Source organism: Meles meles, chromosome 9 (assembly GCF_922984935.1).
Source record: "Meles meles chromosome 9, mMelMel3.1 paternal haplotype, whole genome shotgun sequence".
Taxonomy (NCBI): domain Eukaryota; kingdom Metazoa; phylum Chordata; class Mammalia; order Carnivora; family Mustelidae; genus Meles; species Meles meles.
In genome coordinates, this window is record NC_060074.1 from 37,087,501 (window position 1) to 37,216,942 (window position 129,442).

The 129,442-nt window shown below is 40.2% G+C and overlaps 1 protein-coding gene and 1 non-coding gene across 2 annotated transcripts; both read left to right on the forward strand.

Annotated features, from left to right (window-relative positions):
- Window positions 1–34,802: 34,802 nt before the first annotated feature.
- DAW1 (dynein assembly factor with WD repeats 1) lies at window positions 34,803–79,109 on the forward strand. Its single transcript, XM_046019604.1, has 13 exons — window positions 34,803–34,949; window positions 45,229–45,301; window positions 49,093–49,237; window positions 50,904–50,962; window positions 53,881–54,003; window positions 58,118–58,217; window positions 62,082–62,189; window positions 65,583–65,689; window positions 66,592–66,694; window positions 67,500–67,614; window positions 74,797–74,873; window positions 76,712–76,874; window positions 79,075–79,109. The coding sequence occupies exons 1-13, from the start codon at window positions 34,868–34,870 to the stop codon at window positions 79,107–79,109; spliced, it is 1,290 nt and encodes a 429-aa protein (XP_045875560.1). The 5' UTR covers window positions 34,803–34,867.
- A 17,378-nt stretch (window positions 79,110–96,487) lies between these two features.
- On the forward strand, window positions 96,488–96,766 carry LOC123951299. The gene has a single exon (XR_006820441.1). It is a non-coding gene; the product is annotated as a small nucleolar RNA U89 (small nucleolar RNA).
- Window positions 96,767–129,442: the final 32,676 nt, after the last annotated feature.

Below are 129,442 nucleotides of genomic sequence, written 5' to 3' on the forward strand. Positions count from 1 at the left end.
TGACATCATGGAGATGAGCTGGAGGCACCCAAGAGTACTGGAGTGGGAGCACGAGACATGTGAGAAAGGACAGATGAATGCAAGGGTTTGGGCTGGGGTCCCAGTCATGTCATCAATAATATCTAAGCCTCTGTGCTAGTATCACCTGCTAAGATTGCTGATGTATTATCTCATTTAAACACAAGGTGTGTCCTATTTTTGTGTCCATTTTGCAGATAGAAAAACTGAGGGTCAAAGGAATTAAGGATTTACCCAGTGTCATACAGTCTTGTAAAATACTGTGGTATCAGTTGGTCTCACATTCTGCCCAGGCATTGAGGCATAAAGGTGTTTCTGTGTCAGTGAAGACACATCTGTTTGTGTGTTTGATGCTGCTGCTGCTGCTGCTTCTTCTTCCTCTTCCTCTTCCTCCTCCTCCTCCTCCTTCTTCTTCTTCTTCTTTTTTAAAGAGTTATTTATTTATTTTGGAGGGCAGAGGGCAAGGGAGAGAGAGAATCTCAAGCAGTGATATGGGACTTGATTTTCCAACCCTGAGATCAAGACCTGAGCCAAAATCAGGAGTCAAATGCTCAACTGCCTGAGCCACTCAGGCACCCGTGCCCCGCCCCCCCCCCCCGCAATGTGTTTGACAGTTTTTAATACTGTGCTTTTTCTTTCTTATTAGACGGTTCTTTGTCATCATTCCAGCGACTTCCTGGCTTCCACATGGTGGGTGTGATCTCTGGTTCAGAAGCTGTGTTTCACTACTTGAAGGAATTCCATTTCCTTAGTCTCCACCCTCAAGGTTCCCTGGGCAGAGTTTGCCCTCACCACCTGCATCTTCCTGCCACCACCACACCACTTAGCTGGGCTCTGGACCTTGTCTGGGCCTGCCATGGCCTGCCTCACTCCCTCCTTCAGTCTACAAATCAGATTGACAAACTTCAGGTGCGAAACCTGCCTGCTGGTGAGTCAGCCCAGGTGGAAATGTCAGCGCAGTGAAGAAGTGTTTTCCACTTTACAACAAAGCAGGGGGAAAACGTTGCCTCCTAAAAACCAAACTAGAAACCTCCAACAACATGGAGTGACCAGGACTGGCTGGGCTGCCCCCTTTCTGAGCATGGCTGCCTCTCTTCTTGCTCCCTAATCCCATTTTCTGACACCCGCTTTGCTTTAACCTCATGCACGTCTCAAATTTCTTGGTTACTACCTTTTCTTTCAATCCATCAGTAGGCCTCAATTCTTGGCCCAACCAACCAAAGCCTCATGATGGGTCAGCCCCCTTTCTGGCCACGTGATCTAGATTGGTCTTCCTACTTATTTCATAGCACCTTATAAATACTTAAAGACACTGGCAAACTGTTGGGGTTTCTGTTTTCACATTTCTGAAGTAGGGATAATTCTGGCGCCTGCCCTATAGGGTTCTTATAAGGTTTAAACGAATTTATACTTGGAACCATTCTCAGCACTTCACAGACACCTACATATTATCATTCCTGCTACTGGCACTAACTGTAAATATTTATTCATTTATGTACCAGTTAGCTGGTTTCTTGAGCATCTTTTGTTATTGTAATAGATGTTCATTGCTTCACAGATTTCCTTCTAGTTGCTCACTTCTGCATCTCCAACACCTAAAACAGTGACTGCCTAGAGGGGATTCTCAATAAGTAGTTAAGTGAAATTATTTCTGTAAATTACTAATCAGACATGTGTTCACAGTATATGTGTATATAGACAAAGAAAATCTGCAAGAACAGAAATATATTTATTGTATGATCTTGTGTGATAAAAATATATATGCATATTCATAGAAGAAAATGAAAAGAGAAACACCAATCTGATCATTTTTCTTAATTCTAGGCTTTGAAATAAGGGGTAAATTTTGCTTTTTTCTTAACAATTCTTTTTATTTTTGAAAAATTCTCCACCAGGAAATATCTGGACTTACTTAAAAATAGAAATAGAATAGAAGTAGTTACCTTATTTTATGTCTTACTCGTTAAGAGTAGAAATTTAATGCCATTCCTATCAAAATTCCACTGGTATTTTTCAAAGAGCTGGAGCAAATAATCCTAAAATTTGTATGGAAGCAGAAGAGACCCCGAATTGCTAAGGAAATGTTGAAAAATAAAAATAAAACTGGCGGCATCACGTTACCTGATTTCAAGCTTTACTGCAAAGCTGTGATCATCAAGACAGCATGGTACTGGCATAAAAACAGACATATAGACCAGTGGAACAGAGTAGAGAGCCCAGATATGGACCCTCAACTCTATGGTCAAATAATCTTCAACAAAACAGGAAAAAATATACAGTGGAAAAAAGACAGTCTCTTCAATAAATGGTGCTGGGAAAACTGGACAGCTATATGTAGAAGAATGAAACTCGACCATTCTCTTACACCGTACACAAAGATAAACTCGAAATGGATAAAAGACCTCAACGTGAGACAGGAATCCATCAGAATCCTAGAGGAGAACATAGGCAGTAACCTCTTCGATACCAGCCACAGCAACTTCTTTCAAGATATGTCTCCAAAGGCAAAGGAAACAAAAACGAAAATGAACTTTTGGGACTTCATCAAGATCAAAAGCTTCTGCACAGCAAAGGAAACAGTCAACAAAACAAAGAGGCAACCCATGGAATGGGAGAAGATATTTGCAAATGACAGTACAGACAAAAGGTTGATATCCAGGATCTACAAAGAACTCCTCAAACTCAACACACACAAAACAGATAATCATATCAAAAATTGGGCAGAAGATATGAACAGACACTTCTCCAATGAAGACATACAAATGGCTATCAGACACATGAAAAAATGCTCATCATCACTAGCCATCAGGGAGATTCAAATTAAAACCACATTGAGATATCATCTTACATCAGTTAGAATGGCCAAAATTAGCAAGACAGGAAACAACATGTGTTGGAGAGAATGTGGAGAAAGGGGAACCCTCTTACACTGTTGGTGGGAATGCAAATTGGTGCAGCCACTTTGGAGAACAGTGTGCAGATTCCTCAAGAAATTAAAAATAGAGCTTCCCTATGGCCCTGCAATTGCACTGCTGGGTATTTACCCCAAAGATACAGATGTAGTGAAAAGAAGAGCCATCTGTACCCCAATGTTTATAGCAGCAATGGCCACGGTCGCCAAACTGTGGAAAGAACCAAGATGCCCTTCAACGGACGAATGGATAAGGAAGATGTGGTCCATATACACTATGAAATATTATGCCTCTATCAGAAAGGATGAATACCCAACTTTTGTAGCAACATGGATGGGACTGGAAGAGATTATGCTGAGTGAAATAAGTCAAGCAGAGAGAGTCAGTTATCATATGGTTTCACTTATTTGTGGAGCATAACAAAGAACATGGAAGACATGGGGGGAGATGGAGAGGAGAAGGGAGTTGAGGGAAATTGGAAGGGGAGGTGAACCATGAGAGACTATGGACTCTGAAAAACAACCTGAGGGTCTTGAAGGGGCGGGGGGGGGGGTGGGAGGTTGGGGGAACAAGGTGGTGGATATTACAGAGGGCACGTATTACATGGAGCACTAGGTGTGGTGCAAAAACAATGAATACTGTTACACTGAAAAGAAATTAAAAAAAAAAGAAATTTCTAGAGATTCTGCTTTATTAGGTCCAGAGTGAGGTCCAAGAATCTCTATTTTTACAAGTGCCCAGTGGATTCTCACTATCGAGTGAATTTGGTTTTTGGAAAAACTCCATGAGTAAGGGAACGGATCTGTTTATCCCTGTGGAGGTTAGGGTCAGCCCAGAGGAGTACTATCTTTTTTTAATTTTTGTTTTTTAAGATTTATTTATTTATTAGAGAAAGAGGAGGTGCATGCAGGGGGAAGGGCAGAGGAAGAGGGAGAGAGAATTCCAGGCAGAGTCCATGCTGAGCACAGAACCGGTTATGGAGCTCAATTTCACCACCTCGTGATCATGACCTGAGCTGAAACAAAGAGTCAGTCACTCAACCAACTGTTCCATCCAGACACCCCTGGAGGAGTCCTATCTTCAAAGGGTCTCTAAACTGGAAGGTTGATTAAGGAAAAGTTGATAAAAGCAAGAAAATTTTTGTTTTCTTCCCTAAGGGCTGGCCTTATTCATCTGAAGGAAATGAGTGAGCTTTATCTCCCTACACAGTGGGATCAGGTCACTCTCTGCTTCAAAGTGGTACCCTGTGGGACATTGTGTGCCACGTTGGACCTGTCCACCATGGGAACCAGGATGGCATGGTCAGCAGGAGGTGAGGCTGGCAATGGAGCCCAGGTCAGGTTGGTCCTCAAACCCACACCTTTAGAGCTACCAAAGAGAATGAGACCATCAGATTATTGGTAGCATTCCAAGCACATGTATCACATGTATCATATCCAGAAAACTAGGACCCTGTTCACCACTCTATCCCGGAGCTCAACAGAATGCCTATCACATTCTAGGTTCCCAGGAAATACCCGTCAAGTCAATAAGTGATTATGAATTTGCCTGCTCATTTACAACACTATAAACCTGTGATTTTCTTTAACGTCAAGTCTTTAATTTTCAGAGAATTCAATGCAGTTGATACCCAAAAGAGGGATAAGAAATTACAAAGAATTTGGGCACAGCTGTGGTCTCCCTCCATCCTCAGCTCTTCTGGTGACCTCCGTGTCACTATCAGAGTCAGAATACTGGCAGCAGACAGGTGTCCATGCTCAATTATTTCAAAGGCTCTCAGAGGTGATGTGGGAGACTTGCGCTTCCACCCTTACTATCTGATTTAAGTTCATTGTACACATACCCATGGTCACATGTCTTTTTCAAAATCACAGATTTCGGCTATGTGTCTGTTTTTTGTTTTGCTCTGTTTTCTTGTCCATCTCCAGTCAACTCTCCAACTGCTTAAGTTGGAGCTGGATCCACGGAAGGCAAGGTTAGTATCTCAAGGTGAGACCCCAGGAAAAACTAAAGCACGATTCCATAGGGAAGTGGATATAAATTGTCATTTATTTGAAAAGAGGCCTGAATGAATTAAATACATTGCTCTTTGCTTAAGGTCACAACTGAGTAAAAGATGAAAGTAAAGGCCTCTGAGGTCACTTTTTAAAAAATGTCATTATTTTTAAGTTGTGCCTTCCACTCTAGGTCCCTGTTTTAAAATAATCATCTTTAGGGGTGCCTGGGTGGCTCAGTGGTTTAAGCCGCTGCCTTCGGCTCAGGTCATGATCTCAGGGTCCTGGGATCGAGTCCCGCATCGGGCTCTCTGCTTGGCAGGGAGTCTGCTTCCCTCTCACTCTCTCTGCCTGCCTCTCTGCCTACTTGTGATCTCTCTCTGTCAAATAAATAAATAAAATCTTTAAAAAAAAATAAAATAAAATAATCATCTTTAGCTGGCCTGGGTAGCTCATTCAGTCAAGGCTCTGCCTTTAGCTCAGGTCATGTTCCCAGAGTCCTGGGATGGAGTCCTGTGGAGGGTTCCCTGCTCAGTGGGGTGTCTGCTTCTCTCTTTCCTTCTACCATTCTGCCCCTCCTCCTGTACTCCCCCCCGACCCTCCCTAATGATCTCTCTCTAGAAAATTTAAAAAAAACTTAAAAAAATAAAAATAAGTAAAATAGTAATCTTTAAGATTGCTTCTAATCTTATATCTTGTAATCCCATGAATCTGTGATGGACTACTTTTGAGATCCTGTTTTGGTATATTAACAATATCTGAAATGTGCTTTCAGCTAACAAAAATATTTTTTAAGAGCTTGGTAATGTATCATATGCAATTATTAAATTTACCTTACATTCTGAGGAGCACCTAGCTGGCTCAGTCGGTAAAACATATAACTCTTGACCTTGCGGTTGTGAGTTCAAGCCCCATGTTTATTTAAAAACAAAATCTTTTTTTAAAAGTTTACATTCTGTAAAGTAAAATGTGGATTTGTAAGTCACAGTTTAACCTGGGCATTTCCTTTATTGCATGGTTTTGAAAGAAGTTATTTCATTCTTTCTGCAAAGCTGACTGTTCCTAACAGAGAGAATTCCTGCCAGGCTGATAAACTCCTGAAGACAGTAATGTAATCCATAGGACAGGAAACCTTGGAAATACCAAAATGTTAGCATGGGGGTTCTTGCACCAGCTGGAACATTGACCTCATGATGGCTATAAGCCTTTACACCTTAAAATCCTGCATACCTGTCCTGGATTTCTGTTAGGCAGGTTGCATCATAATTACCTGGAGACATTTTAAAAAATACATGGTAGGCTCTATCTAGAGAGATTCTTACACTATGGGGTGGAGTCTGGGAATCTACTTTTTGCTCTCAAGTGTCCAAGGTGGTTTGATGTTCCAGATTTTGGAATTCCTGTCCAAACGTAAATTCCTGTTATTTCAAAATATCTTGTATTTTAGGATGCATTGTTCTCAGACCCAGAAAACTTTATCAGTCTGCATACAGTGTGGATGATAAAAACCACTACAAGTATTTTGATCAAAAAAGGTTGTAATATAGGAAATCAGGTCTTAGAACATTATTGGAAGGGCAGACAGAATGCATTCCAAGTTGGGTCTCCAGGAATAAATCAAGAACCAGAAGGAATCAACTCACTGTGAGATTCGAGAATATCAATTGAAATCACCCGCTGCTGGTAAAGTGGACCTTTAGACTATCTAAAACATGGAAAGTAGGCACCCAGGGCAGCAACCCAGCTAACAGGAAGCCTCATCAAGGAGCACCAATAACTTGTTACCCTTCCAGCTAGAGATGGATGTGGAATGCTAACAGAGGCTCACAAACCTCGTGATTTCATGGCTTTGCGGGAGTACAAACCAGAGAAGGGCAATGTGAAAGTGAACCTGGCTTAGTTCTACATTCCAAATCTTAACCTACTATATCTATTAGGCTGATCCTGTCACACGCAGCATACTAGCTGTAAGGGGTTTGAAAAATGTGGCTTTAGCTTTCCAGCCTCTCCGATTATGAGGAGGATAGAGGGGAGGCTGAGAGGGTCCATCTCCGACAGCCAGCATAACAGAAAAACACATGGCCTGTACAAAGACCATTTCTGTAATGTAGAGCGAGGTCACTGGTCTGACAGTCATGGGGAATATAGACGGGAAGATGTCAGGAGGCGTGGAAGGGAACTTGGGATTTGACTCTTGAACCACTGAAGGGTGAATAACAACATTTGATTTTTTTGGCTGCAAGGAGTGGGATAGGGTAGAAGAGAGCAGGACCAGATGCCAGGTACACTGTGTTGCTCACTGTGGTTGGAATCATGGGCTTTGTTGAGCGTATTCAATAATATTATTTTAAACATATTTGATTTGATACTATCTTATTTTGAATTATGCTCTCTATTATGAGTTTTAAAAGATGATTTCATTCATTACAATTCCTTCCTTTTGTTAACATTTTTATTATAAAAATTTTCAGATATGCAGAAAAGTTGAAAGGCTAGTATGAACAGCATGTACCAAATAACTAGTTTCAACACCTACAAACATTTTGCCATATTGTTCTCTTGCTCTGTTTCGATCTCTGCCTTCTCTCTCTTTCTCTGAATTATTGATTTGAATTATTTAACAGAAGTTGCAGATACCATGCTCTTCATACCATAAGAATTTAACAGGCATCTCCTAAAACAGTGAAATTCTCCTCCCTAATCAATAGGTCAATTATCACACCTAAAAAAATTAGCAATCATTTTATATCTAGTGCCTAGTCCATATTGTACTTCCCCCAAATTGTGCCCCACAGATGTTTTTTGGCAATTTTTTTCTTTCAAATTAGTTTCCAACAAAGATTCACACATTATGCTTGCTGACATAACTTTTGACCAAGTATTTATGTCAGACCTGCTCCATTTATTTTTTTAAATCATATTGTTTGAAGGATTGTTTCATAAAATTGCACATTCTGCATTTGACATTGCTTCTTTTAATTTCACTGTCCTTTTTTGTTCTCTGTCCTCCATATTCCCTTTAGATCAGGAGTGAAGTCTAAGAGCTGATCAGATCTAGGTAAAATTTTCTGCCCTGATTTCATAGTTGAGGTTAACATCATGTGCTTCAACGCCACAACGCCACAATGCCAGTTAGTCCACAATTAGTGATGCCGATTTGGCCACTTGGCTCAGATGGTGACAGACATCTCTCTCTTATAAAGGAGGTATGTCTCTTTGTAAAGAGTAGGCAGTCTGTGGGTTGACACTTCTGATTCATGTCATGTCAATATCCCCAGTGTAATTTACATAGTAGTTTTACATCCAGTGATGATCCTTCATGAATTAATGATTTCTTTCGTGGTTGTAAATCTCCCATTATTCCTTCTATATTATTGGCTGGAATTCCTCTGTGAAGAAGAGCTATTCCTAAGCACTTTGGGATGATTTTCCCCAAAAGGTATTAATATCCAGAATAATGTTTTGGTATGATAGATAACTGCCAGTAATGCGGATTTTTATTTATTCAATGTGTCTCCATCATTTAGTATTTATGGATCCCATAGTCCTAAAGTTTGGCCCCTGTGTGTTTGATATGCACCCACTGATCTTTGAACATTCCCTACTTTCAGTACAAGATGTCCCAGGCATTTTTTGCACTTTCTCTCCTTCAAAACTGGAATTTGCTATTTCTCCAAGAAATTATAGTTAAGTCTGGGCAAGTAGGAGGAGTCTATAGAAACACGATCTTTGTTCTAAGGTACTGATTGTCACTAGGGGCCCTGCTTTGAACATCTTCCAGGGGAAAAGAACCAGGGAATATATTTCTAAAAATATATGAGTTCCCATTGACATTTTCAATTAAGTATTACATTTTGCCATTGTAATTAATATTACAAAGTTTTTACTTAACTTCTTGGATTTTAGTTTTGGTTTCTATTTTTGCACTGACAGTCTTGGCTCCTGACAATGAGAGCATATTTACTTGCTTTATCTTACGGTATATATGAAATAGTTTCAAAATAGTAGCAATGTTGTTATTAACAATAAAACCAATAAAGGAAATTTGTAATTTCTTTTTAGGTCTATGTAGAATATATCCCACTAAGTTTACATAGACTGTTATGTTCAAAATCACTTCAAATAAATATTTTCTTCTGTGTTGTTATCAATTTAACAAACAATTAGACACATTGTTTCCTCTTTCCTTTTTCTTTTTGATTTCTTTCTCTAACATTTTATTATAAGGTTCTTCAAACATGTAGAAAAGTTGAAACAATTATACCATGAACACCCATATACCCACTAACTAGATATCATGATTAACATTTAACACTACTTGTCCATCTCCATCCATTAATCTGACATATTTTGATGCATTTAAAATAACTTGCAGACATTAGTACACTCCACTCCCAGCCATTTCAGTCTGCATATCAAGAACTATGGTTTGATATTTGTTTCTAGTACTCCAATTCTTTAAGCCAACTTACATAAAACAAAATGCACAAATCTTAGGGGCGCCTGGGTGGCTCAGTGGGTTAAGCCTCTGCCTTCGGCTCAGGTCATGGTCTCAGGGTCTGGGATTGAGCCCCTCATTGGGCTCCCTACTTGGCAGGGAGCCTGCTTCCCCCACTCTCTGCCTACTTGTGATCTCTCTCTCTGTGTCAAATAAATAATAAAAATCTTTTTTAAAAATGCACAAATCTTAAATGAATCATTCCATGGGTTTTGACAAATGGATACGTTTAAAGAATCTAAACTGTGATCAAGTTGTGTTCTCTTTTGTGTTTGATTTGTTTTACTTTGAAAAGTTTTGGGATTCTTCCATATTGAAGTATGTATTAATACTGTATTTATTTTTTATTACTGAGTAATATTCCTTTGTATAGATACACCACAGTTTGTTCATTCAGTTCCCCTATTGATGGACATCGAAACTGTTCCCAGTGTGGGGTTTTTACAAAGAAAGCTTCTATGAATATTCTTGTAAAGTCTTTTTGTGAGCATACATTTTCATTTATCTTGGATAAAATAAGTAGGAATGGAATTCTGGATCAGAGGCTAAATGTTTATTAACTTTATAAGGAACTACCATTTTTTTTATGAAATGGTTGTAACATTTTAAAATACCACCAACCATGTAGGAGACTTCCACAACCTTGTCAGTCCTTAATGTCGTTATAAAAAAAAAATTTTTTTTAGCTATTCCAGTAATTGTGCAGTGGATTTTGTTATCATTGTATAGTTTCATCTTTTGAGTTTGTAAATATTATGATCTTATCTTGATTTTTAAAAAATATTTTATTTGTTTATTTGTTTGACAGACAGAGATCATAAGCAGGTAAAGAGGCAGGCAGAGAGAGAGGGGGAAGCAGGCTCCCCGCCGAGCAGAGAGCCCGATGCGGGTGACCTGAGCTGAAGGCAGAGGCTTAACCCACTGAGCCACCCAGGGGCCCCCCTTATCCTGATTTTTAAAAAGGTTTTATTTCTTTATTAATTCTGGGGCTTTAGTATCAATTCATCACAGAAACTAAAGTCTGTGTGTGATTTTAGGTATTACTTAATTTAACATCTTTTAAAAGTATAGAAAATGAGGATTAGGGAACTTGTATATACCAAGTATATAACCAAGAAGATTCTATATATATTGGAATATACAAGTATATACCAAGAAGATTCTAGAACGTGAACTATGAGATTTCCATCCCAGTGCTTTCTTTTCTGCAATGCCTCTGCCATTTGACCATATGCTTTCCCCCCTTAGTGATGACATCACCTTCTTGCGAAAAGTTGCTTGTTCTTAACTTTAAGAAAACAGTATGGCTGACCATGAGGACAAATGTGATCATTTTGCGTGAAGCTTTGATCTCTTTTTTGTCCCATTGACTCTTAACTATAATCCAGTAAGAAGGATGTATTCATCAATGAAGAGGAAACTTGATGAAGGAGGAGGGGCAGATAATGGGACAGGTAGAAGCCTGGAGAGTCTTTCTTTTCACATATCTCAAACATCATTTTCAGAGAGTGTTATAGCAATTCACAAAAATTTTCTAATGACAAACATTCTCTTTTACTATCAACTTTTAAAAAAAATTATTTATTTGAGAGAGAGAGAGACAGAGAGACAGAGACAGAGAGTGAGCACAAGCAGGGGGAGCAGCTGAGGGAAGGGCAGAAGCAGTCTCCCTGCTAAGCTGAGAGCCTGATGTGGGGCTGGATCCCAGGACCTGGGGATCATGACCAGAGACAAAGGCAGATGCTTAACTGACTGAGCCACCCTGACCATCCTCCTGCCAACTCTTGAAGAAGATCTGCAATTACCTCTCTGCTAGACATGTACTTAACATTCAACTTGAAGAAACTTTCAAACCCTCATTGTCCAATAGAGGAGATATTAAAAATGGGAGAGATTTAAAAATGAGAATTTTAAACTGGCTTCTTGCATACGCCCTAACCAAAAATCATTTAAAAAATTACAGAGCATTAACTCATACATTCAATTAACATCTAAATTAACGGAGACATTTGTTTTTAAATGGGGAAATTTTTATTAGCAATACTTCACTGGCATTAAAATGAAATCCCTGAACATATGTTTATGATGGCAATTCTTTAACATGTTAAACTTCACCTCATCTCACTTCTACCACCTCTCCAGTAATTGATCTCCAGAGAAGTATGAAGACACAGTGTCAGATCCGGCCCCACGTGTCTCCATTTGCATCTTTTAATTAAAAAAAAATCAGTCCAAAAAGACTTGTACTATATGTTGGCTAGTTGAATTTAAATTAAAAAAAAACAAACTTGTAATTGTAGAAAATGTACTGGTGGGCATCTATTAATTGACAGGAAGGATGGGAGCTTCAGGAGGGGCCCCATAACATAGGTAGAAACAAACTCTTCTGTTTGCATCTTGCCTCAAGTGGTAGCAGAACTCCACAGAAAGTCCCTGGAAAGCCCAGATCTCTTGATCCCAGAACTGCTGGAATGGAAAGGCCCCTCCTGAGCTCAGGAATGTGGAGACTCAGTGGGTGCTGCCAGTCCTTTATCTTAGAGCTAAAGGCACTGGCATGGGATGTATACCACAGCTTGCTTCCACCTGCTCAGCAAAAAGGCTTATACAAGCTTCATCCCATCTACCACCAGTATTGGTGGAGCAAAGCTTGTTACATGTCAAAGAAAAGAAATGATCAGAGTAGGTGTCATCCGTGCACACTTGACCCAAGTTCTCCTAAGGTAGATCCTTGGAAAATTTTCAGACACAGAATAAGTCTGTAATGAATCATGAGCATAAGGGAATTTTATGAATTAATACACACATGGGAACATATTCTATAAACAAGTCATTTGGGTAGCTCGGGGCATTTAGAGATGAAAAATGCCCGTCCTTGCCCATCAGATGGGTAAAGAAGGCGCGGCTCTGAATCAAAAAGAATTCCCAAAATGGCCCGTGGGTATGTAAATTGTTACCACCTCTTGGGAAGATAGTTTGGCATTTCCTACCAAAGCTGAGCACAAGTATGCTCCGTGATTCAGCAGTTCTTTCTCATTCCTGACCTGGAGAAATGCAGGCACACATGTGCCAGGCTTCTTGTCCAAGAATGTTTTCAGCAGCCGTGTTTACAGTAGCTCCAAATGGGTCCACGGACTTTATGATGAATAAATTGTGGAATGTCTCATGGGATTGAATTCTGGAGAGAGGGGAAAATAAGCAAGCTACACCTAAACACCATAGTCTGGAATCTTAAACACGGCCTGAGTGCAAGAAAGAAGACAAAAGAGAGAGATCTGCGTGTTCCCTCCACGGGGTGATCCCATTTCTATAAAATTCGAAATCAGGAAAAATGAAACTTTGTTTTTTAAGGAGGCATAGACAGGTGGTAAAACTCTAATGAAGAGTGAGGAAGTGATTAGCATTTAGGGCAAGAATAACAGTTATTTTCAGGAGGGAGGAAGCCGTGTGTGTGTGTGTGTGTGTGTGTGTGTGTGTGTGTGTGACACAAAAGGATATACAAAGTTTGGGGGAGTACAGACCCAGGTTTTTAAAAAATAATTATTCAATATATCGTATGTTTGTTCTATGCATTCTTCCCATGTTTTTATATCTGACATTCCTTCTTTTTCAGAGAGAGATAGAAAAAAGTATGAGTGGGGGAGGGGCAGAGGGAGAAGCAGGGAGCCCGATGTGGGGCTCAATCCCAGTATCCTGAGATCATGACCCAAGCTGAGGGCAGATGCCCAACTGACTGAGTCACCCAGGTGTCCCATACCATTTTTTTTTAAGATTTTTTAAAGACATTTTTAAAAACGGGTCAATTTATAATCCCACCTTGAATTTTTATTGATAAGGAGGTTAAATTCATGAGGTAATAGAAGCAGAGATGACATTTAACTAACCAGGCTAGGAAGGTCGGGAGAAGTTGTCTTGGAAGAACAGCAGGAGATACTTAAAGAAAAGGGGAAAGCATTGTAGGCAGAGTAAGACTGCTCCAGGAGAGTAAGTGATGGGCCAGGACCCCAGGTTTGTGGGTGAGAGCATAAGAAAGGGGCTGGCAAGGCAGGTCAGAGGCCAGATATCCTGCTTGTGTTCAGGAGATTTATTGGAGGTTTTTTGGAAGCAAGAGCATTCTTGTTATGAAGCAAGAATAGAAAGACCTAAAAAAAGAGGAAACTTTTCTAATGAAAACTTAGAAGGGAAAATGATACAAAGGAGATACAAAGGAGAAAAGAAGGTAGGGAATGAGTCAGAAGGAAATTTGAGGGAAAATATATGAAAGAAATAAAATCTAAAAGTATAAGGAAGGCCTACAGTGAGAGACAGGAGGGTTGATAAGCCTGATTTTTTTCTCAGATGAAGGAAGGGGAAGAAAGACACATGAAAGAGAATTGAGAAACCAGGTTTAAACAGAAAAGAAGAGAAATTTATCAGACATGGCTAATGGGAAGGAGAAAACTGAAAGGAGCCAAAATAAAATGAGGCTTGTTTTTTAAAAGAACAAACATTTATAGGAAATCAAGGAGGGGCTCATATTTCAAAGATCAACAAAACCAAGTAATGGAAAAAACTTTAGGAAAAAAAAAAAGCAGGAATGGTAATAAAAGCCTGCTTAATTTACTCATTTGTAGATGCTGAAGGAAACCATCAGGCAAATGGGACAAAAAATATGAGTTATGATACTAGAGAAAATATAGAAGGAAAAAAGAATGAAAATGGTTAGATTTTTCTAAGTTTCTGGTGTCCTTACTTACTTTGCTAAGAAAAAAGGAAGAAGGAGACAGAAAAGAAGAAAAATGAAACACACCACAAAGCCAACCATTTGGGGTCACTCCAAGTCATTAAAACCTGAGGGAATGGGGATCGTCATCACTGTTGGGAGGAGGGTGGGAAAACCATGAGTTCACTTTTCCTGGGGCATGACACTCCTTCAACTGGAAAGGCAAGTTCCACTCAAGCTAAAGGAGCAGCTCGGAAGTGACCTCACAAAAATCTTCCTCTGCTCTAAGGTAATTTATGCCTTTCATGATTTAACTCAGTCTACCACATCTTGACCTAGTTGAAAAGTGGGTCAGACTAGTTTTTTTTTTTTTTTAAGCGGAAGCCTAAAAAACCACCCTCCCTTCAACAAATTCATATTTTGCACTATTTAACATTTTTTACATTTCTAACTTTTTGGAGATGCTCATAAAAACTGCTGGAACCAGTCACAGACCCTAGACTCTGAAACCATAGAGAATTGGAAAGAAACTGGAAATTCACAAGATAGTAAGAGGACTTATTCACAGACCCTCCTGGCTTGGTCCTGGTGTTAACTTAGAAGACATTCAACTTTTTGATGTGACATTTCTCCTTCTCTGAGTGATCATGGAAGTGCGAATAAACCTCATTTGGACTCAGAGATTTCTTTCTTTTTTTTTAAGATTTTATTTATTTATTTGACAGAGAGAAATCACGAGAGAGGCAGGCAGAGAGAGGAAGGGCTCTCCGTTGAGCAGAGAGCCCGATGCGGGACTCGATCCCAGGACCCTGAGATCATGACCTGAGCCGAAGACAGCAGCTTAACCCACTGAGCCACCCAGGTGCCCTGGACTCAGAGATTTCTATGAGGGGCTGAAGGAAGACTGTGTGACGGGAGTTAGGGAATTGAGGAGAAGTGAGTGAGAAGTGAGAAGTGAGGAGAAGTGAGGCTGTAGAGTAAGTTGGGGACAAGGAATCCCAGGCAACATGAAGGAGTTTATGAGGACTATAAAGATTGGTAATATGCTCAGATTTGACTCTTGAAGCAGGTTAGAAGGGACCAGAGCCTCTGGCAGAATGATGGGGTAGAAACTGGTTTGAGTGTAGGTCTAGCGTGGGAAGCTGCTTACAGATGAACAAATTTTCATCTTGACCCAGACCATAAACTCCCCTGGGAGCATGAATATCCACTCATTTTCCCGTCTGCCTGGTTGAACGGGTATGATCACCCAAGGAATGTTGCCAGATAAAATAGAGGCCAACCACTTAATTTCGAATTTTGGATAAGCAACCTATTTTAGCATTATTATGTTCCATGCAATATTTGGAGTATACTTACACTAAAAATATTATGTGCTATTTATCTGATATTCAAAATTAATAATAACATTTTGTATTTTTATGTGCTAAATCTGACCACCGTATCCCCAAGGCAGTCTTGGGAGTCTCAAATCGAAGAACGTAGAGCCAAAACATGAAAGGAGCCCACGTCTCTGAATCAAAGCTGGCATAAGAACCGTACAGGAGGGCTGCCTTGATTTTAGGACTCTGGCTTCCACAACAGTAAGGAAGTAAATTTATGTTTTAAATCACCAGGGTGTGGTAATTTGTTACAGGAATTAATACGTAGCCTAACACTTTGGAACTACTAAAACTCTTTTCCTCTGTTTTTTCTTCCTTCTCTGCCTTCCTTGTCTACCCCTTAGACACAGAGAATGCCAACACTGGGAGTATATTAGTAGTAATTGGAACTAATTTACTTGTTTTCAGATGAGGAAACTGAGGACATGAGGACCATTTAATTCACTTGGAGAGTAGCTCTCAGTGTTCTTTCAACTCCACGCAATCTATACAATCTCATATATATCTTGTCCTCTTCCACTTCATCTCATTGTCTCCCTCTTCCAAAATCTTTCTAGTTTTCCTGTTTCTAGCCCCCATTTTTTCTCCATCATCCATCCATCCATCCATCCACCCACTCATCCATCCCTCCATCATTTATCCAATATATTCTTCCCAGTTTTTGTTCATTATTTATTCCAAAGGAGCACTGTTCAGATTCACTAGTCCTCATATACTCCTCTCCCAAATTTAATAATTTTCCCCCCCTTCATAATGGTGTGTCACTAGTTATAGATCAATTTGGGTAAAGAAATTTCCTTTTTAAAAAACGCAGTATCTCAAGGGAGCCTGGGCGGCTTAAATGTCTGAGTCTTGATTTTGGTTTAGGTCATGATCTTAGGGTCATGGGAATCAGACTCTGTGTTGGGCTCCCTGCTCAGCAGGGAGTCTGCTTGAGATTCTCTCCCCTCCCTCTCTTTCCTCCTCCTTGGAGCCCTGCCTGCTCACAGGCTCTCTTTCTCTCTCAAATAAATAAATAAATCTTTAAAAAATAAAATAAAAATGCAGAATCTCTAGTTTGTCAGGTTTCCATAGGCAAAAACCATCTGGGACACTTGTTAAGAACCCCACCCCAGGCGTGACTGGGTGGCTCAGTGGATTAAAACCTCTGCCTTCAGCTCAGGTCATGATCCCAGGGTCCTGGGATCGAGCCCCACATCAGGCTCTCTGCTCAGTGGTGAGCCTGCTTCCCCCCTCTCACTCTGCCTGTCTCTATGCCTACTTGTGGATCTCTCTCTTTCAAGTAAATAAATAATTAAAAAAAAAAGAACCCCACCCCACACCCACTATTTGTATATTGTTTCAGGACTCTGTATACTTTGTATTTTTTTTAAGATTTTATTTATTTATTTGGCAGAGAGAGATCACAAGTAGGCAGAGAGGCAGGCAGAGAGGAGGAAGCAGGCTCCCCGCTGAGCAGAGAGCCTGATGCGGGGCTCAGTCCCAGGACCCCGGGATCATGATCTGAGCTGAAAGCAGAGGCTTTAACCCACTGAGCCACCCAGGCGCCCCTACTTTGTATACTTGAATACTGTTTAAGTACTTTGAGGAGCACTTTGTAGAAACCACTGGTTTCCCAGACTCTGGGATTTCACAGATTGGTCTTTAAAAAAAAAAAATGTAGGGGATTCACAGTGAAGGGGTGTTGACCAACAGAGCTACCAAGTCTTTATTTGTCAAAACAAAATCATTAGACTAATGACCAAGGAAACATGCCATAATTTCATTTTAAAAAGGATATTCTCACATCATAAATATGGGAAGAATAATTTCAGAGTAATGGAAACTCATCTTAAGAAAGCACAAGAAGTAAGGCTCTGTGGATACCTAAATGTCTCTTTGAAAATCAAATATATGAAAGCAGGTAGGGACATAAAAAGAAAGAACAACACGGCAGTTTATTTTACTTGGAGTGTGATTTTCTTTTCTACAAGCTTGTCAGTCTGCACATGTATATTTGAAGTGGTGCAAAATGAGGTGACAATATCCCACTTCTTCCTGGATTTAATGTTTATCAGTTATTGCTGAAAATCTGTTCTCAGATGCATGTGTTGACAGAAATAGAAACAACTTTCTTCAGGCGATCTCTCTCCATCCAAAATATCCTGGATAAACATAAAGGAAGGACTTCATGGCTCCAGCCATTTCTCCTGATTTTTCACATTCTCAGTGAGGAAAGCAGCTCTGCTTGGTGATTTGCCAGATTGGGAGAGAAAGAGCCAGAGGCTCCAGAGGTCCCTCCCATCCTGGTGACCACTTCCACCCAGGGCTGGCCACCAGGGAGCTGAAAGCAAGCTTCTGGGTCCCCATATAGGTCTGGACAGGGGAAAACCTCTTTCCCAACAGAAATCACATCTTGGACTTCTGTTTGGGAGCTAACCTTTCTTTATGACATTTGGAAATCTGAGGAAAATTTTTTGGCCAGTGGTTCTCCAGAGTGTATAAGAATCGCCTCTACAGTTTTAGAAATATTCAGGCACTTGGTTTCACTTCAGACCTGTGGGATCAAAAATTCTGGAAAGGATATGTTTGGCATATGGTTTTGTTTCGCTGTTGATTTTTAAATTACAGAATGATCTGGTGCCCATTCTAATTAAGGACCTTACTATATGCATCTGTAGTTCTCACTGATGCCCGTAAGTATGTTTACTTAGGGAGCAATGCCTGAGCCATATCTCAGAGTACTCTTATCAGAATATCTGGGGCAGGAGGGAGCCTGGGCATCCATAGATTTTAAAAGCTTTCCAGATTATTCTAATGTGCTGCCAGAGTTGAGAATAACATGGGAAAAATGCTTGTATCCACATAATTTTGCATACCATTTCATGAGCCCAATATTAAGGAACCCTACACATGACACTTGTAGACGATAGCCAGCTATTCCTTATTGTGATTTTATAAATCACGCGGGCTTTTTTAGGAGGCAGAACCAGAGTAAGCCTTGTAATAGAAGCCAATGCGTTCTGAATGCTTCCTGAGTGCCCAGTCCTGTTCTAGGGGGTTACATGTATTCCTACATCTCACAAGGATGCCAGGAAGTTGGCACTATAATTTTCCTTGTTTTACAAGAGAGAGGATGAGGGTTAATTCTGTTGCCTGGATTCACGCAGCTGAGTCACGAGGCAGTGTGGTTCCACACTTGCCCTCTTTCCCAGAAGGTTCTGCAGGAGGAGGATGTTCAGCATCCTCCTGGATGGTTGGGGGGGGCAGATGATTAAAGAGGGCAGCGATTGTAAAGACTTGTAACACCTTGGCAATGAGCGCGAGTCCAGGGGGACCCTTGTGAAGGGTAGATGTGGAAGGGAAAGAGGTTGGGAGCATCCCTGGTGGGAAAGAGAATTGGTGCATGAAGGCAGCAGAGGGTGAGACAAAGACAAATGTCTTTACCCTGTCTGAATAATTTCCCTGAGCTTTGCGCCCACAGAAGGAGAAGGAAACCGTTATGCAGTGTAAGGCGTGCAAACTAGACTGCTCTCCACGGTGAACTGTTCCTATTACCACGTGGCTGCCCAAAGAAAATCATCTGAATTATCGGTACAGCATCAGACTTGGGGGCTCCAGAATGAGGGACGTGGCAGCCCCTTTCCTTTGTGGTTTTCACACCACGTGCAGAGAATGAGCCATACTTGGAAAAGGAGAAGAGAAGAGGGTGTGAGGAACCAGCAGGGTTTCACAGTGACCATGAAGGGCACAGAGAGACAGCTGCTGTGGGCTGTCTTGAAGAAGATTGATTAGATTCTCTGAATCTGGTCTCCAGGGCTGGACTGCAGGCGGATACAGACTGAGGGTTTCTCCCATTAGAACAAAGCTATCTCTGACTGCCTTGAGAAGTGAATTACTTATTCTTGGAAAGAACCAAGGTAGGCTGAACCATGCCTGGGAACGGGGGTACCTTTCAAGGTCTTTGCAAGTGACCTTCTGTGATGATCCCTGATCCTCATTCAACTGGTGAACAATGGTTTATTGTCCTTGAGCTTGGCATGAGGGACGCGATGGTGAACCCACAGACTTGGCAAGTAGGGAGGAAAGAGACACGGACAGTTTCATGCCTGTACTCATGATCACTTGCTCCCAAGACCTAGAATTCCGATTCAGATTAATTAGCACAATGTTTCCTTTTATATTTTAGAGGCAGCCTCTCCCCCTCTTTCCCTTTCCCTCTTCCTCTCTCTTTGTTCACATGTCTTATGTATTTCCCTCCCTCTTGGCCTATTTTTAATGCCTCCTCTTTCCTTGTCATTCACCATCTGCCTCTGTGACTTTTCTCTCTCTTTTGTCCCCTGTTCTTCCCTTTACCTCCTTCCTATCACCCACTAACAAATGGGCGGAGTTAGTACCCATATTAAACAATATCTAAGCATTATATTTACATGGGCATATATCAAAATATCTGCTCATCATTTTTATATTTTCGGTTACATTAGAAGGATTGAAATATTGAAGTAAAAGAGAAAATAGATTTCTTCTCTCCTCTCAGCCAATTCTCAAAGGTGAACTTCCTGTCTCCGCCTTGGGTATGGGAAGTACCGAGCAGGTTACACTATCAATACATCACATATTCTATGTTTTGTTCCTCAACAGTGAATGGCTTTCTTGTTCTGCTGTGGTTGATCAGGTACCCACATTTCTAGAACAATAACATCGGTAGGACAGCAAGCCCTGAAAGCTAACTTCATTGTTTCAAAAGTGGTGGTTTCCACGGTGAAGAAACGCAGTTTGAATTTTTGTTCTTTTCACCTGTGGAGGTTAACACTGTGGAGTGAATTCTGAGAGCAAGCATTTCAAATAGTTCTGCTTTAACATGAAAATGGAGAGCATGTAACAACATATTTTAGGAACTTTCACTTGGAAAGGACTAAAAAAAGATCACTCTCGGCAATTGCTATGTATTAAATAGCACTTTCTGCTCCAACAGAGAAATAAATCAAGATGGTAGAGGAAGCAGGGGGTCACACGAGTATCCAGTTCTACCATCAGTAACTACTTAACGAACATATCTGGTTGAAGCCGTGACGTAGTCCAGAAGTTTTAATGGGAAATTAGCCCTGTCTTCTAAAGGGGGCTTTTGCCCAGATAACGTTCTACCTCTAAAAAGAAATCAGACTGCTGTGATCTTTCCCCTGGCTCAATGCCCTGTTAGATAATATCACAAATTCTTTGCTTACCGTTCCTACAATGTTGCACATTTTTTACTCATTATATTTCTGGAAGAGATATGACCAGTTGCCAAACTGCCAAACAGATCTGTCAGTTGTTAAGGGATGAGGAACCACACTCGGCGATGTGTGCCAGGTACTATATTAGGTGGTTTACACTCATGATCTCACTTATTTCTCACGACAATCCTTCCAGGGAGGGGTTAGCATTATACACAGGGGATGCTGAGGCTCAGCTCTGGGAAGGTCAGGTTTGGGGAGTCGAGCAGGGATTCAAGCTCCCAGTCCTCTGGCTCTAACACCTCTCTGATCTTTCTATTGCAGCTGAGAACAGAGCCCTCGTCAGAGTTTAAACACCCCTTCCCCCATTCTTTTTGAAAGAGAGCTAGGGTGGTGAGGTCACATGGGAAATGTGTCCTAGAAGGATGTCTGGGAGATGCAGTCTTGGTTTTCAGAACAGCCTCCAGCTTGCACTAAAGCCTGATTCAACCCAAGGGGATTGGAATGGACTAGAAGGAGCCTGTAGCCAATGCTTTGCCATAGACCACACTTTTGGCTACTCAACACCCACAAATACCTTTCTTCCTGCACGTAAACTTTCAAACCACAGCAACAGCAACAAAAAATGCCCTCATTATTGTCATGAGACCATTCCCCAAAATGGAGACACCCTCCCCTCAATGTTACCCAGCATCAACAATCATCTCTGGATGATGTCTTTCCTCTTTCAGTTCAGGCCCAGCCTCTGTTGCTTTACTATATCCCACCAGCAACATTACAACCAAGCCCTCTGTAAAATAGTCGGGAAAGGGAGGGAGGAGGAGGAAGTTACGACACAGCAGAGAGGGCAGGAGCTCACTACCTGCCACAGTGCTCATTTCTGCAACCGATCACGTGGCTTTATTCGTTATTTGTTATTTCTACCTTCCTAACTCCACTTCCTGTTCTGGGCTTCCTTTGCCTCCAGCCAGCTCCTAGGTTAGGGTTCTTTATTCAGGCAGGAACTGAAACTTCATTCTTGAAGGGCATGGATCTTAGGGAGGTCCTTGTTATATGGGTTCTCATGGTCGTCCATTGACTTTTACCACCTGACGAGGCGTGGTATAGAAACTTTTCACAGGATTGCTTTGTTTGCAGAATGTTCTCCCATAGTTTGCCTGACTTAACAGGAACTCCATTTCCCCCTTGATAACCAATCTAATCCCCTCAGTCGATGTGGCAACCCTCTTTTTCTTTGACCTGTTTATCCAGGGACACAAGGAACCCAAAAGGGTCAAAAGGCCATAGTTTTGTCCAATGGTAAAATATTTTTGTCCTTAGGATCTCAGACTTCTAACCAGTAGAATATCAGCTAAAAAGATGTTAAGAGAACTTTAATGAGTGAATTATTAGATGGGGCGTTAGGAGATGCCACGCTCATTTCCATTTCAGAATAATACACTCTGCCTATGGGAGAATCAGTATCCAGTAGGGTTGCTGGTTCAGAGCGGATAACCGTTATCAGGAACAACACACCCTAATCTAACCCAGTGTTGCTTTCCACCCGGTGCTAGAACTGAGTGCCCCCACACCGGTTGCTTCCAGGTGGTGAGGCTATGGTTAAGAAGAGAGAATGCTTTGACTGCCTCAATTCTTGTGCATGGACAAGATTTTTGGCTCAGAAGCAACACTGTTAGCTAACATAATGATATCTTAGCCTGCTCAGGCTACTATAACATAATATCACAACTGGGCAGCTTATACACAGTAAAAATTTATTTCTCATTTAATTAATTAATTAATTAATTAATTATTTTCTGGGGTCTGGAAGTCCATGATCAGAGTGCCAGCTTGGTCAGATGAGAACCCTCTTTCAGGTCACAGAGAGCCCCTTGCTGTATTCTCCCATGGGGAAGAGGGTTAGGGAGCTCTCTCCGGCCTCTTTTTGTAAGTGCATTAATCTAGTTATATGGGGACTCCACCCTCATGATCTAATCACCTCCCAAAGGCTGAATATCATCCCCTTGGGCATGAGGATTTCAGCCTATGAATTCAGTGATGGAGGGAGAGGGCCCCATTCCGTGTACAGCAAAGCATACGTCAGATTGTGTTGCAGGAAGAAGTATGGGCGGGAGAGAAGATTGCTTATCCTGCGTGAGTGTCTTTTCCACTTTCCTGCCCTCTGTGATAAGAAGTTTCACTCTAATTAACCTTCTGATGATGTCAGCCTGGTCCTCAGGTTATGGTACACAAATGGGATTCAAGGTTGCTTGCTGCTGTGGGTGACAGGGACACTCAGCGGTGGTAACAGGCAGGCCAGCCCAGTGGTGAGAAGAAATCCTGTCTGGGCCATGTCTTACCTCTATCCCTGTCTCTACAGCTACTTTACTCATTGCCCATGAAGCCAAAAGTGGAGTTGTTGGGCAGGAGACGGACTGACAGCTCCAGAGTGGGTTTACTTTGTTTTGTTCTTGATTGCCAAGACCCTTCGCTCTGGGGGTGGGGTGGGGGGAGCTGTGTCTTTGGTAAGCACTCACTTGGACATAACAAATATTCTCACACTCTGGCCCCATTCTGAGATGCCCTTCTCCTCCACCTTCGTCTTCTCTAGACTTCCTTGTCACCAAACTCCAGCATTTTCTTTCCAATTCCCTGAAACTTTTTCCAAGTTATTGCGGTTGCTCACACACCAGGCCCTCCTGCCCACCCCGTGCCAAGTGGACTTTGAGATGAGCTGTTTCAAGTTCTGTTCTGAACTTGGATTTTCATTCCCCATTGTCCTTGTGAGTTACTTCTAACTGGAACTGGAGCTTTGCAACTGTCCACTTTTAATGTATGAAGCCACATTTAAATGATGTTTAAATTTTTGCCTTCCTCAGTTTACTGGTGGGCTCTTCACATGGCTAGAGGTGTGGGCGGAAGAAACGACGTCAGTGTAGCTATACAGACACCCTTGGGGTGTAAACTTTGTTCATGCAACTGATTTATGCCTTCAGGATGGGCTCCTGCTGGATCCCATGAGTGCTGCTGGTTCCACCTGACCTTATAGCTTGACGAGCCAGATATTATCCAGTTCAGGAGGGGCACCTCCATCTACAAAGCCAGCTGGTCTTGTGGTCAGGGATTTAGTCTCTTCTAGGGCTCCTGAGCAAGCCAAGCACTATCTTTCTAAAGAAGATGTACTTAAAGAAGAGGACATGGTTTGCTTTGAAGCCTGGTGATTTTACCTTCAAGGCCGTCCATAGGCTCTGTACTTCATCCTGAACATGCTTTGACGCTTAAGCACCAGGAGGTGGCGCTGTTTCCAGCGGGAGGAGTCGAGAACACTCCTTTGGCCAGGCTTGCTCCAAGTCAGCCGCGGTAGAGGTTACTCAGTTGAGAGTTGAGACTTTCAACTCAAAGCATCCTAAGAGTCCCACAAGGATTTTTGCCTTTTAACTGGGGGGAGGGGCAGGGTGCAACATCTTATTTTTGTCTTTGAAACTGATATCCCAACAAGTTGGAGAATGCTGGTCTCGCACAAACATCTGTAAGGTGGCGGATCCTTACATTTAACAGAATTTATCGTTGAACCACTTTATAGATGGGTCATGGCAGGGTATCCTGCAGCTTGTTGCTCGCCGCGTCTTATCAGCATGATGTCATTACCCAGCGAACCAGCGTCATCTCGTGGGCCAGGTGGTGGGCGGATGGGTAGAGGCGGCGGATGGCCAAAGTCCCTCTGTGCTATGGACTCTCAGTATTTCATCCTGCAGCGGTTACTGCCCCAGCCTGGTCGGACAGCCACTCCCAGATGCCGATCTTTGAGGTCGTGTTGCCCCCAGTCACTTTTCTTACCAATTAATGATCGGGCAGGACTTTATTTCGAACACAAGGGATTAAAACAGGGGATAAGTTTTCCAAGTCCCTCGAGGGCTAGAAGAACAGATTTTGACCAGAGACTTCAGGCAGGTCGATCAAAACTCCCCTGCAGAGTGGGTGAAGCAAGTGTGTGGCCAGCTCTGCCACGGTCAGAAAGCAGGGGACCGGGACACCAGCCTACAGCAGATGGCCGTGGGGGACGCAGTACTGGGGCATTCTGGGTGGCCTGCATTCTGCTTTCCAGCGCCCATGAAGTGAGAGACCCCATGTGGAGCTCTATTAAAGCGGCTGCGGAAAAACTCTCCTGCTTCCATGACTGAGGGGCGGAGCTTGGCAGCTGCAGCAGGTGCTCCGCTGCCTGCCGGGCAGGACACTGATCAGCTCCCACTTGGCACAGGAGCCACCTGTTTGGTGGAAGTCAGGCCCCCCCGTGGAAGCTGGCTCGGCTCAGAGGTGACCTGCAGGCTCCAGCAGGCACGAGGCCACCTGCCAGGGGGGTGAAACAAAGCTGAGTGAGCCTTCCTGCCCCGGCTGCCAAAGTGGCCATGTGAGAGTTTGGGAAATACAAAGACTTATCAGCTGATTCCCTTTGAAGAAGAAGAGGAAGGGGAAGTCTTTCAAGTGCTGAAAGTGTCTGAAAACGAGCTGGTATGGGGAAAGGAGGCTGTCACATAGGTCCAGTTGGGGACAGCAATGTGGGACTGAAACAAGAGAGCGAAATAGATCAGAAAGGCAGGAGATAAACGAAAGAAGCTTTGAAAGAGAAGGGAGTGTGAATGGGGTCACAGAAAGAGAAGGGAAGGAGAAAAGGTCTGGACCCCCACTAATGGTAGAACAGAGATGTGGGTTCTGCTACACCTTCCCGCCATTACCCACAAATACTGATGCTCTGAGATGTCGGACAGTCCAGGGGATTTAAGCTCTGAGGAAAAGAATGACAACAACAATGGCTATAGCACCAGGGGTCTCAAGTTCTTTATTGTTGAAAGTATTTTTGCATATGTTGCCGCTGCAAACAAGACGCAATGAGGGCAGTTTGATTTTTTCCTTTTTCCGTTTTGAAATGCCACCTGATAGCCACCATGCATGGAGTGTAATTGTCCCCATGAAGTCACAGTCCTGGCTGACAGAGAGCCACACTGTGGTCATGTTAGAGTATGTCAGACATTGCAGTCCTGCTGGGACCACGGCTCTTGAGTCCACACAGACTCAATCTCAGGGAAGTAGTTCTTCCTTCATGGGGAAGGTGCTATATTCTTCAAAGAAAAAGCAAGAGAAAATGGAATTTTAGTTTTCTTTTTAAATAAAAAATGTACACTAAAAAGCAAAAAAAGTTGGTTAAATAAGATAACTATTTTAAATGGCTGTACGTAGGGGAGCCTGGGTGATGCCATTGGTTACACCGGACTCTTGGTTTTGGCTCAGATCGTGATCTCAGGGTTATAGGATCCAGCCCTGATCAGTGGGGAGTCTGTTTAAGACTCTCTCTCTCTCTCTCTTTCTCACTCCCCGACCCTTCTCCCCAACACCCTTTCCCTAAAATAAATAAATCTTTAAAAAAAAAAAAAAAAGACCGTACAGCCAGAGAAGGAGGCTTAATCTCAGATTCTCAGTTTCTTATTTGTAAAATGGGGACAGTAGTCCTCACTTTCTAGAGGTTTTGTGAAGACTGAATCAGGTCATCATTTGTGTAATACACTTAACCCAGTGTCTGGTAGAGAGAGTAAGCACTCCGTCAATGTTAATTATTATTATTGTTATCAAGCTAGCATATCTGGGTGTCATTAGCACCGCTTAGCACCACGGTGCAAACCACATGTTTTGATTTCTTACAGCATGATCGTAAGATCATGTAGCATAATCATTGTCTTATTATATACTTAATAATAGTTTCTCTTAAATATATTAAATTGTGGCTAAGAATATAGCACTAACACATAAGTAAAGTTAAATGCAATAGAAAACAATAAGTCCAGCTCACCAATATTGACATTCTTTCAAAGCAAAGAGAAACACACCTTTTTTTTTTAATTTTTTTTTAAAGATTTTATTTATTTATTTGACAGAGAGAGATCACAAGTAGGCAGAGAGGCAGGCAGAGAGAGGAGAAACACACCTTTAAATGACAAAACCTCAAGAAATAAATGCAAAATTACAGATAAACAGGAATCAGTCTTGTGCACTGTTTTGGTATATCCAGGGAACGGCCTTCAAAGACAGGTTTCTGGAAGCCAGAAGAAAGGAGCGTACACTGCAAGAGTGCGTACTCCTTTGCCCAACGACATGGGCTCTGGACTTTGGAAGGCAACAGGTGTTAGGGCTCATAAAGAATGGTGTACACTGCTGCCTCCTACTGCCAACGAGACAGCTAAATAACCATAACTGGACTGTAAGAATCCCTCAAAGTGGTCTTTATTCTGAATAGCGAGCTAGTTATTCTGTGCATGTATGCATCATAGAGTTAGAGAATTCAGTTGTAGAAGCAGATCACTGCAGGATGATAACATTTAAGGGAAAAAAATTTTAGGTGCCTAGAGACCTAAAGGGCCATAAGGACACTCCTTATATTTCCATCATTAATCTGCACAAGAACCCCATGAGGCAGATACTATTATTATCCCCGCTGCAAGTGAAGGAAGCCAGAAGTTCTAAAAGTGACCCTGCTCTAGGCGTCAGAACTGGCATTCAACTTCAAACTCCTCTGACCCAGTTTTGCGTCCTTTCTTGGCCAGGATGCCTTCTTCTAAAGAGCACACAGTCATCAACAGCATCGAAAGTTTGATGGTTGGGCAAGTCTAACTTAATCACGTAACTCTACCTCTCCCCCAGCCTTCTGTCACTTCTGCATGGAAAAGCAAATTGCAGGCAAATGTACTTCCCTAGCGTGAGCTACACGGGGAAGTTTAGGTGGGTCAAGGCTTTTGTGTGGGTAGCGTTGTAAGGATCAACCCTCCCTTGGGCATGCGCAGAGGACTGCGGGCAGTCGGGGCAGCACACTGAGCCTGGCCATGGAGGAAGAGTGCAGAGAAACCTGGCCCATACCCAGCCTGGGTTGGCTGGCTGTGGGAGCCTCGCCCTGGCACCCTGGAGCCCTAGAGTGGCGAAGGGGTGCCATTTGTAGTTCTCCAGCCCAGAGGTGACAACATTTTTATATTCTGTGCAAAGGCATGGCGCATGCTAGCGGTGGCTCTGTGTGAAGTGCTTGATGGGCATTTACCTGCCTGTGGGGGATTCCCAAGTCTGGGGGAAGCAGAGGGTACCAGGGCACTGACTCCAAGCCAACTCCCTTCACCAGCATATTTAGAAAATGACCCTTTCATCTGGGTAGATGGAGGAAAAATGGAAATGGTTTGTTATAAGATGTGGAAGGCTTACGGAGAACTCCTTTGGTGTTTTGGGATCCAGGAAGAAGAAGGAGACCACCCTTCTGTGAGATGATGCTAGAATCCAGCAAGCCTTGCAAAGAAGCTTTCCTGTTTTACTGTAATGGGTGGAAATCAGGCAGAAATGGCAGCCCAATATGGATTAGAGGGAAACCCCTTGCTTCTGGTGGTCAAATTGGCGAATTTAGATATTTGAAAATTCTCGGGACCCATGAATGGGGCATGGGAGGTAACGAAGAAAGAGCTAGAGAGCCTTCCAGGATCTGCTGGCCTAGAGGAGACAGAGCAGAGGTGAGGCACACACTGTCCCGCTGGGGTCCAGAGCAAGACATGGTCTCATCTCAGCTCCTGGCTGCAGTGAGGGGGTGGGAAGCACCCTGGCAAATGGGGGGAGGGATTTCAAGGTAGGCGGGCAGGACCCAGGGTAACCGTGACTGAGAATTCTGGGTCCTTCTCCACAAGACATGATAAGAGGCTATGAGATGTTCAGAATAAACTCTATTTGAGAAGGACAAAGCGAATAACAGTTCTGAATGCAATGAGGTTTTAAATATGAAACGGCTTCCAGAGGAATCCCTGGATTGATCTGGATTTGCCGGAAAGGGTCCAGGTGCGGTCTTGAGAATGGGAGCTTGAGGCAGGAATGACCTTAGTCCTGATGCGAAACCCACACCCACCCCATACAGTTGAACTGAGCATGTGGCGAAGGTGATTGGAGCCTGGTACGACTTTAGAGCAGATGAAGTGGGAGTTTATCAGGTGGAAGGAATGACAGAATGAAAAACCAGAGCGTGAAGAAATTGGCGGTGTTACGCTGGAACTGAATGGAATGAAGGATGATTTGCCGATGAGTAACTCTGGCTGAGGACAAGTGACTTGCTCAAAGGTCACTGATGGGAGGGCCAGGACTGGGGCTTCCAACTCCCAGGCTACCGTCATTCACCAGCCCCGTGGTTACTCCTTTGTGAAAATACACAGGCAGCACAAAATGAAGGAACTACAGCATCAAAGGGGAGATGAAACTTCTTATCTAGTTTTGACTTTCATCCAATTAACACTGTGTTCTGCAGTCATCCTGGCGGCTGGTCAAATTGTTTCAGCTAAAACACTTCCTGTGCTGGGAAATCCTCAGTACTTTTTGAGACAGCCTAGCCCATTACTGGACACACTGGTACAAAGTTCTTTGTACTGAGCCGAAATCTGTCTCTGGGGATCTGGCTCTCTCAACCCTGCCCTCTCTCTGCACGTAATCAGCTACTTCCTCTTCCAGATGGATCCTCCACGTTCTTAAGCATCAGACCCTGATGGGGGACCCACTGTGTATCAGGCACGGACATGGAAGGTGGTGTGAGGTCCATGGCCGCTCCCCTCGTTTGAACGTTCTCATGTCTTACACAGCTTTATTCTTCTTTGGACAATCTCTAAGGTTGTTAAGATCTATAACCCTCTTGCCCCTTCTAAGTCCTCACGGGCCATTTCTTTAAGAAGACAAATCTATTTGGATCTACAGACAAAGTAGTTATGTCGTAAGGAATGTAAGCTCGTTTTACTATTTACACTAATTATACTAATACAAACATAACTAGAAAGGTGTATCTATTGTCAGATATCATACAAAGGACTCCAAATTGCTTGTACGGGGTTATCAGAGTAATTGTCGATATAGATTATCAATTTAGATGAGAGCAATGGGCACACACCCTTCCCCAATTTCAAACAAACCACCTTAGGAAAATAAATGCTTATCACTGTCATCATCAACCTTGATACTTGCAGAGTGTTTCTGAACAAGCCAGACTCGGAGATAACAACCCCATTAACTGGATGCCGGGATCATTCTTACCTTTCCGATGAGGAAACTGAAGCCTTAGGGCTTAGGGACCTTGCCTAAGAGCCCACGGCTGGTAGATGGCCGCGCGAGGTCTCAAGTCAGGCATGCTGCTCTTCGTGACAGAAGCTACTGTGGACCAGCCCTGTTAATGCAGCCTGCATGTCCCAGTAGGAGTACCTCATAGACTGTAAATGCAGTCCTACCTAGGGACATGCCCCCCCACCCATAAACACGATAGTTTCAAACCCACCTGAAGTCTGATCCTCTCAAGGAATGACTTTCCCCAAATTATTGTTTTCAGAATTAGATCCTTTATACCTGAAACATGCCTAGCACTGGTAGGCCCTCTAAATATACTTAGTGCATCAATTCGTGGCCCTTGGTGCCGCTGGTTTTCCGGTCCCAAATGAGATCAGGTACTCCACAGGTCTTTCAGTGAGGTGTAGGCAGGAATGGGAATAAGTTTCAAAAGCCCGGATGCAGCCCCTCTGGGGTGGCTGTACTGGGGTCCCACCGCCTGGGAGGCTCAGCGGACCTCTCTTGGTAGTCTTTGAACATTCAGATCTCATTCTCTGTACTTTCTTTCCAGGGAGCAACTGTGCCTCTCTTATCTACAGACTGGGTGCCCCCGAGACTAGTGATTAGAGGGTCCCATCGATGCCAGGGCTCTTTCCAGGAGGAACTGAGTCAAATGGGAGCCACCATGTCCTTCTGGAACTGCATTCCTGCCCATCAGTCTTGCCGCGGTGCTGAGCCAGATCCTCCAGGCTGACTCCTGCCTCCCTCCCTGTGTCCTTCTTCCCCTCTTTTACTCCCCCTCCCGCTTGGAGACATCCCTCCCCCCACCCAGCCTTCCTTCACGCTCTGATGTCCACTGGTGTCTCTCAGCACATTGGAGCCTCTGAAATCCAATTAGGTAGAGAATTCCAGTTTCTTCCCACACTGTTTCTGGGCCCTACTCATATCCTCGGATGTGACCAAGCCACTTACTCTCCCTGATAATCAGGGAAGACTTCAGAATATATAAAAGGCCTCATGGTAGAGGGAGAGGGCCCACCTTCTTTTGGGCCTGGCCCACCATTGTAACATACTGTACCAACTGAGTGGTTTTCCAACTTGATTGTTCACCAGAATCACTAGAAAAGCTTGTTCAAACAGGGATTGTCGGGCATTCGCTACCAGCATTTCTGATCTTGTAGGCGGTAAGGTGTGGCAAGAATTTACATTTCTAGCAAGTTCCCAGGTGCGACTATGCTGCTGGTCCAGGGACACACTGACAACAGAAACCCAGTGTGGCTTCAGTTCACCAGACAGAATTACTTTGGGCAAGTCAAGTTAATGATACTAAATTTTTTAAATTTCTGGCTGTTCAAGGAAGATGTCAGTGGGAAGAAACCCAGAGCCAAATGTTATATTTATATATACAAATCCGTTATGAATGGTGATTATTGCTCTAGTGAGTCAATGGTCAAATCAATACAGAATGCAGGAATTGATGGAGAGTATGATACGACTTTTAGGAAGGTGTCTAGAGTAGCCCTGTGAGGAAGTCATACCAAGTCTGCCCGACACTAAGATGAGCACCCTTCACTTGAACAATGTAGTTTTGTTTTTGTAGATTTCTGTACAGCATTCATGGCTAATGACCATGAATTAGCATGAAACAGACATTTACTCAGGTCGAGAGATTCATGCAGCGCCTTCCAGGAACGAGTACATGGTAAGTCAATTACGCATAGCTTTAACCTCAACGTAAGCCAAGGCCAGAAGAGAAATCTATCCACACTCATGAACTTCACTTACTTCTCTTTGGATCACCACTTCATTTGCAGAGAAGCCTATTGCCTCCCAAAAGCGGGACCGAGGGGACTTACACTGGATACTTGTGGCAGGATTCTGGGCTATCAAGTCAGAACACTAGGAATCCCATCTGCAGAGACTCTCTAGGTGTTAGGGAGGAAATGTGAGAGAACTTTGGGACAGTCAGGATGTTTTGACATCCAGATAAATTACTCTGAAGCAAAGATAGAGAGGAGGGCTGCTGACCCCTAGTGGGGATGGGTTCTGGGAAGTTGGGACCTCAACACCAAAGGCCTGTGCCCCAGAGTCGGTAATGAGGGCCCTGGATATGAGGTGAGGAAGTTCTCTAACTTATGTGGGAGAACTTGGCTTAAACTCTTGGGGCCAAAGGAAGGATATCAAAAGCTGCAGAACTGGAATTTTTTTTAATTTTAAGAAGCAAAAGGACAACCTGTTAAAGTTTGGTTCAAGGAAGTAGGAGAAATCCTTTACCTGGAACAGAAAGCCAAGAGCCACTTAGGAAGTTCAGGAACTCCTGGAAATGGAGGGAGTGGTGATGATGGCTAGGTAACAGTGGTGGAGGCTCTTGGTCTCAACTAGAGGAAGATGGAGGTAGAATTAGAGGTGAAAGGGAGTGAACTTGAACTTGGGGATCTCTTAACAAAAGTGGAGCCAGATGGTTCTGTGGTTGTTATCTATATCCTGGAACATTATGAAGCCTGGCTTGTTCTGTGGAAAACAAAGGCCACTTTTTATTTTGTAAGAATTTCAAACTTATGGAGAAGTTGCAAGAGTAGGACAAGGAACTTCTCAAAAAGAGTCCTATGACTAGCTGGATTCAATATTTTTTTTCTCAGTGGCTTTATTGTTTCTTACTCATCCACCTATCCAAACACACACACACACACACACACACCTACACATAAATATAAGATTTTCAAAACCACTTGAGGGTTCATTGCAGGTATCATACCCCTTTATCTCTAAAGAAATCAGTGTATTTTTTCTAAGAACAAAGACATTGTCTTTTATATAATCAGAGCACAATGATCAAAATCAGGAAACTCACTATTGATATAATATCAATATAATCTAAACTACAATGTCTCATTCAATTGTCCCAATTATGTCCTTTACAGATAATTTTCTTCCTGGTTCAGGACCCAGCATCACTCAATGTATTTAATTGTTCTATGTTTTTAGTGTCCTTTAATCTGAAGCAGTTTTCAGTCTTTTTTTTTCTTGGCTTGACAGTTACTTCAGACAATTTCTTTAATTTTGGTTGCCCTGATGTTTCTTCATGATTAAAGAGACAGGTTATGCTTTGCAGGGAGGAATTCCAGAGAATTGCTGTGTCCTTCTCATTGCCTTTGTATAACAAGCTATGAATGTCAGTTTGTCCCTACATTGGAGATGTTAACTTCTATCCCAATGGTCAAAAGTATCTTCTGGATTTCTCCATTGTAAAGTTACTATTTTTTTGAAGGCCTCATTTAAAATGTTACAAGCATAAACAAAAAATGGGGAAACAAAATCCACTAAAGACTTTGTTGTTTCTTTTTTTTTTTTTTTTAAGATTTTATTTATTTCATTTGAGAGAGTGAAAGACCTGGGGGAGGGGCAGAAGGAGAGGGAGAGAATCTCCAGCCAACTTCCTACTGAGCAGGAGCCCAAGGTGGGGCTCAATCCCATGACCCTGAGATCATGCATGACCTGGAGATCATGACCTGGACAGAAATCAACACTTAACTCACTAAGCCATTCTGGAGCCCCAAGACTTCTTGTTTCTATAGATGATCTCTTCGCCCTTCCCCACTTAAACCTTTTCCAGAGTCTTAATGATTAGGAGAGACTTTGAGCTAGAAGAAATCTTAGATTTCATGATTTTTCTGTTTCTCAGGTGTGGGATGCTAGGATTTTTATGCGCTTCCCATTTGTATTAGGCTTAATTTTTCCATGCAGAGGCTTTCCCATTTCAATGATCTCTCCAGCCTTCTGAGTACATGAAGTAGAAAGGCTCAGTTGGGTGCTAGGCTATCTTGAAAATTTCATATTGTCAATGATGCTTCCCTACTCTTTTGTAGGGAAGGCCTTTGGAAGGCCTTTGGTTCATAGTCTCTGGTAGGCAATAGTATAGGGTCATTCCATAGAATTTTAAAAATCGCATTTATTTTTACAGTTACCTACTGCTCCTCATCTACAACTGGCAAAATTTTAATTTACAGGATTAACATTTAATTACAATTAATTAACAATTAATGATTAATTAATAATTAATAACCAATAATTAATTAATTAATTAACAATTGATAATAATTTTCTTGCAAGCTTACATTTAAACACGTGAAAGAAAATAAGGGAGTCGGTTTGGAGAATTGGCATTGGAGACAATGAGGAGACCTGGCCCACAGTTGTGAAGACCACGGAGGAAGTGCTTACCTTTGGGCATATTCTGACTTAGGAATTTAGGTCAAATTCCTTAAAGGAAATGGACAGTCTGACCCCACCAATTCTTCCAGGACCGTCTTCCTCACGGGAACTGGACTTTACAGGCAAAGAATCGATTCTGGCAAGAAACCAAATAGGCCACAAAAAGGTCCGGGAAACCATATACCCGGGGTGGACAGTACCCTGTGGACTCCAGGTGACAGGCCTCTGTGGCTCGCTAGTTGGGGGTGGGTGGGAATCCTCACTTTTTTTGATGCTGGGTTGTTGCATCCGTGAGAGGGGGCGGGAAGAAATGGTGCACCACTCAAGCCTCTGTTCATCTCTACAGCTACAGGTGTATAAGGCGCCACGCGCAGCGCAGCGCACAGCATCAGGAAATGTAGCCTGTTACATTGTGGTCCTAATTCTTTTGTGGGAACAAGGACAGGGCATGAGGAGAGGCCCGGAATGGTGACCAGGAGATGACTTTTCTCCCCTCCTTGGAAACTCAATGGGCCAGTGTGCGCGGCCAGCACCTGCCCTCCCCGGCCGCGCTTCGCCCATTGTGAAGTCACCCTGACCGAGAATGGGAGGGGACCCCCGTCCCTGCGCAGTCCAGACACCTACGGTGCAGACCGAGCGAGGGTGGCAGCGCTCTCTTCAGCGACGCGCCCTGGATCCCCCGCCCGCCTCTACGGACAAGCAGGCAGGTGCGGGCACCTGCAGGGGCAGGGCGTGCTCCCTGGCCGCGCCTCGCCGAGCGGACGCCCCCCCACCCGCCACCGGTCGCAGGCGCCGCAGACAGCACCCCTGAAGTCTGCAAGCCAGCTCCGCGCCCTGGGCGCTCGCGCATGCGCACCGAAGCACAGCTGCTGTTTGGCTGTTTCCATGGCTACGATGAGCGTTGACCAGGGGTCTGGGAAGGAGAATATGAAGCTCAAGGGCCTCCTACTCCGGTATTACCCGCCAGGTAGGGGCCGGGCCTCCTCCGTGTTGGCATGGGTGTTGGGCTCTGGCCTTGGGAGGCTCCGGGGCGGCGAGAGTGAGGGGACTCGAGGGGCCGGCGGGGTCCCCTAGCGGGTGATCATTGTCGGGGACAGATAGCGGGGCAATTCCCAACAGGGCCCCTCGCTCCTTTGGTTGCTGAACACTGTTACTCAAAACATTTAAAGTGGTTTTTTAGGAGTTCTTAAAACGTTGAAGTTGTGGAGTTACAATGCTTTTCTGGCTAGTTAGGAACGGGGCGGATGGGGAAGGAGAGGTGGTGACCAGTGATGTCCCTAGAGATTGGTATCCGGAAAGGAAGACACTGACAAGGAGCACATTGCTTTTTATTTTAAACAGAGCAGAACGATCAAGTCAAGATGTGTTGAGTATGAAAAGGAAAATGCATATGCAACAAAGCATATTAATTGAGTGTCCGCATTCCAGGCCACGCTTAGCAGTTGACCAAACACGTTTGGAGGGCCTGCCACCAGGCGCCCTGTGCCCCAGGGCTTTCAGCTTAAAGGTCACAGTCCTTGATTCCAATGAGCTGAGGAATTTCAAAATACACCCACAGAACCCTGTAGTTTTAGATTGGGACAAACTTGTCTAGTTGTCTTGTTTCACAGGTGGGGACATGGTCACCTTTGAAGAATGAGTGAAGACCACTGGTCACCCAACTTGTTGCGTAAAGAAATAAGGGGAGAACTCTTGGTTCCAATTCAGAGCTCACTTTAAAAATAAGAATAGGGGCGTCTGGGTGGCTCAGTGGGTTAAGTGTCTGCCTTGGGCTCAGGTCATGATCCCAGGGTCCTGGGATGGAGCCCCTGATGGGGCTCCCTGCTCAGCGGGGAGCCTGTTTCCCCCTCTCCCTCTGCCTGCCGCTCCTCCTGCTTGTGCTCTCTCTCTCTCTCAAACAAATAAATTTTAAAAATCTTTAAAAAATAAATAAAAATAAGAATATAAAATTAAAAAGTCTATAAAACTTGCCACAAAACAGTAGATGACCAAATATCCTTGCAGGATGAGAAGACTGGGCTTCCCTGCAACAGGAGGCCTGGAATTAACTCTCACCCATGTGAAGTTAGCATCTGTAGTAACATCATAACTCATTTCCTCCCTCTTACAATTACAATTAAAATAACACGAAAAGGTCCTAGATGTGAGGGGTAGCATGTGGGAAATTGTAAATAGCTTGTTCTCTTGATGCATTCACAACTTTGGCTATGCTTGGATGTAGGCTGGGGCTGGTTCCCATAAATAGACGGGCATGTGAATGACTGGCTTTCATTCATCCTTTGCTGTGGATTTTCATTCATCATTTGCTGTGGAGTGTAGGTTAGGAAGATGAGCTCTGGGATCATAATATCTGGTTCTCACCGTATACAGATTTTGTAGTTGGGCAATTTGTTTCGATCCATCAAGTCACATATTGATAACAACGCCCATCCTAACCTGTCTGTTGACCCTTTGCAGCTACTCTCCCATTTATCTCTTTCCCTTCAGAGCAAACCTCCTTGGAAGAACAGGGTCCCGATTTCTCTTCTCTTCTGTCTTGGACTCACTCCTGTCGTGTTTTCACCCTCATGGCTCCATTGAAACTGTGCTCTTCAAGATCCTCAGTGACCTCCAACATCACTCAACCCGCTGGCTGCCTCTGCCTCCTTCTTTTCCTGACCTGACAGCAGCATCTAATGCATTTGACCACTCTGTCCCTTGGCTTCCAGGACACACTGGTTTTTAATCCCACTTTATTGTGGCTCCTTCTTCATCCATCTTATTGGTGTCTCTTCCTTCTGATCTTAATGTTGGAGTGTCCCAGCACTCTGCCCTCGGACTTCTCTATCTATACTCATCGGTTAGGTGATCTCATCTATTTATTCTCCCTGTTTAAAAACCTGAAGGAGTAGTCCTGAGTACCTCATGGCCTGCCTGATTGTTCATTTGGATGCACAATGTGTGTCGTCTGCTGTTTTTTTTTTTTTTTTCTTAGCGCTATCTCAGGGCAATGTACCACAGTTTTACCTATGTATTCCACCTAGTTACCCCAACTTAGAATAAAAGCTTCCTGAGGTCCTGGACTTCATCTATTTTGTTTATTACCACATCTCTAGCACTTAGAGTAGATGGAGATGGGTCAATAAAGATGAGCTCACATATTTGTTGAATAAACAAGTTTAATGAGATAAGGTGTGTTGAGTAGAATGTCTTGAGCTCCTCCTGAAGTGGGAATAGGTGAGACAGAGGGTCTGTAAGATTCACTCCAGCTCTGAAAGTCCAGGATTCCAATGGCGATCTCCCATTCGATAAGGCTTTGGACTTAAACTTGCAACTACTGCCTTAATGACTATCTTCTAATGAAGTCATATCACTTAGCATGTTAGACACTTAATTTCTGAATTCCAATCTTTGGTGAACCATGCATTATATGCAAGTTTCCAAGGTACTACTGAACAGCAGGTGGGTGTTGAAATACCATTATCAAGGAGGAAAAAAATCACTCACCACTGAATCATTCTTGTGTTGCCTTTATCCCTTCTGCAGTTTTGTTTAATCTCTTAGTCCCCAGATTTCAGTCCTCCTACTTTCTTTTGAATAACATATAGGTCAGGAGCATCCCACCGTTGGCATCCATGGAATTTGTCCCTCTCCCTCCTAAAAGTCCATGGCAGTAATATGGCTAATCAAGCATGGGCATTCTCTTTTTATCTCACTCATTAATTTATAAGCTCTTCACTTCATGAGGAGTAGGTGTTGCATACGTGCTTTTCAACTGACTCAGGCGTGACAGTCTTTGTCTTTTACTTCCTGTGTGTAGGCCCCTACTCTTTGGGGCCATGAGAAGGAGTTAAATAAACATTAATTAGACTTGTTAATATTCTGAGCACCTTAAGGGTCTTTGCTGGTTGAATGTGATTGGAGTAAGGAACACTCACATCTTTCGAAGCTTAGTCTTATAGTACATTGCAGAATTTGCGGGGGAGAAGCTTCTTAAGTGTTTTTGTGAATCCTACCTACTGCACAAAAATTCATGGAGAACACTAAGATACTGTGGGCTCCTGGGAGCATATTTGTCTGCTTTCTGCTTGTGTTCTTCACTATGCACGACCCAGCTTCTGCCTCAATACTGCAGCTCAGTGGTCATGGGGAGGGTGAGCATTTGACCTTGATGATTTGTAACAGCAGAACCGTCCAATGCACAGGTTTCAGATTTTGCACTTTGTTTTCTAAATTCATCTGTATAGTAACCCAGCTAATTTTTAGTAGTCGACTTTAAAGACTTTTAACATTTTTTTTTATTTTATAAGAAACAAGATAATTGTGAAAAAAAGAATGCAATATTTTGTGAATTTGCTAAAATTATTTAGTGCATTTCCTTAGAATAGTGCTAATTCTTTCCAACCTTTCTCTGAGTTACAGAATAAGATTATATAATTTACCCACTGTTTACACATCATTTACTTACTCAACTATTTATCGAATGCCTACTTTCCTAAGAATAAATAGTGCACCATGAGGGAAATTGGAAGGGGAGGCGAACCATAAGAGACTATGGACTCTGAAAAACAACCTGAGGGTTTTGAGGGGCGGTGGGTGGGAGGTTGGGGGAACCAGGTGGTGGGTAATAGGGAGGGCATGTATTGCATGGAGCACTGGGTGCAAAAACAATGAATACTGTTACGCTGAAAAAATAAATAAATAAAAATTTTAAAAAAAGAATAAATAGTGCATATTGAGTACTCATATATAATGCAAAATACTTAAAATTACAGAACAGGAAGGATGCAGTCCTTAATGATAGTGACACCTTAAGCTTATAGAAACTTTGTATGCTATTTGAGTTTTCAAATAACCTTATGGCGATATTGATCTTGATCTTCAGGAGTTTATATGTTAATAATGTTAATCTCTATCATTTTTCTCCCTTTTCCTCCATGTTCTAATTTTTCTCTTTTTTTCTATCTTAAGAGTAATATTTACTTTTAACAAAATTCTGAAAAATCCATAAAAGGATAACTAAGAGCATGCTCAACCCACTGAAGGTATGATGACTTCTTTTTAATTTTTTTTCTTTAAAGATTTTATTTACTTATTGACAGAGGGGAAGGATCACAAGTAGGCAGAGAGGCAGGCAGAGAGAGAGAGAGGGAAGCAGGCTCGCTGCTGAGTCGAGAGCCCGATGCAGGCTCTCATGATCATGAGATCATGACCTGAGCCAAAGCCCGAGGCTTAACCCACTGAGCCACCCAGGCGCCCTGGTATGATGCCTTCTTGGAGGGAGCCACCTGACATGTCTACCACCAGTAAGAACTATTTCCTCAACCTGGCTAGTATTTAGTATGATCAGTCTTTGCCATCTTTGCAATTCTGGTGAGTAAAAATTATATCTCTTTTTGTATTTTGTATTTCTTTTCCCAGTTAAAATACTGGGAATATTTTATTTTTGTCTATTTATTGACCATTGTCGCTCTCTGTTTGCAAACTGGCCTTTCCTGCCTTTTGTCCATTTTCTTTTTAAAAATCATTTTTAGGCTTCTTTATAGTAAGTTATTTAACCTTTGTATTTATAGTTGAAATTTTTTTGCTGATTATCATTTATCTTTAACTTTGTGGTATCTTCTCCTGTATAGAAGCTTCAATTTATTTCAGACAAATGCATCATTTTTTTCTTTTTTAGGTGTTGAGTTTCACATCGTGCTTAAAAAGCCAATTGCTGGGCGCCTGGATGGCTCAGTGGGTTAAGCCTCTGCCTTCGGCTCAGGTCATGCGTGATCTCAGGGTCCTGCAATCGAGGCCCACATCAAGCTCTCTGCTCAGCAGGGAGCCGCTTCTCCCCCCCCCCCCCCCCCCCCACCGCCTGCCTCTCCACCTACTTGTGTTCTCTCTCTCTGTCAAATAAATAAATAAAATCTTAAAAAAAAAAGCCAATAGGGATGCCTGGGTGGCTCAGTGGGTTAAGCCTCTGCCTTCAGCTCAGGTCATGATCTTAGGGTCCTGGGATCGAGCCCTGCATGGGGCTCTCTGCTCAGCAGGGAGCCTACTTCCTCCTGTCTCTCTGCCTCTCTGCCTACTTGTGATCTCTCTCTCTCTCTGTCAAATAAATAAATAAAATCTTTAAAAAAAAACCCAATAGCTTACACTAAGATGTAAATATGCTCTATTATTTTGACCATTTTGTATTTTGTTTTTAATATTAAAATTTCAAGTCAATCTAGAATATATTTTTGTATCTTGTGTGGTAGCAATCTAGTTTTATGAATTTTTCCAAAATCCAACTGATTATTATATCATTATTTATTGCATAATTTATTTTTCCCCATTAATTTAAAATATTACCTTCAGTTTATTTTTAAACTCCCATATATAAGTGATTCTTTTATGTTGATCTAAGTCACACTTATGTTGACTGGAGTCACACTTTTTTGTTTTACAGTTTGTTATAATATATGGTAAATTTTCAAATTCCAAAAAATAAAGTCATTCTAATTACTTTAATTCATAGATTGATTTGACATGTTTATAATATTACATTTTCTCATCTAGAAATGTGTGTCCTCATTTATCACAGTTTTCTTTTATGTTCCATAGTACGACTAGGCCTTGCACATTTCTTGTTAATTTTATATTTAAATGTTCAATGCAATTATAGATGTGATCTTTCCTTTACTTGAACCTTCCCTTGTCAATGCATCTAATTCTTACTACTTCCAATCTTCGCTTTTTGAATTTTATTTATTTTTTTCTAAGCCTCTTTAAATCTTTTCTAGAACACATGACATATAAAGAGGTTTTTAAAAAGATTTTCACAACGTTGTAATTTTTTGAAAAGGTTAGTTACAGTTGTTTGCCTGCTGTGTCTGGGTGCCCTGGTCATTAAAAGCACATGGAATGATTTTTTGGTTCTAAAACCTTATACTTCATTATACAACAGCTGCTTGGGTTTACCTACTTAAGTTGTGCCAAATCCGTGTAGCGTGACTGTGTTGAGATGAATTCCTCCTGAGAATGCAGCTGTGCTGCTGGCTGAGTGGTGAGGTCTGACCCTTGGAAATAAGCTCTGTAGGAGAAGCAGGATTTAGGGGGAAGATCCCGGACTTGTTTGAGGTACAGGCGAGATACACATGCATCTAGAGCTCAGAGGTCTAGACGGGAGAATTGTAACTGGTAATTGTCGGCATACTGATGGTAATCGGAGCCATCGGAATGGGTGGATTTATACAGACAAAAAAAATGTAAAGTGAAGAGAGAATTCCTAGACCCGAACCCTAACCTAAATCAGTATTTAAAGGTCAGTCGTAAGAGGAGGAATCTGTAAAGGAGAATAAAAAGTAACCAAGTAGAAAAAAGACAGAGAGATTTCATAAAAGCCAATGGATAATTGTATTTGAAGGAGGAGATTTGGTCATAGTGTTGATTATTTTTGAAAGTCTGTGTGTCGTAAAGATAAGGACTGTCAATTGCATTAAGCATTCTAGGGGTACTCATCCAATCATCTGTCAGTTAGCTTCTGTATTCAACAAGCTCTGTTTGAACAGTTCTGTGCACCAGTTTCATGGTAGACACTAGGGATAAAGAGAAGACAGACCCAGGAGGGCATAGTCTGGTGAGTCAGATGTGGAGAGGATGGAAAGCAGAAAGATCATAAAGACAACGGGGAGGGGCAGACCCCTCTGAGGGAGAAATGAAGGCCAGAGAGGGGAAGGTGTAAATCCATTTGACAGTGTTGCTTCTACTTGAAGCTGGCCAAATCATGTGCTTACAGTGCATAAATCATCACGACTCATTCCAAGGAGGGTCCTCCTGGAAGTATAAAGAAGCATATGGTTTTCTTCTCAAAGATGTTACAGTCTCACCAGAGAGAGAAGGCATAGGTGTAATTTAAGTAATACTTGACTATGTGTCACAAGGCGATATTTGATTATTCACTAGATAATAAGAAATACTTAATGAGTTTCTAGATGCCAGGTGCTTTATATACATATTATTTAATTTCAACCAGAAAAATGAAATTATTATCTATAAATGAGAAGACTGAGGTACAAAGAGATTACTAGTATCATGAAATAAGTAGGGACTTGAGCTGGAACTCAAACCTGGATCTGTTTGATGCCATGTACATGCCTTTTCAACTCCGCCTCATTCTATTTCAATGGTTCAGTGCTCTAGAACATAAATATGTGTTTAATAGAATTTCCTATTTTCTATTGATCTAAAATGCTTCTGGAATCACATCTGTTATATCAAATATATGATCTTAGGGGAGCGATTCTCAAATTGTAGGAGGACCCTTGGGGGCTCTTGTGCCTTTTCAGTGGGGCCTCAAGGCCAAATCTCTTTCCATAGTAACAATAAGATACCACTTGGTTTTTTCACGATGTTGACATTTGCATTACTGGTTACAAAAGCACTGGGAAGTGAAATCTCTGGAAATTTAACTCCACATCAGGTGGTGGCAACAAACTTTCATAGTGGTCATTGTATTCCTCACTGACACAAACTGGTGATAGGACAAAAAAACCCCTCAGTTTCACTTAGGAATGCCCTTGATGAAGTGGTAAAACTTAGTAACATAGTCAAATACTGACCTGGGAGTACTTGCACTCTGCCTAATGAAATAGAAAGTTCTCATTAAGCACTTCTGCTGCACAGAGATGTTTGATAGTTGTTTTGAGGAAAACACTTGTATGGCCATGTGACTGAGAGATGAACCAGCCATTTTCTTCATGGAACACCAGTTGTACTTGAAAGACTGAAAAACAAATGTGACTTTCAGACTTGGACATTTGGAAGACATTTTGTTTGCAAAAGAGCAAAGTGAGCCAGGAACTTTGAGGCCAAACTGTTAGCATTTCTTGCTGGTGATAAAATTTGAGTCTTTGGGCAAAAATGAGAATTTCAGGAAACTTGCATCTACCACCATGAGTTGGGTAGCATACCGACCCTGAAAGAGTTTTCTGATGATAGATATTGTTAGTGATATTAACAAATGTGATTTTTTGGGGGGATATTGTGTGATGATATATGTCAACATTTAGAAGATGTGTATAACTCAGTAGACGAATATTTTTCAGATGTCTGATGCATGATCTGAATATTTTTCAGATATCTGATACATGATAAATCATACATGAATAAAAGATCCTTTGAAAGTGTGAGATAGACCAATGGATTTTAATATAACAGAATATGAAGAATTAAATGATGTGGTTTCAGATTCTATATTGCAACCAATCTTTATGGATTACTAGTTATTAAGTTTTAATGCAGTATTAAAGAAGATTATCTACGATTACCTGGAAATGCAATTAAAATAATTTCTTATTTTCCAACTACATATCTGTGCATAACCAGATTTTTTCCCATATACTTCATCTGAAACTCTGTGTAGGAACCACTTGAATGCAGAAGCAGAGATGAGAATCCAGCTGTCTTTCAATAAGTCAGATATTAAAGACACATGCTAAAGTGTAAAATTATGCTACTCTTCTTATTTTATAAAATGTTTTGTATATTAGCATGCTATGACTTTATTATTATTATTTTAAAGCAGTTTAATAAATAATTTAAAAATTTCTCAATTTTAATATGGAAAATATTACAAAAACAAAAACTCTTTGGTGTCCTCAATAATTTAAAGAGTATAAAGTGGTCCTAAGACCAAAACTTTTGAGATCCACTGACCCATACTTATAGAGGTAGTATAGTCAAGTGGGTAAGAGACTCTATTTTTTTTCCTCCTAATAATTTATCTCTCTGTTGTTCAGAATGAATATATTCTATTGATCTGTCTTCAAGTTCACTGATTCTGTCCTTTGTCATCTCCATTTTCCTACTGAACCTATTCAACAAGTTCTTCATTTTGTCCATTGAACTTTCTTATTCTATAATTCTCATTTAGTTTGTTTAAAAAAACTTTTATTTTTCTGGGATTATTTTATTTTTTCATTTGTTTCACATGAATTTGTAAGTGGTTGTTAAAGTATTTTCGACATCTCCTTTAAGGAGGTAATCAGATAATCCCAGCATCAGATTCACCTCCATATTCGTGTTTGTCGATTATCTTTCTCTGGTTCTTGGTGTGATGGGTGGTTTTCTAATTATATACTGGGTATTGGGGTCTAGTAATTGTCTTTTCCTGTTTATTGCATCCTGGACATTTTGGTTCTTACGTTAGGAGACTCTTGATCCTATCTGAATCTACTTTGACAGGCCTGTCACCATGTTTAGATTTAGCATAGAGGTTCTGTCTACTTTGTGGTCTTCAGTTCCAATGGCAGCTTAAGTTTATGAGCCCTTGCAGTGTTATTCTGGTCTGCTTCATTTTTCTGGTGCTGCAAAGTCTCCGGCTCAGTTCCAGCTGGTGCCACCTGCAAGGTAGGAGGTACTTCCCAATATGCCGGCTCTCACTGAATAACCTTCCAGAACAGTGTGGGGGACAAGACTCTAGTCCTGGTGACACCATTGGTTGAAAGGCAGGAAGAGACCATTTCAGTACTTGGTTGTAGAGTGGGGTCCAGGATATCCCAGGACTTCATTTTTGTCCCTTCTGAGGGTGGATGAGGCTGCCCACCAATGACTTGGTTGTGAAATGGGTTTTGAATGATCCTGGGACTTCCCAGTGGCTGCTAGACAGATTGGATAGCCCCCTGGGGCGCCAGCTGAGGATGTTGAGGAGGCCTGGGTCTTTGTAGCCAGGCTGCTGCAGGCAGATCAGATTACTGCTGGGGCCCAGCTTTGCAGGGTGACTGGGACAGGGTTTCTTTCTACTGGGGGATCAGACTGCATAAGGAGCCCCAGTTATGGAGCAGTGTTTAGGGTTCCCCATTAGTTCTTTGTCTGACTTCCCTTTGTCTGGTGCTTTGGCCACAGAGAGCAAACTTTGCTATTGCTTGGTTTTTGTTGTCTATGCTTTTTGGTTTTCCAGGCAGCAAGTTGCTCTGGTTTCCAGTTTAGGGGTATATAGGAGATAAACAGAAAATCCAGGGAACTCATCACACTGTCACTGCTCAAGTCCTGAGACCTCTAGCCAGTCTACCCTCTATCCAACCTTCAATTATTTTAACATTGCCTGTTGAGTATTTAGAGGAAGCACTAGGAAAAAGTGAGTTCATACTATCTTGTTTTAGAATCAGACATCACTGCACATGTTTTATGCAGAGAAGTTCTAAAAATTAAAAAAATGAAAAAAATTATGGCAAAGTTGATTAACTTTTGACACTGTTGTCATTCTAAGTGGTTTATAACATGTTTGTTTATTTTTGTAGGAATTATGTTGGAATATGAAAAGAGTGGAGAATTGAAGACCAAATCCATAGATTTGCTCAACCTCAGTTCCAGGTAAACTAGCCGCTCAGTTTAACCTGGGTTTCATATCCAGATTTTTTACTGGAAAACGCTGACCCAGGATGATGTGTGGATGAGCTGCATGAACTCAGATTGCTAGAACAATGTTCTAGTGGTGCTGTATTAATTCCTGCTTGCTTCAGTGAGTTCGTCTTGAATGTCTTGCTGGATGGGGAGGAGGTGGAAAAGGATGGTCTGTCTGCCTTTTTTTTTTTTTTTTGCCCTAAATAGACCTGTTTTTATTGTTTTTAATCTTTTAGTTTAGAATAGTTTATACAAACATAGTGATCCGAAGGGGCACGTGTACCCGAATGTTTATAGCAGCAATGTCTACAATAGCCAGACTATGGAAAGAACCTAGATGTCCATCAACAGATGAATGGATAAAGAAGATGTGGTATATATACACAATGGAATACTATGCAGCCATCAAAAGAAACGAAATCTTGCCATTTGCGACGACGTGGATGGAACTAGAGCGTATCATGCTTAGTGAAATAAGTCAATCGGAGAAAGACAACTATCATATGATCTCCCTGATATGAGGACATGGAGAAGCAACATGGGGGGGTAGGGGGATAGGAGAAGAATAAATGAAACAAGATGGGATTGGGAGGGAGACAAACCATAAATGACTCTTAATCTCACAAAACAAACTGGGGGTTGCTGGGGGGAGGTGGGATTGGGAGAGGGGGAGCGGGCTATGGACATTGGGGAGGGGAGGCGAACCATAAGAGACTATGGACTCTGAAAAACAACCTGAGGGTTTTGAAGGGTCAGGGGTGGGAGGTTGGGGGAACAGGTGGTGGGTAATGGGGAGGGCACGTTTTGCATGGAGCACTGGGTGTTGTGCAAAAAGAATGAATACTGTTACGCTGAAAAAATAAATAAAATGGAAAAAAAAAAAAAAAAAAGAAAACTGTGAAGACAGGAGTTCCCACATACTCCATGCCCTGCATCCCCTATTATTAACATCATACATTTGTGTGGTACATTGGTCCTAATTAGTGAACCAGTACTGAAACATTCTTGCTAACTAAAGACCATATCTTATTCAATTTCCTTTTTTTTTTTTTTCCTATTATCTCTTTCTTTTCCAAAATACCACATTACATTTCATTGTCAAGTCTCCCCAGGCTCCTCTTGGTGAATGATTCTCCCAGACTTCCCTTCTTTTTGATGACCTTAACATTTTTGAGGAATACTGGTTTTTGGAATTTTAAGAAGACAATGGAGCCTGTTACTTTCCTGGTAGATAAACAGCTCACAGGACTGATTGCATTCCGTCCTCCTCATTAATTGTCGTGGGGCAGAGTTAGGAAATCCTCTTATGAGATCATACTGCCCAGAATTCGTTCTCTTTAGGAAATCCTATGCTGCTATGCAAAACTAAAAAAAAAAAAAAGAGAGAGAGAGAGAGAGGAAAAAAAGAGAGAGAGAAAGAAAGGGAAAAAATAAAGAAATCAATCCTAGGCAAAATTCCACTTTGAGAGACAGAATCAGATTAGTGATTATCCTGAGGAAACCCATGTTCAGATAAAGTAAAGATGGTTTGAGTGGGAGAAAATTTTCAAATGGAACAAAAATACCATGAGACCTGTTTAAGAGTTGTTGACCCAGAGAAATAAGGGATTTCCCATTGTGACTATCCTTCTCCTTTGTCATGATTATCGGGGAGGGGAACAGAAACCGATGGCAAGGGCACCTCTCACATAACTGTAGTTAAATAGTAGTAGATGAGCTGCTCTTGAGTTTTGAAACGAGCCCAAACAACATGGCTTCTCAGAACTGTGGCCACTAGAGAGGTCTGGAACTCGTCTGAGGGTGAGGACAGGGAGTGGCTCGGGTGGTGATGGTTTATGTTGAGTCCTCTTCTTGTTCCAAGTGACCACACAAAGAAGGTACTCAATCGTTTATTGTTTAACCAAAGAATAAATAGTGGCAAAGATAATGCCATTGAATTTCAAGTAGAAGTCATTGTTTTATCTATTTTCAGGGAAGACAAGGTCTAAGATCAAGTCAGGATTGTCAGTTATTTTTGTAACTGGCACATGTTACTGATTATGCCAGCATATAGAAAGTTCCTTTGTTAGACATTCATTTATTGAGTCCGTCATGAGGTTATCTGCACCTTCTACATGCAAAGCTCTAGGTTAGGGTCAATGAGAGTCTATAAAAAATCTTAATCCCGACATCAGTGAACATGTTTTCTAGTTTGAGAAACAACTTGTATTGGGTGGGACGTCACATGAGTGGCACAGATTAATGTTTATATGAAAGAATAGCTTTCAGCTAGAGAGGCAGAAAAATATGGATTTTATATTCAAAAAGGTGTAGGTCTTTAGGATGCGGTAGTCATGCTTTGTAGTATATAAATGTCAAGTTAAAAAAAAGTATGGATGTTACTTCTGGTTCTCAAGAATTTAGAAGAATTCTGCACATAAAAATATTTGCACGATAGGGGACATTCTGGAGTTACTATATTGGAAAAGAACAATTAGAATCCCACAGGCTTGGGATGTACAGATTAAATATCTATACATCTGGTGAATATCTGGTGAATTTAGCTCTTGCTGGGAAATCTGTTTTGATTTATAACAATGGTTGGAAAACTTTCCAAGAGGCATTATCATCTTAATTCTTAGGAAACTATAAGCCCTTGGACAACTGGCTCTCTCGGAATTTATCAAAGTCATCATTATAAACTACCGCTGATTCATTTCTGTTCTAAATATTTATTCTGATTCTGATACATTGTATTTCTTGAGAGCTGGGACTGTGTCTTTTACCCTCCCAGGGCCCAAGTAATAGTACGGTAAATGTTAGTGGGATGACTTGTCTTCCAGCTCAGTGCCTTACGTGGACGGGAGCTCGGGAACTATTTATTTATGAAGAGGAGAGGCTTGCTTATCTGAGTTTGCATTTCTGAGAAGCAGCTGTTGAGACAGAGGTAGGAGAGGTAGGTGGGTTATTGAGAAGTGACATCTGCGACAGACAGCTAATGAAGCAGAATTTGGCATGAGGAGCCAAAATGACCTATTTTGGTTGCTTTGTGGTTTATGGGCATTATTCTTTGTCTTGAACAATTATTCCAGACTAGCAAAATTAATCAGCATTGCCATAGGTTATTTGAATATTGGGGGAAAGTTGAATTCATACTTCTCAGAGCAGCTTTTTTTTTTGAGAATGATGCTATAGTCCATATGAAATATTAATCATCATCATTCTTTGAATGTCCATTTTTGGTTAGGTACTTTCTCTTTTCCGAAAAGATATTTAAAACTTAATCTTTCCACACCTCAGTTTTTTCATCCCTCAAATAATTAATGATAAAAGCATTAAATTAGGGGGTTGTTTAAACAAGAGAGCATATACAGGTACAAAATATAGTGGTACCAGGAACATTCTGAATGGGTTCATTAAAGAGACAAAAAAAAAAAAAAAAAAAACCAGGAAGAAAATAAAGAGCTCATGTGCAGGACCAGTATGCACTTGGGCTTCTCAGGTGAGCAAATCATAATTCTTGCACACTTTCCACAGGAGAAGACGCGGTTCGTGACGGTGCATTCTGAAGAACCTGAGCCACTTTTCTGCAGGCTTGATTTTACTGATTTGTATCCCCCCTACCCCGAAATCTCCTAGTAAGGCTATGGTGTTTTGACATTTTATAGATGTGCTTCATAACACAATGCAATTCTTCCTGCAATGCATGTCTATGCAAACTTCGGCATAGAAAAAAAGTAACTCTTTTTTTTGTTTGGTTTTTTTTTTTTGGTGAATTTCAGCACCGATGTCAATGCCTTAGCAGAAGAAATACAAAAAGCAGAGCCTCTAATCACAGCTTCAAGATCAGATCAAGTAAAGCTTTTAATACAGAGGTTACAAGATAAACTCAGACAGCACAGCAACCACAAATTTTATCTTTTTAAGGTAATGAGTATTTTAAAAAACTAAATAGAGGAACTTCAATGAATTAGTTGGTATCCTACCAATTTGAGACAAAATACAGATTATATTTTCTCTTTCCCTCTGTGCCTCACATATATTTGCTAAGACTAAGTCTCAACAAATGTTTGTTTATTGACTGACTGAATGAAATTCTGACATTTATTTCTTGAAAAGTTAAAGAAAGATTTTTAGTAAGTTTGGCTGTTCTTTACAGTGTTAAACTTAAAGGATGACCATTAAGGTTGTCTTAAGTTATTGAAGAATTAAATTTTTTTCCAGTTGGACTAATATCAAGAAGTTGTATTTCACAGTACGTCAATAACTTAATATTTTCTGATTCCATGTGAACTAAACTATATTTCAGTAAATTATTTATTGATATGACTTCTATAATAATTTAAATGCAGTGCAAATGTACCTTTTTTTTCTAATCAGCTTTTGCTGGTTAAAGTAAAAATATCACAAATATAGTCAATTATTCAGGACATTTTTAGTTTTTCTTATTTATTTAACAATATTTAATAGTTTATTCTAGTATTGCTTCATATTACACTGATTTTATTTTTATGATTTAAATAAAACTATAAGAAAATTTAATTATTATAATTGACATATTCTATCTGAAAGAAAATTTTCAATCTTTTGTAGTCATCCCTTAACTGTATTATTGAAAGATTAAGAAATTATTCTTATGATACCGCGTTGTTCCAGCAGGTGGCACTATTTAACTCCAAATATGAGCTCTATAACTCACAGGACCTTGTAATTTATCCTCCAAAGGGAATATTTTTGATAGGGAAAGGGGACAGTATTAATAATTATACTCTGGCAGTAGAAATAACTGGGTCTGGTCCAGCCTCGTCAATCACTTTATCTGTAAACAGACTATCCAATTTATGTATGTTCATTCGATAAATATTAAGCATCCACCATGTGCTTGACAATGTAGAAATTGAAAGATAAATAAAATAATACATATCCTGACTCTAGAGGAGTTTAGGAGTCCAAAAGTAATAACAAATTGTAAAATCTATATTTAAAACATATTTGGTGTATCTCCTCTATATACTATTCATGCATATTTACAAAACCTGTGCAGTATTTATTTACTTATTTTCTTTTTTTTTTTTTTTTACGATTTTATTTATTTGGTTGGCAGAAAGGGACATAGAGAGAGAGGAAACACAAGCAGGGGGAGTGGGAGAGAGAGAAGCAAGCTTCTCGCTGAGCGGGGAGCCCAATCCCGGGCTTGATCCCAGGACTCCCGGACCCTGGGACCATGACTTGAGCCTAAGGCAGATGCTTAACCACTGAGCCACCAGGGGCCCCCATGTGCAGTATTTAAAAGAAAATATTATAAATTAGTGCTATTTGATATCTTATTTAATATCAGTAATTTATCTTAAAATCAAATTCATGGAAAACACAGATTTAATTATGTTTTTGCAATTATTCGTAACTATCAAATGTCTTAATGGTCTTAATTGTAGAAGACACAATGTATTTTTTTCTTATTTGTTCAGATAGTGACTATCGTCTATTTATAATTAAGACAAACTTGAATGTCTTCATTAGTTTGAAGCTAAAATTAATGAGTTAAACTTAATTTTTTTCAGTTTAAAACAAATTGTGATTTCTTTCATTGAAGGTTCTCAGAGCACATATACTGCCATTGACTAATGTTGCACTTAATAAATCAGGCTCATGGTAAGCTTCTCAAATTTATTTATTTAAAATTTTAAAATTTTAGTTTATTTGACCATTTTATTTATTTATTTGGGAGACAGCAAGAGAGAGAGCACGAGCGGGGGGTAGGGGGTGGCGGCAGAAGGAGAAGGTTAAGCAGACTCTCCCCAGAGTGAGAAGCCTGATGCAGGGATCAGTTCCAGGGCCCCAGATAATTACTTGAGTTGAAGGCAGATGATGGTTAACCAACTGAGCCACCCAGGTGCCTCTAAAATTTTAAAATCTTTAAATGAAAAAAATTTATTAAAGAAATTATTAGAATATTTTTATAGCTATTTTAGGTTTATAGCAAAATTGAGCAAAATGTACAGAGATTTGCCATGTACACCTGGCCCCCAAACACCCTCAGATTCCCTCTTTGCTGGCCCTACATTAACAAACTCATCATTATCACTCAGAGCTCATAGTTTGCATTAGGGGTCACTCTTGCTTTCATACATTCTAGGGGTTGATGAATGTGTAATGACAGGGATCCCCCATTAAGACATCACACAGAGCAGTTTCTCTGCCCTGAGAATCCTCTGTGTGCCACCTCTTCATTTCCATATTTCCATTTCCTAGTCTTTATTTCTAATTTTTTTGAAGATTTTATTTATTTATTTGACAGACTGAGATCACAGGCAGGCAGAGAGGCAGCCGGAGAAAGAGGAAGGGAAGCAGGCTCCCTGCTGAGAAGAGAGCCCAATGTGGGGCTCGATCCCAGGACCCTGGGATCACTACCTGAGCCGAAGGCAGAGGCTTTAACCCATTGAGCCACCCAGGCACCCCTTATTTCTAATTTTTAACAACCAAGGAATAGAAATTAAAAAAAAAAAAGAAAGAAATTTCTTTTTTAAAATTAAACTTATAGATATTTAAGGTGACATAATTTGACATACATATACATAGTAAAGTAATTGTTACAGTTGAGCTAATTAACATTATCTCCTCACAGTTACCACTTTTTTGTGTGTGTGAAGGAAGCACTTGAAATGTATTCTTTTAGCATCTTTCCAGTATTCAGTTCAATATTACTAACTACAGTCTTTATGCCTGTGCATTGCATCTCTAGCCTTATTCATCCCACACAACTGCAACGTTATACCCTTTGACCAATGTGTCTCCATTTCTCCCACTCCTCACCCCTGGTGACTACTGTTCTATGTTTCTATGACTTTGAACTTTTTTCTTAAATTCCACATATAAGTGAGATCAGACAATATTTTCTTTCTGTATCTGGCTTATTTTATTTAGCATAATGTCCTCTAAGTTCATCCACGTTGTAGTAAATGGCAGCATTTCCTTCTTTCTCATGGCTGAATAATATTCCATTCATTTCTTGATAGACATTTATGTTGTTTCCATATCTTGGCTACTGTGAACAATGCTGCAAAGAACATGAGAGTGCAGATAGCTCTATGAGATTCTGATGTCATTTTTTGGATATGCAACCAGAAGCGAGATTGCTGGATCATATGGTAGTTCTATTTTTAATTTTTTTTGGAACCACCATCCTGTCTTCCATCACGAATGTACTAATTTACATCCCTGAAGAAGCTCTGAGGAGATGCCTAGAGAGGAATCATAGATACACTGTCTTCTCAGCCCTTTCATTTATTTGAGTTTCAATGTCAGGATTTGTGTTCAGCTTTTATCATTATCATTTGACGTAGAGACTGGCTTTCTAATTTTGTGCTTTTTTTTTTTCTGTGTCGGGGAAGTATATTTCCTGATGGAATATTTAAGGAATAACTGAGATACTATTATTTTACTTTAAAATTTGAGAGGCCAACATGCTAATTATTCCTGTAGTAGGATAGTCATGTAAGAGGATTGCAAATCTTAAGCAAATGTTCATTGAACACTTGCTAGTGTGCCAGTCATGTTCCAGGTCATGGGGTCTGCAGCAGTAAACCAGATGGGTGGAAGAACTAGTATGTGTGAAAAAAGAAAAACAAAAATGAGTTTTTCAGAGACAAGCAAAAAGCCAACATGGCAGCTCAGGGTGTGCTTTAGGGCAAAGTTGAAGTCCCAGAGATGGCCATTCCTGCGGGGCTTATGGGCCATGAGCAGAATTTGGATTTTCCTCTAGATTGCTAGGAAGCCATCTAAGGAAGGTTAAAAAAAATAACTCCAATTTCAGTGTGGAAAACAGACTTGTAAAGACCAAGTACTGGCCAAGACCCATTAGAAGATGGCTTCATTTGTTGAGGCAAGAGAGGGAGGCAATGAAGCCTCCCTCTCTTGCCAACTGTGAGAAGTAGCCACACTAGGGATGTATTTTGAGATTGGGCTAACAGGATTTACTAATAGATTGTGTGTGGGATGTGAGGGAATTAAAGGAATCAAAGATGGTGCTCATATTTTATGGTGGGACCAATGGGAAGAATGATGCTGTTTATTGAAATACGTTAGAATTTCAGAAAACGTTATGATTAATGCTTTAGTTATTAACTATTTATAAGAATGGCTATTCTTTTTTTAAAGATTTTATTTATTTATTTGACACAGAGAGAGAGACAGTGAAAGGGAACACAAGCAAAGTGAGTGGGAGAGGGAGAAGCAGGCTCCCTGCTGAGCAGAGAGCCCTATGCAGAGCTGAATCCCAGAATACTGGGATCATGACCTGAGCCGAAGGCAGAGGCTTAACTGACTGAGCCATTCAGGCGCCCCTGAAAGGATTATTCTGTATTTTATTTAGTGATTCCTTTTTGAGTTAGGGATAATCAGAAAGTTTCTAATCAAAGATTTAGATATTGTTCCCAATTCACTGTTCTGTATCCACAATTTCCATTGTAAAAACCAAGATAAATGGGCTTACAATATTGCAGGTAAAAACAAAATGAGGATAAACACCCTGCTATTGTCACTTTGTGATTCATTTATATTCCTTGTGTTAGCTTTATCACAGGAAGCTATGATCGGACATGTAAAGTCTGGGACACTGCATCTGGAGAGGAACTTCACACCCTGGAAGGCCACAGGAATGTGGTCTATGCCATAGCATTCAACAATCCATACGGGTACAGAGACATTCACTCATTCACTTATGCCTTAATAATCCATTAATCTGTTTATTTTTCTCCCCCTCCGTGAAAAAAGAGAACTGAAATTTGCCAATTTCCTGATGTGTGCATTGAAAGCCTTCTAAATACCTTCTTCAGTGTTTAAAGGGGTTTTGGGACAGGTATTACTGTTCTCATAGGAAGTGTGTAAAGTTCAAGTACCCTTCCCAGGATCACATAGTAAACAGGAGAGCGAGAATTCAAGTTCAAGCAGAGCTCAATCCCTTCCCTTCAGAGTTCTCTGACAGACAGTTCCTACTGGGGTTATAGCAATGGCCTCTGGAGACCCTGACATACATACCCACATAGCACGGTTTACCTTGTTTAAAAGTTAACTTACCATCTTTAGCAGGGAAAAAATGTGTACAGTAACATGATACATAACAGTACAAAATATAATTGCATTTTCAACCAACCGCTAGTTACCTGATTCAACAGATTAACTTAGTTCTCTAGCTCTCCTTCTGCTCCCTGAATGCTTGCAACAACTGCGCCACCCACTGGTATGCCCAGCTTCTTGTCTCACTGGTTAGGCAACCTACCAAGAGTTAGTTGTGTTTGCCCATCAGTCAGCTTATGTGGCTGTGATTTCAATTGTAATTATGGTATTTATTTAAACATTGCTTAAACTAATGAAATATGACTATGAAAACAAAGCTTTTGGTTTTTTGTGAAAACATAGATAAGGCAAATCTTGGAAAAGAATACTACTGCATGAAGTTGTAGATGATATCAACGCAATAATTAGAAAGCACATTGAAACATTTAGAAAATCTTTGCATTCAGATTGTTCTGCAAGTATGTTTACATTCTCATCCCATTTTTAAGAAAAGAATTGGAAGTGGTAGAGGTTGGATATGGGTCCTGGAAGACATTTAATGAGCTCTAGTTAGCCAAAGAAAAGGCTTTGGTCTTGCATATTTGAGTAAAAAATTTTAATGTGTGTCTTTCTTGATGACTTACCAACTTTTTCCATTCACCATGCTGTTTCAATAAATATAGGTATTATGATGACTAGAAAAAAACAGCAAATGGTTTAAAAGTTAAGAGGAGAAAGACCCGTGTGATTTCTCCTGGTAGAGGCTTTCAAGATGATGTGAGGCTCAAGCAGAAGCATGGAAGGTGGAAGACAGAGGAAAGGGGGAGGACATCCTGTGTGAGGGCACCTTGCAGCTCCGGAGGTTAGGTGGGACTTCAGTGGGCTCGCCCAGTGCCCCTAGCTCTCTAGTGGACATTTCCTGGTGAGAAACAAAAGTGGTCAAGATCATAGTGTTCTGTGTAGTTCGGACTCTGTTCTGGGGACGGAGTTGTGATGAAAACTTTGTGAACAAAAGAGGGACTCAATGAAAGTGTTATTCAGGAGGGCTGTTATGGCAGAGACAAGGGGCCAGAGGGTTTGGAGTGGGAAGAAACAGGAGGCAGGAAGATTGATTGGAGGCAGATAAAGTGGTAGATTCAGGAGATGATGAAAGCAGTGTAAGATAGTGGCATGGGCAATAAAAGGGAATTTTATAAAAATTTGATGCACTTAGAGTCGAATTCTATACCGTAAATATTAAAAACTTGATAAGTAGGTTGCTAATGTCATTACATCTCTTTAAAATGTAACACACTTTTAAAACATTAATTGTGATGGCACAGTCAGACCTAATTGGTATATTAAAATGATTAAATATTCCAATTGCATTACCAAAAACTTAACTATGATGTGATACAGTTTTACATTGTAGGGAATGATAATTTTTATAATGCCTTATTTCCCCATCTGTGGGAGAGAAAGATTTTATTGAAATTATAAATGATCATGTTTTACTTCTAGTATAATTTCTATTTTAATTGCAATGTTATTTAAAGCACTTTAAAAGTATAGTCTCTATATTACCATGTCACATAAAGTCTACTTAAAAGATATATTTTTGCATGCCTATCTGAGAACAAAGTTTTTTGGGGGGAGAGAGAGGTCAGGAAACCTTCACCTTTTGGCCCTTTTATTGGATTCTACCAAGACCCCCTGATGAAAAACTTTCTTGTCCAGTTACATAATTCAATGGTTTATGTACAGATTAAAGCAGCATTTTCCAGGGCATTTGGGGGCATTGGGGTTTCAGCAGAATGAGTTCTAGATAACCACCAAAGAATAAGAGGGTATGTGTGTGTGTGTGTGTGTGAGAGAGAGAGAGAGAAAGAGATGAACTTCAGCCAGTTTAGTGTTTATGTGTTCTATATATTAGGTCAGGAGTAAGCTTTGATTCAATAAAGTAATTCTAAAAAGATATGTGATCAGTATTATCTTTTCTCATGTAGAGGCATATGGATATAGAGCAGTGCGTGACCAAACAGTAATTAACTGAGAAACAACAGCATTTGAGACAATATGTTTGAGGGGCAGGAGGGATGGGAAATTGAGGGAAGGAGCAGGAAAAGAGCACACAGGGCTCTCAGCATGTCTGAGCAGAAGTTGGTGGACTTCAGCCGCTGATGAGGAATGCCTAGACTGGATGGAGAGAGAGCCAGTGCAGACTTTGAGTTGACAACCAGCCTTGAATGTAAGGAAGCTCTAGGTGAGTTGGGTGGGTATTCTCCAGAAAAAAAAAAAAAATGTCCCTAGAGCATGGATAGAAAGGACCTCATTTATTTTCTTTTTTATTTTATTTATTTATTTATTTATTTATTTTTAAGATTTTATTTATTTATTTGACAGACAGAGATCACAAGTAGGCAGAGAGGCAGGCAGAGAGAGAGGAGGAAGCAGGCTCCCTGCACAGCAGAGAGCCCGACGCGGGGCTCGATCCCAGGACCCCGAGACCATGACCTGAGCCGAAGGCAGCGGCCCAACCCACTGGACCTTGAGATCATGACCAGAGCTGAAGGCAGAGGCTTAACCCACTGAGCCACCCAGGCGCCCCCCTCATTTCCTTTAGAATCAGAGACCACAGAAACACTATGTGGGTGGCCTGAGAACAAAGGAGACATACAGGACGTTGGTGTTAGTTTGGATAAAATATGAATTCTGCAACTGTGCCAAGCACTTAGAATTTGCTTTAGGATATGTATTTTTGGTCTTAAGACACTTCACACTTTTGAATGGTGATCATGCATTGTAACTGATGACCCAGTTGCATGAACATTTGGACAACTTGCTATAAAAGACAAGTCTCCTAAAAGACACGAGTCAATGGTAAAGGAAAAGATTTAGTTCTATGATGAAAGTCAAACAGGCCAACCTACTCTTACCTGTTGATTGTTGATAGTAACCCTGCTCCCCAGTATACACAGGAAGCCTCTTGTTTGCAAGGTACTGGTCTTCACCATATTTCCTCTCTAGACCCTCCCTCTTGTTCAAAGACCTTATAATTAGAGTAATATTAGCATTATTTTCCCAAGGAGACACTAAGTTCTCAAAACCTTATCTAGTCATATGGTATAAATTAAATTATATATATATAATTATATATTATAATTATAATTATATAAATATTTTCATTCTTCTTTTAAATTCAACATTATCCTTGTCAGTAGACCTGCTAATAGAATTTTTTTGTGTCCCTGCAACTCATACATTATTTATTTCCATTTGGTAAGAATTTTCTAAACTAAATTTTGTACCATATTCATTTTGCTAATTTAAAAGCTTATTGTAATCCCAAACATAAATTTATTATTTTTAATGCAATATTTTAACATAAAATATTTAAAATTAAACATATAAACTGATACTATTGAAAAATTAGACCTTAATTTTGTTGTCCACTGAAACAAATGCCAGATTGCTTTTTGTTTTAAAAATGAACCATGAGAGACTATAGACTCTGAAAAACAATCTGAGGGTTTTGAAGGGGCGGGGGGGGTGGGAGGTTGGGGGAGCCAGGTGGTGGGTATGATGGAGGGCACGTACTGCATGGAGCAGTGTGTGCATAAACAATGAATTCTGTTATGCTGAAAAGGGAAAAAAAAAAAAAGTAAATGCCTGAGTAGATAAACCCATGTATTAATACCTCTTGTCTTAATTCAGTGTATCATATACTGTGCTTGAATTTTTTTTTCAAAATCCACATTTGTTTTTAAATCTTAGTGACAAAATTGCCACTGGGTCCTTCGATAAGACTTGTAAGCTATGGAGTGTAGAAACGGGAAAATGTTACCATACCTTTAGGGGTCACACAGCAGAAATAGTGAGTATATTTATTTTATTGCATTTTCTTTCTTTCTTTCTTTCTTTCTTTCTTTCTTTCTTTCTTCCTTCCTTCCTTCCTTTTCTATTCTTTTCTTTTTTTTAATAGACTTTATATTTAAGAGCAGTTTTAGATTCACAGCAAAACTGAGTGGAAGATATAGTGGTTTCCCATATATACTCTGCCCTGCCCCAAACATGTCCCATTATCAACAACCCGCACCAAACCTGTACATTCGTTACAACTGATGGACCTACATCAATGCATCATTTTTATTTCTTTTTAGTAATCCATTATACAAGGAGTGGTTCTACCTTTGTGAAAAATTTTCCAATTACATCCAGTATTTTCAGCTTGTATATATTTTATATGGAGGCATTAAAGTAATTTATAAACTATTTGAGTTTTTATATCTTACAGTTGTTGTCAAATACCCATATCCTACATTGACTAAGAAGATGTGCGAAGTGAAAATTGCATTTGAATACCATATCCAGCCTCACTTTTTCTTTTTCAGTGACTTGCTTTTAAAGAACTGACTTAATGAGGGTTGATAAAATTCTTAGAATAGTTTTTAAAGTAACTTTTTTATATCATGTGAAATATTTAGTCTGGTTGTTTTCTGGATATCATTAGAACTCAAATTTGCATAAATAGTTTGCTACTTTAAATAGCTTTCGCTTTTGGGAAGACCTTGCCCTTGGCCAATTCTGCGTTACATCCTATAACAATTAGTGAGTTAATTGGCATCCTATGGGAAAAATGATAGCATTTAAAAATAAACAGGCTGCTTATTTTAGGAATAAATTTATAATTATCCTTCAGATTCATGATGTATTCATCCAATAAGGGCTCATGCTATGTTTAATATTTTTCTAGACACTGGGGGATATGGCAGTGCAAAATTATAACCGACCTGTTAATGGCACTCAGTGTGCACAAAAGACAGTTTTTTGCTAATGTATAAGCCCTTTACGTATATTAGCTTAGTTGCACCTCATCACTACTACCCTAAGAGCTAGAAATTTCCCTATTTTACAGTTGAAGATGCCAAGGCATAGAGAGAGTAAGTAAATGTCCAAACTCTCAAGAAAAACATGATCCTCATTTTCATGCTCCCTTGGAATTTTGAAAAAGTTTTCTTTATATATAGTTCCAAGGAAGACTGATATTTTTCACAGTCAGCAACATCAGTCCAATAATTATTTACTACCTATTGACTATGCGTCGAGCCCTGGCCTATGTGTTTGGCACACCAAATAGAATCACACATGGTTCTTATCCTGCAGGGACTTTGTGGTTCACTGGAGGGAGTAGAGGCATCGATAAGTAAGTTCAGAGATGCACTGTAGCATGTTAGAAGTTGGTGGGGGGTTTAGTGTGGTCACAGAGGGGAGCACCCTGATGGTGGGGATGATAAGGAAAGTCTGTGCAGGTAGATAGCACATTCTCTGGGCAGCGAGAGCTGCACTGGCCAATGCCCAGAGCGGGTGTGCAACAGTGGTGGGTGTTTTCAGCCTCAGATGACTCCATGTGGCCAGAGAAGTACTTGCTAACCTTCCCCCCAACCGATGACGTACACAGAATAGGCCAATATGGCTGTGTACCACACTGGGTGGGGGGTTGGAGGGAGCTGCCTGCTGCTGTGGTCATAAGTGCTGGCTGAGGATCCCTGGTGCTGCCCAGCTGCCTGGGTTAAAGGTACCATGTCTTAGTGCCCTTGCACGGGATTCAAAGCCATATCACGTGGTGAGCGTGATCAGAGTGGGAGAGGCTGGCAAGGCCGTTGTGTTGATTCATATGTTGTGCTAAGGGATTTGTACTTTATCCTGTGGAGAATGCCATGTGTTGAGACGTTTTAGGTGGGAGATAGCGTGGTCATTTTTACTCTTTGGGAAGGTCATTCTTGTGGCAGAATGGTGTATGATCAGAAACAGGGGCTAGCTGGCCATCTTGTTGCTGTGCAAGCAGAGACAACGGAGGCCCGTCGTGAGGCAGGTGAGAGAAAGTGAGAGGCTGGAGTGGAGGAGTTGGAGGGGTTATCAGACAGATGTGAGGCATGAAGGAAAAAAGGGCTCCAGGGTGATTCCCTAACTTCAGAAATGGCAGGGTTTTATATAAAAGGGACAAGCAGGTTTGTGGTCATATGACTTGCATGTCTTAGATTGATCCAAGCTGCCTATGCGATGTCTTCACAGAAGCCTTTTGGGGTTGAACTGAGCATGAGGTCGGGGAAGGAGACGTGGGTGCGTGAGTCACAGGCATCAGGGTGGCCATGGGAACTGCTGAGAATTACAATTTCTGAAAGGAAAAGAGTCAGTAGGGGGTGAAGTGTGATGGCACCTTGAGCACCTGGGGAAGAGAAGAATTCTCCAAGAGATACAAAAAAGAGATAGGAGGTAAAAGAAAAAAAGCAGAGCACCATCAAAGCTGTCAAGAAGGAAGAAAATATGGAGAAGAAAGGAGTCAACACTGCAGGCGTCAGGGAGCCCCAGTGGGGGTGACCAGCAGAGCCTTCCGATCACTTAGTCAGTGGTTCTAGCAGTTGAAATATTGGGGGATGGGCAAGCGGTGATGATGGTACACTATTTTTCCAAGGAATTTGATTGTGAAAGGGGGAAAAAGGTAGCTAAAAATGAGGTACATAGAGTCAAGGGAGGATTTACTTTTATGTGGAAAGAGCTCGAACATATTTATGGGCCATAAGGAGGCACCCAGTATAGACGTAGGGAAAAATGAGTGGGCATGTCTCCAGTAGGAGTGCAGGGCAAAGAGGGTGTCTGAGAAGGGAAAAGGGATCCCTCTGCACCTGACAGTGGAGGGAAAGGAAGAGAGGACCAGGTGAGGAAGTTCCCCCCACAGGTGAGTTTTCTCAGGGAAGTAGTAGAAAGCCAGGTTATCTATGGGGAAGGGATGAGGACAGACAGGGAGCAGAAGTGTGGAAAGGAAGAATGGACAGAGCCAGAGGCACATTCAAGTAAGGAGGGAATGGTGCTGAGGAGACAGCTGTGGAGAAAAGACACGAACGAACAACACCCGCAATCTGCCAGGCAGTTTTCTTAAGCTGAGGGGTAAGGGAGTGCCAACGACTGAGAGAAATGCCAGCTTGATACAGTTGTCAGGAGTCGTACGGACATGGACGGTGCCAGGGAAAGACAAGGAGTGAAGGTACTGAGGACCCTGGAAGGAATGATGCTTCCAGGGTGTCACCTGAATGGGGGGTTGGCCAGGAAAAGGCAGGGGTCTCAGTGAGACAGGAGATATCTGTGTGTGTGGGGGGTGGCTTGGTAAGGATGAAAGTGGAAGCATTGGGAAATCGTTCTGAGAGATGGATGTCCAGGTAGTGAATCTCAGAAAAGTGACACTGAGGTACAGGGTGTGGCCACGGGAGGAATTATGGAAGGGAGTCCAGGGTCATGGGTCTGGGCTACTGGAATGATGGCTCCCATGAAGGCCACCTAGGACTTGCAACTGAGAACGTGAGCCAATAGCCAAAGTCCTTGGCTGGTGAGGAAGCAGGATGGGAAGGACTGTGACATGAACAACAAGGAAGATGGGAGCCAGAGAGCATGAATCACAAAGGAGATGGATTTACTTTTATTCTTGCTCTCCTGTGGTCTGGAAGTGACAAGGCGTGCCCGTGCCTGAACTAGGTGACATGGGAGAGCAAAGAGACCTCTTCTCAAGAGGAGAGTGCTTCAGGATTCAACCTGCAGAACACAGACCACCCAGAGGCCACCCTGGTACCTCACTGCAGAGAATTAGACTGAACCTAAGGCAGTTGCCTCTTGAAGCTTTTCTATACAAAATCAACAATTCAAAACTCTTCTCTTTCTAAAATCTCTTCCATTTCCTGGAATTCAGGTGTGTTTATCCTTCAACCCTCAAAGCACACTTGTGGCCACTGGGAGCATGGACACAACAGCCAAACTGTGGGACATCCAGAATGGAGAGGAGGTGTTCTCTTTAACGGTACGTTCATCCTGTTGCCAGCTTCGAGAGCTCTGCCTCTCCCTAGCTATTCCGTAGCTTAAGCCTATTATGGGGTTTGTTGTTATTCATATTCTTATCACAAAATGAACTCCACATCAGAAGATGTTTTTGAGCTATTGGTTTTCAGACTGTGATGAAAAGGATGTCCCAATTGGTTTGTTGGCGATTCCCGATGACTTTGACGAGGGAGCTGAGGAGGTCTGGGCTTTTTTATTTTGACTAGTTTCCGTCTGTTAAGTCCCACCAAGCGCAGCTTAAAACCTAGTGCTATCTATCCGGTTTAAAGCCAAGGAGGTGGAGGCTGACACTTTCTGGACGAGGCAGAGCTGGAGAAACTTGCCAGAAGATTCCTTAAAACGACAACTGTCCGCACTTTCTTCCACTATCCCTGGTCTCAGAAGCCTCCTGTATTACAAAGTCTGAAATGAAAAGGGATAAGTGGCAGGAGGAGAAAGGCAAAAGGGCACTGCCCAGAGAGCAAGAGCTGGTGGTGTATGTCGACGGGGGTCTCTGTCTGTCACCACCACGTGCTCAGCACTTTCCTCGCACCTGCTCCCTCTGCTTCTTCCCACCCCAGTCCAAACAACAGAACACACACAGGGTGATTCTCTGTGCCAATCAGTCAGAACAGCTAGGTGGGAAACCCAGTTCTTATCCTTTCAAATTATAAATGGATTCCAAATTAGAACTCCTTTCCTAGGAGAGTTTTTTCTAAGAAAGTCAAAATGGACTAGAAAGAGAGAAAAAGCACTCTCTTCAACGAACACCAAGGAATTTTCTCAATTCAGAGTGCCATCCTTAATTAACATAAGTATACACACTCTTCCAGTCTTCATTCTCATCATTTCTGTGGGATGCTGCCTCTTCACTACCTCCTCTTTCAGACCGATGCCCAACAGTCCTTGAAAGGTTGCATCTCCCTTGGCGCACCCACACCTGTCTGCCACCAGACCACACATCTGTTTTGTGCACTTGGAATTTTCATGTTCAGCTACATTTAATGTCTACCATTTGGAATCAACCAGAAATTTGATGTGTAAATGAACATTTTCACTAGTGAAAAAAGTAATGTTAATTTGCTAAAATAATTCAGGAAACAAGGGCCATACTGCAAGCAGAGTCTGCTGCCAGGAGGGGCTTCTTTCCATTGCCTCAGAATGTTTGATGCCACGGCCCTAGACAGTGACCAAGTGAAAGTCAGGCCAAAGGCCAGATATTTATTAACCTGTTTTATGTTAGATCATCTTAAGAGGGGCACCTAGGTTACTCGGTCAGTTAAGGGGTATATTTGGCTCAGGTCGCCATCTCAGGGTCCTGGGGTTGCGCCCTGTGGGTTGGGCTCCCTGTATAGTGGGGAGCCTGCTTCTCCTCCTCTTTCTGCCCCTCCCTACCCAGGTCTTGCTCTCTCTCTCAAATAATTAAAATCTTTTTTAAAAAATCAGCATAAGAATATCCTTTTTTAAAAGTTAAATTTATTTTACAAACTTTTCTATCACCTGCTGTTAACTCATAAAGCATACAGCCTTGCTTTCTTTTTTATTTTTAAGAGACAGAAAGAGAGCAAGAAGAGGGAGGGGCAGAGAGAGAGACAAACAGACCTGCTGAGCAGGTAGCCCTATGCAGGGCTGGATGTCAAGACCCTGAGAGCCAAAACCAACAGTCATGCACTTAACCTTAACAGACTGAACCCAAGTGCCCCAGCCCCTCTTTTTTTTTTTTTTTTTTTTTTTGCATACAGCCTTTTTATTTTTTTTTTGTATTTTTATTTACTTATTTATTTATTTTCAGTGTAACAGTACTCATTGTTTTTGCACCACACCCAGTGTTCCATGCAATACGTGCCCTCCTTAATACCCACCACCTGGCTCCCCCAACATCCCACCCCCCCGTCCCTTCAAAACCCTCAGGTTGTTTTTCAGAGTCCATAGTCTCTCATGGTTCACCTCCCCTTCCAATTTCCCTCAACTCCCTTCTCCTCTCCATCTCCCCCCATGTCTTCCATGTTCTTTGTTATGCTCCACAAATAAGTGAAACCATATGATACTTGACTCTCTCTGCTTGACTTATTTCACTCAGCATAATCTCTTCCAGTCCTGTCCATGTTGCTACAAAAGTTGGGTATTCATCCTTTCTGATGGAGGCATAATACTCCATCGTGTATATGGACCACTTCTTCCTTATCCATTCGTCCATGGAAGGGCATCTTGGTTCTTTCCACAGTTTGGCGACCGTGGCCATTGGTGCTATAAACATTGGGGTACAGATGGCTCTTCTTTTCACTACATCTGTATCTTTGGGGTAAATACCCAGTAGTGCAATTGCAGGGTCATAGGGAAGCTCTATTTTTAATTTCTTGAGGAATCTGCACACTGTTCTCCAAAGTGGCTGCACCAACTTGCATTCCCACCAACAGTGTAAGAGGGTTCCCTTTCTTCACATCCTCTCCAACACACGTTGTTTCCTGTCTTGCTAATTTTGGCCATTTAACTGATGTAAGATGATATCTCAATGTGGTTTTAATTTGAATCTCCCTGATGGCTAGTGATGATGAGCATTTTTTCATGTGTCTGATAGCCATTTGTATGTCTTCATTGGAGAAGTGTCTGTTCATATCTTCTGCCCATTTTTTGATATGATTATCTGTTTTGTGTGTGTTGAGTTTGAGGAGTTCTTTGTAGATCCTGGATATCAACCTTTTGTCTCTACTGTCATTTGCAAATATCTTCTCCCATTCCGTGGGTTGCCTTTTTGTTTTGTTGACTGTTTCCTTTGCTGTGCAGAAGCTTTTGATCTTGATGAAGTCCCAAAAGTTCATTTTCGCTTTTGTTTCCTTTGCCTTTGGAGACATATCTTGAAAGAAGTTGCTGTGGCTGATATCGAAGAGGTTACTGCCTATGTTCTCCTCTAGGATTCTGATGGATTCCTGTCTCACACTGAGGTCTTTTATCCATTTCGAGTTTATCTTTGTGTACGGTGCATACAGCCTTTTTAAAAGTGTTTTCAAGACAATGTGGAAGAAGCCCTCTGATTTCCCACATATTGCCCTCTTCCTGTCCATTAAAACAAACAAACAAAACCTAGTTTTATTTAGTTTTACTAAGTTAAATGGACTTGATTTAAGTGTGTAAGTCAGATTTTAGTGAATTTATGGAATTGTGCAACCTTTACCAAACTCCAGTTTTCAAAATTTCCCCCAAAAGATACCTGGATCTTTTACCTGGATTCATGACAAGAGACCCCAGCCAACCACTAATCTCTTTTCTACCTATAGAGTTTTGCCTTTTCTAGCATTTTCTTTTAAACTAAGAATTGTGCTTTTGTAGAGATTGTTTTTCTGCAGGTAATGCATGACAATATCCATTCTCTTTCCAGGGACATTCCGCTGAAATCATCTCTTTGTCCTTTAATACCTCAGGAAAGAGAATCATCACGGGATCTTTTGATCATACTGTTGCAGTGTGGGAAGCTGATACTGGAAGGTATTCTGTGTCTTTAAGGATTTTTTAATCTGGATCAGAAGGTTAAGAACACCATCTTTGCTATTCATATCTATTAACAGTGCTTTGGACTCTATAGGAAGAGGATACCCCCCAAATAAATTAATTCATTATTTAATTCATTCATTAATCAGAAGTGATATTTCTGATCCAGAAAAAAATGTGTGCTTTCTTGGAATTCTGACCAAATAATGCCACACAGAAACATAAAAGGAGAATGTTAACAATAGCCTGGGTGTATGGCTATTATTCCTTCTGTATACTGTGTAATCAGATTTCAATGGCTTGTCATTATGGCAGGCATGGATCTCATGAGTAAATAAAATCATGGCTAATTTTCCAAATTTAATTTAGTCCAACAACTTCAATTTCCTTCCTAATTATTTTGGGTTCTAGTTGCTGAGAAGTTAACTAAATTAGACTCTGCGTTGGAAAGCTCTACCTTGGACTTACATCTTGATGGAGGGGCTAATTACCAGAGGTAGCAGTCAAGATAGATACACTAAGAAATGAGGGGGAAGGAAGGGCCTTTCAGACATTGGATGGGTAGTTTCTGAACTACCAAGAGGTCTATTGGTCTTGTATAAGAATAATTCCAGGACCTCAGACCAACTGGATTATTTATTAGTCATGGCTTTCTGAAGTCTTAAGTAACGTTGTTATTTTTGAGTGCTTCAAATGTAAGTATATGTTTGCTGAAATGAAATTAATAGCCTAGTTGGCTGTTTCTGAGCTGTACTAGAACCATCTTTGTTTTGTCATCAAAAGTATTATTTTGTGAAAACCACAATTTGATTCACACACCAATGAGCTTGACATCATTATCTGTGCCCTTATCCTGAAGTAGGGCATCTTTCACCATTGTGAATCCTTTCCTTTTGTAGGAAGGTGTATACGTTAATCGGGCATTGTGCTGAGATTAGCAGTGCTTTATTCAACTGGGATTGCTCTCTGATATTAACTGGCTCTATGGACAAAACCTGCATGGTGAGCTCAAGAAATTTCTTTGCTTTACAGTTCTCCCTTGTGCCCTTTTTACTGGGTCAGATATTCATTGAAACATTACCACATTTCAAAGGTGCTGTAAAATTAGGAATTGATTTATAAATAATTGGCATTTTTAAATGTTAACTTTCTGATCCCCCAGGTTTAAAGGAATTATGATGGAGTAAAACCATGTTAATTGAATCAACTGTATCATAAGATCTTATTTTAAAAGACATGTTATTTTTCTTTAATGTCTCTCTGTTCATTTGTTAAACTTTGATTAGAGCGAGTCTTGAGGAGGCTCAAAACAATGTTTCCCTGCCTTTAAGTTTCTGTTGCTAAGAGCTTATGCTCTGGAATTAATATTTGATTACATATGTGATGTATTATAATCTTAATGTACTTTTCATTCTCTAGCCTTATAGTTTTAGATCAAGCTTCTTGTCATTTGATGACCTTCTTATGGAAAGAGGACATTTCCACTCCAATCAGTGAAGCACGCACTTTGAGATTTTTCCTAATATAGTGGCAGATTTGCACTCTCCTTTCTAAATGTCTGTCTCTGGTCTTCTCTTGTCCAGTGTGCCTTGTGAGTTGGTTGGCTGGGGTCTCTTGTCATGAATCCAGGTAAACAACAGAACATGTGGAAATTATACACATGATCTTGGCGTAGTTATTTAGCTAGCCATAAGCATGTCATAATGACTACTTCTTCCCATTTTTGCACTTCAGACAGGAAGTCACAGTCACCTTCTTTGTTTTTTTTTAATTTTTTTTTATTTTATTTTATTTTATTTTTTTGTAGCTGTGGGATGCCACAAATGGAAAATGTGTGGCAACACTAACAGGTCATGATGATGAAATTCTAGACAGCTGTTTCGATTACACTGGAAAACTTATTGCAACTGCTTCAGCCGATGGTAGGTCATCTGTTCATACATTTAATTTGTTTGATAAACATGTATAATTCTATACCATAGATCATCTACCTGATGACCAGCTGTGAGAGACACTACATATACCTCATTCTGTGATGCTGGTCATTACACTATGTTGGTATCATATTCTTGGTAACCACAGGTTACAATGTCTGCGTCATCTCCTTGACAACCACATCTGATGTTACACTGGGTCTTCACATCCCCTCAATGATTATATATAATGGTATATTCTGGGTCATCTCCCTAATCACGCATTATGCTACATCACGTTGACCTCATCAACTTGACCACCATCCATGGCTCTGTAATAAATCTGCATTATCTCCTTTATACCACATGTGCTGCATGTAACACGTATTTGCGATGACATATGTGATGCTTTGTTGTACATCATGTTCTTGTTTACCCCCTAGGAGTCCACACTGGTCTGCATCATTTTACTGATAACTATGGGCTGGTGGTACACTATGTGTACCCCTGTTCACTGAAGACCACAGATGATGCTCCAATACCTCTATGTCATTTCCCTGTTGATCATGTATGCTATTCTATTATGCCCACCTCGTCCCTCCTGGACACATGTTACATGCTCTACCTACTCCAGCCCCAGGTCACCAAGCAAGATACTGCTTTATGTACCATCGTCATCCTGATCACCATGCATGATACACCATACTCAAGTTTTCTTAAAAACCATGTATGATATTGCACTCTACCTATATCTTCTCCTCGATTGCTGTATATGACATATACTACGTCAACATCATTGCCTTGATAACCATGTGTGCTGTGATATTAGAACTCATCTTAATGACAAATATATGTGATACTGCACTGTATCTGTGACATTTCACTGAAAACCATATATAATGCTATGTGATGTCTGCATCATCTCATTGACAACCATCTGTATTGGTATACTACATGTACAGTATGTCCTGCATGATAATTTATGATAATAAACAACAGGTCTTCCTCATAACAGCTATGTATTCCTGACAAGCTTGTAAAATGCTATACAACTTCTGCCTCATTCATTGCCCCCCCATCATTATATCATATCCATGACAACCACATGTGATACTGTGTCTGCATTATCTCCTTAACAACCACATGGGATGCTATACTCAGTCTATGTCATCTCATGCCATCATACAACAATGTGTGATTCTGTTCTATGAGTCATCACCTTGATAATGAAGTAAGATGCTACAGTTTACTACATGTCCTCTTCCTGAAGACTGCAGTTAATGCTACACCAGCCCTGCACCATCCACCTGATGGTCATGTATGGAGCTGTGCTAAGTCTATGTTATCCCTTTAGCGACCAAGTATGAGCTATATTGTCTATGTCATATACCTGACTGTTATGTTTTAATTTATAGTCCTTGTCATTCCCCTTAAAATCATGTATGATGCTACACTATGTCTTCATCTAATCCTTTATAACCATATATAATATTCTACTATACCTTCACCATTTCATAGAAATTTATGTGTGATGCTGTAATATTTCTACCTTACCACCTTGATAAACACATCTTCAAGGTCTGCTATGTCTGGAACCCTTCTTACAAAACTACATGATTCCATGTTATACCTGGATTATATCCTTGAAGTCTGCTTATCATACTATCCTTTAATGTCATCTCCTTCAGTGCTATGTGTGATGTTATTGTGTGTGTCATCTCCACAGTGGGCTCATATGTTATGTTCTCTGTGCCCACAATTAATGAGGTTATGTGATGTTAAAGTGTGTAACTTCACTGACCTCCATGTATGATGCTACACTCGGATTGCCTCATCTCTCTGATAACCACATTATCTCTGACAATTATTAGGATGCCATGCTATTTCTGTGTTATTGCCTTAAAAACATGTATGGTGTTATACTATGTCTGTTTCATGTTCTTCACAGTGACATCTATATCCTCTTCTTGAAAATCATGTGTAATGCTCTACTATGAGAGTTTTCTCAATTACCACACATGAGGCTACATAATATATGCATCATATCCTAGAAAACCATGCTATGTTATATGAAACCTCCCAGACAAGTATGTGTGATTCTTTACTCTCTCATCCCTTTAACAACCCTGTAAGATGCTAGAGGATGTGACTAGATGATTTCTATATCATGTCCATGATAATCATGTATGACACTATACCATATCTGTGCCATTTGGAAAACAGTACGATGATACATTATTTTTGTGTTATTTTCCTATTTTTAAAGCTGAAATCTATGTCTTATATTCCTGATAAGCAACTATGACATTAAATATGTCTTTGTCAAGTTCATTATATCCACATATGATACAAATCACATCTATGTCATCACTCTGATGACCATGTATGACACTATAATATCTGTCATCTCCATGATAATATATGTCACCATGCTACATTTGCATCATTTCCCTAACAACCAAAGTGATGCTACCCTATTTCTGGGTCATTTCCTTGACAACCATATATGAACTTATACTATGTCTCATTGTGTCTCTGACAACAGATGAAGCTATATACTGTATGATGATCTATTGTGGGTAGTCTCTTGACAATCATGTATGATGCCATGAGCATCTTTGCCCTCTGGTCCACCATGTATGCTGCTACAGTATGGCTGTGGTAGGCACATATAATGCTCCCATGTGACTGCATCATCTCTTGGGTAACTGTATTCCTTTGTCAGGGCTGCTATAACAGAATACAACAAACTAAGTGGCTTAAACAACAAGAATTTCTTTTCTCACCATTCTGGAAGCTACAAGTTTGAGATCAAGATGTTGGCAGTCTTGGTTTCTTCTGAGACCTGCAGGTGGCATTTTTCCCTGTGTCTTCATGTGGTTTTCCCTCTCCACGTGTCTGTATCCTCTTCTCTTTTCCTTATAAGGACACCAGCTATATTGGGTTAGGGCCCACTCTAATGAACTCATGTTAACCTATTTCTTCTTTAAATTCTCAAATCTCCCTACTAAGTCAACTTCTAAGATACTCGGGGTTAGGAATTCAACATAGGAGTTTTGTGGGGGACACAAAACTTATATATATATAAGTTTTATATATATAAGGTATAACACCATGTGGGACACACAGCATATTTGCATTTTCTGCCTAAAATCTTCTCTCCTTGTAAATCCCAGGATATGCCATGTCTGACCAGGTCTTTGATAATCATATGTGAGTCTATGCTATAGGTCATCTTTCTGGCAACCACATATCATGCTACACTACGTATCATCTTTTAACCTGCTCTATATGGTCCTACACTGTGACTTCCCCCTGTCCCGATAACCATGGATGATGCCCAGCTATGGGTAAGCTCCCTGAAGACAATAAGTGATGCTTCATGATGTTAGCATCATATCCTTGCCACACTCTGTATCAACTTTAAGTATGTGTTGTTATATGTCATTATGACAGAATGTTTTGATAAATACATGATGCTATGTCATTATTCACGTCTTTGACAACCAACTAGAGAAAGATCCTGTATATGCTATACTATGTATGTCATCTCCTTGATAACCACGTTGAGTGCTACACTATTTTGCATCATCTCCCAGACGACTGTGTTTGATGATATAGTATGTGTTATATCCATGATGGCCTTATTATGATGCTACAATATATCTGTCCCATTGGTTGATGACCCCATATGTTGCTACCCTGGTATGTGCCATCTTTCTGTAGTCCATAGATGACTCTACACACCATCTCCATTATCTTTTTGATGTCATGTATGACGCTATGCTGTTTTCATCTCCTTGACAACCACACATCATGCTTCACTATGTCTGCATCATCTCTGTGATGACCACCTATAACACTATATTATATCTGTGTCACCTCCCCATGAATGTATATCATGCTGTTCTATGATTATGTCATCACCATGTCAGCACACATAAGCTTACACTGTGTCTAAGTCATCTCTTTGATAATCACACATGATGCTTCATTATGTCTAATTCCCTTAATGACTGACCCTATGTGATTCTACATCATGTCCATGTAAACTTAACAGCTATTTAAGAAATTCTAGCAAAAATGGGATGCTTTTTCCAGATACGATTTGTTCTTTGTTTGCCTGCTTTGCTCTTTGTGACTAACATACTGTTAGGTAGTCACATATCCTTTGTGATATAACCAGTTATGGAATTTTGCCAGTGATTCATTTTAATTACACAGTCTTTATTCCAACTTTCTCTCACTTTTCAAAATTACATTTGCATGTTCCCTTATTCACTAGGACTTTTCAAAGGTGATCCTTTGATCATACATAAATTTCTTTCTATATCCTGGAATATAAATGCCCTGAATTTGGAGAACTCTCTTTTTCAGAGTAACTACTTACTTTTTCATCTTACAGAGCTTTACTTTTTAAAATCATACCTCAACTGTAATTAATCTACCCTTTTTATTTTAAATATCATTTTCACTTATACCAAAAAAAAAAATCATTCAAAAAGAAGAGGGAACCTACTTTGTGCCAGGAATTGTTTTAGGAACATGGGATATATCAATGAACAAAAGAGAGAGGAATTCCTTCCCTCATGGAGCTATATTATGGAGGGGGAGCATATGAAGAATACCATATATGTGTTTTCCATAGAATGTTAGAATATAGAGTATAAAGATCATACTTTATATATAGAATATATAGATTATAGAATATAGATTATAGAATATATGAGTTATATATATTCTATATGATATATATTATAAAGAATGTTAAGAGTTTGTCAACACTATGAGGGGAGAAACAAGCAGGGTCTGGGGATCAGGATACTGAGAGATGGATGAGAATTAACTGTAAGTTCAGTAATTCTTCTGTTTTCTCTATCATCTGTTATGTCCCCTATCAGTGATTCCTTTCTTTCCTTGCTCAATAAGACATTACTTCAAAAAACTTTTTTTTTTCTTTTGGTATGTTTTGTAAACCTCTTCTCATTCTGCACCTTCTAAGAAGTCTTGATGCTTGGAGAAATCTTGTTTACTTAACTCTGGTTCTTGCTTCTCATTCCCCTCTTAAAACTGGATCTATTCAACAGGAGTTAGTTGAAACTGTAAAAGTGAAGATAAATGTTTCTTCACATTAATCATATTTTACTTCTTCATTTGAATCATACTCCAGGCTGGATTATTTTTTGTGTCTTATTCATATTTCTATCTTTTAAAAATATAGATTTGGATTATATTATTTCTGTGTTTTCTGAAGTTTAAAAATCTTTTGAGCAATCTGGAGAATTATTATATGCAGGATATTCATTTTTGTTGTATTAACACTTCTTTTTTTAAGAGATATTTATTTGAGAGAGAGAGAGAGAGAGAGAGTGAGCAAGCAAGGGAGGGGCAAAGACAGAAAATCCAAATCAGACTTCCTGCTGAGCACAGAGCCCAATATGGGGCTATACCTCACAACCCTGAGATCATGAGCTTAGCTGAAACCAAGAGTTGGATGCTCAGCTACCTGGGCCACCCAGATGCCCCAAATATTAGCACATTCTTTTTTTAAAAAAAAGATTTTAATGATTTGAGAGAGAGAGAGATCATGAGTAGTGGGGAGGAGCAGAGGAAGAGGGAGAAGCAAATTCCATGCTATCAGGGAACCTGACGTGGGGTTTGATCCTAGGACCCTAGGGTCATGACTTGAACTGCAGGCAGATGCTTAACCTACTGAGCTAACGAGGTGCCCCATTCACACATTCTTAAAACACATTGGTCATTTTAAGGCTTTTGAAATGTTCGACTAGCAAGTTTTATATTTTTAGTCATATTAATTGTAAAATAGCAATTTTCATCTACTTCCCTCTGAAGTTGACATTGTCAGAAGGGCAAGTAAAAATTTTACTAAGATGTTTTGCTCTTCTCTGAATGAAAATTAAGTAACCAAAATTCCCTATCGTTACTAATTTTGCCTCTATGTAATTTTGTATTGTAATAAGAGAGCAGCCTTCATCTGGCCAGAAAAATTTTAACGTTTTTTCTGACAACAATTTTACTATTGCTGTTTTTCTCCTTCTACATTTATTTAACTCCTTCATTCCTTAATTCAAAGGAAATTTCTATACCACTTCTTCCTTCCTTCCTTCCACTCATCCATCCATCCATCCATCCATCCATCCACCTACCCACCCATCCATCCACCCACTTATCCATCCATCCATCCATCCATCCATCCATCCATCCATCCATCTATCCACCCACCCACCCACCCATCTATCCATCCATCCATCCATCCATCCATCCATCCATCCATCCACCCACTCATCCATCCATCCACCTACCCATCCATCCATCCATGCACCTATCCATCCATCCGTCCATCCATCCATCCATCCACCCACCCACCTATCCATCCATCCATCCATCCATCCATCCACCCACCCACCTATCCATCCATCCATCCATCCATCCATCCATCCATCCATCCATCCACCCACCTACCCATCCATTATCCACTTATCGTCTACTAGGAGCTTGGCACTTCTGGCCCCTGGGGATCCACCTACCCATCCATCCATCCATCCACCCACCCACCCACCCACCCATCCAACCACCTACCCACCCATCCACCCACCTACCTATCCATCCATCTACCCATAATCCATCCATTATCCATTTATCATCTACTGGGAGCTTGGCACTTCTGGCCCCTGGGGATACAACAGGGAATAAACCATTCTACCAACTCTTTCCTGGCTTCCCTGATGCCTCTTCTTTGTCCAGCAAGTAGTGGCTGTTGCTCCATTTCAGGAAGGCCTCTTGAACCTTTTGTCACCTTAGACTCCTATTTGGTGTGTGATGCTGGTCTGGCTGCTTGTTTCATCACCAGTCTCTCAAAACTCTTTTTAACTCTCCCTTTCCCATTAAAATCTTTTTCTTTGTGGATTCCTTCCCCCCACCTTTTCTACCTTGGAACCCATCATTTCTTCTAATAAGCTTCGGGCTAGGGGGGCACACTGTTCCCATTCTTCTCCTAGCCTGGCACCAGCTTATATTTGCAGTTTTAGGTGGTGGCTGTCACTGTAGGCAAGAAGACAAGCAGCACAGAACCTGGACGTCAGAGGGATGGATATTACATAATTCAGGGCACATGGCTCAAAAGTTCTGTATTTCAGACAAATTGATATGTATTTCCACTCTTTCAAAAAGGAACAGCAAGAGTTTTCAGTGCAGCCACAAGAAAATGCATTACCAAATTGGAAGGCCATGAAGGAGAAATTTCAAAGGTGAGTTGCTTTCTCACTTGGAGCAATTTAGTTTTAAAAAGATAGCGTGCTTAGTGTAAATAGATCTGTTGCCACTAGGGTTTGTCCAATTATCTCATTCTTTCTAGAAATCAGCTACCTAAAAACTATATTTTTAAGTGGGACCTCAAACTTAGCATAATAAATCATTCCTGAAACCTTTTAAAAACTATAAAACAACATTTTTTTCAGCCATCAGCAAAAGATTGAGTTTGTTGAAAATACTTATTAAAGCTATTTAAGAAACTCATGAAGTGCTTTTCTTGGTCCCAGCAGACACACAAGTATGTATTATGCAAAAAAAAATGCTGTGCAGTGAGTATCAAGTGTTTTGTAAATTAGATGCAATTGAGAAAGTATTTCTTGGAAATATTTAACACTTAACAGAGTTTAAAATGACCTACTTTGAAACTTCAAAGCTGTAGCTTAGGATTTTGTCTAACTTCCTCCCACAAGCTGATTCACAGAGCAGGGCCTTCCAGTCAGTAATTTGAGGTTTAGCTGTGTCCTTCAAAAACTCTGGAAAGGTCGGAAGTTGGTGACTCTCAGCTTCCACACAGCTCAGCCCAGTTCCTTGATCTCGTACCTGAGATCAGATTTGCTCCTTCCTTTTAAAGGATCAGGTTGATGGCTTCAGGTCCTGGAAAGCTGCCCCTGGACCCTGGAACCGCCCTCTGTTGTGCTCTCTCTACCTCTCCCTCCTCTGCACCTGCCACTGTGGGAGCCTCTGACCTTCAGTTGGTCTCTGAGGCTGCACTAAACACATCTCCTCCATAGGCTACGAGGCCTTAGGGCCTGACAGGAAGAGAGATGGGGAAATATGGATGTGGGACCAGCCTGGGAAGAGAACCCAGGCCTTGTTGCTGAGTGACTGGTCTAATAACCATTGACATGCATGATGTGGCCCACTCAACAAACACGTATTTTTGTGCATATGTGAATATAAAGGGTTCTCTCACTCTATATTGCATTTTAGGATATGTGATACATTACTTATTGAATTGCCATTCAGCAATGGCATTTCTATGGGTTAGAAAGTTAAGGTATTCATTTATTCATTCATTCATTCACTCAAGAAATGCTTTTTGAGAGCTTTCCCTGTGCTAGGCATTGTACTGACGACACAGGGAAAAAAAAAGCCATGCTCTTGAGCTTTGTCCTCATCAACCTTCAATCATACAGGATGTGACCCAAGTCATTGTCTTATGATGATTTAGAGAGCGTTATAAGCATGGAACCCAAAGGAATAGTGAACTAACCATTTCCTTTGACAGTTGCCCAGATACCATATGACAACTCTTGACACATGGGAGGTACCAAGGAAATATTTATAGAACCTACTTTACTTTGAATGGAAGTAGAACAAAAGTCCCCCCAACATTCACTCATTCTGAGGCACAGATTGAAAGAGGATCTATATGCTTTTGATTAGAGAAAGTTGAGTTATAGGGATGATATGGGGGCTTGGGTTTGAAGGAACCTGACTTGTGTTCTCAGCCACACCAGGGCTCTGTCTCTTTGCGGAAAGACTTGCATCTTGAGTTTTTGTGGGGAATACTCGAAATAGAAGGGAGCTTTGGTCTTTTTCCTTAGAACTGTGGGGTGGGTGTGGGGTGCCCTGTTATACTCTGTGGTATAGCCTTTAATTTTCATTTATTAGTCCCTGCAGTTTTTCCCCCTTCAGGAAGGAACTGTTCTATGTAAGAATAAATGCTAAGCTGGGAAGATGACAGGTGTTTAGTCATGTCCCCTTTCTGCTGATTAAAAATATATCAGGAATCAAATTACACAAGCCTGTCATTTTCCTTTCTGTCTTGTAGATTTCTTTCAACCCCCAAGGGAATCATATTCTGACTGGCAGCGCTGACAAAACAGCGAGAATCTGGGATGCTCAGACTGGTCAGTGCCTCCAGGTCCTTGAGGGGCACACAGATGAGATCTTTTCATGTGCTTTCAACTACAAAGGCAACATAATCATTACAGGTATGGGAGAGAGAAACACATGCACTTGGTTTTCTTTTTCAGTTGGCTATTAGCGTTTCCAAGCTGAATACAAAAACAGTTTTACTGCTCACCCCTCCCCGTCTTGCAGGGTTCCTGGTGTGTGCTCATGTTTCCCACACCCACAATTTATTTTAGTAGCATGTGGAACCACAGGGGTGAGCTCTGACTGTAAGGCTTTGTGAATTTTGAATTTTAGTTGCTTTTAACAAAGAGCTCAGTAGCCTGCCTTACTGGTTACCGCATCTCCCCAGGAAGTACCCACCGAATGGTTAATATTCAGTTGTCAGTAAGTGTTAGTAACTAAAACAGGCTAGGACCCACGTTCTGCACAGTTGGACTTTCAGCCCATGAGAGATTTATTCTTTGAGCTAAGTTGTTTTCTCCTTGGATACCCCCACTAACACATTAATATTTGGGGGAAGGGAACCCATATTGAGCATTTTTCAACTGTTAACACTTTATTGTGAATTAATTATATTAAAATGTTTTTTAAGAACTGAATTGAGAATAGGCTAACTCTGATTGTGGAAAGTGACAAGAGTATGGTGTAATGTTAGTGTGGTGCCTCTGGAAGGAGGCCCTGGCGTGGAGTGGGGTGGTAAAGCCATGTGGGGTAGGGGCACCCTAAGGGGACACAGAGGACAGAATCTGCCTGACTCCCAGTGATTCTTACTATGTTGAGCAATTTCAAAATTGCTTAACTGGTCTAATAAATTAAATGTCCCATGTGCAAGGTTCGCTTTATATATTGGCTGATTAAATGGCTTCCTAGTCATATAACTTGAGGGGTGCTGAGAATAATCTCCTTTTTGCCCTAAAAATCTCTTCTTATTATTTAATTCTGGTAATTTCTAAAATTATGGATTACTTTCTGGAGTTTATGATTTGCTAATGTCACTAAAATGCAGGTACTCTTAAGACAATGCCATAAGAATCCACATATTTTATTGTGAGCTCAATGTCAAATCCTTTCCTAGGACGAGGAAAGAGATGGGAGGCAGTGATGGGGGCACCAAAAGCTGATGTAGGAAGCTCCTGGCAAGTAAGGAAAAGGAAGCTGGCACTGCTTTGTCAGAGGACAAACCTTTTCTAGTCTACAGGGCTCATGTTAGACCAGCTGTATGGTACCTCTTCCTGACGTCACAGGAGGTCCTAAGAGACTTTAGGGAAGAAATATTGTCTATCTCTTGTTTTGGGGCTGGCATTTACACTCCTGAGCTCGTTAAGACATAATTGATTTATTTAGTGTCTCCCAAAGCACTGAAGTGCTAGATACTGGTCTACTAGATGGGGGAGCTTACTACAAAGGGGTAACACTTCTGTCTTGTCATCAGCAGAGTAATCACTTTGTTTGAATGGATCTATCCCCTTTTCTTGATGGACCCAGGTATGATTAACTGCATGAGTTTTCATGGAGTGCCTGAGGTTGGGCTTGAAATAAAAAATTGGAAGGAACTTGGCCAGTGTGGTCATTAATTTTTTTTAGAAGGTGAGGTGCCTTTTGGTGGAATGGACAGTTTCCATAGCGCCTCTCAGTCCATGTAAACAGCACATTTCTTATACTGATGTCATGTGTTCCCGAAGAGCAGGGAACCAGCAGTGCCCAGTGCTGCTCCATACCAGGGTGGTCATTTCCCAAGGCATAATGAATGTGAACAGTGCCCTTGGGGACCAGTCGATCAGAGCTGCTTTGGAAGAGTGTCTATCATAGCAGTGGGGAGGGAGAATGCACATTTCACATTTTACCAACAATGAGAAAAAGCCATTGACATTTTGAAATGTTCTGAAGTGGAATGTGTTGCCCCCTCATAAGTCAATCACCTAGATCTAGAAATCTTCAAATTCACTGTCTTTCCACTTGACTGTGTTGTTTGAAGGGAGGGCACAAGGGATGAGCAGAGGGGAAGGCTGCATTCTCAGGGCTCCAGTTCTGAGATGCCATGAATTTCACATGTGTGAGTAGGCCATGAACTTGCCCAATTGATGACTGACAGGAATCATTAAAAACAATTTTTTTTTTTTTTTGCCCCCTAAATGCTGGAGCAGCTCTAAGACTCCACAGCTGGGTACATTGAGTGCACTGATCATCCTCGATGTCCCAGAGAAGGTCAACTTGTAAAAAGGGAGAATTAATGAATGAAATAAAGAAATAATAACTTGGTGAAATTTGTTTTATTAGGTAGCAAGGATAACACATGTAGGATATGGCGCTGACTGAAGAAAAAAGGCAGTTGATGAGCAGATTTGCTAGCAATGGAGTTCAAGACCTGGAGCTTCACATAGTGCAAACAACCTGTTTTTTATATTTCACATTTTCTCTCTTTCCAAAAGTCAGCTTCATGGATATGACTATTAAAACTGATAAATTTATACCATTTCTTGATATTATTTGATAGGAATGACAAGAAAGAGCATAATGTCTGGCAAATGTCACTGGTCATTTCAATTTTGTTTTTATTTTTAGTAGCATCATGATAGTGAATAAGGAAACCAAAGTGTTTTAACAGTGTGTCTCCTAGATTTTACTCTGAAGGCCATTATAATTTCTGTTGACTAACGTTTTGGGAAGCAGTTTTTAGTGAATTGTACATCTGTATTTATGATGTATGCTTCCCTTTTCTTGTGATGAGAACTTTAAATCTATTCTCATAGCAACTTTCAAATATACACTACAGTATTATTAACTAGAATCATGATGGTGTCCATGGCATGCTCAAGATTTATTTATTTTTTAACTCTAAGTTTGTACGTTTTGATAGCCTTCACCCGTTTTACCCATCCTTCCAATCCCTGCTTCTGGCAACCACAAACCACCAATCTGTTCTCTGTATCTATGAATTCAGTGTTGTCTTTTTTTTTTCTGTTTTGTTTTTCTTTTTAGGTTCCGCATATGAGTGAGAACATACAGTACCTGCATTTCTCTGTCTAACTTATTTGCTTTTCAGAATGCCCTCAAAGGTCCATCCATGTTGTTGCAAATAGCAAGATTTCCTTCTTTTCTATAGCTGAGTAATATTCCATTGTACTTATATACCACATTGTTCTTATTCATTCATCCATCAGTGGACACTTAGGTTGTTTCCATATCCTGGCTATTGTAAATAATGTTGCAATGAACATGCAGGCACTTACATCTTTTCCGGTTAGTGTTTTCATTTTCTTTGGGAAATACCCAGAGGTGAAATTGCTGAATCATATGGTAGTTCTATTTTCAATTTTTTGAGGAAACTCCATGCTGCACTGTGGCTGTGCCAGTTTGGAAGCTGACTAGACATTGTATTACTTCTTTAGTGATTTTACTTTCTGCACCTAAGAATGAAAAAGGCAAAATTGGAAGCCTAATCTTTCCTCATACTCACAAGTATATCTATACCTCCTTCCATCAGAAAAAAAGTTGACAACCTACACTGGGTAAAATGAGGGTGGCGTATAGGGAAAGCAAAATGAATGTCACTTACTAGGAAATATATTCTGAATTCATAGTGGATATCAAATATATGGGCAGGTTTTTCTCTAAAAGAAAAAGTTAAACAGAATAGACCTTTGAATTACTGAATTAAAAAATTTGGATAGAAAACAATTGAGGTACCAGAGTAAATTACCAAACATCAACCCACTTGCTGCTGAAATACTGAAAACTATTTTTTAAAGGCTTTTCTACGTAAAAGTGCTCTAATACCTATTAAAAATTATTGTTAAAAGATAAAGCACACACACAAAAAGATAAAGCACAAGATAAAACTGGTGATGCCTGAACCCAGAACTAGAGAATGCATGAGGATCTTCTGGAGCCATTTTCTCAATAATAACAACCATAGTCAGGGTGGCTGAGTGTGTGCTGCCTGCCAGACACTGCCCACCCACTCCATGTAGATCATCCATGCAACCCTCGCCACAAATGTTTCCGAGCAGGTAACTGTCCTGATCTGAAAATGAGGTGGTGAATCACATTGAAGGGAAATAATCTACCAAAGACACCACATGTTAGGGATTCTGATTCCATTACATTCTCATGGGTAGAGAGTATCATATGTACTGGTAGGAAGGTCAGGGCTGAGAATTACCCTTCAGATCAACAATGGATGTCTAGCACCCAAGAAGAAAGATAAAACAAAACCAAAGCAAAACAAAAACAAAACAAAACTTCAGTGCAGCTGCTGGAAGGAAGACACTCAGAGATGGCAAAGGCCAGGAGAGCTTGGATTAGAGAAACCTGGGTCAAAATTTAGCTACTTCGTAGGGAACCAAGAAGCTGATACTGACTCTTCCTCTGTGATGGTTTGTTTGATGGCTTTAGGGAAAGTGGCCATACTATTTTGTTATGTCATTCAATAGAGAGAACGAATATATGGTCATGGAGATCATTCTAAGCCTCATTGACCTATTTAGCTATTTAGCTATTGACCTATTTAGTTGGAAGCCCCTCAGTCAGAGAAAGTTCCTCTAATTTTTTTAAGCTTCCTCTAATTCTCATGAAGAAATCTTTCTTTATAGCATACTTATTAAGGTTTCCCGTAGTATTTTTTTTTTTTTTTTGAGAGAGAGAGAGAGAGCACACATGCATGAGCTGGTGGGAGGGGCAGAGGGAGAGAGAATCTTAAGCAGCCTTCATGCTTGGTGTGGAGCACATGTGGGGCTCGATCTCACGACCCTGAGATCAGGATCTGATCTGAAATCAAGAGTCCGATGCTTGACCATGCAGTAGCATTTTTTTGACGTACAATGTTATATTAGTTTCAGATGAACAACAGCGATTCAACAACTCTGTTCACTCAGGCTCACTCTGAGACGTGTCATCACCATCTGTTCCCATACAGCATTATTACAGTATCATTTACTGTATTTCTTAGGAAATAAGTACTTCTCATGCCCATGACTTATTTTATGAGTGGAAGTTTGTTGTCCTTCCAGTAGTATTTTTTAAGCTACTTAAAAAAATAAATGTTTAGATACTTAAAATCATAGAATAAATGATAATACCCTCACTTTTTTTTTTCCCTCTGGAGTATTATAGGGTATAAATGAGGTGCATGTGGGGTCTGGAATCAGAGTGCCTGGACATATATTCTGATTCCAATTCTTAATTGCTGGGCAAGTTCCCCTATCATGCTTCCTTCATTCCTTCAGCCAGAAAGGGGTGATAATAATCATTCTTGTTTTGAGGACTGAGAATATCTGGCACATCACAAGCATGATAACTATTTCCCATTACTCTTATAATCAGTAACTTAGCCGTCATCTTAAAAAACTGATATTTGAACACAATTCTCAGAAAGGAACATAGCATTAATTACTCAGAAATGATAGCTGAAATATAACTCACTTTAATGTATTATAGGCATCCTGGGGAGAAATACCAAATTTTTAGCAATGAAAATTTAAGAACCCTGGGAACATTGTCCCTTTAAGGTTTCTCTCTTGAACAGAGGAGCTGAGATGTGAGGCCATCATCAATATAAATGATTGTGGTCTAATTCATCTTCATATATTCAGAATCAGGATAGGATTTTAAGAAAGTGAATCATCCTCATAAAAATGAAATATCTTTTCTAAGAAATCATATCTAAAACTGCAGGAGCTCACAATGTAGCATAATGCCTGATTTAGAAATAAAATAAATGCTTTTCGAACTAAACAGTGCTTTCTAGACATGCAACTTCTGCATTGCCATTTAAAAACACATCAGTAACCTTTTAAATCACATGCAGATTATATTCTGTGTTTCCACTGGTGCTGTTATCTTCAGTTTACCTTGTTGGGTCTCCAAGGGGGCAAATCTGTAACAGAAGGAAAAAGCGATTACGATATTTGAAGACATATCCCTTCTCAAACACGAAGAATCGTAAATTGACTCAAAATATCTATAACCCTTTTAGTTATCTTACCAAGATTATTTTATTTTTTGTTCAATTCAACTACACTGTTACATTGGGTAGGGTGGTTTTGGCTCTAAGTGTCAAAATGCACAGTTAAAACAAACTCAGTCCCAAAGTTGGTTATTTAGTGGCAAGATGATCCAAGGACTCAGGGTTTGGGGGTATTCCCCTTTGCCATCCTTATTGGCTTATCCTCAGTGTCCTTCCAAGCTGCAAAATGGCTGACACATTTTCTTGGTTTAATCATCTTGTCATCTCTTTAATCTCACCCAATTCGGAAGAAAACATCTCACTTCCTTTTCTAGGACTTCCATTTATCCTGATATCTTAGCAGTTCTATTCCTGCTGCTGATGGCAATAATCTTGTTTTTCCACTATTTATTTTCTCTATGTGCCCACAAAATCATAAATGTTTTCCTCAATTAAAAAACAAATCCTAGGGGCGCCTGAGTGGCTCAGTGGGTTAAGCCTCTGCCTTCAGCTCGGGTCAATATCTCAGGATACTGGGATTGAGCCCCACATCGGAGACTCTGCTTAGCAGGGAGCCTGCTTCCCCCCCTCTCTCTGCCTGCTTCTCTGCCTACTTGTTAACTCTCCCTCTGTCAAATAAATAAATAAAATATTTAAAAAAAAAACAAAAAAACCCCAAATCCTAGCTATCCAGTCTTGTTGCCATTTTTTAAAAAAGATTTAATTTACTTATCTGACAGACAGATATAACAAGTAGGCAGAGAGGCAGGCGGGGGTGGGGGGGGAGCAGGCCCCCCGCTGAGCAGAGAGCCTGATGTGGGGCTCCATCTCAGGACCCTGAGATCATGACCCGAGCTGAAGGCAGAGGCTTTAACCCACTGAGCCACCCAGGCACTCCTTGTTGCCATTTTATCTGTAATCTCTAATCCCAGTACCTCTGTACTAGAAATCAAGACAATCTTCTAGTTAATTATCCTGGCTTCCTTTTGCTATATTAGATGATTGCTTTCTAAAGCAAACAGGGATAAAACAAAACAAAACAAAAAACCTTTCCAAATATTTGCATGTTTTATGGCTTACAAGACTTTTGCCTCAGTTCATTTAATAAAGAAGAATGATGTAGGAATTAATAGAACCTGAATTTAGAGTTGGTAACACATAATTGAGGAGAGGGATGGTGGCTTCCCTGGATCAGTCGGTCAGTGGGTTGCCAGACATGAACTCAAACCTAGAAAGGCTATGTCCTATATACAGCTCAACGAGGTCTTAAATAATGATGTGCTGCCTGAGCTTTTCCACATGATTATTGTGCTATACTAGCATGTATGTTTTTAATTGTCTAGATTTCTTTTAAATCCCCTTGAATAACTTTTAAAACATCAGCATTATGAAGGATGGTGTTTTCCAATTAATTAAAGTTTGAGTTTGAACCTTTATTATGCATGCAATTATTTAGTAATGGGGTCCCAATTCCTGTGGCCTGGTAATCATAAATTCACACTTCTCCTAGCAATTATATCACAACAGAGAATTGTTTATTCCAAACTTTACAGATACTAAATGAAATTAAAAATAAAAACTTTTGGAAGTAGAAAAGAGCAAGTGCCCAGATTCTTGTTATTCACACTTGGCAAGTGGAAAGGTAGACGCAGTAATGACCTAGGAGTTCTGCTTAGTAATAGGATGACCTGTGTGAACTTGTAAGAGCGAGTTGTTTATTCTCTCTTGGAAGTTTCCTTACCAGCATCAACAAGGAGAGTAAAGCTGGATCCCCACTCATTCTAACTGTGGAACCCGTTTCACAAATGCAGGTGTTGAAATCATGCCAAGACAATGAGAACAAAGGTGAAGTCACAAGTGTATAAAGTAGGACTGCTCTTCTTAAATGTGTATTCGTTTAATTGCATGGTTAAATTACCTAATCTCAACATAATGGTATATATAAAACAAAGTATTTGAAAAATACTGAAGGGTTTATCAAACTCAGAGCAAAAGAAACCACAAAAGCCAATGTAAAAATACTCCATATGTGAAGTAAATTGAGTTAATTTTGTTTAATGAAATCAATGTTTTATTAAAAGAATATGATTAATGGGAAAACTCTATCTTTTTTTCTCTGATTCTTGTAACCGCATTTCTGATACTGGCTCTTCCTGTAATGGTTATTTATTACAGAGGATTTCACTTTTAAATGCAGTTTGTATCCAAGATAACAGTTTTTGACTTACTAATACAATAAGCCAGTGGCAGACTATGAGTCACATATATTTCTTTCCTTCCCCTCATGTTAGAGTGAGTTTATCATTCTTAAATATGGGCCAGGTCCATCGATGTGGTTGAAGGGAGTAGAGATTCTACCATAGCAAAACGTCCTCTCCACAGGCTGTACTCCTTTTGGTGAAATCCCTGATCCCAACTAGATTAGATTATGGTTGGTTGTGACTTCATTCGTCTCTGCTATTGGTAAACTCTATCTTTTACATTGTTATTTTTCTTGATTTAAAAATCAAGTATTCAGATTCCTGAAAATTTAAACATGAAATTACCACATGACCCAGCAATTGCTCTCCTAAGTAAATGCCCCCCACCACCAAAATGAAAAATGGCACTTAAGCCTATGTACCCTCGTGTTCCTGGCAGCATATTCATAACAGCTCACACATTTGCCCATGGGTGCATGGATAAACAGGCTGTGATATATCTTTACGATGGAATATCATTCAGCCATATGAATGAATAAAGGACTGATACATGCTACCACATAGGTAAGCCTGTGTTTAAAACATTATGCTAAGAGAATCCAGACACAAAAGGCCATGTATTGGGTAACCCCAATATATGGATATGAAACAGAATACTAAGTCCATAGAGACAGAACACAGATCCGCAGTTGCCAGATATGGGCAGTAGAGGGCAATGGGGAGCGGTAACTCAATGGGTGCAGTTTTATTTTGGTATGATAAAAACCTCTTGGAATTAGGGGTGGTGATCGTACAACATTGTAAAACTACTAAATGCTAATGGGTTGTTAAAACAGCTGTTTTATGTTATGTGAATTTTATCTCAATAAAAACTTATCAAATGCTCAATCTGTTTTCACAATCTTTTGCAAGTGGTAAGGGGTCAATTTTCTTGGTTTTCGCAACATCGTATACCTGGGGATTTTTGTCTTTTAGAGGCATATTATTTAAAGGGGGAATCAAGCATTGACCTCATGAGGAAAAAGACATAAGCCTTAAAGATATTTGTATTAACTCTTTAGAAAGATTCATTCATTGTGGGATCATGTCTTTCAACAATTAATTACTTACTCTCTCTGAGACACTATGCTAGTTACAAACAACTCGATTAGGTTTTTGGTGGGAAAGGAGGTTGTGAAAGTTTGGAAATTTCTTTTCTTCTTTTAGAACTGAGAGTATATTTTGGAGGAGTATACTTTAATAAAAAAAATAAAACCTGAAGGATGAAATGATTGAAACATGACAAGAAAAACGTTTTCTTATTTTAGCATAAAATCTGGCCCAGAAAGGGAGGATCCAGTTGGTATTTGATACTTTTGTAATTACAAGACTCAGAAGCCTTCAAATGTTTTCTCATAACAGTTCCTGCTTTGATACTTTCTGAGTTTGGGTTTGTGATATGAGAGTAGTCTACATTTGGGAATGCTACTTTTAGGAGTATCCTGCTCTTTTAGGGTGAACCTAGCAGAATTTTACAGGCCTCTGAGGCCAATTCATTATAACCTCTAGAAGACTCCAACAGGGAGTTGGTGTAACTTTGATTTTTTTACCCCCTTTTACTACCTTTCCTCCATTTTTTTTCTTCCCTGAAACACGCTGGTTATCCCCAGAATGGATATTGGTTTAACACATGGTGAGGAATTGATAAAGGGGTGTGTGTGTATGCCTATGTCTATATGTGCGTTTCACAGGGCTCTTTGAGTTCTTCACATAAGGCAAAAGCATTAGTTTCTCTCTATTCCTAAATTTCCTTTTGAGTTCAGAATTTCAGTTTGCATTACCTTGAACTTAAAAATGAGTTTTTGGGAATGCAAGAGATGGCAATCCCAGAAAAGTTGTCTGTAAGCTAAATACAACAAAGACCAGGGCTGATACTCATTCTACCTTTTGAGAAATGTTGGATGCATCTCTTTGGACAAAGTTGTCTTTGCTACTATTTTCTTGGAACTCTAAGATTTTTTTTAAAGGTTTTATTTATTTATTTTAGAGAGAGAGAGAGTGGGGAGAGGAGCAGTGGGGGGGGGTGGGGAGATTGGGCCGACTTGGAGCCTAGATGGGACCCCAACGTGGGGCTCCATTGAACAACCCTGAGATCATGACCTGAGCTGAAACCAAGAATTGGACGCCCAACCACTGAGCCACCCAGGCACCCCAGGACCATGAGATCTTAATGAAGTAATTAATGCTCCCACTAATGAAAAGCAGAAAATTTTGCTGTGTTGTACAAGTGCATAGGCTTGCATGCCTTTATTCTCTCATCTCAGCAGATGGCAGTGTTTATCTTTTAGCAGATAAATTGTTGTTTCAAAAGCTACAAATGAGGAGTATAAAGAGTAAACTTTTTATTCTATGTCCTTTAATGACCAGGGTTATGTGGGGATATATAACAATGCTCAGATTTTGATATGGATTAAACTTAGGACCATCTTGGCATATCTGGGGCAGATGACAGATCTCATTAATTTTGATACAGTGTAGGGATATTTTTCCATCTATGAGGACTCAGACCAGTAAGGAGAATGAGAGAGAGTTCTTTTTTTCTCTATAAATCCCTCAATTGGAAACCAGTTTTAATTATCTTAAAATACAATCAATCAATCAAGGAATCCAACATTCAATTATGTCTTTTAATGGTAATACCTGATCAGAGTATAACATGGATTCTGTTTAAATTTTAATAAAGTTTATTGTAATATCATTGGGTTGAGAGTCTAAGAATTGTAAATAATTTGAATATTAATTATTTTAACATAACCATAAATCAAAGGGTCAAACTAATTTGTGTTGGGTTATCAAAGATAAAAGTAGGTCTGAGACTAACTTAACAAAGGCCGCTTAATCATAAATTTGTCGCAAAGAAAGCCATCTGCTATCACTTCCATTCCAGCAGGAGTTTGAGGTTTCAAAGGAGAGTCAGTTTCATAGAGTGAAAGGATGAAATACTGAGTTTCTGACAAAGTGTTCTATTAAGACAGGTACTTTGGAAATGAGGTGACTTTCTTTTTTTTTTTTTAATTTTTTAATTTCTTTTCAGCATAACAGTATTCATTGTTTTTGCACCACACCCAGTGCTCCATGCAATACTTGCCCTCCCTATTACCTACCACCTGGTTTCCCCAACCTCCCACCTCCTTCCCCTTCAAAACCCTCAGGTTGTTTTTCAGAGTCCATAATCTCTCATAGTTCATCTCTCCTTCCAATTTCCCTCCACTCCCTTCTCCTCTCCATCTCCCCATGTCCTCCATGTTATTTGTTATGCTCCACAAATAAGTAAAACCATATGATATATGACTTTCTAATTGGTCTTCAGCTATCTTTGATAGTTCTTGGTTGACTGCAAGAGAGCATACAAACAGCTTGAGGACATTTCAAAAGAAGAATGGTTCAATATTGTGGGCGGAGTTTCTTTTTTCTTTTTTCTTCTTTTTCTTTTCTTTCTCTCTTTCCTTCTTTTGTGTGTGTGTGGTGGCTATTTCCTGTAATAAGTGGGGGGGGGGCAATTGTGCTTTGTTGTCATCAAACTGTCAAAATATTCCTTATTTGGTGGTGAGGAGGTGGCTGCCACAACAGCCACTTTCCCAGGTAGGGACGGTGTTTTGGAAATTAAAAACATAGATTCAAGAATCAGAATGCCTGTTTTCATATCCTGTTCAGCCACTTCTTGGATACAAGACTTTGAGAATTCAAACACCTCTTGGCTCTGTTTTCTTGCCTATAAAATAAGACTAACAATAGTGTGGGGGAGTTTGTGAGGATTAAGTAAGTTAACTGATACATAATGAGGCTGACACATCATAAACCTTCACTTAATGGGCAGCTTGTATTATTTGTGGACACTGCTTCAATGATATAAAGGATTTAAGAATTGAGAAAGGATTTGCACATTCAACGTAAATTTTCTTATTAATTTATTATGGTTTGGGGCATCCCATTTGCAATAAACGAAGACCTTCCAATTCACTTTCTCCTAGGAAACTAAGAGGGAATAAAATAAATGCAGGGGATATTTTGAGTGCTCATCTGTCATGGATTCTCATGGATTCAGGCATGTGAATAAAATTTTGGTTCAGCTTAATAAACGTGTTTTGTCCGTAACTCTGAGTCAGCCCAGGTTTTTCTGGATTTTTCCCCTTTTGCAAAACTGTGCACTTCTAAGTAAAGCCTTGTCCAGCCTGCACAGCCAAGGAAATCACAGTTGAAGAAGATGCAAATGTCATTAATTAAGCAGAATTCTAAAATTCTTCTTGAAACCCTCCTTCAGTACTTGAGAAGATGTTCTTATTAGGAAAATTAGAGGGAATTTATCAAATACTTCTCAAAAATATCTTAAGGGTGAAAACAGTCCCCAGGGTGTGCTGATGGGCCTATTATAAGTTAATGACTTACATGTATTTGGGGAGTGACAAATGGCCCCAAATTTGGATTTTAACACTAACACTGTTAAAGAAGCCGGTTCCCTTCAGTATGAGTGACTACAGTCATACTTCCCGTAGTTACCTCCAGTAACGTTTCGGGTTTGGACTTATGTCAAATGCGCAGTAATCCCCTTGGGATCTTTTGTGATGTGTTTCCTAGGTTAGTATTATTCATCATCTGAAACCCTTTGTTATTTGCAAGTATTTCTTGGACATACTCTCGTCTTTAATTATGGAAATGGAAATTCGGGGAGGAATGCCTAAATTTCTGCTCCATTTAGATGTAGTTTTTCCCTATTTTCCCAGAGGAGTGTACATTCCTGCAGTGGAAGATGACGCTGGGTGTTTTCCCCCAGGCAGGAGAAGACCTGTTTTCTAGGTGTGTCTGAGGCAAGAGGACACATACAATTATTTTCTAGGCTAGAAAATCTCCAATGTAAGTTATATAAGTTATTAACCCTTGGGCTATCACCATGAATAATCAATTTGGTTGTGTCATATGAAATTGCCAATTTTGACAAATTTTGATCTCCAAAAAGTAATTTCATCTGGTTCACCCTAATATATTGCTGTATGTGTGAAAGGTGAGAGATTTTTATGTCCATGTTAGTTCTCAAAAAGATCCTTGATGGTGACTCACAATCCATTACTGCAGCCTGGTGTCCTCCTCCTGCAGGTGGCAGAGGGCAGAGGGAAGGATTCCCGAAACAGCTGATGATATCTTGACATACGCGATCATGCGAGAGAAGTCCCACTTAATACACTGTGTGGCATAGAATGTTCACTTTGGTCTGAGAGAGTGTTCAACTCATCATTCTATTGTTCTGGATAAGTCTTTTTACCTTCCTGGGTTTGTTTCCTTATCTCTACAATGGAAATATAACCAGAGACTGGTTCATACTACACATGAAGAAGAACTAGCTCAAAGGCTGTGGTATATCTGGCAGTAAGTGTCCTTGACCTTGCATTGCTCCATTGAGAACAGCAAGGTCAATGTTGGAATCAGTGCTGACTTGAGTGATGGGAAAGACGATCTTGCATGACCTGCCCTTGTGGATGAGAGCCAGGGCAGCCTCTCTGCTTTTTTTATTTTTCTGAAGGCCAGAGCCCTCTCTTCCCAAATGTGCTTCTCTCAGCCATTCAGATTTTACTGACTCCCTTGGGAAAAGCAGGTGGCCTATATTTAGAATAGCATCAGCTACTTTCTTATGCATTTGAGCTAATGCTGACAAGTATTAATGAAAAAACTTTTTAAGTATTGGCTAAATGTAAACATTTTGTTTCAGAAAATCTTCTAAATATCTATAGGATCTTTCAGATTTGGTTTGAGAAGGAGGATAGAAGTAGAAGAATATAAATGCACATATCTGAAAATAAGTCTCTCTTGAGGAAAGTCAGTTGCTGCAAAATATATATATATAACCTATACAGATAATTTATTAGTAATGAATCATGTTAGCAGGTCTCATCTTCAGTTTTGAATAGCTTGATGAGTTGATGTCATGTCAGGCATTCATATAGTTCACTGTTTAAAGAAGAGGCTCAAATTTCCCATTCTCATGTTTCAAGGTATCCATGAGCTAGTCTTAATCTACATTTATGGCCTAAACTTGCCTGCTCCCTGTTATCCCAGATGTTATCAGATGAATTGTATCCCTCCAAAATTCATAGGTTGAAGTCCTAATCCACTTCAAAACGCAATCAAAATGGAATTATATTTAGAGATAAGGTTTTTAAAGAGGTGATTACGTTAAGGTCTTTAAGAAGGTTCCAAATCCAATCTCACTGGTACCCAGAGGAGAAATTTGCATACACAAAGAGACACCAGGGAGGCACACACGCAGAGATCAGACCTCATGAAGACATAGTGGGCAGGCGACCAAGACAAGGAGAGAAGCCCAGGGAGAAACTAAACCTGTTAACAGCTCAGCTGGGACTTCCAGCCTCCAGAACTGGGAGAAATACATTTCTGCATCTTAAGCCACCCATTTTGTGGTGTTTTGTTATGATAGCCCAAGCTGACTGATTTAACAGATAATGAGTCCACTCATTATCTTAAGTACGTCTTAAATACGTGCCAGACTTTCCTCTCTTTGTGTCCACTAGGCTACTACAAAAGACTATCATAGATATTGGGGTGTGGGAGTGGAACTATACACACCAGAAATTTATTTCCACAGCTTCAGGAGCTGGAAAATCCAAGATGAAGTCACCAGCAGGTGCAGGGTCTGGTGAAAGCCTACTTCTTGGTTCATAGATAGCCATTTTCTTGCTGTGTCCTCACATGGTCATGGGGCAAGGGAGCTCTCTGGGGTCTCTTTTATAAGGACATATGATCCCATTCACGAGGGCTCTACTTTCACAATCTAGTCACCACCTAAAGACCCCACCTTCTAATACCACCACATTGGGGGTTGGTTTTCAATAGATGAATTTTGGGGGTAGAACACCTATCTGCCCTAAAACTCCTTTTCTTATATCTCTGGCTGGCAATCTGCCCTCCCCCCATGCTTTACAATTTGCCCCAGATATCAATTCTTCCTTGAATTCTTGTTTGGTCTCTCCCACCCAGCCTTACCCTTCCAAGGTAGAAAAGGTCTCTTTCCCAAATTCCATTTCTGCATGCCTATTTTATCATTTTAAATTATGTTATTCTTGAAAATAGAGACTAAGTTTTCAGGACTTGGTCTGAAGATGGAAAAGATGAAGGGGCCATGGGGCCATCAGATGTCTTCAAGGTTTGTTTCAGAATGAATGAGACTTATACCCAATTTTAGACTGAGAAGTTGTTCTAGTGGCTAAAGAAAGGTTGAAGAGTTGGAAGGAAATTGAAACTTGTTAGAACCAAGGGTTAAAGGAGATGGAAGAGGTGGTCGAAGAACAGACAGAAGGAGGGGTTGACACTGAAAGAAAAACAGCTCATGTTCTGAGACTAGAGGGGATGATGTGAGAAAGAAACAAGTTTTGTTAATTTTGTGGATTATTATTTCTAAAGTCATGGGAGCATGAGCTCCAAAGACACATTCCAAAGTCTCTTCACCCATCATGTTGAATCTGTGACCCAGATGGCTTTTAAATTCTGTTCAGTCTTCGTGTTTCCAAGTCCACAGTGGGCAAAACTGTCACTGTCATCAAGGGATCACATGAACAACACGTGTGAAGTACTTAGCACAGAGCCCAGCAACGGTGATAACAGTAATTCTTATTGCTATGCCAGTGCCCTCTTGCCAAAGAACAGATTGGGTGGATTGCTCCTTGGAGGGAGAACACACTTGCCTGGGGAATCATGGAGCATCTCAGAAAGGGAATGTCAGAAAGGATTTATTACAGGGTTTGGGTTTGTGTTAGGTTCTCTGGGGGAGTGTTTAGGGACTTTGCTCTTTGCTCTAGTTTGGTTGCTGTAAGGAAGCAGGGGGAATGCTGTTATTGTGTATATACATCAATTCTATTCAATTGGTAAATTTTATGTAATTTAGTAAGGGAAGAGGCACCATTCATACTCACCAGGTGAGGGGGCTGTTTGGTCATTTTTGTGCTTGAACAGTGCTCCTATGTTAGCTGTGTTCAGACTTCTAATGGAATGGTTTTGTTTTTGCCTTGATGTCAAGGCAGTAGCAACCCTAAGACCTGGCTGATAAATGCCTGATGACCTTGGGTTCTATAGAGTTGTTGGCTGAGAAAGCGGTGCTTAGAGACCAAGGGACGTTGACTTTTTTTTTTTTTTTTTTTGATAGTTACTGAAGGAAGGGCTGTGTACCAAAGCTGAGACCTCAGATGTTTGTAGCCATGTGTGCTGTGATTGTGTGATTCTCTCCCAAGGTGTTTGGCTGCACAGCACAGGTGTGGAGAAGGCATATCCTACAAGTGGTTCTGGGCTGGAGTTGACAGAAAGACCAGGACACAGGACAGGAGTCAAAATTGAGAGTGCTGGTGAGCACAGTCTCTCGACTTGCTGTGATGTATGGGCAATGCAGTGAACAGAGACAGGAGATGAGGGGAGTTACCACCAGGAGATGAGCCTTAGAAAACTGTCTGGTAGAAGCCCTTCTAGGTAATGAGAAGCTCTTCAGCTAGAAAGAGACCAGGGCATTTGGAATCAGAAGGTTGGGGGTGAAAATGGAAAATCTGCATTGCAAAGTCAACCAACCACGTAGATTGAAGTCTCCTTGGGCCACTTTGGATTTGTCGGTCTGTGTCTTCTAAAACAGGATGCAGTTGAGGTGACGAGTACTCCTGCCTCTGCAATGACCCTCACCTTTCCCCCCCTCTGATGGGTAACATTCTTTCATATTCCATTTTTAGATTATGTTAGAATATGTTCCACTTTAAGGGAAGAAGATACTCCCTGGCACTGGTTTGCCTCCCCCAGAATCTCAGAGATTTTTATGATGGAGTATTTCATTTTTGCATCCTCTCCCCAGGGCTCTGGCACATGTTCATGGTGGAGAGAAGAGGTCAGATAAAGACCTGGTAAGCAAGATCCACAGTTTTTACAGAACTCTGTCTTCTCTATCAGAAATTGCCTTCAGAACAAACTGCAAAACCCTTAGGAGGCCGCCCTTCAGGACCTCAGGAGCATAATCACTGCCTCTCATCCTAGGCCCACCACCAGCAGACACAGTCTGCTCTTCACCCTGAAGTTCTCCAGAATGTGGCATGGTAGAGTGCTCTAAACAGTGAATGACTGATGGACTGGTTAAATGAGTGAATTAATACTGATATGGCCTGTTACTTTAGCGCTAAATTTCAACAGACGCTTTATGGGACATTAGCTGTTCTTTAAGGGTTTCTTGTCTTCCAGATCTTTCTTTACCAGAGGAACTTAGCTTTTTTGGTTAGTCCTGATTTTAGCCTGCAAATAAAATGCATTCAGAGAATGGTTTTGGAATCCTTAAGAGAGAGACTGAGAGCCACCACTGGCTAAGAGATTGAAGTTTTGCATTTAATCATGCAAAATCTGGCCATGATTGATTCTTCCCAATTCATTTTCTTCTACTTGCTCACATAAATCGTCATCTAGTCTAGCTTGTATAATGTGTCTGTGCTTGTCATTTCCGGTCTCCATATTTTTCCTCCCTGAACCTCCATCCTGCGACCGCAGGTCATGTTGTAAGTTTTCCCCGATCCCCATGCCTGGATGTGCTCTCTCCTTATGCTGAATTGCAAAGCATTTATGGTGTCTAATGGCCAACCCTTTATGTTGCATAAACTCTACTTCCCCAACCAGATGGTTTGTTCATTCACTTACTTGATAAGTGTTCATTGGTACATGTTAGGGAGCAGGTATGGGACTCAGAACCGAGATTCATGATGCATAACCAGATACTTCTGCCTTCAGAGTATATAGTCTAGTGAAGGTTGGAGTATATTAATTAATATTCAGTCAGAGAAACAGAATTGGTAAGGAGAAATACATTAAGAGATTCATCGCCAAGGCTCAGATGATTTGGGGGCTCACAAGAAAAGTCTGAAAGCCTGAGGGCAAGCCATCAGGATGAGCTGGGTGAAACTCTCAGGCACAAGCTGAAGGAGCTTCTCATGGGTAGAATTTCTCCTGAGAAGCTTCAGTTCTGCTCTTAAGAGCTTTTAACTCATTGGATCAGGCCCATTCAGATTATTTAACATTCCTTACTTACTAAAGGTTAGCTGATTATGGACTTAATTTATTTTTAAGAATTATTTACTGGGGCACCTGGGTGGCTTGGTTGGTTAAATGACTGCCTTTGGCTCAGGTATTGATTCCAGGGTCCTGGGATCGAGTCCCGAGTTGGGATCCCTGCTCAGCAGAGAACCTGCTTCTCCCTCTCCTACTCCCACTGCTTATGTTCCCTCTCTTGTTGTCTCTCTCTGTCAAATAAATAAATAAAATCTTAAAAAATAAAAAAGAATTATTTACTTAGTTGAGAGAGAGTGAGAGAGAGAGCATGGAAAGGGGCAGAGGGAGCGGGAGGAGAGAAGCAGACTCCCGCCTGAGTAGGGAGCCCAAAGACACTGAAGGTGGGGGTTGGGCTTGATCTCAGGATTCTGAGATCATGACCCGAGCTGAAATGGAGAGTCCAACACTTAACTGAGCCACTCAGGTGTCCCTGATTATGGACTTTAATCACCCTTACCAAATACCTTTACAACACCCTTCACAGCAAGTGTTTGATTGAATAACTGGGGACTGTGCCCTAAATTGACATAAACTGACCATCATAGGGAAAAACATTAAAGAAACCATGCCAAAATATCATAACTTCCAGGAAGGAGAAAAGGATAATCTATTTTCCTTTGTTTAGCTGGAAGTTAAGAGTTAAATTTGATGTTTACTTTAAAACTTAACTTAGGAGACTTTATCCCAGGAGCTTAATGCAACTATCAAACGAGAAATCTTGCTAAAATATACTAGTGCCTGAACCCTAATCTGAACCAATTAAACTGGAGTCTCTGGGGATAAGGGCTCCAGGCACTGGCATTTTAGAGATATCCTAACAGGTAACCAGAGTTGAGAACAACCACTCTGATGAACTTGAAATTTCTGGTTGTCTTGTTTTATATACGTTTTGATATTGATAAAATTTTCATCACCCTTGGACATAAATACCTATATAAATTAGAAATAGTTATTTTGGTTAAAAAATGGGTGTTTCCTGAAGCCACTGGAATACCTAAAGTTACCTTCCTGGATTGCACACCTGTCACGGGCAAAGTGCCATGTATTCTTAGTCATCAGTCAGGATAGATAAGGTCAAGATGCAATTAAATAAAGAAGAACCCTCCCACCCCAGTTCTCAGACTCATTAGTAAAATCTAGTTGATTTGGTTTGTTATCTCTGCATTTAGCTCAGTAAATGGCACATGGTAAGTGCTTACTTGGTTTTCAACGAATTCACAACCTTGTTTTCTTCTCTCTTAGAGACTGGGCAATTCTGTGTATGTGCATGTTGTCGATCTACTTTTTCTCTCCAGGCAGGTGCTTCTTACCTCTTTAGCTCTTCAGATCTACAGGTCCACAGATTTGAGACTCCTTGGAGTAGAAGAACAGAGACATGTAGCTGTGAGCCCTTCGTGATTCCGACTGCCATGGCAGCACCCGTAAAGAGAAGCTCCCTGTGATACCACAGGTACCCAACTACTCACTGATCCTCATCTCTTCAGAATTCCTCTTTTTGACCTAATAAAAAAGCAAAGAGCCCTTCCAGAAAGTACCCCATTAAAAAGTCTTTTTGCTTAGTCAGGTGCCTGAGGGCTGCCCCTCTCTGTAAGGTGGATCAATAGCACTGCTGGCCTTGCCTCTGGTTCCTGGCAGCTGCCTGCAGGGGATCCCACCAGTGGGGAACAAAGTGGGACCAGGCAGGAGCCATCTGAGTACAGCCTTGGATCTGACAGCAAAGAGGAGGGCTGGAGTAGTAAGGATGGGGCTGGGGTTGAAAATGGGCTTTGTGTGAACCCATACCCCAACTGCTCACGTCAGAGGAGCTCTGAGCAAGAACCCTGGCTACATCAAATTGCACAAGATCCAATCAGCCCAGAACATCTCCAGGAGGACTGCCACATCACAGAAACTTATCTGTCTCACTGCTGACAACCTTGTCTTGAAATCTGCAGGATGAAAGTTTTACTAAGGGCAGTGACAGACTCATCAAGGATAAGAAATGAGCCTGGTGACCAGGAACTTCATTCCCAGAGAAGAAGTAGGTCCTTTTCTCTCCCTGCATTTTGAGGACCCTGCTTGGGGTGCAGCACACCTCTAACCTACCCCCAATATCATGTGACAGTCCTTTCTGACAGTCTCATCCCACCCCTTCTTGGATGAACAAGGCTTGGCCAATTTCCCAGGGGCACAACTTTGCTCCTCCCTGTGTCGGCCAGAGGTGTTGGGAAGTGTGATTTCTGACTGATTCCCTATAGTATTGGTTCCTCCTTTTAGGTTGGGAGGCAATAGACACCATCCCAGGAATTCTTAATAAATTTTTATTAATATGCTGAAAAAAAAGTTTATTTTCAGTGAACCTGGGTAGGCTCTGCAGAGAATCCATAACGCAGTTCCAGGATTCCTCCCCTGGTCAGGTAAATACCACTGGCCAGTGCTATCACCACATGTCCCACATCTGAAGATTGGAGGCTTGCCTAAAAAGGAAGACAGGCTGCCCTATGCTCAGGGCCTCTCAAACATCTGCATTTCCCAGTGCATCCTATATGGGGCTTAGCTGCCTCATCAGAGAAATTCATGAACAGAGGGTAAACTTCACATGAACCTTCCCATGAACCAGGACAAATGAGAATGAGAACATTTCTATAGCGGAGTGGAATTGGGGCAGCAACATCTTTATCCAGATGTTAAATTTTCACTGGAAATACTTGATTTATATTTAGATTTCATAACATTTCCAGTTGAAAAAGTTACACTCACATATCCAAGTTGTTCCAGTCATAATTGAAAGTTTCCCAATAACTAAATTGGATACCAAATAATCATTTTCCTTTTTAGTTGCACCCACATTGACAGACTTGGTTCGTTTTTATGGGAAGCATTGATTTGGCTTTGAAACAAAAGCATCTGTTTCAAAGTTACATTTGTCCAACTTAAGTAAATTCATTAATCCTGCTATCAACTCTATACTACTAATATCGAATTAGTAAATAAAATCAAAACTTCTCTTTCTCAAGTCACACTACCCACATTTCAAATACTCAATAGCCATAGGTAACTACTGGCTACCATATTGGAGAGTGTAGGTATTGAAGACACGATCTCTGAATAATGCAATCAGATGGATATACAACAGTTATTCTGTAACCAAATCAAGGCAGTGGCCAAGGCCAAGACGGTTAACAGCTTTTACCTTTCCTTTGTCTGGCTTGGAAGTCTTGCATCTTATGCATAGGTAGATTGACTCTAGTTTGATCTTTCTTTCTTTCCTTTAAATTTAATTTATTATTTGCTTCGGGGGTACAGGTCTTACACAAATCATTGGTCTTACACAATTCATAGCACTCACTGTAGCACATACCCTCCCCAATGTCCATCACCCAGTCATCCTATCCTCCCCCCACCCCCCAGCAACCCTCAGTTTTATTCCTAAGATTAAGAGTCTCAAACCTTAGAGCTACCAGCCTCCCGGTAGTCTGGAGTTTGCACCTATCACCTAATGTCTTTTGTGCGAGGGATGCTCAAATATTTGTTCAGTGATTACCAAGTTCATCTACAGCTTATTTGTACTTGTTTCACATTGAGATAATATTTTTTTAACATTTATTCAAAGAAAAGGAAGGTAGAGGTTCTCATTAATTTTTTAATTTGCTGTATGAACTTGATACTCTTTTTGTGTTAATTTAGCTTTGCTATTTCTAAAATGGTACCATCTACAAGCAAATTAAGGTGAGACCAAGTATTCTAGGCAATGTTTGAACTTGGGCCTCCTGACCTTTTTTTTTTTTGGCCTAGTTCATGTCTTGATTTAATTAATTTGGAAGTTATGTCAAAGAGGAGCTTAGTGTGAATTCAAAGAAATTTTCAGATTGAGGCTCCTTGTTTTTTCAGATATCTAGTTTGACAAATGTAAAGTCCTGATTTTTAAATATAATTTAAATACTTAACTCTATCAAAAAATACAATGACAAATGTGTTATGGTGTGGAAATGTATCTCTTTTTTTTTTTTTTCCCTTTTTATTTATTTTTTTTTTTCAGCGTAACAGTATTCATTCTTTTTGCACAACACCCAGTGCTCCATGCAAAACGTGCCCTCCCCATCACCCACCACCTGTTCCCCCAACCTCCCACCCCTGACCCTTCAAAACCCTCAGGTTGTTTTTCAGAGTCCATAGTCTCTTATGGTTCGCCTCCCCTCCCCAATGTCCATAGCCCGCTCCCCCTCTCCCAATCCCACCTCCCCCCAGCAACCCCCAGTTTGTTTTGTGAGATTAAGAGTCATTTATGGTTTGTCTCCCTCCCAATCCCATCTTGTTTCATTTATTCTTCTCCTATCCCCCTACCCCCCCATGTTGCTTCTCCATGTCCTCATATCAGGGAGATCATATGATAGTTGTCTTTCTCCGATTGACTTATTTCACTAAGCATGATACGCTCTAGTTCCATCCAGGTCGTCGCAAAGGAAATGTATCTCTTAAAGGAAGCTTCCCTAAATTACTTTGGCGATCTCTTTGGATAAATCTTTTTTTTTTTTAGATTTTTTTTTTAAATTTATTTATTTTTTCAGCGTAACAGTATTCATTGTTTTTGCACAACACCCAGTGCTCCATGCAAAACATGCCCTCCCTATTACCCACCACCTGTTCCCCCAACCTCCCACCCCTGACCCTTCAAAACCCTCAGGTTGTTTTTCAGAGTCCATAGTCTCTTATGGTTCGCCTCCCCTTCCATTTTTTTTTAATAAACATATAATGTATTTTTATCCCCAGGGTACGGGTCAGGTTTACACACTTCACAGCACTCACGATAACACATACCCTCCCCAATGTCCATAACCCCCTCCCCCTCTCCCAATCCCACCTCCCCCCAGCAACCCTCAGTTTGTTTTGTGAGATTAAGAGTCATTTATGGTTTGTCTCCCTCCCAATCCCATCTCCCTCCCAATCCCATCTTGTTTCATTTATTCCTCTCCTATCCTCCTAACCCCCCATGTTGCTTCTCCATGTCCTCATATCAGGGAGGTCATATGACAGTTGTCTTTCTCCAATTAACTTATTTCACTAAGCATGATTCCCTCTAGTTCCATCCACGTCGTCGCAAATGGCAAGATTTCATTTCTTTTGATGGCTGCATAGTATTCCATTGTGTATTCCATTGTGTATATATACCACTTCTTCTTTATCCATTCATCTGTTGATGGACATCTAGGTTCTTTCCATAGTTTGGCTATTGTAGACATTGCTGCTATAAACATTCGGGCACACAGCCCCTTCGGATCACTATGTTTGTATCTTTAGGGTAAATACCCAGTAGTGCAATTGCTGGGTCATAGGGTAGTTCTATTTTCAACATTTTGAAGAACCTCCATGCTGTTTTCCAGAGTGGTTGCACCAGCTTGCATTCCCACCAACAGTGTAGGAGGGTTCCCCTTTCTCCGCATCCTCGCCAGCATCTGTCATTTCCTGACTTGTTAATTTTAGCCATTTTGACTGGTGTGAGGTGATATCTCATTGTGGCTTTGATTTGTATTTCCCTGATGCCGAGTGACGTGGAGCACTTTTTCATATGTCTGTTGGCCATCTGGATGTCTTCTTTGCAGAAAGTCTGTTCATGTCCTTTGCCCATTTCTTGATTGGATTGTTTGTTCTTTGGGTTTTGAGTTTGCTCAGTTCCTTATAGATTTTGGATACTAGCCCTTTATCTGATATGTCGTTTGTAAATATCTTCTCCCATTCTGTCAGTTGTCTTTTGGTTTTGGTAACTGTTTCCTTTGCTGTGCAAAAGCTTTTGATCTTGATGAAATCCCAATAGTTCATTTTTGCCCTTGCTTCCCTTGCCTTTGCCGATGTTCCTAGGAAGATGTTGCTGTGGCTGAGGTCGAAGAGGTTGCTGCCTGCGTTCTCCTCAAGGATTTTGTTGGATTCCTTTCTCACATTGAGGTCCTTCATCCATTTTGAGTCTATTTTCGTGTGTGGTGTAAGGAAGTGGTCCAATTTCATTTTTCTGCATGTAGCTGTCCAATTTTCCCAGCACCATTTATTGAAGAGGCTGTCTTTTTTCCATTAGACATTCTCTCCTGCTTTGTCAAAGATTAGTTGACCATAGAGTTGAGGGTCTATTTCTGTGCTCTCTATTCTGTTCCACTATTCGATGTGTCTGTTTTTGTGCCAGTACCATGCTGTCTTGATGATGACAGCTTTGTAATAGAGCTTGAAGTCCGGAATTGTGATGCCACCCACTTTGGCTTTCTTTTTCAATATTCCTTTGGCTATTCGAGGTCTTTTCTGCTTCCATATAAATTTTAGGATTATTTGTTCCATTTCTTTGAAAAAAATGGATGGTATTTTGATAGGGATTGCATTAAATGTGTAGATTGCTTTAGGTAGCATAGACATTTTCACAATATTTATTCTTCCAATCCAGGAGCATGGAACATTTTTCCATTTGTTTGTGTCTTCCTCAATTTCTTTCATGAGTACTTTATAATTTTCTGCATATAGATTCTTAGCCTCTTTGGTTAGGTTTATTCCTAGGTATCTTATAGTTTTGGGTGCAATTGTAAATGGGATTGACTCCTTCATTTCTCTTTATTCTGTCTTGTTGTTGGTATACAGAAATGCAACTGATTTCTGTGTATGGATTTTATATCCTGACACTTTACTGAATTCCTGCACAAGTTCTAGCAGTTTTGGAGTGGAGTCTTTTGGGTTTTCCACATATAGTATCATATCATCTGCAAAGAGTGATAGTTTGACTTCTTCTTTGCCAATTTGGATGCCTTTAATTTCTTTTTGTTGTCTGATTGCTGAGGCTAGGACTTCTAGTACTATGTTGAATAACAGTGGTGATAATGGACATCCCTGCCGTGTTCCTGACCTTAGCAGAAAAGCTTTCAATTTTTCTCCATTGAGAATGATATTTGCGGTGGGTTTTTCATAGATGGCTTTGATAATATTGAGGTATGTGCCCTCTATCCCTACACTTTGAAGAGTTTTGATCAGGAAGGGATGCTGTACTTTGTCAAATGCTTTTTCAGCATCTATTGAGAGTATCATATGGTTCTTGTTCTTTCTTTTGTTAATGTGTTCTATCACATTGATCGATTTGCGGATGTTGAACCAACCCTGCAGCCCTGGAATAAATCCCACTTGATCGTGGTGAATAATCCTTTTAATGTACTGTTGAATCCTATTGGCTAGTATTTTGGCGAGAATTTTTGCATCTGTGTTCATCAAGGATATTGGTCTGTAGTTCTCTTTTTTGGTGGGATCCTTGTCTGGTTTTGGGATCAAGGTGATGCTGGCCTCATAAAATGAGTTTGGAAGTTTTCCTTCCATTTCTATTTTTTGGAACAGTTTCAGGAGAATAGGAATTAGTTCTTCTTTAAATGTTTGGTAGAATTCTCCTGGGAAGCTGTCTGGCCCTGGGCTTTTGTTTGTTTGGAGATTTTTGGTGACTGTTTCAATCTCCTTACTGGTTATGGGCCTGTTCAGGTTTTCTATTTCTTCCTGGTTCAGTTGTGGTAGTTTATATGTCTCTAGGAATGCATCCATTTCTTCCAGATTGTCAAATTTGTTGGCATAGAGTTGCTCATAGTATGTTCTTATAATTGTCTGTATTTCTTTGGTGTTAGTTGTGATCTCTCCTCTTTCATTCATGATTTTATTTATTGGGGTCCTTTCTCTTTTCTTTTTGCTGAGTCTGGCCAGGGGTTTATCAATCTTATTGAGTCTTTCAAAGAACCAGCTCCTAGTTTCATTGATTTTTTTCTATTGTTTTTTTGGTTTCTATTTCATTGATTTCTGCTCTGATCTTTATGATTTCTCTTCTCCTGCTGGGTTTAGGGTTTCTTTCTTGTTCTTTCTCCAGCTCCTTTACGTGTAGGGTTAGGTTGTGTACTTGAGACCTTTCTTGTTTCTTGAGAAAGGCTTGTACCGCTATATATTTTCCTCTCAGGACCGCCTTTGCTGTGTCCCACAGATTTTGAACTGTTGTGTTTTCATTATCATTTGTTTCCATGAATTTTTTTCAATTCTTCTTTAATTTCCTGGTTGACCCATTCATTCTTTAGAAGGATGCTGTTTAGTCTCCATGTATTTGGTTTCTTTCCAGCTTTCCTCTTGTGATTGAGTTCTAGCTTCAGAGCATTGTGGTCTGAAAATATGCAGGGAATGATCCTAATCTTTTGATACCAGTTGAGACCTGATTTGTGACCCAGGATGTGATCTATTCTGGAGAAGGTTCCATGTGCACTAGAGAAGAATGTGTATTCTGTTGCTTTGGGATGAAATGTTCTGATTATATCTGTGATGTCCATCTGGTCCAGTGTGTCATTTAAGGCCTTTATTTCCTTGTTGATCTTTTGCTTGGATGATCTGTCCATTTCAGTGAGGGGAGTGTTCAAGTCCCCTACTATTATTGTATTATTATTGATGTGTTTCTTTGATTTTGTTATTAATTGGTTTATATAGTTCGCTGCTCCCACATTAGGGGCATAGATATTTAAAATTGTTAGATCTTCTTGTTGGACAGACACTTTGAGTAGGATATAGTGTCCTTCCTCATCTCTTATGATAGTCTTTGGCTTAAAATCTAATTGATCTGATATAAGGATTGCCACCCCAGCTTTCTTCTGATGCCCATTAGCATGGTAAATTGTTTTCCACCCCCTCACTTTAAATCTGGAGGTGTATTCGCGTCTAAAATGAGTTTCTTGTAGGCAACATACTGATGGGTTTTGTTTTTTTATCCATTCTGATACCCTGTGTCTTTTTTTTTTTTCTTTTCTTTTTTTTTTTATTTTTAATTTCTTTATTTTCAGCATAACAGTGTTCATTGTTTTTGCACCACACCCAGTGTTCCATGCAGTATGTGCCCTCCCTATTACCCACCACCTGGTTCCTCAACCCCCCCCCCCCTGCCCCTTCAAAACCCTCTGGTTGTTTTTCAGAGTCCATAGTCTCTCATGGTTCATCTCCCCTTCCAATTTCCCTCAACTCCCTCTCCACTCCAGCTCCATGTCCACCGTGTTCTTTGTTATGCTCCACAAATAAGTGAGACCATATGATACTTGACTCTCTCTGCTTGACTTATTTCGCTCAGCATAATCTCTTCCAGTCCTGTCCATGTTGCTACAAAATTTGGGTATTCATCCTTTCTGATGGAGGCATAATACTTCTTTGTGTATATGTACCACATCTTCCTTATCCATTCATCTGTTGAAGGGCATCTTGGTTCTTTCCACAGTTTGGCGACCGTAGCCATTGCTGCAATAAACATTGGGGTACAGATGGCTCTTCTTTTCACTACATCTCTATCTTTGGGATAAATACCCAGGAGTGCAATTGCAGCCAACCCTGGAACTTTTTAAAGTATGTGAGGAATTCCAAACATTCCAGTAGTAAACAACAGATATACCATGTAGCATAAATTTCCCTGAGTTTTAGTTTCTGAGTCTCTGGGTTCCATTTTATATCAGTTTCCAGTTTGTTGTCAAAATGATATATCTTTATGACACCATAAGATTAACATTCTCTTTACAAGGCTGTATGTATATGTTCAATTCGAGTCATCAAATGTACCTAGAACCAGTTAACTCCAGGGGGCATGCCAGTTCTTAAGAACTGCCTTAATCATGACTCCCTAGAAGTTTAAAGCACTTTTAAGTTCACAGAAACAAATTATACTGAATATCAAATAATACTTTTACAAAAACCTTGAGTTACAAAAATAAGCCACTTGAAAATAAAAAATTACTACAGCAATAAGCTGCATACTTTAGAGATAGTTGTTGCAAAAGTTTTTTGAAGAAGAGTTTAAGAGCTCTTCAACTGATCAAAATAGGACAGTAATTATAAGTATAAAGGTGAATTTTGGATTTCATTAATTGAGATAATTAATATGAACAGACACTTCTCCAACGAAGACATACAAATGGCTATCAGACACATGAAAAAATGTTCATCATCACTAGCCATCAGGGAGATTCAAATTAAAACCACATTGAGATACCACCTGACACCAGTTAGAATGGCCAAAATTAGCAAGACAGGAAACAACGTGTGTTGGAGAGGATGTGGAGAAAGAGGAACCCTCTTACACTGTTGGTGGGAATGCAAGTTAGTGCAGCCACTTTGGAGAACAGTGTGGAGATTCCTCAAGAAATTAAAAATAGAGCTTCCCTATGACCCTGCAATTGCACTGCTGGGTATTTACCCCAAAGATACAGATGTAGTGAAAAGAAGGGCCATTTGTACCCCAATGTTTATTGCAGCAATGGCTACGGTCGCCAAACTGTGGAAAGAGCCAAGATGCCCTTCAACGAATGAATGGATAAGGAAGATGTGGTCCATATACACAATGGAGTATTATGCCTCCATCAGAAAGGACGAATACCCAACTTTTGTAGCAACATGGACGGGACTGGAAGAAATTATGCTGAGCGAAATAAGTCAAGCAGAGAGAGTCAAGTATCATATGGTCTCACTTATTTGTGGAGCATAACAAATAACATGGAGGACATGGGGAGATGGAGAGGAGAGGGAGTTGAGGGAAACTGGAAGGGGAGATGAACCATGAGAGACTATGGACTCTGAAAAACAACTAGAGGGTTATGAAGGGGCGGCGGAGGGGTGGGGGGGTTGGGAGGTTGAGGGACCAGGTGGTGGGTAATGAGGAGGGCACGTACTGCATGGAGCACTGGGTGTGATGCCAAAACAATGAACACTGTTATGCTGTAAATAAATAAAAATAAATAAATTAAAAAAAAATGTACCCTGTGTCTTTTGATTGGGGCATTTAGCCCATTAACATTCAGGGTAACTATTGAGAGATATGAATTTAGTGCCATTATTAGCCTGTAAGGTGACTGTTACTGTATATTATCTCTGTACCTTTCTGATCTACTACTTTTAGGCTCTCTCTTTGCTTAGAGGCCCCCTTTCAATATTTCCTGGAGAGCTGGTTTGGTGTTTACAAATTCTTTCAGTTTGTGTTTGTCCTGGAAGCTTTTTATCTCTCCTTCTATTTTCAATGATAGCCTAGCTGGATAGAGTATTCTTGGCTGCATGTTTTTCTCGTTGAGTGCTCTGAATATATCATGCCAGCTCTTTCTGGCCTGCCAGGTCTCTGTGGATAAGTCTGCTGCCAATCTAATATTTTTACCATTGTATGTTACAGACTTCTTTTCTCGGGCTGCTTTCAGGATTTTCTCTTTGTCACTAAGACTTGTAAATTTTACTATTAGGTGACGGGGTGTGGACCTATTCTTGTTGACTTTGAGGGGGGTTCTCTGCATCTCCTGGATTTTGATGCTTGTTCCCTTTGCCATATTAGGGAAATTCTCTCCAATGATTCTCTCCAATAGACCTTCTGCTCCCCTCTCTGTTTCTTCTTCTTCTGGAATCCCAATTATTCTAGTGTTGTTTTGTCTCATGGTGTCACTTATCTCTCGAATTCTCACCTCATGGTCCAGTAGCTGTTTGTCCCTCTTTTGTTCGGCTTCTTTATTCTCTGTCATTTGGTCTTCTATATCACTAGTTCTTTCTTCTGCCTCATTGATCCTAGCAGTGAGAGCCTCCATTTTTTATTGTACCTCATTAATAGCTTTTTTGATTTCAACTTGGTTAGATTTTAGTTCTTTAATTTCTCCAGAAAGGGCTTTAATATCTCCAGAGAGGGTTTCTCTAATATCTTCCATGCCTTTTTCGAGCCCGGCTAGAATGTTCAGAATTGTCATTCTGAACTCTTGATCTGACATATTACCAATGTCTGTATTGATTAGGTCCCTAGCCTTTGGTACTGGCTCTTGTTCTTTTGTTTGTGGTGATTTTTTCCGCCTTGTCATTTTGTCCAGATAAGAGGATATGAAGGATCAAATAAAATACTAAAAGGGTGGCAAAGACCCCAGAAAAATGCGCTGTAACCAAATCAGAAGAGACCCCAAATTGTGGGGGGGGAGAAAGGGGATAAAAAGAGGTTCAGGAAAAAAAAGAGAAAAATTTAAAAAATAAAACAAATAAATAAAAAATATAAAAAAGAAAGAAAAAATATATATATTTAGATAAACTTTCAGAAAGTGGTTGATTTTCTGTTTCTAGAATTGCTGTTCTTCTTCTCTTTGATCTCCCATTGGATTTGTAGGTGTTTGCAATGTTTAGATAAGCTATTGAGCTGATCTCCTGCTACCTGATGTAGTCTCGGCCTGCTACTTCTCTGCCATCTTGACTCCTCCTCTTTGGATAAATCTTCAGCCACTTGTGTATATTATTAAAAGATCAACAAGCAGGAAAGATAAAATCCTAACTGGATTGAAGTATTTAGTTTTAAAATAAGGAAGACAGATTAATAACAGAGGTGTTTTAAATACAGCCTGGTCTGACCAATGAGCCATCACAGAGCTCTAGAAAATTGTTCTTTTGTGTTTGGGTCTTCAGATGAAAGTCTCCAGCTTAAAGCAATGGATTCATGGACTATTGTTTATGCTTCTGCCATAAATCTGCGTGACCCTTTTATATCAAGAACTACCATTTATTCATAGGAAATATCCAACTCACACACACACACACACACACACACACACACACACACACACACACTTTGGGTAATTATAAAATTGCACATGATAAAAGAGAGAGGAAGCTATCATTGACCACAGTAAAAGAGAAGAAAAGAAGGTAAAAAGAACTTCTAGCTTTTGTGTATTGTAGTTGTTGGCACACAAGACTGCTTCTCTGGGGATGCTGTGCTTAGCTTTGGTGTTCCCAGAATGTCTGAGTACAGTGATGCTCAGGTGTTTATTTAACAACGAAAGTGGCATTCAAATTAAATCTGTCAGGCAGCCAAGTCCATTGTGAAAAGTTAAAGATTCTTACAGGACCCTTGGAGGATATTTTTTTTTTTAAGATTTTATTTATTTATTTGACAGAGAGAGATCACAAGTAGGCAGAGAGGCAGGCAGAGAGAGTGAGAGGGAAGCAGGCTCCCTGCCGAGCAGAGAGCCCAATGCGGGACTCGATCCCAGGACCCCGAGATCATGACCTGAGCCGAAGGCAGTGGCCTAAACCACTGAGCCACCCAGGCGCCCCCCCCTTGGAGGATATTTTATTGTGAAAATTAATGCTTCTATACTCCTTTTGCTTGAGCCTGACAGTCTTCAGGTTTTCTCTCTTGGTGTTCATACTGAGATCTGAACAAGAGGCACATAAAAACCAATCACAAGTCTATTTATTACCAGAAAAGGACACTCAAATGGCAGGCTTCAACTCTAACATATTTTTCTTTTCAGTAGGAATAATTGAGGAGAGTTGAAATATCTACAGGGCAGGTTTTCTTGTAATGACCACCTGTTGCTTTCCATGAAAGAAAATATATTTGCAGGGTGCCTGAGTGGCTCAGTTGGTTAAACACCTGACTCTTGATTTTTGGCTCAGGTCATGATCTCAGTTTTGTGGGACTGAACCCCATGTAGGGCTCTGAGTTGACCAGGGAGTCTGCTTGAGATTCTTTCCCTCTGCCCCTCCCCCTGCTCATGCTGGCTCTCTTGCTCTATCTCTCTCAAAAAAATAAATATTTTAAAAAGAATGTGTATATATATATATATATATATTTTTTTTTTTTTTTTTTTTCAAACCAGGAATGACAAGGGGCTTGAGGGGCTGGAACTTCCCCACCATGTTCAAAAGCTCTTTTAATTAAACACAAATGATCTGTAAAGCCAGTATGTTTTTGCCATATGATAAGACTTTTTTCCTACTAAACTCTACTTCCTATATGGAAATTCTGAAGCAGTCAATGCTTGCAAGCTTAACTGAGTATCTGTTATAAAATATGTTTTGTCTTAAGCCCAGCTGAGTATCTGTTATAAAATATATTTTTTCCTAAGCCCACATGAGCAATTTCCCATATAAAAAAGTATTCTTTCAGCTCAGAGTTTTGTTAACTGAGAACATTTTGGGAGAGGTTAATTTGCAAGTGTACTTTTCAGTATTTAAATTAGTTTCTTTCTGACTTTAAACTTACCATATTGCTGTTGAATAATTATTTCCAGGAATGCTGGACGTGCATCAGCATGTGGTACTGTTGAGATAAGTAAATGCACTATTGTTCTAGGAATATCTGCTTTATGAATTATGTTTCCACAAGTGATTAATAAATATGTCTGAACTGGTCAGAGTGAGAATATAGGGGAAAATTATATTCATATTTTGGCTTTTATGTCTTCTCTTAATAATAAAACTTTTTGATCAACTGTGCTTACCACATTTTTATTAGAAGACACCGAGAATGAACTACTTTGAGGATATGGAAGAACGATCTTTTCCCTTGGTTATTAAATAAGAATAAAATTTATTAGCTAATTATCCTAAGTCTGTTTCCTTTAACTTTGGAACGGTGTGATCAAATAAATCATTGCTCCCAGCCTGGTGCATTAGTTTTTGGAAAAAGGAGTGAGGAGAAGAGGACTTATATTTCTATGGCCTTGAATTCTTATGCATAGCGAAGTTGATTTTTTAGAGCATCTCTTGTCCAAATATTACAGATCTTCTTTCATCAAAATCCTAAGTGGATAAAGCTATGGCTGGGGATTTAGATGTATTTTTTAACTTGTTGCTGAGGGAAGGAGAAAGGAAGGATATTTACATTTATCATTAAAGACTTAATATGTATCTTCTTCACTTTATTTCATGAGTGTTCTGTAGTTCCTCGAGTACAGATCCTTTACCTCTTTGGTTAGGTTTATTTCCAAGTATCTTATGGTTCTTCGTGCTATAGTAAATGGAATCAATTCTCTAATTTCACTTTCTGCATTTTCATTGTGCGTGTATAAGAAAGTCACTGACTTCTGTACATTGACTTTGTATCCTGCCACGTTACTGAATTGCTGTATGAGTTCTAGTAGTTTGGGGGTGGAGTCCTTTGGGTTTTCCATATAAAGAATCATGTCATCTGCGAAGAAAGAGAGTTTGACTTCTTCATTGCCAATTTGGATATCTTTTATTTCTTTTTGTTGTCTGATTGCCATTGCGAGGACTTCTAATACTATGTTGAACAAGAGTGGTGAGAGTGGGCATCCTTGTCGTGTTCCTGATCTCAACGGGAAGGCTATAAGCTTTTTCCCATTGAGGATGATATTTGCTGTGGGTCCCTCATAGATAGATTTTATGAAGTTCAGGAATGTTCCCTCTATCCCTACACTTTGAAGAATTTTAATCAGGAATGGACGCTGGATTTTGTCAAATGCTTTTTCTGCATCAATTGAGAGGACCATGTGGTTCTTCTCTCTTCTCTTATTGATTTGTTCTATCACATTGATTGATTTGCGAATGTTGAACCATCCTTGTAACCCAGGGATGAATCCACCTGGTCATGCTGGATAATCTTTTTAATGTGCTGTTGGATGCTGTTTGCTAGGATCTTGTTGAGAATCTTAGCATCCATATTCATCAGTGATATTGGTCTGAAATTCTCCTTTTTGGTAGGGTCTTGGGGATCAGGGTAATGCTGGCTTCATAAAAAGAGTCTGGAAGTTTTCCTTCTGCTTCAATTTTTTGAAACAGCTTCAGGAGAATTGGTGTTATTTCTTCTTTGAAAGTTTGGTACAATTCCCCAGGGAATCTGTAAGGTCCTGGGCTCTTGTTTTTTGGAGGTTTTTGATCACTGCTTCAATCTCGTTGCTGGATATTGGTCTATTCAGGTTGTCAATTTCTCCCTGGTTCAGTTTTGGGAGTTTATAGTTTTCCAGGAATGCATCCATTTCATCTAGGTTGCTTAGCTTATTGGCATATAACTGTTGGTAATAATTTCTGATGATTGTTTCTACTTCCTTGGTGTTAGTTGTGATCTCTCCCTTTTCATTCATAATTTTATTCATTTGGGCTTTCTCTCTTTTCTTTTGGATTAGTGTGGCCAATGGTTTATTGATCTTATTGAATCTTTCAAAAAACCAGCTTCTAGTTTCATTGATACCTTCTACTGTATCTCTGGTTTCTATCTCATTGATCTCTGCTCTAATCTTGATTATTTCCCTTCTTATGTGTGGAGTTGGTTTGATTTGTTGTTGATTCTCCAGTTCTTTAAAGTGTAGAGACTGCTGGTGTATTCTGGATTTTTCAATTTTTTTGAGGGAGGCTTGGATGGCTATGTATTTCCCCCTTAGGACTGCCTTTGCTGTATCCCATAGGTTTTGGACTGAAGTGTCTTCATTCTCATTGGTTTCCATGAATTGTTTAAGTTCTTCTTTGATCTCCTGGTTGATCCAAGCATTCTTAAGCAAGGTGGTCTTTAGCTTCCAGGTGTCTGAGTTCCTTCCAAACTTTTTCTTGTGATTGAGCTCCAGTTTCAAAGCATTGTGATCTGAGAACATGTAGGGAATAATTTCAGTCTTTTGGTATCAGTTGAGTCCTGATTTGTGACCCAGTATGTGGTCTATTCTGGAGAAGGTTCCATGTGCACTTGAGAAGAATGAGTATTCTGTTATTTTAGGGTGGAATGTTCTGTATATATCTATGAGGTCCATCTGGTCCAATGCATCATTCAATGCTCTTGTTTCTTTATGAATTTTCTGCTTGGATGATCTGTCTATTACTGAGAGAGGTGTGTTAAGATCTCCTACTATTAGTGTATTCATATCAATATGACTCTTTTTCTTGATTAATAGTTTTCTTCTGTAATTGGCTGCTCCCATATTGGGGGCATAGATATTTACAATTGTTAGATTGTCTTGGTGGATAGTCCCTTTAAGAAACCCATGGAATGGGAGAAGATATTTGCAAATGACAGTACAGACAAAAGGTTGATGTCCAGGATCTATAAAGAACTCCTCAAACTCAACACACACAAAACAGATAATCATATCAAAAAATGGGCAGAAGAGAGGCGCCTGGGTGGCTCAGTGGATTAAGCCGCTGCCTTCGGCTCAGGTCATGATCCCAGGGTCCTGGGATCGAGCCCCGCATCAGGCTCTCTGCTCCACAGGGAGCCTGCTTCCTCCTCTCTCTCTGCCTGCCTCTCTGCCTACTTGTGATCTTCTCTCTGTCAAATAAATAAATAAAATCTTAAAAAAAAATGGGCAGAAGATATGAACAGACACTTTTCCAATGAAGACATACAAATGGCTATCAGACACATGAAAAAATGTTCATCATCACTAGCCATCAGGGAGATTCAAATGAAAACCACATTGAGATACCAACGTACACCAGTTAGATTGGCCAAAATTAGCAAGACAGGAAACAACATGTGTTGGAGAGGATGTGGAGAAAGGGGAACCCTCTTACACTGTTGGTGGGAATGCAAGTTGGTGCAGCTGCTTTGGAGAACAGTGTGGAGATTCCTCAAGAAATTAAAAATAGAGCTTCCCTATGACCCTGCAATTGCACTACTGGGTATTTACCCCAAAGATACAGATGTAGTGAAAAGAAGAGCCATCTGTACCCCAATGTTTATAGCAGCAATGGCCACGGTCACTAAACTGTGGAAAGAACCAAAATGCCCGTCAACGGACGAATGGATAAGGAAGATGTGGTCCATATGCACGATGGAGTATTATGCCTCCATCAGAAAGGATGAATACCCAACTTTTGTAGCAACATGGATGGGACTGGAAGAGATTATGCTGAGTGAAATAAGTCAAGCAGAGAGAGTCAAGTATCATACGGTTTCGCTTATTTGTGGAGCATAATATATGATATGGAGGATATTGGGAGATGGAGAGGAGAAGGGATTTGAGGGAAACTGGAAGGGGAGGTGAACCATGAGAGACTATGGACTCTGAAAAAGAACCTGAGGGTTTTGAAGGGGCTAGAGGTGGGAGGTTGGTGAACCAGGTAGTGGGTAATAGGGAGGGCACGTATTGCATGGAGCACTGGGTGTTGTGCAAAAACAATAAATACTGTTATGCTGAAAAAAAAAAAGACTTAATATGTAGCAAGTAATTTGTAATTTTTTTCACTTTTAAGCTTCACAAACTTCCTGGAATTTAAGATGCTAAGTAACTAACCCAAAGTGATCCCATGACAGAACATGGATTTGAAGCCTAAGAGGTCTGCTTAAAAATCTTTCTCACTTTTCACAATTTTCAATACACTGTACTACCTACATGAACACAGACTTACCCCTTATTTGGATATTTGATGTATATGGGTCTCTAGATGCTAAAATGTGAGTATATATATACAGATACATACATATCCTAGAAATATTTCATGACAACTGAGTTTACTTGAGGTGTTTTGTTCTGTACTGTTTGAACATGTCCTTGAAATTGAGGGGGACTACCCAAACTTCAAATCTGCCTACTTGGTACCAGGTTGGTTTCTCAGAGCTTCCAAAGCTGCGAGTCCTGATGATGATAAAAAGCCACCTACTTATACTCTTATTTCTTGCATAGTTTCCCAAGAAAATGTTTCCTCAGCTTTCACCTGCAGACCCATCCTGCATGGACTTACACACCTGATCATGCGATATAGTGTGGGAGGCAGATACCACACTATCTTCTGTCATCATTCCCCGTCTAACTCATGAACCTCTTACTCCTTGCAAATCATTTCTGTTGAAATCAAAGTAGAAATAAAAAATCAAAGTAGCACTGGGAGTACCAATGTGTCAGGTACCCATAAACACACCTCAGTCTCTCCAGTTGCTCAGTGTCTAATATATTATCAAGGAAATATTTAAATGTGTTTGATTAGGAGTAGCATATTGTTTAGAAATTACACTTGGAATGACTTCTATCAGGAGTTTTTTTTTTTTTTTTTCTTTTCAGCATAACAGTATTCATTGTTTTTGCACAACACCCAGTGCTCCATGCAATATGTGCCCTCCTTAATACCCACCACCTGGCTCCCCCAACCTCCCACCCCCTGCCCCTTCAAAACCCTTAGGTTCTTTTTCCGAGTCCATGTTCTCTCATGATTCACCTCCCCTTCCAATTTCCCTCAACTCCCTTCTCTTCTCCATCTCCCTATGTCCTCCATGTTATTTGTAATGCTCCACAAATAAGTGAAACCATATGATACTTGACTCTCTCTGCTTGACTTATTTCACTCAGCATAATCTCTTCCAGTCCCATCCATGTTGCTACAAAAGTTGGGTATTCATCCTTTCTGATGGAGGCATAATACTCCATCGTGTATATGGACCACATCTTCCTTAACCATTTGTCCGTTGAAGGGCATCTTGGTTCTTTCCACAGTTTAGTGACCGTGGCCATTGCTGCTATAAACATTGGGGTACAAATGGCCCTTCTTTTCACTACATCTGTATCTTTGGGGTAAATATCCAGTAGTGCAATTGTAGGATCATAGGGAAACTCTATTTTTAATTTCTTGAGGAATCTCCACACTGTTCTCCAAAGCAGCTGCACCAACTTGCATTCCCACCAACAGTGTAAGAGGGTTCCCCTTTCTCCACATAATTTTTTAACCTATTTATCGTCACAGTGAGATGTCCAGTACATCAAATTCCATAATAACCTTTTAACCTGAACTTTTTGATACATATACTCATGTTTTTCTTTTGCTTTTCTATTTTTTAATTTTTTTAAAATTTTAGTTTAGTTTATTCTTTTTTTATTTTTATTTTTTTAATATTCATATAGAGTTAAACTTCAAGGTAATCCCCTTTCCCCAATCAATCCTACCCCCATAGGTAAACCAATTTTTAATCCCCCTTTATCTTAGGAAAGTTGAGTACTTTAACAAAGATATCAAGATACATCCAGGGAGAATCAAAATACCCTTCCTTACCCACACTGAGAATTTATAACCACTCTCCCATCTTTTTCTTCTGCCAGTGTTTCTGTGTATTTGTGTTTGTGCCTGATAGTATATAAATCTTATACTTGGGGTTCTTTTTGATGAGGTTCTTTTTTTTTTTTTTTTTGCTTTTATATATATATATATATATATATATATATATATACATATATATATATTTTTTCTTGTCATATACTTTTATCAGTCTTTTTGTTTGTTTTTGTTTGTATACTTCATAAATCTTACCTTGGCCCCCATTTGGGCTAAGCCTTCTCCTTTATCTTCCCTTTTTTTCCTGTCTCTCTCTCTCTCTTTTTTCTTTTTTTCTCTCATTTGGGTGGGCACTCCTGATTGCTCAGAAGCATTCCAGGGTGCACCTTGACTGTACCATGGTCAATACATCCAGCTACATCGGTTCAGCCAACTCTCACCAAAATGACTAGGAGGAAGAATGCCCAACAAAAGAAAAATACAGAGGATAAGCTTTCGGCAACAGAGCTAATGGCTATCGACATAGGCAATATGTTGGAAAGGGAATTCAGGCTAACAATTATCCAGGCAATAGCTAGGTTGGAGAAAGCCATGGATGACCAAACTGAATTGATTAGGGCAGGACGAAAGCCACCAGGGATGATGTTCAAAATGCTCTCAATGAGTTCCAATCTAATCTAAATTCTCTAAAAGCTAGGGTAACTGAGACAGAAGATAGAATTAGTGGTCTGGAGGACAAACAGATAGAGAGAAAGGATCAGGAGGAAGTCTGGAACAAACAGCTTAGAAGCCACAAAAATAGAATCAGGGAATAAATGATGCCATGAAATGTTCCAACATCAAAATTATTGGAATCCCTGAAGGGGAGGAGAAATAAAGAAGTCTAGAAGATATAGTGGAACAAGTTCTCTAAGAAAATTTTCCCAATCTCATGAATGGAACCAGCGTTCATGTACTAGAGGCAGAACGGTTTCCCCCCAAGATTATTATAGATTCTCAAAAGTCCTCGAGACACCTAATAGGCAAGAATGAAGAATTATAATTGTAGGCAGGCCCTCTTGAAGGCAGCTAGGACAAAGAAGCTTCTTACATACAGAGGAAAGCCCATCAGAATAACGTCAGACCTGTCGACAGAAACCTGGCAAGCCAGAAAGAGCTGGCAAGATATATTCAGGGCACTAAATGAGAAGAGCATATTACCTGGGAGCTTGTTAACATGCAGAATTCTGGTCCTTACCCTAGACCTATTGAATGAGAATCTGTATTTCTGTTGACAACTCCACCATTTAACAAGATACCAGCTCATGTGTATGCACTGTAAAGTTTGAGAAGCTCTGATCTCTATAAGTTTACCATTTCCTGAATTTATGCTTTAGGTTATAGTGAGCTATGCAGTTTGGATCAAACCTCCAATGAAACAACCAAAAAAACTCAGTAAAATACAAAATGAGCTTAAAGCAATCTAGACTAAAAGATGTCTCAGGCATCTGCTAGCCAAAGCAAGCAAAAATCCTCCCTAGAAGAAGGTTTCAATATCACAGGCCTACAATTATTTATACAAATAATTTTTCAAATAGAATATTGAGCATGTTATCAAAGACATCAGGTGCACAAAGAACCAAAATGACATGAGTGAGATTCAGCAGAACAGTAGTCAATAACAATAGATCCAATGTGACTTCAGATTTTGGAATTACCAGACCAGAAAATGATAAGACAAATATACTTATGTATAAAGAATATTTGTTTTTTGAATAGAACTGGGAAATATCTGTAAAGAACAGAAAATTATAAAAAATTACATAACTGATTTTAAAAACCCTAGAACTTCTACAACTAAAAAACAGGAACTGAAATTTAAACATAATGAATGGGTTTAACAGAAGACTTAGCTGAAAAGAGAATCTTTAAACTGGAAGATAGTTCAGAAAAAATTTCTAGCATAAAGAGACACCAGAAGAATGGGTGAGAAACAGAAGACCCAGGGTAAAGGTCTAACATGTTTGATGAGATAAGGAGATGGAGAAAGAATGATTGAATGGTACAGAAACAGTAATGCCTGAGAATTTTCCAGAACTCTTTAAGAGAGAAATCACAGATTTAAGAAGTTTATTAAATCCTAAATATAACAAAAAGAATGGTATATTTAGATACACACAAGCTAAAACACATCAAAGAAAAACCTTAAGTTTATCCTTGAAGGAATAAAGACAAATTTTCCTATTACTATGCTGTATAAAAACTACTCAGAGGAATAGCACATAATAATTTTATTATGTTAAAAGAATTCTGTAGGGTAAGATTTTAGATAATACATAGCAAGGATGGTTTGTTTCTGTTTCATGATGTGTGGTACCTGTGCTGGATGACTTGAGGCCCAGACTCACTGAGATTGCCAGCAGGAATGTCTACATTTGTTCTCTCCAGCAATGTGATTTCAGGCTAGTCTGATTTTTTTATATGCAGCTGGATTCCCTCATAGTGAGTGGTCAACAGCAGAAACTGAATGGCATTTAATTATCTAGCATTAGAAATCACATAGCATCACTCCTACCAAACACTGTTGTATGAAAATGACAGAACCCCACCCAGATTCAAGTGCAGGGAACATAGACACTGCTCAGTTGGAGGAGTGTCAAATATCTTGTGTTCATTTAAAAAATAATCACCCTCCAAAACTATAAAAAGCTGGATATAAACTAAGGCTGATTCTTCTTAGAGGAATGAATTATTGTAATTACTTAATCATGTTTTTTGATATTATTTTCATGGTGCACTTTTGGGCATCAATTGTATGAGATTTATAGGTCTCCCAGTTTCTAGAGGAGAGATGCCAGGCTTAAGACCATTTCATTTCAAGAAGATACCAAGGGAACTCTTTGAAGAAATATTTAATTAATTTCTTATATGCTGAACTCCATTATTAATCAAAATCTTTTAAAAGATGGTCAGAATTATCTTTCCAATATTTAGGAAGGAATAAATTTTAGTTTCAAGAAACCTCAATTATGTTATTGAGGAAACCATATGTAATACCACAAATACCTAGTGAACAAGTTAGAAAAATGAAAAAAAAAGTAAAAATAAGCCCGTTTATCCTAACAGATCTATTTCGTTAGATCACAGTAGTCTATAAACTCTTGCTTCACTCTCTAGGCTAGTCATATGTCCAACCCTAAATCAACCACTGTGGCCAAGGAAATAGAAAATAATGAATGGTTTAGCCTAGGTTGTGTGAAGACCTCTAGAGACTGGGGAGTTAGTAGTTTCCCTTTAAGCAAGCAGATACAAGGATGGAAATTAGGAATCATTGGGATGGGACAAAGAGAGACACTCTCAAGTGTCCATGATAGGTGAATACATATTTGAAGCAGAGAAAAGAGCTTTTGCAAAGTTCTTCAAGGTCATGGATTATTTGTGAGGAAATGGCAAGAAACTTATGGCTGGAGTAAATAACATCTAAAGGCTCTGTCCACTAAACCACAAGGGCCAGACTCTAATTATGTAGCACTGAGAGATAACTACATAATTGTTCCACTATCAACACTCATTTCAAAATGCAGAAACCTAATTCTTATGGAACTGAGATACAGGACTAGGAAAATATAGAGAATCAGGGAATATAAATGCAGAAGTATTAAATAAAATTCTCCTTTAAAGAATCTTACATTCTCCAAGTTCTTTGCAATGCTAATTCAAGCTGTATTTACTACCCCCAGGCTCTATTCTTGGGTCCACGAACTTGACACTTGAGAACTTCCCTTGAGAATTACAATAAAATAAGCTTTGACTAGATGAAAACCAGATTTATAAATACCCCAGCCTGTTTTAATTTTACCTCTGCGGACTTATGTGTCATTTTTCAAACAGGTATCAATTGGGGTGACCTTTCCAAAATACAGTCAAGGATTCAGGAATCACATTGACACTATACCTTGGATAACAGCTTGCTGCCTACAAGGCACATTCACAGATGTTTTCAAATCAAATACGTACAATAACCCTGAACAAAAGGTATATTGATCTCATTTTACAGATGAATAAACTGAGACTCAGAAAGGTTAATGATTTCCCCAGAAGATACACAGATTCTCAGTGGCAAATGCACCACAAGGCTGTATTCCCTTATCTCAAATACTGCATTCCTTTGACTCTTCATCATTAATAAAGCAGACATTACCAGATGTATCTCACTTATTAAACTATGACTTAAATCACAGAGTCTACATTGTATTTTAAGCTACACCATGAATCTGGAATGATAGCAATAGCTTGTCTAGTCAAAATACTAGAATAATATAAAACACAAGTAACCTACTTCAGAACAAATGTGTATAAAACACATTGCTTGATTAGACTCTACATCTTCTTTCAATGACTTCTACATTTTGGCTCCAACCACTTTTATTTATTATTATTATTTTTTAATATTTTATTTATTTGACAGAGAGAAATCACAACTAGGCCGAGAGGCAGGCAGAGAGGCAGGCAGAGAGAGAGGAGGAATCAGGCTCCCCGCAGAGCGGAGAGCCCGATGCGGGGCTCGATCCCAGGATCCTGAGATCATGACCTGAGCTGAAGGCAGAGGCTTTAACCCACTGAGCCACCCAGGCGCCCCTTGGCTCCAACCACTTTTAAATCATAAGTCCTCCCATTGTCCATGCTCTTTGTCCTATATTGCCTTGGTTTTAAGACCCATCCTATTGCCTACACTCTTCTTTGGCTTAGAATTATTTTTCCAACACCTCTTCCATTTCTGCTTTTCCAAATTTCATCTGGGCTTTAAGGCACAGGTCATGTAGAATCTCAAAGTCATTATTCTCCAGCAGACCCCTCAAGCTTTCTCACTGTAACTGTATTCCTGTCCAGTACTATCTTTCTGTCTCAGAATGTGTGTGTTGTATAGAAAGAGAGAAGGGGGCATTGAGGTTCTTTGGAGTTTCCTTAGTTCTGGCTGATATAACAGAATACCATGACTAGAGACTTAAACAACAAACCTTTTATTCCTACAGTTCTAGAGGCTGAGAAGCCCAGATCTGGTGTCTGCTGAGGGCATGTTTCCTGGTCTGCCAGTGGCCATCTTCTTGTTAATATACTCACATGATAGAGAACAGAGAGACAGAATCTTTCTCAGGTCAGTTCTTATAATGGTACTGATTTCATCTATGAGGGATCCGCACTCATGACCTAATTAGCTCACAAAGACCCTGTCTCCAAATAGCATCACACTGGTGAATGTAGGCTCCAACATATGAACTTTGAGGGGGACCCAAATATTCAGTACATAATTCTGCACCTAGCTCCCCTCCAAACTAAGCCCTTCTCAAATCAAAAATATATTCATTCCATCCCAACAGCTGCCAAATTCTTAACGCATTTCAGCATCAACTCTAAAGTCTGAAGTCCAACGTCTCAACTAAATATGATCTAAATCAGATGTGGGTGAGACTTGAGCAAAGATTCATTTTGATGTGAAGTCTTCCACAGCTGTGAACCTGCAAAACCAGAAGAGCTGTGTGTTTCCAAAATACAATGGTGGAACAGCATAAAATAGATATTCCCTTTCCAAAAAGGAGAGATAAAAAAGAAGGAAGAGGTGATGGTTTCCTGGCACGTCCACGACTGAACAAGGTAAACTTCATGAGGGATTAAGCCTCAAGAATAGTCCTCTTTGGCTTGATGCTCTGCCTTCTGTATCCACTGGGTCATGTAACCTGGCCATATATATGGCCTTCCACTGAAAAGGGCTTTGTGATTGACTTATTGCTCTGCTGGTACTCTCTTGAAATTCTTAATGCTTTTTTGAACAAGGGGTGTTGCATTTGGACTGAGGCCAACAAATTGTGTAGCTGGTGCTGCTTTCTTGGTTTCAAACTCCAACAGGTTGGTATAGAAGGGAGGGAAAAGGAAAGAAACACATATCTCCCACTTATCTGTCCAGTTTTAAGACCCTCTCTCTTGGTTGTCATTATTTCTCTAGCTGAAACTTTCCTCTAGAAATGGGAAAATATAGTTTCAGATCTGTACTTCTTAAGCCATTTCAGCCATCATCCCAGCTGCATGACTAACGTGTCATCAGCCTCTGCCTTTTTCTTTCTCCTCCTTGGATGGAGAGTATTTTTTCTTTCTCTTCTTGAAATCAAAGGAAGGAGCACCAAGATCATCCCTTAAGGAGAGGATTCTGGTTTGTTTACTTTTTTTGTTGGCTGCCTGTTCAGACAGCAGACTTGATTATTTTATTTTAAGCACATCTAAGCAGAGAAGAAAATTCCAGAGAGAAGGCACAGCTGAGGTGAAGGTGGGAAGAGGGAAGGATTTGGTGAAGATAAGGTTGACACTGCGTGGCATGGTACGTTTGCCTTAGTTTGCTGGGACGTTGCGGTAGGTAACTGTACCTGAGCTACTTGGCTGGTAGTCTGTTCAAGAGGATGGTCTGTTGCATAGCAAGAGCCAGAAGTAAGAAGCTTGGATAGGAGATGGGGAGAGAGAGAGGAAGGATAGGGATTGGGGGTGGGTCATCGAGCTGCAGAAAGAAGAGAGAGACCTGGAGTTGGAGTTGTGTCTCCCTCTTCAGAGAAGTGAATAATTCCACGGGACCTTCCAAAACACTCACACATATCTCCCATGGGGAGAGCAGATATGTTTGGGTTCCTGCCACAAAGGGGGCATTGCTAAGGGGGGTGGTATTAACAAGAGAAGCAATAGCGGTCAATAGAAAATTGTAGTTGTGCTTCCAGATAGAGAAAGAAGCATTTGCTCTTCTTCCCTTCCTGCTCCCCAGTGCCCAGCACTGAGAAAGAGAGAACCAGAAGAGAAAAAAGGACAAAAATAGCAGGCACTGTCCTTCTTCCCATTTCAAGCTCTTTAGGCTACAGCCTGGCTGGTGCTCAGCGGAAGGGAACAAGGGCTTTACATCGCATGTAAAAACTGGGCTGTAAATTGGATTAGACTGACTGGAGATTTTAGTTATGAAAACAACCGGAAACTATGGGGTATGCCCTAGATGCATAATTGGTGGCAAAAAGAAATTTGACAAAACCCAGTTGGCCTAATAGTTAAATTTAACAATGCATCATGTTTTTGTTTGCCTCATGCAATTCAGATTGTTTATTAAAGCATTTACATTTTCAAATTGACTGCTAAAAGCAGCCGGGGAAATGCTTTCCTGTTTAATTTTTGTTGGGGGTTGGAGAGAGAGAGAAAGGGAGAGAACCTACTGTATAATTCTTTCCCTTCCTTTTGGGCACATCAGGTCCATGTCCACCCCTGAATTCATCATTATTCCAATAACAGAAGGTTGGGCTCTGTCCAATGGGCTTTGTCCAGCTTGCATTGGTCCCTGAGATGGAATCAACTTCTGCATCACACAGGTTAGGTGGAAGAAGGTGGATTTCTAAATAAAATCAGGTAAGGAGGAGACACAGGTTGCTGCTGAGGAGGCCACCCAAACTCTATTACATGGGGCCACGCTATTTGATAATCATTTGCTTCCACCTTAGTAATGACCCATGTGGCTTTGGGTAGTGTTGGTCAATTTCATTTGGGCTTCTCCATGCAAGGATCTCCTTCATTCCCTCGTCAGTGGGAGTCACTCATGCCCAGACAGGGAAAGGACAGGTGACAACATGTAACGGATAACCAACAGCCCTGTGTGCTGTGGTTACTTCATGGTCCCTACCCTCTCCCCACTACCTTCTAGACCCATCACGAGTCAATGTTGGCAATTTCTTACTTTGAAATATCCTCTTTTCAAAGCCCGTGGGTGACTTAGTCAGTTAAGCATCTGCCTTCAGCTTGGGTCATGATTCCAGGGTCCTGGGATTGAGCCCTGTGTCCAGCTCCCTGTGTGGTGGGGAGCTCACTTCTCCCTCCGCCCCTCTCCTTCTCCCTGCTTTTTTGCTCTCTCTCTTTCACTCACTCGCTCAAATAAATAACTAAAATCTTTTTCTAGAAAAGAAAATACCCTCCTTTTAATCCTTTCTTTCTTTCTTTTTCTTTCTGCCTCCTGGAGTCAAGCTCTAAAAACAGAATTTAAAATCACCTCCCAGTGTGTCTGAGATGTTTATTCTTCCCATTCTGAACACTTGGCTGGCACGTACTTCCTCTGTCTTCCATTCAACGATTCTGCCCTATAGCTGGCTGTTTAACTTTCATTTCAAGCAGAGAAATGGTGCAGTGCTCATTATTGGTTAAGAATGTTTGATGCATTATAACATTTTAAAAGGTTAAGTATGACACATTTGAAAAATGCTTCTAAAAGCATTATGAGAGAAGCAAAACACATTTTTTTTTCTTGGTGAAGAAAATTTTATTGTGATTTTAAAGCTTTGGAAAACATAATCTGGTGTTCATTCACATTGAGGGCAACTTTACATTTTGCATTTACATGAAGTATTTACTTGGAGTCAGCTATTGTGAATGATCTAGAAGTATCCCTGCATGGGGGTACTCTCAAACAGTTCTCTCGGCCTTATAAATAGTCATCAATTCCACTTTCTCAGCCCGATTTGCTGTCAAAGTAACAGAGTTTTGTTTATTGCTCTCTCTCTATTTCAGGGGCGTGATGGTTGGTAGCTGAGAAAATATATGACTGAACAGATACAGAATGATTTGTGTTTTGTGATTCTGCCTCCTTTTCCCTCTGTGTTGTCTATCCTTTGACCTCCCTCACTTCTCATGCCTCTAATTTATGCCAATTTAAAATGAATCCTGCTCTGCCTGTCTCTAGCTCTGTGACCTTAAGCAAGCTATTTACTCTTGCCGGGTTCCAGATTCTTCAATAATGAAATCATAGCAGTAATATCCATCTCCTAGGGCTGTTGTGGAGATTAAATGAGTTAATACGTGTAGAGAACTTAAAATAGAGCAAGTGGTCAATAAATGTCATTGGTGGTGGTTGTTATTTTTCTTCTTATTCTTGATACCTTAATGAGGTCCTCTTGCCTTTTTAAACCTCAATTTCCTTACCTACAAAATTAGGTCCATAATTTTTTTCCACTCAAATGATTTATAGGGACTTGATCAAGAGGCACAGAAGGAGGAATCATTAGTAAAATGTTGGCTAATTAACACTGGGTAGCTTCTTGACAAAGCTGTCCTTTATTTTCAGGATCATTAGAAGCTGGCCATGCTTGGACTTGTGTCAGACGCTCATTAGTAGATGTCACTATCTTTCAGCTCAAGGGCTTGCCAAAACCTTCATGCCGAGCTGAGAGGATTCATTTCTTCCAGGAATAAATTCCTTTATTTTTGTATGTTATTTATTCATCAATCAGAGGCGTTCTGATGACGACAGGATTGCCCTTGACATTCGAAAAGACAGGACTCTGTGACCCAGGCAAGAGTGTGCTCATGTGTCACCAACCCTGTGCTCAGGCAGGGCAAGAAAATGCCATATACAGGGACGTTGAGAGTTGACGACAGTCCAGAAAACATCCTAAGGGAACATTTTGGGATTTTAGTTGAGAGTGGAAAAATATATAGCCTGAGAGACATGGAAGTGAGAGGAAAAACTGCCAAAGAACTGGGGTACATTGGCTCCCTGCACAAGTCAGCTCTTTGGAATAGTTAACTCTTCAACTCTGTTCCCACCATTGCTCACTGGAGGCACGTGTCAATGTTGCCATGGTAACAAGCCAGTGCCAGCTCTCTCAGTTTTGGATGTGTAGACAGTAGCTGACATTGCGGATGCCTTCTACCTTAGGACTCCAAATAACATGTTTATATTGACTAACAAGTGGTCAGGGCCATTTCAAGTGACAATTTTTGACTTCCTCAAAAACTGTCAGATTTACCTAGAGAGGAACTTGGAACTACTGGGGTTAACCATGATCCAAATGAACACTGCCCCACCCTCTTTCACCTCACCCTGCTTTTTTTCCCCCAGTACTATTCACTACTGCTCTATGCTCAATTAAACGTATTTCCTATATTGTACTTTTGTTATGGTTTATCATCTCTATCCCTCACTAGAATGAAATTCTTAAAATGCCAAGCACATGGTCTGTTCTCTGTCACATTTTCCTGGGTCATCTTAAACAGTGCTTGTCATGGCTGGCCTCATAAACATTCAGGGAACAAAAAGGCTAAATAAGAATGCCTATCAGAATGCCAGGCATTCTACTGAATTCCTTTCCTTGGCTTTCTTTTCTGTAAATTGGTTACTGGACTGTCAAGAAATGCTTACCTGGACAGTCACATATTGTTAAGGGCATAAGAACCTATAGCTTCCTATTTCTTCAGAGGTATCTATGGCAACTCCGATGTAATTGGTGCTTTTTTGAATGGCTTTTTTATGGTAAAAAGAAATTTACAACTTAACCATTGTTATTATTTTTAATAACAACAAATAACAATTTGTTATTTTATTGTTATTGCTATTGTTATTTGTTTAATAATAACAAAGCCATTTTCTGTCTCTATTTTTTAGCTAATTACATTATGCAAATTGTTAGTAAAACTATGTAAGTGCAACTTCTTTCAAGTCTTCATGCCTAGACAAGGTATTTATGTAGAAACAATTATTCTGTTAATTATATATAATTCTTATTCTTCCTCGTTAAGGTATATCTCTAGAGATTTCTTCTTTTTTCATTATATTTTTCTTAACCGTTGTTATTGGTGCATTTCTTTCAATGATCTCTGCCCTCTCCCCCAGTTTTATTAAGTGACAGTTGACAAACAACAGTATAAGCTCAAGGTGTAGAGCATGACGATTCAAATTACATATATTGTGAAATGATTATCACATAAGCTTAGTTATCATCCATTATCATAGATACAAAACAAAGGGGGATGTTGTTCCTTTTGATGTGAGTTCTTGGCATCTACTTTCTCAACAACCTTCCTGGATAGCAGGGTTAGCTATGGTCGTCACACTGGACATTCCTTCTCTAGTACTTATTTATCTTATAACTGGAATTATGCACCTTTTAGCCCCCTTCCTCCAGTCATCCCCTCCTTTCAGCCTCCCCATCTGGTAACCACAAATCTGATATTTTTTTCCCATTAGCTTATTTTTTAAAAGGTTTATTCGAGAGAAAAAGAGACAAGTGGGGAGGGGCAGAAGGAAAGGGAGAGAGAGAATCTCAAGCAGACTCCGTACTGAGTGCGGAGCCCGATTCGGGTCTCAGTCCCAGGATCCTGAGTCATGACCTGAGCTGATATCAAGTTGGATGCTTAACAGACTGAACAACCCATTAGCTTTTCTTTTCTTTTTTTTTTAAAGAGTCCACGTACAAGTGAGATCATATAGTATTTGTCTTTCTCTGATCTATTTCACTTAACACAAGGCCCTCAAGTTTCTACCATGTTGCTGCAAATGGTAGGATTTCCTTCTTTTTGTGGCTAAATGATATTCCTTTTCTGGGTACATTTTATTTATTTATTTATTTATTTTAAATATTTAATTTATTTATTTAACAGAGAGAGAGAGATCACAAGTAGGCAGAAAGAAAGGCAGGGAGAGAGGGGGAAGCAGGCTCCCCGCTGAGCAGAGAGACTGATGTGGGGCTCCATCCCAGGACCCTGAGACCATGACCTAAGTCTAAGGCAGAGGCTTAACCCACTGAGCCATCCAGGTGCCCTCTGGGTACATTTTAAATTAAAAATAATACATTTAATCAGCTTGGACTGACAGATGGTTAGAATGGTCATCTTTGTTTTCAGCATATTTTGACAAAGATAAAAATGCATATGGTTTGATTGGGGAATGGACTTCAGAACCTCATCCCCTGGCAGTTGAAAAGGAACTAGAAGAAGCTCTTGTTGTTGCATGGAAACCTGTTTCATGTTTATAAAGATTTGGTTCAGACTAGTATTTAAAAAAAAAAAAGACAAGAAATAACCTGTGTTGACAAGAGTGTGGAGAAAAGGGAAGCCTCATACACGGTTGGTGGGATATAAATCAGCGCAGTTGTGATAGAAAACAGTCTGGAGTGTTCTCAAAAAATTAAGGAGTCATGAACGGGGCCCAAGGCTTCGAATGAAGCATAAAGCAGCAAATGTGGACATTTATCTTGTCATGCATTAGCCATGACATATGCTATATAAACTCAACTCCGTTCTTCTGCTAGAGTTGGAATTTTCTTGCTTTAAAAGTATTATATATTCCTTGAAGAGTTAGAAGGGGGGGCACCTGGGTGGTTTAGTCATTAAGTGTCGCCTTTGGTTCAGGTCATGATCCCAGGGTCTTGGGATTGAACTCCCCTTCGGGCTCCCTGATCCACGGGAAGTCTTCTTCCCCCTCTTCCACTCCCCCTGTCTGTGTTCCCTCTCTCACTGTGTCTTTCTCTGTCAAATAAATAAATAAAAATATTTAAGAAAAGAAGAGTTATATAGGTTTCTTTCCTCCTTCCTCTCTTTCTTTCTCCCTCCCTTCATTCATTCACCCCTCCTTCCTTCCTTCCTTCCATCCTTCTTTCCTTCCTTCCTACTTCCCTTCCCTCCTTTCTTCCTTCTTTCCTTCCTTGACTAGGACATATTCTACACAACAAATACCTTTAAAATAGTATTCTTTTGTATGGAGAGGTGGTTGGTTTATGGACATTGGGGAGGGATGTGCTATGGTGAGTGCTGTGAAATGTATAAGCCTGATGATTCACAGACCTGTACCCCTGGGGCAAATAATACATTATATGTCAATAAAAATAATTAATAAAAAATAGTATTCTTTTTAGTTAGAATCTGACCGTTTTGACATGGTTTCCTCACAAATCCATGAGCTCCCAGAGGGGGTTTTCTTTAAACAAATAGATATTGAGGATCCTTTCGGTACTACAACAGATCAGATTCTAGAGGAAGGATCTGGAAGGTGATAGTGAATGTGTTGTAGAGTTTTAGAGATTGTGGAGTCTAGAGCAGGATTCTGAAAATGTCATGAATAATCCTCCTGAAACTGTACAGGTAATCCCTGAATTTTACATATGTGCAGTTTCCTTAGATTTTCGAAAGAGCCTATACCAATGCTCAGACTTGTAACTACATTTTTCTTTGTCTCTATGAGTACTCTCAAAGTTCCCTCACCTCTTTATCCAAAATTGCTCAAAATCTGGTTTCTCTGCATCTTGCCCCAAACATCGAGGAAACCAAGGGACAACCTGCTGCTTGATGTTTATAAGAGGCCTGTTCAAATCTTTATTTCCCTGAGAACCCAGAATTCCATAGAAGAACCACTTTGCTCCTCCTAGGAATACAAACCTTTTCTGTTCTCTCTGCGAAACAGCAATGTGTAGAAGGTTGCAGCTGGAAGTGATTTCATATATCATATTATCTGCATACTTTTATCTGTTACATTAAAAACAAATCAAAATGTTTCAGAATAAAGAAAAATCTTAGGAGCTAGAGGGCACATGCAGCTGGGACTGGAAATGACTGCTTTGTCTATAGATCCTTGCACTTACATTTTAAAAGACTATCCAGATGTTGAATGAAGGAAGAAGGAGACACTGATCTAATTGAAGAAGTCTTTACTAGAGACTTTTCTAAGGCTTTGGTAAAAGGTTGACATGAGGCCTACTGCCTTTATCACTAAAAATTATATTGGTAGCCTTAAGATAATTGGCTTATTGGCTTGTTGCTTGAAAGAGTAGGTCAGAGGACCATTCACACATGGCGAACATGGCCGTGAAGAATCCAGTACACTCGAAACTAGAAACTGTTCTGGTTTTAACCACTATCATTTGATTTCCTCCCTAAGAAGCAAAACTCTCCTGCCCTATCTGTGTCGCATGCTGTTGTTTGTGATGTGGCAAAAGAGGGTTGTGTGTTGTGTTTATAAAGATTTGGGTCAGACTAGTAGAAAACAACAACAACAACAACAGCAACAACAGAAATAACTGGTGTTGACAAGGATGTGGAGAAAAGGGAAAACTTGTGCACTGTTGGTGGGAATGTAAATGGGTGCAGTCGCTCTAGAAAAGTCTAGATAGTCCTCAAAAAATTAACAATAATAAAAAAAAAGAAAAAAAATTAACAACAGCAATACCATATGATACAGGAATTCCACTCTTGAACATATATATAAAGAAAATGAAATCACTAATTCTAGAATATATATGCACTTCTGTGTTTATTATAGGAGCATTATTTCTAATAGCCAAGATATGGAGGCAATCTAAGTGTCCATTGATAGACAAATGGGTGAAGAGATTGTGGTGCATTGGTGGAAGAGATTGTGATGATGGAATATTACTCAGTCATTGAAAAGAACGTGATTGTGCCATTAGTGGCAGCATGGATGGATCAAGAGGGAACCATGCTAAGTGAACTAAGACAGCCTGGGAAGGACAAATACCATATGAGTTCACCTATATGTGTGGAACCAAAACCAAAACCAAAACCAAAACCAAACCAAACCAAACAAACAAACAAAAAAGAACAAGCCGAAACAGTTTCATAAATACAGAAAACAAACTGGTTGTTGCCTGAGGGAGGAATGGGCAGAATAGGTGAAGGGAATTATGAGGTACCAACTTTGAGTTCTAAACTAAGTAAATTATGAGGATGAGAACTACAGAATAGGAAGTAGTCAGAAATAGTGTAATAACACTGTAGAATGACCGATGGTAGCTGTACTCATTATAGGGGGCATTGAGTAATGGACAGAGTTGTCAAATCCTTATGTAGTGCACCTGAAACTAATACAACCTTGAATGTCAACTCTACT

Coding starts and splice junctions, on each gene's coding strand:
- DAW1 (XM_046019604.1), top strand. CDS start 34,868: ATGGCTACGATGAGCGTTGACCAGGGGTCTGGGAAGGAGAATATGAAG. Junction 65,690..66,591: donor TGGGAAGCTGATACTGGAAG/GTATTCTGTGTC, acceptor TTCCTTTTGTAG/GAAGGTGTATACGTTAATCG. Junction 76,875..79,074: donor AGGCAACATAATCATTACAG/GTATGGGAGAGA, acceptor TTGTTTTATTAG/GTAGCAAGGATAACACATGT.